Raw genomic sequence first — 127,367 nt, 5'->3', positions numbered from 1 at the left:
AGATAGATAAAAAAATCAATTCGTTATCGATGCCGAAAAGGAAAGGCGAAAAGTTTCAAGGACATACGCGCAGCAACTATATACGGCTTGCTGGTATTTCGGTGCAACTGTACGCTGTCCGGTCGTAAATGAAAGTGAAAATAAATTGCTCGGACGGTTCCACCACAAAATGCAATTTACTCCATTCATGGAGCCAGGTCCTTCGCGCACTCGATGGTATATGTGTACATCGAAACGATGCTCTGCTCTCAAGCACACGGCAGACACCTAAATTACGTTTCGTGGCCGATTCACTTTCTTTTTCCCTGCTGTCTCGTATCTCTTTTCACGAAACGCTTTAGGAATACACACCTCGAATACAGACGAAGAAGATAATTACGCGTGGTCTTTACTTGAAATATCCTATCCATCGTTTCAAAACACCCTCTTCCTTTCTATCGTCTTTGTTTTCCTTCGTCCAATCTAAAACGTTTAGTCGTTAATACAAAACTATCTTAGACTTGTCATTTTCTTGCATACAGCGACGATATACCGATACTTAAGGAGTCAAGGGGGGAAAACAGGCGTGGAATTTAAAATATTTGTAAAAAATGTTAGATAAGACATTTGAACCAAAAAAGTCAGAATTTCTTTGTAAACTGCTCTTTCGAGTCGTGGCCATTTCTCTCGATCAATACGAGAAACAAAACGAATAGAGAAGGATTGTGCTAGCCGAGCACTCGGACAGTGTACGGTGACGCGACATGTGCCGGACTCGTCTAGATCGCTGCAGCTCTCACCGTTAAGCCGGTATTTAACTTTTTAGCTGGTACGCTTGGATCGCGAATAAATTAGCCAGATGGCATCCATGGTATTATTATGTTATTACCGTTCGACTTCGTACAGCACGAATGGCAGTGAACGCTGTGGCGTTGCTGTTCCTTTTGTCTATTAATTTATCGTCGCGAAGAAAATTCTTTTGCAACGCGTAACACTCGAGGGTCCGCGCACTCTATAAACGGATGCTTAATAGCCTCGATACCTAGCCAGATAACGATTATGAGTCGAACTTCTCTACGTTTGCTTTGGACCCCGGCATTATCCCCATGAATATTACTCTTCATAAAGTTGGGTGTCACGCGCGTGAACCGTATTTACGATCCGTACGAGTACACGCCTGCCCGATCGTACACCGGATTATACTTATTAAGTTCTCCGCCATTAACTTCTTCGGCGAGATTCTGCAGGCTCTAGAAAGTGAAAATCGTCGGAATCACGGGGACACTGTCCCCGTCTATTTTCCTTGATCCCATCTTCAGCCGCGAGCCTCTGGCCGGTCACGCGTGAATATTAAAAGTATCATCTCCACGGCTATGAGAGGCACGTGTGTCGCGTGGGAGATACACGTGGTATGAAAAGTCCACCCGGAGGAGTTGAAACCGCATTCCAGGTGACGTCTGGCGCCAAAAGTGGTTCCCAACTGCGTCGCGACGATGCTCGACGTGGACGAGGTACATGCGCGTATGCATCCGCGTGATTGGCAACGAGATGAACTTTCTACCGGAAAGGGAACCCTCGACGTTGAAGGCTAACGACTATAACCGTAACCACGGTACGCGTATATGTGTATCAATTATCGCTTTTAAGCTTTCGACGCGTGTAAAAAGCGAGCAACTTGTACCCGTAATTTTGGATACGCTCGTTTATCTTTTAGATGCAGAGAAAGTTTCATATTCGTAGAAAGTGAATTTAATTACGAGGGATATATCGTCATCGCGTTCCTGTAAATAAGAGCGAACGAAGGAGGCACGGTAGAGTTTACGATAATGCGAGTTAATCGCGAACGAAGAGATCGGGCTCGGTGAAGTGTTTTACGTTGGAAATAGAGATTGATGGAATCGTCTGCTTTCTGTGTACGCGCCTTTGTTTGATCATCCATTTGTCATTTATCATTCGATTAGTCGTGCAACGAGGTGGGTTCGGCTAGGTGATCGAGCTTATTGTTCTCCGTGTAATCTCGTGACGTTGGTACTGATGTATCTACACCTCCGTTCATAATTAGGATAATTAGAAAGGAAACAGGTAAACCTAACAGATTATAGGGAAACTGTTCAAATTTTCAAAGTTTATTTAACTTTGAGAATCGTAATATTATTATTGGACGTTCCGCAACATAAATTACGTTCCATCGCGAATTACAAATCACCGGACTATGCTTTAATAAGGAAAATGACAAACGCTACATTCGCTATCTACCACTTGTAATTTATCTCGATTTACCAATATTATTAGTCGATTCAGCAATGTATGGCTGTCTTGAATTTCGACCTTGACGAGAAAATGATTTTCACGGAACTTGGCAACAAATAGAGGTGTCGATCTCGCGTTCGAAGAAAGAGCACGAAATATATGCCTCCAGCTCGATAATGGAACCCACTTTTACGAGTTGGCGAGTAATCGAGGATTTCGCTTTTTGCGATCGGTCTTCCGTAGCGGGCATTTATTACCGCGAGCAAGGTGAGATATGGCGTTGCGAAGTGGAAATAAGCCAAACGCACGGAATGCGCGGCTGTGTACATTTGCGAGCACGGGTTCACGAGTAGGTGTGCGTATATGCCATCGATGTTACCCCCTTAGATTCCAAGATACCAATCCGGTTTATGAGCCTCGGATAGAATCCGCTGTCCGACCGTGTATAAAAATAGAAATGCCTCTCCCAATGTAGGATTGAGTTGTCAGACAGTCACCCCTCGAACCACAACGCGATTTACGCCGGAACGAAGACAGAGAAAAACGAGGAAAGGGAAAAGTAACGGAAAATGGAAAGAGAGTCGAGAATCACGATACGATATCCTGTATCTATAGACTCGCGAGAAGGTGTTATTTTTCTTCGCTTCTGTTGAAGATAACAACGTGAGTTCGTGCTCGCCATCCATATACAGATGCGCTAGTTATAATAAATAGTAATTAGAAGACAGTTCTAGATATAATCGATAGGTTTAAATAGGTTCTTTTGTTTTTATCCCTAGTCCATGTAAGAAAGTGCAATAAAGGTTTTTCGGCTCAGAACGGTGTGAACATCCTACCTCTAAATACATAACAACAGCTTCTGTACGAGAAAACATATTCAAAGATATTAGCAGCGTAAAATTATGTTCGCGTTGTCAAATTTATCACAAAGATCGAACTATACTCGTTAAAATATTTCAACGCTTAACGTGGAAAACTTTTGTGAACCGAGTACACGTCGATGACCTGTACGTATTTTAGCGTATCGTTGCGAGAGTGGAATCTGAAAATTTTTTATCTGTCACATTGCTGGATATCGAGACTATCGGAAACTGTCATACAGCCTAGATGGTAACGAGAATCGAAAGATAGAGATAATTAAAGCAGCAGATCAAAGCGTGGAGTGGCCAGCCGCGTCGTTGACGCGCAAACACGAACGGCTCCCAACTCCGAAGTATCCTGATAAATAAAACATAGTCACGATGAAGCCACGATCGATCGATGTTGAATTTTATTTTACTGCCAGAACTTTCCGATAACAAGCAGTGACGAATAATTTTGCATTCAAAAAATGTACGCTAGTGAAGAGAGAAAAAGAACAACTATATTATTCCAAACCGATGAGATTATTTTTACAACGACGAATATACGAGTTCTTTATGATCTAATGCCATTTCGAATGAAATAATTCCTAAGAAGTTTTAATAATTTTCCGACGATTTATCGAACCTATCCTATCTTTTCGCGTATATCTCGGTACTTGTGTACGAGGGTGTACGCATCCGTATTGTTCCAAGGACAACCACGATTGTCGTTCTTCCTAAGTATCCGGGGAGAAGATACTTGGCGAGTCGTTGACATTAAACATAACTACCATACTGGCGCGTATGTTTTTGAACCAAGGCTATCGGATACACATATAGGTAATACAACCGTGACCCTTCGAATATTTTGCACGGAGAACAACGAACCAAACGAGTCGAGGTCGCCAAATGACGGTCTCCATTTTTTTCCACGCGAACGGCCTGATCCTTCAAGGATGTCTCTTAGCGTTTTACTACTTTCGTTGGTACTACGTTCGAGAGCTTACAAGCGAATTGAAAAATTATTTGAAAATTATTTCGCAATATCGCCGAGAGATATCCGCTGCGTGTCGTCTCTCATTTTTATACGAAAAGCCTGTGAATAAATTTCCACTAAATTTCAATCTCCCGTTTCGACCATCTTTAAGGTCGATTACGATCGCAGTTTGCTTTCTTCCTGCATCGTCTCCGAAGACTCCAGATATTAATGATAATTTATATCTTCGACTCGGTTGAACACGCGCTGTAGGGAGTGTCATCGGCAAGTAGGTAGAAGTAGAAGGCGACCTTTCAACGCCCCCGTAGGACATTTTTTACGGAATAAGAAGAAGTAATGACAATGCCGAGCGGATGTACAATGGCGCCCCCTGGATAATGACAATGTTTCAGGCTGAATGCCAAAGAATGCCGGTTAGAAGGAAGGTCGTTGGCCGTACGACATTCGTGCATTCGTTCGTAATTGTTATGCACCAGACATCAGTAAGCCGTGTACCAAGTTGAAACGCGGTACCTAGAAAATATATTCCGTGGAAGAAAAATATTCCACCTCGGGCAGCTTCCTAACTACAGTGCGCACCGTACAATATATCCAGAATTTTTCACCGGGTTTAATCACAGGGAGCAAACGACGTTCTGAATGCGCATGGAAAATATCGTGCAGGTTTTTCATCGGCGCGATTACGATGCAAGACACGGTCGATGCGGTAATTTGACATAAACGGCGTGCGTAACAAACCTACATTTACATTTTTCAATATCTCCTAGTCTTACCATAATTAAAACGCTTCGATCGGTTACGATTGATTTACCGATCATGCAGTCGCACGTGTCGCCTTTGAATCAGCGTCGAAGCGACGCAACGACTTTGATACCATTGCGTTCTCCGCTAACGTAATGTTACGCGAATTATGTAACGATAAAACTGCAGCGCGTGCGAGGCGGACGTTAAACGTTCCACAGTCACGACGACACAGAGTCGAGTAATTGTAAAGTGCGCTTGTATTTCTACCGCGAATAAACGGCGCGCTGTAAATCTGCGTCCTCGATGTAGTAACAACAAGGAGCAGCAACAACTTTGGCAATCGTTTAGAATACAGAACGCATCACCGATTTTGATGAAATTGAGCTAGGTATGTCGTCAAGGTGGACGTATCGAATAATTCTTCTATACAGGTGTATATAATTTGCCGCCCATCTTATTCAGTTTGCAAATTATACGCAAAAGTACTTTTAATACTGTACAGAATGTTTCCACAAGTTGATACCTGTTGAATATTGTTTGGAATATGCAAGACCAGGCGACAGAGAGTTCCTCGTTGTTGCAGCGAGGACGCGGTTACCGTTTAAAATTCGTACTTTCCATTTCTACGCCAAGGTGAACGCTGCCTTCTAATAAACTATAGCTTCTAGTAAAATATAGAATTACCAAGGTACTTAACTTTCGCCGGTAGATATCGAACCTTCATAGACCGGCACCAGATTACGCAAGGGCTTGCATGAAAAGAGCTCACCTATCCGCGAGATCTGCAACAGATAGCTCGTATCTAAATAGACGTCCAACATTCGCTTTCGAATCGATTCGACGTTAGTCGATCCGCCGGTATACAGGGTGTTCCACGTTTTTGCTACAAAATGGATTTTCACGTCGCTTAATATTCAATACGTTGTCATTCCTAACACAATACCTTGTCGATCCTACGTTAAAACTGTCTTGCCATTCCATGTTGATGCTAAATATTTGTTCTCGCCATCCTCTCGAACACTACAACGAAGCCTGAACTGTGGCGAATCTACTCGTCCTCGTCTAATCACAAAGGTTAATCAACGACTAAACCACTTGGGACGTTGGAAGGGAAAAAAGAAAAGATCGAGGTTGGTAAATTGCCGGAGGATCTGATTATTTACGCAGCTTCATCGGCATATCGCGTAGTGCAGGGAATTAGTTGGACATGCAATCGTGTAGTTTCTAATCGTTACGCGAACTTGAGGAACCGAAACCGTAGCGAGAGATCATCGGATAACGATGGGAATAACCATCGATCACATTGCTTTGGATGTAACAGAGAACAATGGCCGACAGCTCGTGTATTTAACGAGGAAAATGTTTTAATCACCAAGATTACTAATTTTTTCACATCTTTCGCATTTCTTTCTCCGGAGTATATCGAAGAACGAACTGTTGCACAAACCAAGAACACGTTTTCAACATTCGTTGTAGGGCAGATTAAGCATCAAAGATACTACCCTTGCAAAGATACTGCTATATTTCCGTAAATCATATTGCAGGTTCCCTGTCAATTGACTTCACGTTTTCTTTACTCAGCTGGGAACGGTAGCCTTCGAACATTTAGTGGCCATCGTAAACTATTTTTAGTAAACCATTTCTGAAAAGAAGCAAACAAAAAATATCAGGAAACTATATACCAGGTCAAAACGCAGCCACTGACGAAGCTTTTCACGCTGCCGAAATGGCAGTTAGAATTCTAACAATACCCACCAGAGTTAGAAAGTTTAGAGCAACGAATGAATTCTGTGAATCCTCGACTGGTTATCCATGAAAATTTACGATTTATTGAGAGACAGAAACCTATAATTATTGGAATATTGACTATCCCGGTAATCTGCAAAGCTAATAAAGCGCTATCTATAGCGTAAGACCGTCGTTTGGACAAGGTTACCCTGTTAAGATCGATGATTTTTATAATTCTCTTGCTTTAGATCGATATCTGGTAAAAGAGCAAATAAATGTTGCTACGGCTCTCAGGAAAACGAGTTATATTGCATAATCGCTAAAAAGAAGTATTTTAATACGAGCGATGAAATAAAATAAATTTCTTTTGAAAACAAGCGATAGATCCACCATGTTTTATAAGAAACGAATAATAGTTCGTTTAATTTAGCTGTTACGTGACTTATTTCATCTGTAGTCTTCGTACGTTAGCTGGTTTTTGCAAAGAAGAACCTAGGACACCATGTATAGCTCAAGCTGCAGCGTACGTTTTCTCCAACTCTAATGGTTACTTTCGTTAGATCGGTAATGGTGTTTCGGTTGCATACGGATGGCAATGCGTCTACCAAGTACATGCAATGAGAATGACGGGTAGAAAACATCGAGTGATCGCGTAACGAACGCAAAGGAATTTGAATCTGTTGCTCGACTAGCTAATGGAGCCAGTTGAACGCACCGACAAAGCCGACTTCGCCCACGGCCTTAAAACGCTGCCAGCTTTGTTCATGTTGTCGCTATTGTCAGTGTTACCTGTTGTTCGTGCTTGGAAACCTGCAACACGACGCTGCCAACGGCGACGCGAACGATTCGCATAATACTTTAGCGATATGTTACACGCATGTTACGCGTTCGAAACATTCGGTTTATGAACGAGGAAACTGTATCGTTTGCCTAACAGACCGACAATAAGCGATTATTCTCTCCTCGATTTGGTTCGAATTATACCGAGAGGAGCGTGTCTACCAAGTTCACGAGATTTTCACGTGATATTTAAAACGTGCAGGAATGTACGACATATCGAAAATTATTAATATGTAAAGTTATTAATACAGTTATTAATATGTAACTTATACCAAGTTATTAATATGTAAAAGCGAAAGAAATCTCCGGTTAAGCTCCGTTTCTGTTGTCGCGTTCGTATATTTTAATAAGATTCGTTAATTAAATGTATCGTTAACGCGAATCACAGTTCTCGCACTCTCGACGAGATTCGGCACGCGAAATAAATTCTTTCGTGAATTCTGGTCGTTCGTCATTCACCGATCGAGTCGCAGCGGTTGGTAAGTGAGAGGCTAAGCATGTACGAGGTGGAAAAGTTCCTTGGCGAGGTGACGTTTCTCGCAATAGCCTGCGGCGTCGATTACGGGCTGAGTTTACATTCGCGGAACGGCCTTATTTGCGAATTGCACGAACATCTATCGAGCGAGTATTGCGTCCCTTGCGTAATACGATTACCGATGTTCTTTTTTTTTCTTTTTAATCCATTACCCAATGCAAGTGCACGGAGAGCCTGTGAAAGTTAGCAGTCTCGAACGACTCGGATCTTTAGAAAGGCGAGCCGATTGTTCCCGCGAGCGTAGTGTAATAAATATATCGATATACGTACTACCAAAAATTACGCAGCTACCTATTGTTAGGCGAAGACAAAGCTGTACACTGTGCGAGTCGCCGTCTGTTGTGTTCCGCGGCAGTGTCTGTTACGCGAAAGGGCTGTGTGCACGGAGTTACAGAGAGCCGCATTGTGACGACCTAGTAGGAAAACACGCGGAACAACTCGCATTCTTTCCTAGCTAGACGGGATCGCGCGTCGCAATAGGTGCACCGGTGAGAGGGAAAGAAAGAGGAACGTTGCCCAGTCGAACGTTGCACTCGATCAAAGAGCTGCTGCTTGCACGTTACAAATCGCACGCGTACGTTCGAACGAACCGTGGCAAATCGAAACGACCTCCGATAAATCGAACCGGCATTGTACGCCACCGGAACACGATTGTCGGACGTAAGCAGCTACCTTGCGTATACTGTTCGACACTGTTTGGATATCGGTTCTCGAAAGATCGACAAAGTTTATAAGTCGCGGTTCAGAAGGTTTCGCGACTCGAACCAATTGAGAGAAGATGCGTACGATAAGACGTAATCTATCCGACCTCAAGGCGATCCGACTTTTTACTGGAACGACAATTACGCTGACGCGCGACCTGATCGCAACTAGGCGAGCTTCTTGGAGATTCGTTTAATTGCCATCAATTAATACGCCTTGACTTATTGAGATCATTTTAATCTGCATGCTCTGTGTTCTCTGTATTGCTTGAGTCGACCGATTTCTCGAATCGTCAATGATACGTCTATTAAAAATATTGTCCCAAAAGTCAAAGACCATGTAGTTTGGTGCAACGTTTCATCGTACGGTGTGTCTCCCAATTGACGTTTCTATGAATTTTTCCTACAACTTAACGCGCTTAGATACTGTTTCATAATCGACATCTACTTGCAATTTTGCTATGACGTAAACGAATCGCTACGTAGAATTAATACGTTTATATATAATCGTTTATATATAAATAATTGACGATATGTTTCCGTGTATCGACTCGCACTGTTTACAAAGTAAGTTCTTTCGCTTGGTATTTACGTAATGCTGCATCGAGATTTAACCTCGTTCGACGCAGATGAACCGCGTTACGACATCTGGTTAATGTTTAACGATCAAAGCGATCCAAAGAATACTACAGCCTGACCACATGGTGTATCGCATCTCGATATCGACCAATTAATTCGCATGAATCGAACCACAGATAAGAGATGTTGATCGTCCTCGATCGAAGTCTCGCAGTCTAGCTCGTTAATCGATCTTTAAACGACGTTACGTTGCGATTCAACGACCATCTAACGGACAATACTTGAGTGCATGACACATATCGTTTGCTTTTCCTCTGCGAGATGATCTTTACAAGAGAAACTGGCTTTATTTTTAAAGAATGACGAGAGAAACTCGACGAATTGAGAATACGTTACGCGTTCAGATTCACAAACTCTTACTTTTGGGTAGGAGATTTGTCGATGAGATTTGTCTCGTTGAAAATGCTCGTTGTACGAATTAAGTTTTAAAAGTTCTCGATAAAGTTTACCAAAAATCTGAGTTCAAATCGTAAGAAAAATGATTGTTGTCCGTATCTATTTATTTGTAACCAGAAGAACCGTATGTAATTACTCGCAGCCATGTGGGCCGTAAAGAAAGAGATAGATATCGAATTCAGAGGCTCGAGCTAGTAACCCCGGTTTTAGAAATTCTCGTAGAACCAGATGCTGCGTACGCGTAACAGCGTGTTCACGGTAATAAGTTATCGGGCAATTTCCATGGAATCTCGCTGTTTGCTTCGCGCACAGGCAAAGCGAGTCTCGGTAAATTGCTCGTCGTTTTAACGAAGGCGTTCCATTTCGTCTCACGCATTGATTCGTTCTCCGAGGAGTCGTCTTCTTCTCCCTTGCTCGTTGATTGCACGTTCGAGTCTCGGCAAATAGACCTCCGGTTTTTCGAGTTGGTTCACTCGCGTTCCTGGATACAGACGTTCCTTTCCCGCTTTCTTCGATGTGTTTTAGACCTACGTATCTAAATATACTATTTTTCGCTGTTATTCAAAGCAACGAAGTTTCGTCCAAATCTTACAAATAACCAACTATGTTTTTCTACATACATAGTTACATATACTGTATTTTATCGCATTATATCGCAAACCGAAGCTCCACTTCGGCAAATATATTTTACTTCCTAGAAACGCAATAAGTCAATGAGTTATCTATCTAATCTTGTTAGAGATCGTACTCTGTCAACGGGAAGGCCGTCTGTATGACGGCCACTTGACAGACAGATTATTTTCCAACACCTTTCCAAGAGAGATTTACGACGTTCGTAAAGGAAGCAGGCGCGTTAAAAACACGCGAGCAAGAGAAAGCATTTCGTTTATGAAGGGATCGAGTTACTCGACGAACAAACGAACGCATTCGGCCGAAGGCTGGCAAGTTTTCGAGAGATGCTGTCGCCTCGATGAGTTTTATATCGATCATCGCGGTGAAAGCGGAGGCGTGTACAATCGCGTTATATTCGGAATACGAATACTTTACGGACAAAAAGGAAAAATTCACTTCGGTAATTCTCTCCGATACGCCGTTGATGCTGGCTTTTACGCGCGTAATCCAAGGTCCCGACGAGTGACTTATAGCAAACAATTCGCATCCATGGAACTAAAGCTCGCGTTACAGCGTAAACCGTACGACTATTCCCGTTGCATCATTAGACATGATTTATTTCAGGACCTCGGACCTCTTCCTCTTCCTGGTAGAAACGACTTACTCTACCGGCTGGTTCTTCGTACCCTTGCGTATCTCGTTGTACTTTTTGCGTCTCTTTGCACAGGTTCGAGACTTTCCCAAATTCGTTAGGCCTTGAGTTGGCTTGTGCTAAAATTCGTTCGGCTATTTCGCCTCTTTCTACGCGTAATCGGAAAGAACGACCGGAGAGAGAAGCGATCTTCGTAGATGCTGTACTATTCCACGTGGCTGGTTTCATTCTTTCGCTATGACTGTGACAAATGACCTGTCCCATGGGCCTCCGTGAAGCTACCTTTGCACAGGGAGCGAGCGTTATTCCCATGCGAAGGACATAGCGCGCCGTTTTAAGTCGAGTACAACACGCTTTCGCCGCACTTCCTGGATCTGAATCGTCGGAGATAATTTATGTGCCGGTTCTGGTCTGTTTCTGTACCAGTACCGTATGCAAATGTACCGATCGATTAATCGAGAAGAGACGAGGCTCTTTCTTGGAAAATAAGATATCGCCGCGGCGATTATTAAACTAGCTCGCGTATCCTGCGATTAACGAGATTCTGAGTTCGCGTTCCACGCTTTCTGGGACGACCCGTCCGTCGATGCTATCGCGACAAACGACAAAGTACATACGTAGTTAGAGTTGACGATACTCGGTGACCCGACCAAGAATGTAGGCGATTTCTCGGAGCAGACGCAATTAGCGGGATTAAATCGTTCGCGGTTGTTACCATACATCCGATAACGAGCGATGGAATTTAGCGTTTAAAATTCATAAGGCGAACGCGCGCCAGCTAGTTTTAGACTAGTTAGAGACTACAGTTCTTTTAGAAGATGTCGACCTCGCCGTCCGTCCTTATAGAATCTTTCGCTTCAACGGTAATTACAGTTATCCGCTACTCGCGCGTTCTATTCGTGGGAAACGCGTGCTTGTGAATTCTTTCAAAATCAACCACTAACTTTTACAAGTCGGATACCGTGTTTTTTAAAGTACAGCAATACGTATTTCGTCTTGATTAAATTTAAATCTACAACGTTGACGCGATAAATCCAAGTCGATTATTCGACGCAGATAGGTGCTGCAATTGTTTCGTGGCGTTGCTTTTCCTTTGTTCTAAAGAATATCGAATTGCGTAAGGAGCAATATAACAGTCGCAAAATATAAGAAAATTATTGCTCGATCATTCTTTTGGAAAGACGACAACTGATACGAATCTTTTGGAAAAATGAGAAACTTTCTGCAACTATTCTCTTCCGTCTCTCTTTGTCTCCGATTTTCTTCACAGCGAGCGGTATGTCGCGAAAGCTATGGAACGGAAGCAAACGGAACAGAGTAAGGGAAGACAGGCTTTGTCACGCTGTCACGAATTCGACTTTCGAACGGATCAGCAAAATGGTTAAAGGTGATACGATCCGCAACCTTTGTAGGTCGCTCGGGTGATATCACTTTCGCTGGCAAACAAGCAGATTCCGTATCGTTCACCTTTGACCCGCCTTTCCCTTCTGCACGATGTGACAACACCGTGATGATAAATATTCAATTCGCATCGTGACGAGAGCCCCTTTTGTTTCGTATATAATCGGCTTTTCTAATTAATTAATTGTTCCGTTGGTTCACGGGGCCACACGGTCGAGCCTTCTTTGCCTCCACTTCCTATTTCCAACTGGAATTTCCCACGCGAGACTTTTTCTCTCGGAGCTGCCGAGCTGCAACGATTGACTTTTCGCCGGCCATTCACCCAACTGCAAATATCTTTCGAATATGCCATTAAAATTGAATTTAAATAAAACACGAAAAAGATAGCGTCCGAAGAAAACAATGGGGAGTGATTTATTCTTCTTGGAAACGTTCTTTAAATCTTCGATTTTACGACGCTCTCTTATCTGACCTTTTATCATCGAGTCGTAATTCAAATCTCTCCGATAATGTTTTGTTTCTAGACTGCTTGGCATCGTTCAATGGCAATAATATTGACACTCCACAGTAATAACCTCCGACCTCGTTAACGCGTTTAGAACCAGAGTTGCATTATAAACGCAACGTTTCATTTATAATTTTTCTATTTCCTATTTTTATTTTGTTTTCTTGTTATTATTGAACTCTATCGAAATCGTGGTTGATTAATCCACGGTTTCGCTTTTCTTTGACGCGCAATTACGAGTAAAGAAGAACTTAACGGCCCGATAACGCGTAGTCATTAGAAACGAACATCGATCGATCGATAATGGAAATAAAAAGACGAGGCATAAAGTCCGTATTGACAATTACGAGCGAATTTTATATTTCACAAGTGTCAAGCTCAAAGTACAGGTACGTGTGATCCAATAGGATGAACAGCAATTGATAACATTGATAAAAGACGCATATCGACGCATTATCGACGACGGCGATCGAAGATCAGAGTGAAGAAACATAACAAGATTGGTTACAAATTCTACTAACATAAACATAAAAATCGTAGAAAAATCGTAAAAATCTAAGTCGTATGTTTCATATAACGCGTATGATAAATGAATGTTCAAATATTATCATAAATCACTGTACATCATATCGAAGTGCATTTTCTTACCCATTAAATTACTTATTTTTCCCGCCAGTAATCTTCGTAACGAACGGAAAATCGTAAAAATTTTCGTGCTAGTCCCAACAACAAACAGCCGATGTACGACCTGAATTAACGTACAGGTGCACGAAGCTCGCAATTGAAAATAGGTTTGCACGTGAACTGATTTCACACATGTCGGAGCACGTGCAGCTGGGCACAGCGCGTGTACATTTCTCTCTGGCATAACTCTGGATCGCGTGGGCAATGCCTTATAGGTATTGTGATCGCCGATTGCAAAAGATCGGCGACCTCTTTTCAGATCGACTGCCTCTACACTACGGATCCTGTTCGATGGTAACGATTTGCTAGGAACGATAAAGATCTATAGAAGCGAACGTTTAAGTTGACGCCGATACCTTTTTCACGCGAACATAACTTTCACGCTAAATGCTATTTCACGAGGTTTCTTCGTTGTCTCTGGCTCGTTGACGAAGATATTTTTAAGCCGCATACCTTTCGATTTTTCGTAATTGCTCGCCAGAGCTCGCGGAGCTGTTCGACCGAACGCCTAAGACCACAGAGGATGCATACTTTCACGTGGCAACAGGAAGAAGAGGGCTGAGGAAAGCCAAAGGCAGTGCCGAAAGGGAGAAAGGGACGGAGAAAGAGAGGCTGCGGGTCGATAAAAGGAGAAAGAGGAAGCGAGGTTCAGAGAGAGCCGCGTGACGGGCTCCGAAGCGGAGTTAAAAAAGAAATAGAGTGACGGAGACGAAGGGGAGAAAGGGGAGACGGAAGAAGGGAAAAAGGGGAGAACATTAGAGTCGACCTTGAAAGGAACCTTGCAAGGCCGTTACGCTTACCTCTGGACCGTCTCGAGCTGCTGCTTCCACGGGTTGGATCTCGCTTGAGATACGATACGGAGAAAGCTCATGGAAACCGACATCTTTTATTCGTCTAGTTTTACGAACTCGAAATCGATCGGCTGAACACAGGGATTCGTGAAAGAATTGCATTCCAACGTCGATCGAGACGTCGTAGATCCTGTCGGGTTTATTACGAGTAAAACGTTACACGCTGCTCGTCAACGAAAATTCCAACACTTTTGTGCGACCTTGTGTTTGAAACGTTGCGATATTTTTGGCGAACAGCGTTATAAATTCTATCAGAGAATTATACGATGAAACATACTTTTCCTAGAACATAAAAATACTTTTCGCTATTAGATGTGTCTCTCGTAAAACGAAACAATAAGATTGACGATTTGGTTAACGAAGATAGACAGTTAGAAATAGCTTGAAGACGAAGTTATTTTATTAGATCGGTATTCCCGAGAGCGTATAAAACACTCGGCAGTCGTGTATCCTCAGCGTACTCGAGCCGGCGAAAGATAGACGAAGTGTAGATAAAGCGATAAATTCACGTAATCACAACATCACGATGAGAGCTTATCGTCGGCTAGCCTTATCAATTACGACGTCAGCAAGGCCGATCGACGTCCTTGAGGTACGTTTCTGTACGAGTGAATATACGTACGAATTGGCGCGTGACTTTATACACGCGCGATGATCTACGTAGTCGACGTAGGAGGACGAATAACTGCGTCTGATCGGTACGTCTATCAAGCACAACTGAATTTGGTAGCGACAAAACGAAGATCGCGTCGACTCGGCCATCAAGGTTAATTGGATTTCAAATTGAACGAGTTTCGCCGTGTCGAAAAATCGCCATGCGGTTTTTTCCAGCTTCGTGATCGTTTATAAAACAGGAATTCCAAGTTCGTTCGCTTCCTTGCTCGCCAACTCGCGTACGATAGTCGCACGAACGTTGGATAGACGCGAGCCGTTCCATAAATATTCGTTAACTTCTAATAAGTGTTCCTTTCCATTCCGGCGTAACTACTCCGCGAGGAAGCTCGGCTAGATAATAGCCTGTGTCTGTAATTACGTGGCGGATGAACTTAGTCGAGAGTATTCTCGGGGTTAACGATGAAACTAACCCCGGAATACCGTAGATACCGCGTTAAGATGGCTCTCTGTGCTTTCGTCTGCTCGCTATCGGATAAAGGCTTTCGATCAACCAAAGATTCCCAACGCAGGGATATACCGAACCAGAATCTCTCGAATATGCTAATCGAGAAGTATCTTGCAAGTAACTCGACGGATGAAGACTATCGTAAGTACACGAAATATATTTGAAAGCGATACTCTTTGATCTAATTCCGGTCTCTGATCTTATCTCAGCCGCGTGCATGTACATAGAGTTGGCAGACATTGATAAAATAAAAGAGCAGCATAGTTCAACGATGAGGGAAAACTATACTTGGTCCGGGTTACTTGTCTGAATTCGAACGACCTAAACTTAAAAATTAATCGCGATTTTCCGTCATATGTGTCTGTAGTAACTACGACGAATGAAATCATCGCTGTTTGATCACAATTTTCTAATCGAAATACGAATCTTATCGAAGGGAGACGAATGTCGGAATACTTGTGAACGGTAGTGATAGGAATGGACAGGATCCCGGTCGGAGGACCGAAGATCCAACGATCGTTACGCAAGATTTCGTTCTCCGGGTTGGCTGTCGAGTTATTCGTTGGCTAGCGGTTGGTTTATTTGCTGGGCCGGTCGGGTGGGTTAGTTGCCTGCACGGCAACACGGCAATACGGCAACTGCGAAGACGGTCGCCCAAGCACGAACAAGAAGTAAAGGAGAACGTCCTTGCAAGGCCGGCCGCCGACGCCCGAGAATCGAGCCTCTCTCTTTCGCTGTGCTTCTCGTTCCCTCTGCTTCATCAACCTCTTTTCCTCTTTCGTTGGCCGGTTCGTTCGCTTCGGCATGCTTCTCGCTCGCTCATCCCGATTCCTCTCTCGATTCCTCTCCCGATCCCACTTTCCATCCCCATCTATACACATCGCATCCATCCAGCCTTTCCGATCCTTCGTCCGCAAGTCTACACGTTCGCCAGTTACACGAGGCTATGTAACATGCGTTCTACCCATCCTGTTTGCTTATATATGTAGAAAACTGTCGTCTCACCTAGCCGAGTGTAGTTACCAACGTGCATCCTGCATTCCGATCTAACCGAGGCCGGGATAAGAGTCGGAGCGCGGCGAGATCGCGTGAGAAAACCGGGGGTTCGAGTTAATTCCTTTGACAATGACTAGGTACCGACTTCGTGGAAAGCCAAACCTTTCCTATCGAACCTATCCACTTGCCTACGTCCGTTTCACACGCGTGTAAAACTCCGCTGGAAAATCTTTCCACGACTCCAACTAACTTTTGCGCATAGCGGCTTTTTCAAACTGATTAGCTGAGAATCGTCGCGGTGTAAGCGAGGTAATCGCTGTTGCAAAACACAGTTCTCCGTTTATTATTTTACAACGTGTAGTATAGCTTCTCGTGTCACAAAAATGTATTATGACAATATGTGGGAGTGAAGTTGTAATTTGATTAATTGCGAAGCTAGATGATTTTAAGTTTTAGATAAATTCAAAATTCTGATGCACGTCGTTGTAATTTTCAGCTTGCGATTTACGGTTCGTTATGACTGAAAAAGTATCGTGGAAACGTTGAAAAGTTTGAGCTTCCTATAAGTCTGGTGAGAATGATCTTCGTACGGTTATACGTCTTCTTGGAACGTCGATGAACGTTCATTTACAGGACAACTTCGTAAAGAAAGCTGTTTGTTCCTTTGTTTAGCACGCAACAGTCACGACAAAGCGTTAAATAAAAGTCGATGAACCTTGCTCATAAATATGTGCGTTCCAAAATTGTTCGTTGCGTAAAATAACACGTTACATGCTTGTCACGTATTAACGTCGCTCGGTGCCGATCAGGTTTTCGCATACATGGCGAAACCAATCTTTACAGGGACGTTACTTATTCATTATCGTTATAAATGTCTTTCTTCCTACATAAAACGAGAATTCCTTTTTTGCGCGTAAATATTACGCATTAATGGCGTAAGACGTTAATTACACTGGCTCGCAAGGTTTTTATTAACGGTAGATATTTCCACGGATCCTTATATATTTTTCCATGCTGAGTTACGTGGTTGCACTTTTTATCGCTTAATAATTATCGGATTCATAGGTATTTCGTTAATAATGCTATATGTATGTAATTCGTACGATTCCAGGCGTAGCACGTTATGACGTTTGGAAATCATTTTTCTGAATTTCCACTTGAATGTTTTTCCTAGGAAACCTGATTAACGTGAACGACCAATATGACGAACGACTCCGTTCATATATTTTGGATATGGAAAAACGATATCGAGGCAAGTAAAGTTGTGATACGATGGCCGATTAGAAATGACAGATCATCGTCGATTATCGCTTTCTAGGTAACAGAATACTGGTTAATAGATACGTGAAATTATATGAATCACTAACTACTAACCCATCAAGGACCAAGCTGTGACATAATGTGTAAAAATTGCGTAAACGTAATATCATCGTTAACATCGTTAAAAATAAAACGACGAGTTCAATAAGTCGTTGTTCCGTCAAGCTACAAAAAGCGTATTGGTATGAGCTGTACGTCATTAAAAAAATCTGACGTAAGAAAGACAATCTAGTTGCATTTTTCGACTCAGCAGAAAAAATACACAGAAAGTCACATATTAAAACTCGTTTCTGAAGAAGTAAGAGATATTTTGTAAACCAATGTTATCGCATCGAATTCCTCAACCTCTAGTCCATTGGTTGTGCAAAGCTTTTGGGAAGAAATCTGCTCGCGTTTGGCACGTACCGAGGTCGCTTCAGGTATACGAACATAGCGCAACACGGTTCAGTGAATGAGAAATTTTACAAAAGTTCCGCTCGACCATTGAGAATATCGTGACTTTTCGTAGGTGTGTGAGAGTGACGCACGTAATGGATTTGCACGGCTGCAAGTAGGCGCAAATCTATGAATGCAAACGCCACGCAATGCACTCGTTCATGCGGCCCACTTCGTGCTTCATCGCTGGCAGAAATGTGCATGTGCACTTGTGGCTTGTTGCGCAGTGGTTGCTACTCTGAAAAGTGTGGGCGTCGATACCGATCGATCGACTATACCGTTGTCATTCGCATGAATCGCGCTTTTATAAATACATGGCGGGCAAACCAGCGTTTAGTAGCAGCGGGACAGATTGATATTTTGCGCATTGACGACCAGCGAACGTAGCAAAGATTGTGAGACACCGAGATTATCGATACAGCGATTATGTTTCTGTAGATAGGTTCTTGAAAAAATGGAAGCATGATAGGTTGAATCTAGATGCGAAAAAGCCAATATAAGTAATAAATTGTTTTCGAACAAATCTCTAATTGAATCTTACTCGTACGAACACATTACGCGCCCGCGTGAGAATATATTTTTTAATTTGATAAATGTACGATACAAAATCCAATAGAGGATAATGCGATAATAAATTTAGGGTGCAAAGGGTTAAATCGAAAGAAGACGTTTTTACGATAGAAAGAGATCGTTCGAACTATGTCAGATCAAATTAAATCACATAAAAGAGGAATTGGATTTTTGCACAAACCATGTCGAATAGAAATCGTGTAAAAGTCTAATTAAGTGTACTTTTCCTGCGTGTTATTCATCGATCTCCCAATATTCCAGTGATTCTAAAGAAGCACAAAAACCAGCTACGTACGCATCTGGTAATATATTCTTGGTGGTGGAATAAGTTAAACACCAGATATATCGAGAGCCAGTTGCAATTTGTTAATGCGCGCAAGAAATATTCCGGATAGGCATCTTCGCGACCTGATAAATCTCGAAGCAGCTCGAGGTTCGATACGGTCTGTAATTACGGCACGTAACGAAAGTGTTACGTGTAGGTGCTTTGAAAGCCTTGGGGCTGAGAATCAGGTATCTAAGGGCGTGCCCAGACCGGGACGACTTTTATTGTCGGCAATATCGTTGACCGCATCTGTAGCAATTTTTTAATCGACAAATGAATAATCGTTCGCCTATTCGTTTCACACCGTCCCATAAGATTTATCGCAAATAAATAAACTAAATAAGTTGGCTGTGAAAAATGCATTCCACCTGCGATCTCTCAGAGACAAAGAGACCACCTCCATTCTCATTTCGGTCGATTGTTTCTTACAGAAACGATGAATATCGTATAGAATTGAAGGTGACAAATAAATAGAAAATCAAGGCAGGTTAATTTATATCTGTAATAATGCATATTCTCGCCAAGATATTCCGTCGAATATTACGTTCGTAGTTTACTGATCATCGGTATCTTATTCGACGCGTCAACTTGAAACTGAAGTTAGCGAGGGAACTGTGCGAATGCACAATAACAATGCTTTACACGTTGATAAATAACCAGGGTAAAAATAAACGATTCAAGGTATCGGGGCCTACGTGCGCAAATAATCTCTCTTTTCGTATTCGATGAGCATCAGATTAGATATCGAATTCTATGAAACGAACATTTTGTAATTGCACCTTATCGACTCGAGCACTTGTATGTATAAATAATAGCATATAGATATATACAGCGAAACGTTTGAAGATCATTTTTCAGAACGTCGTTCAAACAATTCGCGTTACTCTAAATAAACTTCGATATTGAAAGTTCTACTATATTTCAAAAGAAATAGCAATTAAGAAACGAGGTCGATAAATGCACACTGGCGGTATCGATTGTTTAGATATTCCACGCGACAATGGTTACAATGATTTTGCCACGTCGTCGCGTACGGTCAGTAGCACTCGCATAAACTCGAATCAATAGAAGCTATCTGTCCGTGGAATGGCTCGATAAATATCGTCAGGACCAAAAGTAATTGTGAAATATTCAAAACGCGATACGCAGCGGATCGTGTCTCGTGACAATTCCGTCGAGTCTAGCCAAATTGATTTATATTCGCGTATTCGTTGACGCGTTACCATCGATTATCGATCGAATGTTGCGTTTGCAGAGGAAATAAATTCTGACCAATTAAAGGTTAAAATTGACTCTGTCAAGCTGATCGACCGAATCGAGTCGAAAAGATTTAGAAGCTTTAGAAGCGCTAATTAAATTTCTCTTTTACGATGATCGTACAGAAATATCCTACTATGTGCTATCAAGCTGCTGCAAAGTTGCGTAACTTATTGCGTTATAACTCGATGCTAAGGAACATTTTTTCTACTTGATTAGCGAGTTATACACGCGTACGGTTTGTATAGGATCGTACAAGTTTTGGTCGGCATGAAGATTGATCGATGAGATTTATGGCACGCATATCGCTATTATCGAGGTAAGCAGAAGGTGAAAGTAAGGAAATGGAAAATACACGCTGTTCATCGAATTACTACCATGTACCATCCGAGTATCGATAACCAGATGGTAGAAAAGATGAAATCTGTCTGTCGAAAATGGCAATCGTTCTTGACAGATGTGATTATTTTCTAAGATTTGTTCAGTAACCAAACAACGAATGTTTGTAAAATGTGTTTCGTATTTTTCATACAATTGCGAAGGAAATTATCGAACGACTTGATAGATCGACCAAAGATTCGTCCGAGTGCGGAATGTAGCGGTGTTCGAGCTGTACTTACGATAGACCAGTGATCTGTGGCTTGCCAGGGAAGAAAAGTCGAGATCGACAACCACTGGATCTTGGAACGATGCACACGTGTGGTCAGTTTAATAAGAGACTGCATATCGCATTACGTAGCCGTATAGCGACGTGTCCTGGATACGCTTGATTGTCGTATTCTCTTCCAACCGAGTTCATGCAAAATTCAATGCGATATCCGAAACAGCGTAAAAATGGATTGCATTTCGTGCAGCGGGCGATCGAATCGAATGGACCACGAACAATCGTATCGTTGCCACGGTTCTCCTTCCTGCTGGTCTATTAAATTTTGCGCAACCCACGTTTCGTGGTGTTTATCGAGGTCGAATCCAGCAGCGTTCCAAGCGTGGGCCATAACCTGCCACAATTCGATCGTAATTTTACGACAAAGCGGCCAAACAATTCGATAGAATTCGACAAAAGGACAAACTCCGAAAAGATCGACGTTTCGTTCTACGAATGCAACGGTTGCTCTTTGCAAAATTAATTCGAACGATTCTTTGCGTCTACTTTACACGCTTTCTTGATTAAAGTGCTCTTTCGTAGCTGGTACGAAACGTTTGCTATTTGTTTCCAAGTTAACGTCGTTGTATTATAGATTTTTCGTAATACCGCGATGAATATTCAAAGAACGCATAGTGTTTCATGGAAAAATGTATTTGAAGTGGTTAAACGAAAAATAATTGATATTCTATTTATATTCTATACCTACTTATACCTATTTATATTCTCGCCACTGTAGATCGCGACGATTCTACCTACCAAGTTGTCTACCTACTCCACTGATCGACCTACGGCTGCGATAGATATTTACGTGTGACTGTTCCGCCTTAAGCCTGTCTGAATTTAACTAGAGTATTCAGGTTGCGCAAACATTTTTCCACTAATGACGGAGAGTAATGCGTTACCGGCAAATCTCTAAGCTCTCTAGAAATATAATAATATCAGGTCAGCCTGGAAATTGCCCTGCTTCTGAATAAAATTAAAGGATAGGAACGTCCAGTTTGAAAGAAGTCATGCTTCATTAAAATAGATAGCTTGAAACTGTGGAATCTCGAAGAATGATCCAATACGTTCAAATTCCAATTTCTTATCGAGATCGTTATCGTTATGCTTTATTTGCTTATTGTTAGCTGTATTTTCGAATAAGTCGTGTACGTTCTACGCAAGCACATACGTAGGTTCGAGCGCGGAAAACAGAATAAGAGTAAGAGTAATGTTTATCGTAGAACGTAGGGAAAAGAGAGGGGAAGAACGAGCAAAAGTACTGTTACTCGGACAAAGGCTACCCACGTTTATGGTCAGCTTGCTATAAAAGCGGCTGCTTCGCGCACACCCAGTTCTTCCTGCAGTTTATTGCTATTGGAAACGGTTCAAGAAATCTCGTTGCCGTGTAATGCGTTTACAGAATGACGCTTCATTTTTCCTTATCTCCTTACGTTCTCGCGCAACGCGACGTTTCTCGCGGAAACCGTTACTAAGGTTCACGCAATGTACACATATCCTGACATTTTCTCATTCTGTCTATATACTTTCGATTTTAAGATTCCGCTGAATTTTATTGGCAAAACCCAGTAACACACTCCAACACCGTGTTTCGTTTATCTTGTTTCGTTTATCTATTGTTTAATCCTTTGATAGCACCGTAGGATAACACGAAGAGTTTAGAACGAACGATTTAAAAGCTAGTCGTTTCTTTATCATCACGATTTTATGTATCTTCGATATCAAATATAGAAGATATAATAATTTCTGCTTCCTATAGGAAATAAATATGTATCGGTAATTACGCTACGTGTGGCGAGATTTAACGCTAGAACAATCTGTTCGGATGGAAAACGAACGAAGCATCCTGTATAGAAGGAACTTTTTAACGATTTACTTCGTTCGTTGAAGAATAGTTGAGAGATTCGAGTTAGTCATGGTTCAGAGAATTCTAGCGGAACTTGTAGTATAATAGATTAACACGCTGCAACGTGTGGACAATGCATGCGTGATCATGCTCTTCCGATTGCATTGTGGCAATCCCGTGGAATTATCGGAGATGCAAAGAGGCGAATCTGTAATTTATGAATTCGCCGATGAGGTCTGGGTCAATTGAAAATTGCGCTATTACTTCTACCTCCCTTTATCCTTGATCTCGTGTACCAATCGCGATCCATGAACGATACCTTTATTTTTGGCCACCATAGGTTCGAACAAGCAGAGATTCTCAGACTTGCACGAGATCGACCATAAAACTTTTTCCCCGAGGTTCGTGTTCTCGCGTTGCTATACATAGGATAGGCCTGAAACTTTTTTCTCAAACCATCCCACCTTTGCTCGTCGTCCTCCTACTCCTTCATCTTCTCTACCTTGCCAAACTACATGGCGGCAGGCGAACAAAGAGAATCTTGAAAGAAGAATCTCGTGTTCGAGAAGGTAGAAGAGTCGGTCGATATCTTTTTCGCACGGGTGGTACCGAACCTTTCAACAGGCCGGGATAATCTCGTAAAACGATAATTCACTAAATAACGATACCGTCGGTTTATTAAAAATTGCCAATCTTTGAGATATCAGTAAAAACTAATTCTAAAAGTAAACTACCCGTTACGTATTATGGGATGGGAGTGCCACGGTCGTATAATAAAATTAACGACAAGAATCTTGCAATCTACAAGAGTATAGCTGCATGCATACACAGTTTCTGATGCGAGCTAATTGAATTCGATCGAAGTAACGAAGCTACAGACGGACAAAACTCGACGCTAAAAACGTTAACCCAGATCGATGATCACGCGTCAATGCACTAGGCTGTACCTTACCTTGCTAACAGAAACACGACGAAGTCTTCGATGAACGACATACATACGTGTCCTTTCGACTACAAGCCGTGTCAAATAAAATGTTACACCCGCATATGGGACACGGATCTCGCGTTACATGTCGGCCACACCGCAAGGTCATCGATAGATAGGATCTAACGTAGAAATGTGGCTAATGACGAAGCAGTTCGACCACTCTAAAACTCTTCTTTTTTCTTACGAGAGGAAGATAGTTAAGATAATTTTTAATCATTTTTGTTGGTTTTTTGCTTCTATATTCGATTAAGGGGGATAAAGCGTTGTCAATGTTTCTGGCCACAAATCGCTAGATCCGGTATTTAATACGAATGTCTGGCATTCCTTCGCGCGTATCCAGCGAATCTTCTTCTACCCACCATAGACAGAATCAAAGGGACGAAACCGCGATACAACGGCAGCAACAACGGGCGGCCAATAAGTAACGATAGAGCATTAACTTGCCTCGACAGTGGCGGTGCACCATAATACACGTCGGGTGTATACAGCGCTTGAGCAACACCTACAAATAGAAGTCGTAGAACAAGCTAGGGCCCTGTTGCACGCTACTTTATGACTACCAGGACACAGAGTTCGCGGGCATTACTTTCGAACCATTAGCTTGCGCACACTAAGCTTTGCCCCGTCTATACTCGATACCAATTTGTATTCGTAGCTCGAGAAGGGAAATTATTTTCTCGTTTGCAAGAATATTCGGATAACGTTCGATACTACGAGAGATCGTCGACTAACTGCCCGAAATTACAGGGAAATCGATCGATTCTGACAGAGGGTAAGTCGAATATCTTTGTTCAAGATGGTGAAAAAATGTTTATATTTATCGGGTATTTGCAACTAATTATATCGTTAGAGCAAGCTAACATATTTCATTCGCAAGCCTTCCGCTCGAAATTCCTCTGTTCACTGACGCATAACGCGCGCAGTGATTTGCATATTTGAAAGTGAACGAGTGATTTTCGCCCCAAGGGAACGTGACACAAAGATACAGACAACTTCGAAGCTGCATTACGTCAGTTCCTTCGAGGTATCCGAGACTTTTCGCAAAATGACGTGAACTTGTTCGTTTTAAAAACCTTGCCAGATTTTCTATCGTACGTTGAACATAAACCTGCATGCATAATACATCCGCTCAGAAGCATTAGAACACATGGTTTCATAGAACACGCGATAATTGATTCAAGGAAACCATTAATCGATTGACTTTATAGCGAAGACGTACAAGATAACGCTCCGAGAATTTGCAAAAATTATTTGCAAGAGTAATAAAAGACACACGGCTTCGAGATCCAACGAATCATTGGGTAAAGATGATCAGACCGATACTCTATTACGGCATCACCCTGGTGTTACACGGGATGAACTCGAGCCACGTGTCTACAGAACCTTACGTTACATCCCTAAATCCTGATACGAAGTATTTGCTGACTGGTCGCCGTTGTAATTTTACTCGGGACATCGCGTTTCATGTTTGTATAATGCAACGATCAAACGAGTAATCAATGGTAATGCGACGTTAGCTTCTCATACGCTGTGTACAAGTAGCGCGATAAACAAACAAGCGAATCTACGTTCTACCACGTGCCATCGATCCACAAAGTAAGCCATTGATAAATCAGCAGCTGCGATTAGCATAGCAATTATTTTGACACTCCCGCGTGGTTAAAAAAATTGTTAGGAGAGAAGACAGGCAGCGCAGCATCGATCGAAGAGCGATTTACCGGGAAACACGATCCGTGGTAACGCGTTACCAGGGCGTATAGAAGCGCATCCTCGATTTTCAATTTTGCCAGCAGGCAAAGACTTAAGATACCACCAAATAAACCAGTCAACGTCTCGACAGCAGCGTATACCACCGACAACAGTGCATACCACCGCGTGGCGGGTACCTAACAAGCGCGAGTCTTCGAGCCAAGGTAACACGAGAGGGCCACCAGCGTCGCGAGAGTCTCCGGTTTCGAATTTGTCTAAAGTAATTAAAACCCTACACGAGGCTTTGCCGCACGTTATACCTGCAAATCGACGTTCTTCACGAGGGTGGTTGTTCTTTTCGCCAACACCACCCCGAGAGATTTTAAAACGACCATCGCGCGCTGCTCACCTTCTCCTAACCTGAGTTATAGAAAGGGCAACGTTATACACGTATCGTCCGTTTCGTAACGTTAGAACTTGGAAAAAGGAAGGATTAGGAAATTTATCGCTTTTCTGCGGAGGGAAGGAAAACAGCTGCCTTTTTCTCGTGTTCGTGGCGCGAGTACATCGATGCAGGGTAAACAGAAGAAATGAGAGAAGAAAATAAATGGCCACCTGTTTAGCAAGCTACCTTGGTCACCCAGCTGGGGATACGTGATGTCACGCGTTGTGTCTCACCGTTACCCCGAGAATTGTATGCAGAGGAGGAATTCGATTGTCTCCAAATTGAGGAGCACTTATCTCGGCACGTGACTCCGCGTCGACGAGAGACAAACGCTTCGTCTTTTTCTCCAGAGTGTTGTCCCTTCTTTGAACAATCGGCGGTATAATAAAACGTTTTTCAGGCTATCGATGTTGCCGCGAAGAATAGAGATGTTACAGGTAGAACAGAGATACACGCGAGCACGGAATTTATACGTGTTGCGAGGAGATCGTGATACGATACAGTCCCTGGTCATCTTTTACCCTTTTGATGAAGCTGCGGGTGTGATCGAGTGCTAATAGTACAGTATACGTACATACGCGCGCTATTTCATCGACTAATGCAAATTCCTAATTCATCGACTCACGAATCGGATATCCTTTCTGAGAGAAGAGGCTATCAAGGTTCGTCAAACCCATAGTCGCGTCTCCACGTGGATGGCACGCCCTGAACCATGTCTGGCATAACACGAACCGGCGTTCTTGGAAGAAAAGACGAGGGACAAAAGCGAGCCGCGCCATAAATAATGCTACGAATCCACTGTTACGAGAGAGACGTTCGTTCGTTTGTTTTTGCGATCACGTACGCGTTTAATTGAATTTTGAACCGGATAGAGAACATTCTGTGCATTATGTAGCCATAATTTCCTACGGGGAAATAACTCGTACCCATGAAAAAGTGAAAAAAGTTAATGTCCGATGTTAATGTTCTCAGTCATGGTCGTTTTAATTGAATAGCACGCGTATACCGATGAAAAGACAGAGTGGGATACGTTCGCGTGGGCGTGGATACCGCGATTATCGAAGACACCCTTGGTGGATGAAGACGTCAGGACTTGACGGGCTTACAATGGAGTATAAATTACCGATGTTAGGAAACGATGATGACGGTGGTAGCGCAAACTCTTATCGTAGACTGTACACTGTACGCTCGTATGCGTTTAAAGGTATATGCACCGACGATAAACGTCACTGGAACCTAGGCTTTTATCAAGCATAGGTGAGGAGCGATTTAAGTACCGCAGGGATGCGCAACACGCTCATACACGGCTTCGAAGATCATCGCGACTTCCTGGAACGCCTACGAACCGTTCGACCTCCGAAGACGAGCCACGATCAAAGAGGTCATCACGGTATCGAGTCTCGACCTTCGTGCCCGACCTTTCGGTCCTTCGAGGACAATGAATTCACGGTTGTATCGTAAATCCTTGCCGATCCACCAAAGTCTTGAAATAATCTCACCAACGAGGGGAAAATTTGACGTTTCATTGAGCCACGTACCCATCATCGAAAGTTATATATTTTTCGATAACCGAAAGACACGAATGTTCGAAGCGTACGATCTCGCGCGTGGTTTTGCAATAAATCGTAAACGACTCACCGTTTCACACGACGTTGCTTAAAGCGTAGGCAGCTCTGGTGTGGCAATATGGCGCCGTGCCCGGCCGTCCTTCCGTCCCACCTGAACATATAAAATAGGCAATGCGGTTAATTAACGAGCATTACGTTAGGTGCCAATCTGCATAATTAGCGGCCTGCGCGCTCCACCGAGTGCATTTGTCATTTGTATCGTATTTTATCGTATCATAATGTTTACGTCGTGTTTTAAAGGAATGCCGTGAGTTGAATCCGTAAAGAATTATATTCCACCACTTGCACGCATTTATCCTATTTAAATGGGGCATTTCTAACGCGTAAATTTATAGTTTCGTGCTTTCGATCTTGTATACAAAGGCTATACCATTTCTCAAGATATATTTCTACGGCATGTTATCTTTTCGATCTGAAATGCTACCCGAGCGGAAGGAACGCATTGCTGTAATTGTTGTAGAAAGTGAATCACACGAATCACTCGAATCACGAGATTCTATGTAGAAAGAGAGCAAAGAAAAGACAGGAAAAGACACCGACCCCCTTAAGCGAGATTCCTACTGGTTACTACCTTACGTCTACCTGTTATTGCGGCTACAGAGCTGCATTCCAGCTGAATCTAAATGCCTCTGTCACGGCTCGCAATAACCGTAATGGCAGGAACACGATGTTCCTGCTTCTGGGTGAGCGTGTTCCGCGGCTGCGTCACTTTGGACACACAAATGAGTACCTTTCCGCGTATCCCGCGTCCCAAAACTTCACCCTCCACGAATCACGTCTACCATCGTCTGAAATCGTGGAGGGTGGAATGCGGAACGGATGATTATTTTGCGCGTGAACTTTTCGCGTCTGGCCATTAACTTCTTCCGCGATAACGAGAAATATGTCTTAGAATTATCTACCGAAAAGAAACGACTTCCCGACATTGGCAAGCCGTGTCGTTGATATCGAGACGATCATAATGATAAATCAAGGCTCGACCGTTTCGAGATATCGATGATAAAAGTCGGAACCGAGCACGATCGCGACTCACGTTTATGCTTCGGCAAACCCGTAACGTAGTTTCGTTCGCTGATAATAAGAACGTTCCTCGAGTTAATCAGCCTCGTATAAGGTCCAGGTTATCCTGCATGGTGTGCACAATGCCTCGGACGAGTTGGCGCATCCGTCGTAAGTGGATCTCTACCCGATGGGTCTTACGTGACAACAACGTTTAGATGGTTGCCGCGCGATAAGCCGGAGAAAACTAGATCTTCGACTATAATAAAGGTGGCTTGAAATCGCAGGCCCATCAAGACGAATCTCGCCAGCAAACGAGAATCGCAATAAAGAATCATCAATGAGAAAGCTGACGAACCACGTAAAATCTGATCGCCATATTGAGAAAATCTTTTTGCACTGTATCGAATAGAAATTAAATATTCTTTTACAAGAGTGTATAAGAAAAGGAAGAAAGCAAAAATATTTTTGTCACGGAGCCATTAGTCTTTGATACGTTCGATATGCCCTTTTGCTCGATCATCGAATGAAAAGTGAATCGAAATTGAAATATTGCCGCGCCTAACGTGCATATCATCTAGAAGGTGGTAGGAATTAAGTTAGATTCGTAGAAACGCGATTAGCCAGAAATGCTAATCGGCTCGGTCTTAAGAGGAAGAATCGCGTGTTGCGCCATGCGAAAATTAGAAAGGCACATGCACTACCAATTGCGATCGTGCCTCTGTTCTCGGTCGTGAGTTTTCTACATACATAACGCGACGTCTTGCTGTTTACTTCGTTGTGTAAGTTGTTCGCGTCCAACGATTCCTTAATTACGGCAATTATGTTATCGAATCGAATAGAAAATCGAAGGTAGAACGATCACAAACGAGCTATATACGAATACAAAAGATAGGACGCGTGTTATCAAGTTTTAATGGCAAAAGGAAGCTTCGAATCGTCCTTTATCCGGCGAATAATGCGGTTTCGGTATCGCGCGACACTATACGTTTCTCCTTTTTCTCTGTACGGACGAAGCAGACTGCATGTACTTTCTTCGGCCTCGATCCCCTTGCGGGAACCTCGCTTACGTATCGCTTTCGCAATCGTTATTAGACGTTGTTGCGCAAGCAAGAGCGCTCTGTCCTATATGAAATATCGCCCGCATTCAATCTCAGCCGCGGATACGTTGTAATTAGCGTGCAAGACACTGCGTGGAAGCAGAGCCTCTAACGTACCGTGAATACGCGATATCGCGGCTCGCAGGACACGAGTGTCTGCAAAAATCCAGATGCCATTTCAGATAGGTGCTAGGAGATTCGCCACGGCGTTACACCGCTGCAACTTTACGGCAAGCTCACGACATACCAATCTTCGCCTTGGTCTGCCTCCAGTTATTCATCCGTGGCTGGCTTTTACATCGTATTAACGCTCCTCCTATAATAAGTCATGCGGCTGCTTATCGGCGCAACGATAGAAACCAAAACAGTGTTAACGATTTTCCTATTCGAAGATTCACGGATCGACGCGCCGATAAATCTTTCGATACAAATGCGTAATACATTGCGAAAAGGTAATTGCAGCATGAAAAGGTATCGAGAAATGATCTAATCGTTCGCTAACAGCAGATGTGCTGACAGATGGTCGGACTAAGGCCGTTCTGAAACACGCGCGCTACTACTCGCCTCGGGTCGGTATAATCAAGAGACTATAAACTAACTCGGTTAAATCTCTCCCCTTTATTTTTCACGTCACGGTAAACCTATTACTCTACAAGGATGTCCCGTAATCTATACATCCTGTTCTTCGTTTAATACTAATACCTCCCAGTCGCACTTATATTTGCGTACAGTAGAACAGTATCGACTTCTTACCGATCGCTGTCAATGTTCGACCACGTCCAACTTCCGTTGTTTTCAAAGACCTATCTTTATCGAGTTGCAGCTCACGTCTCGTTACGTCAGTCCTTTAACTCGACGACGAAACGTAGCATTGCCGGATTCCATGGAAAAACCTAACCCAACTGTTGCTACGCCAAACGCGCGTGTGTTATCTTTAATCTTCCATGACCGAGCGACGTGTGCTTCATCGAGAGTCAACGCGTACGCGTTCAGTGCCAACTCAATTAACGCGATTGCGACAACGATAAATCGTTTAACTTCTTTCCTACCTCTCCCTCTTTCTGCCTTCTACAGGCGTGTGGTTCGAATTAAGAAAATTGCCGGTATAATAGGAGACACGAACAAAGGAACTCGAAAATCCCTTTACAACGTCGGTTCATTGGCTAGAATCCATTAGAAAGCAACTAAAGAGTTTCTCCTATTATGAAATCTATTCACATTCGTTTCATGAATTACACCGTGTCCGTAGCGTTCGGAACAATCCGATTAAGTAAGTGCGACAATATTACGAACAAAGAGACGCGAGCTTAAATATAGCTATTTAGCAGCCGGGCTAAGTTTATCTTTATTGAGGTTTACGCTGGTCCCCGTCGACCTCGTTACTGCACGAAGTAAATTACTCGTGTCTCTAACAAACATCATCCTTTATCGCCATTTTTTATAATCGCAGTCCTCGGACCGCTTTTATCGTTAACAATTACCTTGTTTATGAGCGGGAATAAAAAGACCATAATTATTAACGATAAGTTTGGTTTTATACCAAATCCTGCATAGGTGTGCTTCTTGTATTTAAATATATCTTTGTAATCTGCTTTCACCGAACGGGTCACGCTGTATCTGTGTTTGCACGCGTGTACGTAAATGTAAGTAAGTTGCATGCGATTACGCGAAGAAACACGTAAGATGGTACGTACACAGCGGCAAATGACGATTACTCCAACAGGATCGCGTGCTCCAGTAAGCTAACACGTTGCATTAGAGCTGCTGCCTGCTCGGCTATCAACGCGTTACATACTTTGCACAAATACGCGATCGAATCATTTAGAGTTATTTACCGACTGATCGCGCGTATTATACAAACCTGCGAACGGATAGCCACAGGTTAATTGAATTAAAAATGGCAGACGTCTTCGTAAGAACTCGATCGTGAAAGAACAAGATTTTACATCGCAAAGAGATTAAGCGGATCTTGGTCGGACCAGTGGATTCTTCAACCAGTGATATTCGTTTTTACGCCTTGTACTTTAATCACCAGATAGATACCTGTTTGGCAAACGTTGCTTCGTCTACTACCTATAATTATCGCAATCTACGTACTTAGTTATTTTTAAATTTCTCATAATTAAATTCGAATATAAGAATTACTGTTTACTTGCAGAAATCTTCGACGATAGGATCGAATATGTATAGTCCTTATGTATAGTCTGTTCTAAAAAGGATCGAAGGACATTACGAAAACAGATCTGGTGAATGACATCGGTATTTCGGAACATGCGATAAGAAATACCATAAGATAGCAAATCTATTCCGTAGCCCGGTTGGGATTCAAAATCGTGATGGTGTTGACAAGACGTGTCCATCGAGATAAATCATTGGCTCGACTCGGTTGGTCACGAGCGGTGACATGTTTCGTACCCCCCTATCAGGACGAGTCTATTAAATCTGCAACAGGACGGAATGTCTGCCACGGTCATTACCATTCCGCCAAGTCGTAAGTTATCTTCGCTGACAGTGGGCGCGCATAGAAATGTCTTCGGCCGTGATACCTCCTGACTTCTTCTTCTTCTTCTTCTTCTTCTGGCTGTTCTCCTTGTTTTTCTTTTCCTTCCTTCCACTTCTCATTCTGTTCGAGGCCGTCTTTGGTCACACTGTCAGCCGCCGACATCCGTATCAGTCTTTACACTCCAGATAGCGCAATCTTTTTGCTGTATTATCTATCTTCTTGTAAAACTTCCAATAAGACCCGAAGAATTTTTTTCCTATGAAAACTGTTGCTTTTATACCGAAGATCGCCACTTGCCATTCAACGATCTTAACCGAGCCTATCAAAGGTTTAGATTCGTAGAGGTATTGGACGGTCCGCGCTGTAACTGATTCGTATAAAATTTGCATCACATTCCAGGCAACCCTTGCCAGTGCCAGTAATAGTGGTCGTGCATCGTAGGTAGATCTTTGAGGAGATCTCACCTCGGCACCTCCGCAAAACTTACGGACACGAACGTAAAAGAAAGAAAAGAAAAGGAAGGGAAAGAACAGCGGAGGAGAGGAAGACATGGAAGAAGAAGAAGAAGAAGAAGAAGAAGAAGAAGACGACGACGACTAACCAGAGCATGGAGAAGAAAAGAGAAAGAGAAGAAGAAGGAGGTAGAACAAGAGCCGCGGACCTTTTCGAGTCCTTCCAATTCTCTCGTGACCATAAAGGTTTTGTTGCAGCCGGATCGCCGTCGAGTCGAACGGTAAATCAAGATGGTTGCTTTACGTAATGGAGTTGCACCGGCCACATCTTAATTAGGAAAAATCTGGAAGCACATCCGTTTCCAGCTAGCCGATGTTAGGTGGAGTTAAGGCGCCCATTGCATTCTCATTAACCGTCTGCTTTTGAATACATTCTATACACCGCACAGCGAATCGCTCGTTACACTATTTATCTTGAGCCTCTGTTTCGTAGAAAACAGACTCGTGGTCGTAATAACACGACCACATGCGTGATACCTGTTGTGGAATCTATCAGCTACCTTTTCAACGCTATGAAAAATATGCTATTAAACGTTGTTCGTTCAACACTCTCCCTTGAAATATCATTATCGGGCTACGAGTTTTTATGTAATTTCATATTCTTTTTTTTTTACGAGTACGTCTATAGAAATGGAATTTAAATATTGATTTATTTCGTTTATTACTCCACTTTGCTTTCTATTTTATATAGTTTTACATGTTACGAGTCGTAGATACTCTTTTTTTACATTTGACTCTTTCGTAGATCCGTTCTCGAAAAATCTGTGCAAATGGGAGCCACGTAGAAAAAGATATCACGTGTATATCTCACGACAAGTTTATCACGGTCAGATAAAACAGTAACTTCGCTCCAAGGTAAGGAAAAGTTAATAAGTTCGCGTTGCTAGCATCGATTCACGTACATTCGTACTTATATTCATACTTATAACCACGATGGAGATCGCGATCGTTCATTGTCGAAAATTTTCCGAATTCTTTGCAGGTTAGTCGATAATCGCGGTCGCTGGTTTTCACCCTACGGGGATGCCAAGATGAACGTTGGTCCAAATTTACGTGAGATATTCAATTACGACTATTAGCCAACTATTTGCGAAACATCGTGATGACTTCCGAGATAGATGGCGAGGCCTCGTGTCTCCAGCGTCTTCATCAAGAAGTACGAAATACAACAATCCCTTTCTACTTAACCCTTATACCATTTACTGTATTTCCGTGTAGGCTTTTAATTGTTTAGAAACATTTCCAAACAAGATCATCGAATTGAATAACTTCGTCAACGAGTACATGCCGGAATCTGTTAGAAATAATAAATTCAACGAACCTGCGATCGATCGGGAAGTCAAGTGCCAATCTACGCTTTCCACCGCGAAAAATTGCGATCTAAGTAGCATCTCAGACTTCGGCGGTAATTATTAACCCTTAAAGGCTGTCACGGGTGAAAATTCATTTCGATCGAGAAATTAACCAGGTTTAACCAAATGGAATCGAATCTTTTATCGTTGTTCGCGATACTACGCGAAGAGTAAACAACGTCATCGTTTGCGGTGGTATTATTACACGATGATAGTACTAAAACGAAATTCGCACGGGGTGAAATTTTACTCGTGATAGCCTTTAAGGGTTGATGAAAATACAAGTCACGTGTACGCGCGTAATGGACTTTTGCGCTGATTCCTGCAGTTTCCAGTTACTACTCTCTCTCGATGTGCGATCGCAATCGATCGCGACATGGAATCTGTAAAAGAAAATACTATCGATCGCGAGGTATAACTGGTTGTAACGTACGTCGAAGACCTGGACCGCTTGGACAACTTTTAGCATTTATAGTCAGCAGCTTGGCGACATGTACAAAGAAAATCGTCGTTACTCCGTCACAGTACATCATGGACAACATAATTCCAACATTCTTTCAAAAGTAGGTACAAACGAGAAGTATTAGAAATTAAACGGAAAGAGCAAACTAAAGGATACTCTTTTTTTTATAAAGGCGAGAGTTGAAAAACGCACAATGTGGACCGCCGAATTGGAATAGCTCTCTTTCGACTTACGTGACTACGGTAAAAAAAGACACCACGATTATTGGGAAACTTATCGATATCATGAGACCTGCTGTAGTGAAACTCATTAACGACACTACGACCGTAAGGATTCTCATAAATTCCTTGCACTTGCAATTACGCGTTTCCTTTTCTCTCTCTTTCTCTCTCTCTCTCTCTTCGATGAAACAAAATGTGTACAAATCTACTTCAGTTGAAACGCTGGCTACAAGCAATAGCTTTGACCGCTACATCGCCTCCGATCGAACTAACGAATGCAACTCGTAACACTGAAACCATCGACTGTTGGGCTTACGAGCTGTTCTTTCATCTCAAGTACCTTCAAGTGAATCGCGGACGACGGACCACCGACAAAGTAATCCTTACAGTTAATTGTAACTCTTGCCTACCTCTGCCGCGATATAGCGAAGAACGCGTTAATTTCGCTTTCGAATCAACGCGATCGTAACAACGATTTTCAATTGCACTTTCAACCTTGTTAATGAAACTCTCGCTGTTCCGTTAGGTAATGGCCGAGGCGGAGTCGAAACCTAACGATGTGATTCACGCTAACTTATGGCACCGATTAGTTCAGCTCCGCGATAATTACATTATTCTGTACGAGACTTTAAAGAACTACGATAAAATTCGTGATCTCGATTCGGAGAAACGGCAAGAATAACAACGTAATGGCCAGTTACAGCGAATGTCGAACGGAGGAAACACAGATTCGGTTTAATGCATCCACTAATTCCCTTCGGATAAGCGATTTAGACATTTCGCTCTGTATAGTTTTCCAACGAACATTAATGCAAACTGTACAGCAGGTTTAACTCGAATAGAAGGTCCGTCGGTCGAACCTCTCGCCCGTTTGTTTCGACACGATTCTGCTGACATGGCACGCTATTGTAGCTAACATTTAAACTTCGTGCCAAGGAAGGGAACGCAGGCGCAGGCTACGGAATTTTTACTTTGCCGAGATTGCACCACCCGACCTGCAGTCACCATTCGCTCCATCGACTTTTTTCCACCGAGTAATAGCGTAACCTACTTCACCAGATAAAACGTCAGACACTTTTTACGGCCAAGTAATACTATCGAACGTTAATATCTAGGATCTAGCCCGGCTTATAGCGGGACCGATATCGGTGCAATTTCGATCGTACAAATTTTAATAGCGATGGATTTCGCAATAGAAACGTTTTTTTTTTTTTTTAGTCGTCGAACAAAGATTGTTTGCGAAACGCATAGGGATACAGAAGATCAGCGTTACGATGTTTCCAGTGAAACGAGTTTACGAGGAACCAGCCATCGGACGCGATAGAATTATTAATCATTCACCGACAAACGCATGCTGCACGCGTCCATTTATGTTTTGGCGTTCTTCGATCGTTTCGTATTCAACTAACGTAAGCAACACTTGTCATACCATATAGGTTAATATCGTATTTAAAAATCCCTTTCTCGAATTACCATCTTATACATTTTTACGGTGATAAATTGTCATATTATAAACGTAAATGGGGAAATAAAACGTGGCTAGTTGAGGGATATGCAGAATTCAAACACTGAGTCCATTCTTCTATTCCCACGATAAATGCAGCGGCAAATCTTTCTCTAGATAGAGGGAGTGTCAGTGCACATCATGGTAACTGGTATAGTCGTATACAGCTATAGAACGGTATCGCAAAAGAGATTGTGTTGCTTCTAGATATTGTTGAGACGGTATAAAATTCACAAGGAAAGGAATTATATCATAGTCTAACTGGAGTCAATAAAAGATGTTTTAAAACGTTTAAAAAACTACGTTTACCGTACGATATCTCGCAGAGAAACGTTCGGTGCGGATACTTTTGTTCGTCACTGTACTTTTCATCTTCGTGATCGGTTGGTGCTCCTATAATCTAACTACGAATCATTAGACGTGGTGTCATAAAGCAACGCTCATGGACGTTATTACGCCATTAATGTCGAAATGCTGACAGTACCTCACGGTATTAAATTCTTACGACCGTTAAGCAGTTATAAATCGAAATTATTTGTTATTCGTTAAGAGGAGGATGGAATCGGTAATTTGTAAGAACATTTCCTTTCGTTCTCTTTGCTTGCAAATAGAAAATGTCAGGAAGGGAATACATCTAAGAACGGTTTTCCCATTTAAGCCGATGTGTTAGATATCCGTCAGTACATCTAGGCAAAGGTAAGAGCGTTAAACGAGTACCGACCCCAACTAACCTATGATCTTGGTTGATAGTTGATCGGGAGTTAAGCTTCGCTCCATCCATAACAGCTTCGAACGAAATCCCTCGTGTGGCTCCATCGTGCGAACGAACGGTAGTCACGACTCTGATTACGTAGCGTGTAAAACACCAAGGAGCCGTGCGAGAGGAAAAATAAGCGGACAGAAAGAGAAGGATCATCGAAGGAACGAGAAAACTAGATAAGAGATAAAACAAAATTTATATCCTACGAGATAAGCTATAATTAAATTCATTTCGATTTGGATTTTTACTTTATATATTATCTATTAAATGTACCTTATATCGGGTTTTTCTTGCAAACGTATAATTATTATATTGCTCGACGTTGTAATTTTGTCTAGAAAAAGTTTCGAGGCATTTGATATTAAAATGAGAACGTACATCGCGAATAGAATCGAAGGGCAAATTTGAAAGATCGGTCGAAGAGGAAGAGAAGCGTGGTTGAATCTAAGGAAAAGCACAAAGATCGTGGTCATGAGATCATAGAGAGACGGGACTACCGAGATCCAGAGGGACCGTTAGAGTTAACGATGAGTTCGCTTCCCTTCTCTCCCTCTTTGCGATCTTTCCGCTTCGCAATTCTACGAGTGGATATATCCGCGATACCGCGGTAGCTCGTGGAGGCGGTTAACAAGACGAACAATCTCTCTAGGAAGACGACGATCACAACGGGAAAAGACGATTGCATAATTTACTCTGAATTTCGCCATGTTCGATAAAATCCAGTTCCGTACTTTAGTATGAAAAAAGTTTTTTCTATTTTCAACCTGTATACACTGGATTGCTATCGTTCGTAGAAGATCTCCGTGGAAAGGATTCCAACGATCGTTTCTCTCGTTACAACGCGAACTTCGAAGACCCATGTATTCCTTTTTAAGATTTACGGTACGAGATGGAAACAAGTACAAGATAAATCGGCTAAAAAAATTGTTCGTTTCTCGGTTGGACTTGAAACGAGCAAATTGTAAAGTCGAAGGTAAATCATATTCCCGCCGTGAATTTCCTTTCCCTCCCTTCGCTCGCGAAATCACTGTTTTCGGAAATCTCTCGCGAAATTTGTTAAGTACGCGGAGGTACTGAGACGTCTCTCGCGTAGTTTGGCTAATGTTATTATAGAAAAATTTTATTAATAAATTTTTTTCATTAACGTTTCTTTAAAAATATGGTCTGGTATATAGATCTATCTATAGTCTGGTATTGAATGATCTAATATCAGTGATATAATACTTAAGAACACATAGATACGATTGCACTTTATCGTTACGATATCAAATCGAACCGTTTATCAGACCTATATATATATATCAATTAAAACGCATGTATCGCTAAATACACTCAAGTCGTTATATGCAATATATAATTTTGAACTGTACTATCGTTCTCAGAATGACAAGAATTGAGTGTCTCTGAATGCTGGAACGCTGCTTTAAATCAAGATTTGTGGCACGGTAGAAAGGAAAATGATTTTATAATAATCATCAAAGCTGTACGCTTTATCTGTTGTATCCGTTTTTTACCATCTGGCAAAACAGAATCGTGGGTGTGTTCCATGAGCATGCTACTCGGAAACAATGTGACATTATGGTAAATGACTGGGACCATTGTTGTCAAGGAACGTTTACTACGTATACGTATATTGTTCTATTCCATCCAATATAATCGAATGTTTCCGAGAGTGGACCAAGTTTTACATTCGGGGCAATGGTAATCACGAACGAAAAGACGAATCTCGACCAATGCCTATATTTTCAAAATTGGTGATGAAAATCTGTCGACTTTTCTCCGAAGAACGGAATAATTTATAATCCAGGAAAACACGCGTGGATCTAGAATTTCAGTCGAGTATCTAACCACATTCGCGTGTCTTCGTTTACCGCGTTATACGCAAGAGCGGTCACCGAGAGATACGTATAGATTGTCCTCAACGCGCGCCAAACACCCTAACATCGATCCATGAAAATATAAATCAGAGCAGTGCATTCGTCGCTGAGGCTACGACGAGTTTTCTACTCTTACGTAATTCGTGTTTATTGCGTGATCGATTTTACGATCATAAACAATATTATCCGAGTTGATAGAATTTGTGAAATAAAACAAGTATAATTAGAGTAAATATAGGTGAGATGGCGCATTTCGGACATCGGTATTTCAAACGTAAAAGGGAAAAGCGACGGCTCCATTGCCTTTACACGAAGAGCGTATATGAGATAAACGCGATAAATCCATCTTGTTGCAAGAACGAAGGAGAAGACAACCTGTTACATTTAAAGACAACGAAAGTTCTTACCCTAGTTAAAAAACGAAAGTTCTGTATATTCCTTTGCTGCTCGCGATACCTGAGTTTATGGATATATCAGGTTCTTAACCTTTTTCCCAGCACTCGAGCGTAAAAAACATCTATAAAGTTAATGGTCGTTTAATGCTCGTTGTTAAATATACACGGATCACGGTAGAGGAATTACGCTTAGTTACGAACGATTAGAAAGTTCATTGCAGAAAAATATTACTCGTGTTACGATTAGATACTACCATTATTATTATTGTTGTTGATGATATTATTATTGTCATCATTATCATCATCATCATCATCGGTATTATTATAGCGGATCTCAGCAGCTATCAAAAAGTTGATGAAGGTATCCATGCGGTAAGCCGCAGAGTACCGTGAGCTCCGACTACTCATTAACAACGTATATCAGTATGTAGTCGTAATGTGACGTGATGCAACCTGAACTTATCGAAACGATGTGTCGTAATCCTAGTCTCATAAAATTTCTTCTGAAAGCCCCGGTTTTTAAAAATCTCGATCGAAAATTGCTTACTAGAAAGTAATTTTATCGCGCGGTAAATACTACAACATGACGATTTCGTTCATATTATTTCGATATTCGTTATGTTTTTCTATAATTCGTTATCTAACGAATGATACGGTTGATGGTAATTATTGTTCTCCGTAAAGCAGCACCAGTATCAAGGCAAGAAACGCATCCCGTTACAAAGATCTCATTAACGTAGTTGGTCTATAGCCGCAGAAGTATTACGATTGAAAACTGGTCATGAAACGCGACACTTTCCACGTTACCAAAGATATTGTGTAACCATGGCTGTATATTTCGCTAAATGTTCATAGAGAATCGAATATCTCGTGATCACGCGGCGGATTTAGTCCCTGGGCGAAATCTGGTTCCTCGTGAGAAATTATAATTCGCGAATCAACCAAATATCGATAAACCGATGTGTTTGACGGTGTTCCATTCCGAATAAAGCAAACACGTGAGATTATAACACCATCGCTATGGAAGGAAGAATTATTTTTTAATTGAAATCGTAAAGTATTAGAGGAACGACAGTCGATCAACTTGCATCTCGAACAAACTAAAAAAACTCTACTTTACTTGTTGCTGGAAACGTACTTATTTTTCAAGTACATCGAAGATTTTCAATAGTTGAAGTTCATCGAAGCAATCAAAACAAAATAGAACTCTTAAACGTAGGTGTAATACATACGTTACTATATGTTGAGGTTACTTGATGTATAAACAGAGAAACTCGTGGATAAATTGCAAGGTAGAAAATATATATTTTAATACAGAAGTGTAATTATAAGTAAGAATATAATTTGAGCTGGTCCAGATCCGCACGCTAGCTGTGTTACCCTATAACTGAAAACCCCGAAGCCAACGTCGCCTGTCTACTGTTTATGGTCTGCCTTCGTCGCAGCCTTTTGTTTATACGCTGTCGATGGCTTCAGTGCTTGAGAAAACTAAAAAGACCAGATACAGAGTTTTCTTAGAAGTGGTGACCACTTCAACACTGTATAACTAGTTTCTAAGTCCACGATTATCTAATAATTTCTCGTGCTAAAACTCGCTTAAATATGACGTCTCCAAACGAGAATATCAGCTCGCGTTAAGTGCAAGTTTACGAGATACAAAACGCCTCTTCTTACCGTGAAACTACCGGATTTCCAACTTAGCATACTCGCAGCATTGTTCATATTTACATTTAAATCTGCACAATTACGGTTGTCCATGCATCTTGGCCATTATACAAAGATATTGCCTAGACATTCTAAAATAAGCACGCGTGAATCCCTGCCGCGATATAGCGAAGAGCCGAGTGGAATATGCGATTATGCAAAATTGGTATTCGCGGTGGGGTTCCTTGTGTTGATCTTAAATTACGCGAGTTCTTGACGGAGGGACACCCATGACTATCATAATTTATAATTATTCTTGAATGTTTTTACCGTGCACGAAAAGATGAAAGATTTCAGGACAGAACGTTATAAACGATGAATCCTCGACGTCACAATACGCTTATTATTTCATTTTTAACATTCAGCTTGTTTACAACGTCGCGTCGCTATTACAAATGCAACAGGCGTCTCGTAGCGGAATATTTTATACCTTGTTTGCTACCAACTCCGATAGTCGTGCAGAATTTTGAAGAAGAAAACGATGATTTAATCATTTTCGTTCCACGGTTTCCGTTAAATTGTCCAATAAGTTCGCGTCGTTTATTCCTCTGCTAATTAAAAGTTTAATTTTCTCAACACTTAAGAAAAACGAACTAACTAAGAAACGAAGCATCTGACACTTGCGACTTTACCCTAAAATTTCAACCGAAGCGAAGTATGTGAAAATAGGAGTATGCACGTATAACTGAATACAAGTGCCTCGAGTGGCAACGCGTAGTTCTCTTCTCAGCCCTCACGAGTATCGTCAAGTTCAAGGATGCCTCCGAGGTCTAGGTTCACTAAAGACAGCCGCGCTCTGCTGCATGAAAGAAAGAGATTCTTCTCTTTCAGTTCCACTCTCGTATCTAAGGATTCGAGCAGCGATGCCTCGAGCAGATACGCACATTGTTTTAAAAGTGCATGGTACATTGCCTCGCTATGTACGTATTAAACGATGAAACGTGTTTCGGTAAAGGCAAGGCCGCGGTAAGAATTCTTTTCCAAGATGTTTGCTAGAATTTTTCTAAAAGTCACGATTCCAAGTATTACGGTTAAAAACGGTGTAGAAATTTATTCGAAATGCCTCTGTATCGAATCAAATGTAAATTCGTTTGAAATTGAAGTTCAATATCGATCTAGAAGAAAAGCAGACTTTTTAATTTCTAAAAGTTCGCAAAACAAGGAATTAAGTTCAAACGTGTGGTGTATCGAAAAATAATTGAGACATCTCGATACATCGCATTTAACTTTAAATTCCACGACTATGATTTCTATAGTGGTGGAAACATCGAAAGCATGCGTGTCAATCTAGGAGAAAAAGCCGATCTGGTTGCCACGGCATCGTAAACAAGCCACGCTTGGTGCGATTCCAACGCATGAACTATGCCTTTGCCCTTAAAAGCTCCTGGCAACAATGCTCTCGCCTTGGCCCAAGAAGCAGGATCTCTGCGGAGGATCGTAGAGGCGCCAATGGCGGTGATGTAGGTGGATCTGAATGCACGATAGAAAGAGGGAGGTAAATAGTGAAAGGAGAAAAGAGAGAAAACTAGTGGACGATCTGCGAGGTTAGGCGCAGTCGCGGTGCAAAGTCACTGCACTCCTATGCCCCGTTGCGCACCGCTGAGAGAGCTCCACGCGAGCAGCCGTATTGCCGCGAGAGTACAGCCGGTTTGCTGGCTCGAGGTATTTTTCATTGACAATGAGAGAAAATAGGATATACATACCCCGTCCGCTAATACCGACGGGGTAAAAAGTTCGCTCGAACTATTATTAGAACCGTACTTAAATAAGATTATGTGGATTGTAGGGACAGGTATGCACGCTGACGGCACACTATCTTCTGCCGCGCTATGCAACTCGGCAGATAACTCTGCGAGTAACGCCGTAACGAATCGACTTAATATCGCCTCGAAGCACACCAATAACTGCCCCGCGATCTATCGATTTCTCTTCGATACACAGTTTGACTTCGGTTTCGCTTTATCGAGAGACAGAACGGAGCGAGCGATCGAGCGAATATACGAACGAAATGGATGATCCGGGATCGTATTCCCAAGCATCGAGCAGCATCTGTGCGCGTTAGCGCAAAGATTTCGTAGAATTTTCCCGATGTCGAGCAATGGTACGTTGGTCTGTGCCCTATCCTACATCGAAAAACCGTAAGCTCCTCACGATATTCCGCGCATCTAGCCTCAAGTGCTTCTTCGAACGCGGAAGCTTCTTGCGGGGGAGTGCACATGCAGAACCACGTCGTACGGCCGGTCGGCCGCTCAGCCGGCCTCCTCGGAAGGTCGTGCCATTCAGCGGCCGTTCACCCATCATCCCTTTCTTTTTCTGCTCTTCCCCTTCTTCTTTTTCCTCTACCTATCTCGGGCATAGCCAATACCCACTATTGTTACTATACATATCACCGGCGAAGCATATAGTCTATCAGGGTGGAAAACGGATCCTATACTTTCGACCAACCGACACAAAAATTCTACTAGAACGTAACCTATCGATACCGTGACTTTTCGTTGTAACCGCAACGAATGATACCGAGATTCGCAAGTACGTTGAAACCGATTGAAAATCGAAGAGATAGAAACGAAGGTAAGGTATGTAGGGTGACTGTCAGTTGATACGATTAGCGTCTTAACTCGCTGATACTTGGCATATCAGCAAATGGTCTCAGCTCGGACATTCACCTCCCGCCCATTTGTTCTGCTGTATCCTCTTATCTTCCTAATACATCCTCATAACCGGTCCTTAGAATACGTTGATCGTTCAAGCGAACGCCTTAGGTGACGAATTAGAGGCTATGAAAAATTACGATCGCGCTAATGAATTTGTATCACCGGCGTTAAACCGAAAATATTACCGCTTACTAACTGGTAATACGGTACTCCGTATTTACCAGTTTCTTTAACACATTGTTCGTAATGGAAAGGAAACCAGGAGGAAAACGCATATGAAGCGATTAACGAGAGAAAATGTACTGTATGGTGACACGGTCGGAGGGATTCAAAGGATTTTCTCACTCAACGTGACATTAAGAGGGATTCTTTCTCGACTATTACACTTGGAGCGATTTCTCTTCTTAATCGCAATGTATGTCCTCCAATCTACGTCCTTGAGCAGAAGAACGGCCGATCGATACTACGCAATCCTCGATAACCTCTTTGATTAGAAGAATTCAACAAGAAAGAGCCAGACGGCGCCAGCCTTGCCGGAGAAAAAGCGATCGTGTGAGGCGTTCTAATGCTCGAATACCAACAAGCTTATGTATTTCTAGATGGTAGAATCGTTGAGTTTGTTCGATCGATGTTGACAGTTATACGAATACCTACGATCGCGTGGATCGTCGGATCGATTAAAACATTTTGTCGACGCAACTTGCATCGTAAAAATATCGAATCCCGATCGAAGAAATACACTAATACGCTGATACTGCTCCCATTTATTTCCCGGCGTCTAACTTTTATTCGCGGTTCTGCAATTAAATCGCGTATTATCGAGGATAAGCAAACGTGTGTGTGCGAATACTTTTGAACGATAGTATACGTCGAAAATGCAGTACGAAGCAGCGGTATGTGAATGGAATTTCTAAACGAACCCCGGATTTTAGTTGACCAACGGCCGTCGTTAAATATACCAGTTAACGTAAGTTCGCTCTCATTAGGCGAGAAAAACTTTGTACGTGTATTTTTAAGATTTCAGAAGCCGTTAACATCGTTGTAATTAAAGCAATTATCGATAGACACCAAGTTTTTAGCGCATGATGGACACAAATTGCGGAGACGAGAATACTAGCAGATGGGTATTGCAACTATTATGTCGTGAGAAACTATGCGATTAATTTCCTGCTGCGCAAGTTGCTGGCGTTACCGACATACCTAAGTTACAGTAGCAAGAACCACGTAAAAGCGTACACATCCTCGATGATGTTCCGTCAAAGACGAATCAGAGAAACATCCGATTTTCAAACTTCCGCCAGTGATAATCCATCTGATTAAAAAATGACAAATTCTAGTATTTACATTGCTGAAAATTACTATGTAATCTACTACGAGATTTTTATCGACGAGAAAGACAATCGTATCTATCTTTAATTGTTTTCTTTTCCACTTGGTTTACCGCTTTATATGCGTCGATAGCACGTTGAAACTCATCGTTCCCATCAGAACGATTCTCATCGCTTACACCATCAAGGTCGACTGGTGGTGTTTATAGCAGAAAGATGGATAGTTACTCGAAGCTATTTAAGCAGTGCATTAGCTGCAATCGAGGTTTCATTAAAAGCATCGGATTATGCCTCGAATCAATGGATCGGCGTAATGGAATCGAAAAAAACGAAAAGTGGAATAAGAGACGTACGATGAAAAAGGACGAGCATGTGTTAATAACGATATAAGAGGAACGAGTTTGCGTGGCAGTACAATTCGATGAAGATGGTGCGTAGGTATGGTAGCACACACAGGACCAAACAACGGCTCTTTAAATAGGTACGTTTAACCTCGAAACCATTGGAAAAATAATGCAATTTTCAAGCCTGAAAGCTATATATTATCGTTTGAATTAAATTCACTGGATAATAGCCGCATGCAATCTATAAGCTAATAAATCATTATGCTTTTTAGATCATCGAGCAACCAAACCTCCTGGATCACTGTGCTATGCTTGTGTTTTCTACCTTGTATTTATTATATTTTTGTTATGCTGTTCGCCGTAGTTATGGTTGAATCGCGCTGGAATGTAGGGAGTTTAAGACTTGCTTAGCGAAGATTTGCAATAGGTAACACCCGCGCGTTCTCCCTCTCTTGGTAACTTCGCAATAATCCCTTCTGCCAAAGAGTTGCCAGCTGCAGTCGTCCGTATCTTGTCTGCAGTCGCCGCGCACACTTGGGAACACCATGGCGTGTCGGGAATGCGGAAAGGACGAGTTTCTTCTACTTTTGTTGCACGTATCTACCTGGTAACCTGAGACACGGTGATGCGGTGGCTCTTCGAAAACCGCGTTCGCTTCTAGAATCTTTGAGACCAGGGTTGTATTTGTCCTTATCAGATCCAAAGACTTCCTTGTTTAGGCAACGCTAGTTAAGTTGCTTACTATACACAACTACAACAAACGAGTAAATTCGAGACTCGCGAAACGAAACCAACGGGCTTGTTATAATTAGAGCATCACCGTTATATCTATGCGCATATGCGATAATAACGTCGATAGAGTATAAGACGGAACAAGCATATTCATAGAGTAAACGTTCACATTAGGTTGGTGCAAATGAAATGTCGTTTTATTAAATGAAACTTTAACCGTACTTTCTTAAACATTATACATATATTTCGGAAACTTTATACATATATTTGATCGAAGCCATTTTTACGATGATTCAATGCACTTTCTCGATGATTGTTTTTTTTTTTTTTTGATAAAAACAAAGTAGTGTAAGAAAGATAATATTTGATACTTTCGATTATCGCTTGTTAAGAAGACGTACGAGGCGAATTTATTTGATCACACGAATCGGTATGTTGCAGGCATACTTCGGACGAAATGTTTTCGTGTCCAAGAGCAAGAGTCTGCGAAGAATTAAGGATGTCATTTTGTTTTCTCAATAATTTTTTTTATCTCATTACCTCTCCAAGTTTAATAGCTTCCTTTAAACAAGGTATAGCTGCTTTAAGAAGCTCGCATTCGTAATCGCTCAAAGGTGGAATACCCAAATATCTCTGAATTCCATTAGGACCTAATTCCAAGGGAGCAGCGAAATACGTCAGTTGTGGTATCATGCATGATCTGACATATGCGTATTCCACAACGTTTCTTTCGTGTCGTAAGGCTAAATGATTCAATAACGAAATGTGAATTTTAGATCTAATTATGAAAAATATTGCGTATTTGATGTGAAACAGGAAACACTTGCTAATTTTCATCATGAGATGAAAAACAACCATAACCGTGTGATAAAGAATGGCTTTGAAAAACTTGGTAAATAAAAGCTTGTTTCCGATAATAATGAATAATTATTAATGGCAATAGTAATTACAACGCTCATTTATATCTATTGTTAGATAAACTAAGAATTCTGTAATTTACGGACGGTAGTGTAACAATACCTTTACAAAGAGACATGCAAAATCTTGCAGCCGCAAAAGACAGAGTTAAGAACGTTTTCTCTTTAACTTTGCTTGATGTCAGTAACTCTTCGTTGGGTATTCTTACAGCCTGTGTCAATCTGCTAGCCTCTATCTAATTAATTAATGGACTAATCGATTACTCGGTGATAATCAGAAAGGTACTTTGAAACGTTTAGTGAAATTTTTACAACCTGAGATAATTCGGTGGAAGGTTTTGCTTGAGAGAAAAGTGGAATACACGTTTTCGGGCAACCTCCGCCAATTACAGGTACTATCATACATTCTGGTTCAACACCCATAAATTTTGCGGCGAAGGTATTCGCTCTAAGACAATTATAATTAATTACACCGAAAAGACGATTGTACTCGTAAATTCCAGCCTTTTTGTACATTTCCATTGCCAGAGGTATTAAACTATTTATCGGATTCATTACGACTGCGACCATAGCCTAAAGTAAAAAAGGCCAAAGATATTCGCCATAGAAGTCGACATTGAAATTGATGCCTTGCAGATCGGACCTTAAAAAGGTTTACAAAGCTAAATTTGGTCGGAAATAAAATAGACAAGGCACGAAAAGGAACACATCATCGACATCGCTATAAAGGAAATGGTATGTAGATGACCAAAGACAAATATCCTTGTCCTTGTCTGAAATCGTCACGAAGAATGTCGAAAACAACCTGCTTGTAATCGATGAAGCTGTGAGGGCGTTAAAAGCCGAGGTCAGCTACTACATATAAAAAAGACAGCGGCCAACCATCTAGAAAACATGGCGTTGGGCCATTATACGAATCCATAACGCATCTTTATTGTCTCAGTTATAAGCCTAAATACCCTATAAAACATCCATTTATTACTGAAATAAAATGCTACAAAATTTTACTGCAAAGTAAATGTGTTCTATACCAAAACAATTAATAACTTTTTCATTGCTCTTTTATACCTGTATTAAGAAACATTTATTATACGTCGTTATGTGCTTCGTTTAAAAAAGAAAAGAAAAAGGTCTGTTTTAAAAGGTGTACGAAAATTTGTATGTGTGACTGTATTTTTCACGAGTAAAATATCTAAGAGATACTCTTTCATAATAAAAAGAACATAATCGGTCTAGTTCGTTACCTGAGGTGAAAATTTAATAACGTTCGGCAGTAGATCTGATAGCGTATCTGCATTAGATTTCAAGACTTCGTGTTGGTTCTCATTGATCCTGTCATCTGCTACGATCATTACTATTTTCGCTCCTTCGAGCGTGTGCTCGAGACTCGTTTCAGGACAATTACACGTACTAACCTTGCACCTCGTGTCGATATAATTCAAATCCACCGCAAGACCATAAACGCATTTATTATCGAAAATTGCCAGTTCATCGATCAGAGGTGACTGTTTCAGAAACAGTGAAAGACTATTCCCTATAGCGTGACAACGTAATCAATATGTAAAATATACAGTAGAAAAAGGAAGGGAATGTAACCTAAATTACCAGTCTTGCTAGCAGCACCCAAAATAGCTACTTTCATAGATTTCGAAGAGAAGGCATCAATTTGTGTACTAGTAATTTGAAAAGCATTCTTTTTAGTCAGAGGATAAAAATATCTGCCGTGAGAAATTCGCGATGTCAAATTTCGAAAAGTACGAATCGTTATAGGTGAAAACATTGTCGTTAAATTTTATAAAGGCCTACTGAACGAGATAAAGTTCTCATTTCCTTAAATGAAAGTTAGCTGACTTATGTTGACTAGAGTGGTCGTGGTGCCATCTTTTGTATTTGCCTTAACTATTATACGATGATACCGTAGGAAACATTTCTTCGAATAATAATTCATGTTCATTTTACTTTCATATACATATGTATAGACCCTAGAATTTTTCCCACCATTTCTGCCTATTCATCTGTATTATTATTAGATTTTTCATTGTAGTAACACATGAGACATGGAATATAATAATCTTCAGGGAGGCCGCAAGCGACAAAACGATCTCGTTCATCTGGAATACCATTTTCTGTCAAAGTTAAATCGATATTCAAATCCTTCCCTTCAAACTTCCACGTATAAGACTTTCCATTTTCGTTATAAATAAGAGCACGTTCTTGAATACGCCTAATGGAATCTTCCTCACAGACCTTTACGAAATTCTTTCATTAACACGTCGATTGTAAACACGTTTTATTACAATAAAATAAAGATCCGTTTGTTTGAACGATAAACATCTAATATTCTACCATTATAATAACTTGTACTCCGACGAGGACATTTAAAATTCTACATGGACGTGCATTTTTGGTTAGGTATCCCTTTTTATATTTTTCATCGAGCCACCAAGGACATTTATCTAAGGGTCGCCAAGTACTGCAAGGTACTACGGAAGGTGTTACATCCGGAATCGGACCATGAGGACAATATGGTACCAATACTCCCGTAACAGGATGTATGTAATGTTTGATGTCATTTTTTTCGTGATCAAACCAATGACTTATATCTTTACCAGCATAAGCTAATATTGGTTTGATCTCCCTTTTATTCGCCCAAATTTTACAAAGATCAGTCAAATCATACACTACGTCATGATACGAAATCCAGCAATCAATTTCTGTATTATGAACAGCAATTTCTGTCGGTAGAAAATACTTGACTGCCTTGGATACGTGATCTGTAAAATCTTTACTAGTTCTACAAATATCTTTTTCCTCCAACAAATAAGATTGGCTTACAAATGACATTTTACAAAATCTGCCATATCCGTTATTACGTTTTCTCCCTTTTACTGAAATTTGTCGTGGGTGATTTTCATTTGAATGTACTATATAATATAAATAAATAAATAAATATGTATACATACATACATGTGCTTTAAAGCAATGTTAAGCAACTATGTCGAAACATTTTAAATGAAGAAAACATTCGCGCGATAAGATAATTTTTTTATTTTAACACGTCAAATATGACTGCTGCAATTTTGAGATAGTCAAAAGTATTGAATTAACATTCAATTAAACATCATAGAGACAGATCACAATTGACCTTGTGATATATTTACACGTATGCTTTGTTATGTAAATATACAAAAAACAATAAACACATATAATCCTTAAACGTGCCCAAAAAATGCTGCTCAATAAATGACAGAATTTACTATTTTCGTGTTCATCCTATTCCACGAAAAAACTAGACGGATCATAGGCAAGCTTGATAATTAGAGAAATAGTCGTGGAAGAAAAAATATTAAATCGTAGAGTGTCAGCAGGTACACGAAGTAGCAATCATCATTCACCATATAAGATGATATTTTTTAAAAAATTGATCGACTAATGTAATAAGTATTGAATTTTGCTAGGAACTTTTAGATTATACTGTTGGTTTCCTAAGTTACTTTCAAGCTGAAGGCAGTCACTGCATTGTGACTATTGCAGGCGATTGAATGGCTGCCTCGTCCAAAGAGTGCACATTCTGTTTTGCTGTAATTAATTTTACGTTAGTTGGTGATTTAGGCGTGAAATATTCTGTGCCTCGTATAATTTGGTAAGTCTTTTGATGCATTTTACTGGTCTCTAAAAAGATGATACATGTAGTAGATATGCTATTATAGTACTCTCGTTTCTAAGAAACGTGCTCATAAAATTTACGGCCGGTTATTTATTTTTTGCTGAACGTCATATTTAATGGTTCTTTTCAGAACATCATTTAGGTCATTCGTTAAATAATATAAAATATGCACGTATATATTTTCAAATAAATTTCCCATATGAATCAAATATCTATAATGTACAGTAGTTGTCAGAGCTTATACTGGGTTGTGACATACTATAATAGCATTTACATGCAGCGATATCTTTAGATATTATTTGTAACAGGGTTGTTTGTATATCTTTTCCATCTGTTAAAATGAGAAGCTTATAACATCAGTTTCATATAGTAAAAAAACTTTACATTTGTAATTGTAGTGTGTAATCCAATTTTGCTCATCTGTTTTCAATAACATGAAAATGATACAGTAATTAATAAACAATGAACTTGAGGTAGTATGCACCTTAGAATTATTTCCTAATAAACTGCTGATCTAACTTCAAATGATAATATAAAAGATAATTTTTTTAAATTATTTGCTTTATTATTGACTACAATCATATAATTTTCCTCTGCCACAACATTTTATTAATTTTAACAAATGGAAAAATTTTTCTTTATTCTGTTCTTTGTTACATTATAGCAGCTAAGTTTGAGTATACTTTCAGGGAAGCTAAAAATAGATTTATGTGTTATTTTATTATTTGTTTACTTATATTTGATTTCTCATTGAATTTGTCACATCCTTATAGGATTATTCAAATCACCGCAATAGCAATAGCAATAGCAATACAAGAAATTTTGAAATGGAAAAAAGCGCGGACGGATTATTGTTTCGCGCAGAGAGAAATAATGGAGCTAACGAAGCAACATTGGGCATGGCATGTGTCGATGAAAAAGTGGCCATTCTGGATGCAGGGGCACAATATGGTAAAGTGATAGATCGAAAAATTCGTGAATTAAATGTGCACAGTGAAATTCTGCCCTTGGATACATCTGCATTCACTCTCCAAGAAAAGGGTTATAAGTAAGATCACAAATCATCTGTTTTTATATTAGAAACCGGGTATTTATATATATATACATATGTATATATGAATATACAAACACTAATTATATTTTGAATATAAATTTTTAGAGCTATCATAATTTCTGGAGGGCCAAGTTCAGTATATGCAGAAGATGCACCTAAATATGATGCAGACATCTTCAGAATAGGAATTCCAGTACTAGGTATTTGTTATGGAATGCAGATGATGAATAAAGAATTTGGTGGTACAGTAATAAGTAAAGAAGGCAGAGAAGATGGTCAGTTTCCCATTGAAATAGACTCCAAGTGCCTATTATTTAAGTAAGTGAGTCGAAACAAATGATCCATTCCGTGCTTTTACCTTTAAATGTAAGATATTTAAAAAATGAATAATTTGTCAGGGGCTTGGAGAAAGAGCAAATGGTACTGTTAACACATGGAGACAGTATAGATAGGGTGGCTGATAGCTTTCATATTACTGGGAGATCATCAAACTTTATAGCAGGAATAGCAAGTGATAAAATGAATTTGTATGGAGTACAATTTCACCCAGAAGTAGATCTTACACCTAATGGAAAAACAATGTTACACAATTTTTTGTTTGGTATTGCTGGCCTCACTGGTAATTATACGCTGCGTGGTCGGGAGGCACAGTGTATCCAGTATATCAAAGATACAGTTGGCAACAAAAAAGTTTTGGTAAGATACAGGTTTATATAATCAGCATTTAGGTAATTTTATTAGAAATTTACTAGAATTCGTATTCCTTGAAAAGATTCGTAAAATTGTTGAAAATATTTAAAAAACGTAGTATAATGTATGATAAAATGTGATTGTCAATTAAAATAGAAAAAAACAATCATAGTTATTAGTGAGTGGCGGTGTGGATTCTACGGTATGTGCAGCACTATTACATAAAGCTTTAAATAAGGAACAAGTCATAGCTTTGCATATCAATAATGGCTTTATGCGGAAAGGAGAGACACAATTTGTGGAACAAAGTTTAGCACAATTGGGAATTCGATTAAGAGTCGTCAATGCCGGTCGCTGCTTCATGCAAGGAACTACATCAGTACCCTTGGATAACGTTACTCCAGTAACCAATGCAAATACTATAAACAACAAAGGAATATGTGGAACAGCAACTAGCCCAAGAACTAGATTAACTAAAATGTTGTGTGCGACAACCAACCCAGAAGAGAAACGAAAAATCATAGGAGATGTTTTTGTGAGAGTAGCCAATGAAGCAATGGCAGAGATGGGTTTGAAGCCAGAAGAAGTGTTTCTTGGACAAGGCACTCTCAGGCCTGACCTTATAGAAAGTGCGAGTGCATTAGCTAGTGGTAAATTAATAGTCGTAAATGCATTGTTCTTTCATATCTGTTAGAAGCAACAAATTTACATAAAATATAAACACTTCTATCAGGTAAAGCAGATGCGATAAAAACGCATCACAATGACAGTGAACTCGTTAGAGCACTAAGAGCACAAGGTCATATAGTAGAACCTTTAAAAGATTTTCATAAGGATGAAGTAAGACAATTAGGATGTGATCTTGGATTACCAGCATCATTAGTTGCTCGTCATCCGTATCCCGGTCCTGGACTTGCTGTACGCATTCTATGTGCAGATGAACCTTATATGGATAAGGATTTTTCAGAAACACAGGTATTTTCTTTCACGGTATCGATAAAATGAATAATAAAGAACACCTTCTCCATAAAAAATCCATAAAATAACAAATTAATAATTCGATCCAAGGTGATAGTTAAAATAATGGCCGAATACGAACAAATGCTTCAAAAGAAACACGGATTACTAAATCGTGTAGAAGGTGCGACTAGTGAATCTGAACGCCAATATTTACGACAGCTTTCAAGTTACCGACATATTTCTGCAACACTCTTGCCTATACGCAGTGTAGGAGTACAGGTATAATGTTCATCACTTACGAATAATCTGATTAATAAACCCACCTGACTGATTACAAGGATTAAAACATTTACTGTACAATGTAGGGAGATCGAAGAAGTTACAGCTATGTAGTAGGGTTATCTAGCGAAGAAAATTTGTCCGAGGGTATAGATTGGAAGGATCTATTGTTCCTCGCAAAACTAATTCCGCGAGTATGTCATAATGTAAATCGTGTGTGCTTCATTTTTGGTCCTCACCTACATCATTCTGTAACGGATATCACACCAACTCATCTTACATCGAATGTGATAGCTACGCTTCGACAAGCAGATCACGTAGCAAACTTAGTATTAGCTACTAATGGTTGTATGGGAGCAATCAGTCAAATGCCAGTAGTTTTAATTCCCATACATTTCGATCGCGACGCTGCTTCTCGAATACCCTCATGCCAACGTTCAGTTGTTCTTAGGCCATTCGTTACTAATGATTTTATGACTGGCACACCAGCTATTCCTGGGAAGGAATTGCCACTACATGTAAGTTTGATAGATATATGATACATATATACATATTCGATATAATAGATATGAGCATAAGAAGTGTATACTTTTTTTTCCATAGGTGGTGAAGAAATTGGTGACCGAAATATCTTCAATACCCGGTATCTCGCGTGTTTTATACGACTTAACATCTAAACCGCCAGGAACTACCGAATGGGAGTAGTAAACGCTCATCTCTAACTCACCCCTTTCTATTTTTTCACCTTCCCAGCGCGTAACAACTACAAAGTAAAAAATATATTTAAAAATATATATATATATATATTACAAAAATACGTACGAATTCGAAGTTTATGACTTCTTACCGATTTATATGAAACCTTTGAGCATAGTTCTTTCAGAAAAAAATATGTTCTCGATTGTAAATTAATATGTTACCTAAAGAATACTGATACTGTGTTCAATGAAATTGAAGGTAAGTATCATGTTTGCTTGTAAATAGGTTTCTTATTAACCTCATTGTAAAAATATTAATTTATTAAATTTCGAAAAATTTACATTACAACATCACTGTTACATTGCAAAAGGTTGCATTTGATTGGTGGTACCATGAGGTTACTGTTATATTCAATTTGCATATAATGTTGAACGTATTTTACTGTTTTCCTATATGTCCCATGCCAAATGCAATTTCCAGTTTTTGTCATACATCTAAAAATACGAACATAAATAAGTTAATGTATTATCTTTAATATCATTTTTATTTATCAATCATAACTGAGTAAAATAATATCTATTCCCTGAATCCTCTGTGTTATATTACTCAATATCCACCTATTACAAGGGTGTGCGTATGACATTTGCATAATAGATTACCTATGCATGGTTTTCAATAATACATGTAAATCTTCGATGCGTCTCTTCTCCGGGAGCATGCTAAGAAATGTCGCAAGCGATAAAAAGTCTACTTCATTCACGATTTTAGAATTAGTGATCCACGTTTGTATTTGTATTTTTACCTGCAACCGTGTATTTTATACTTGCATTAATTCTACAAAATTTATGTTTAAACGGGTGACATGATGACCAGCCGAATTATCAAGCATGCATATCGAGCACTCGGTCCTTCATAAGTGACTTGCTTGAAATTAAATACCATGTGATCGTTTTAACATTTTTTAATCTATCCGACAAAATGTATCAAAGAAAGAAAATAATCTATAGTGATAAATAACAGCTACCTGTTTCAGAGGTAGATTAAGTAAACGATTTACGAGGTCAATTAAAATATCTTGATGTTGGTTCGCGCTGTCATTATCTTCTGAGATAGTACGATTATGAGAAAGAATAGCCTCCGTATCATCCGTAGTAATTCGATCATTCACAGATTTGGTTATTTCCACGGGAGGCATTATGAATTTTGCAATACCAGTATTGGTTTTACTCTTCGATATCTGTTCAAGTTCATTTACATTTTTCAATGCTTTGTTTAATGTTTTCCCGTTCTTTTTTTTATTTTTAGAATTTGTCGCTTTGCCATTTTTATTGCTATTTTTATTTTTAGAATTAGGTTCCCCTTTTTTAATCTGTTTCGTATTTTCGTTATTTTTTACCAATCCATTACTATTCATCCCATCCTTTCTTTTTTTCGAATTGTATTCTGCATTTTTAGCAGTGCAATACATTTGAACATCGCGTCTTAGATCTTCCGATAATGCAGCTAAAAACTCTGGATCCACTTGTGAATAAGATATATTTTGCTCATCGCATTTAATTTCTGTAGAAGTTGCTGCTTCACTGGTTGAAGATTTACTATTTTTATTGGTATTCGCATTCGTTTGATTTTGATTTTTGTTAGCACTGTATTCATTAAGAATTTCATTTCGTATATCTTCAGGTAGTTCTATTAAAACAGACATATCGATCTCTTGAATAGGTGGCATTTCCACCTTTGGCCTGGAAATGCCAGGTTTTGTTTGTTTAAAAAAATTCTCATGATGCGTTTGCACACTTTTCTGTGGCTGTGTTTTGTTCGTATTTTGTACGCTAACAGTACCTCCATCTTTATTATCATCTGATAATTCTTTACTTTTATTAGGACACAAAATTTCATTTCTTATTTCTTCCGGAAGTTCGGAAAAGACTGATTCGTTGATACCGGATGGAACGTGCAATTTTTGCTCATTATTAACGTCGTTAGAAACTACTGCGACAACATCCGAATGTGTTAAGGGTTGAACTTCGTTGCCTTTATTTGTTTCAATAGTTCGTTGAACTGTGCTGCTTGGTTTATTTTTAATGAAATTTAATAAAGTCGTACCACGGGATTTATTTTTTAATATTTCTAGTTTAGATATTTGTATACCGATGCCCCTTGCATCTTCAGGCACTTTTTGCATTTGATTCCAAAGTATAATAACTTCCCTAAAGTAAACACGAATAAATTATTCTATCGCTTTACACAGAAATATTAAAACGATTTTTGACTTACTTTGTTATAATATCGACATCGCTAATGGGAGAGATAAGATTTTTTGATCTCGTTATGTAATCGCATAAACCATGTCCCATAAATTTTTCAGTTTCTTTAGGTGCTTCTTTTGCTCTAATTAAAAGTTTTAAGGTGATGCATCTACCTTTTGCGTTAATTTTATTTAATCGATTACATACTTCGCGACATAACTTTTTTAAAAAGTCTATTGCATCATCGTTGTTTTCAAACCTTATTCCATAATTTACCTCTGCCGAAACAGATTTTCTAACGTGTTCTAGATTAAGCTTTGAATGATCTACACCACGACACATATTATATAATATATCACCCGTTTTTTTGCCAAATTCTTTCTGTAACGTCGCCAATGAGATTGCTTGCAACTCTGCACATGTTCGCACATTAAGATTGTTTAATTTATGTGTTGTTGTCCACCCAACCCCTAATTTAAATAATTAAGATTATTAAACAAATTTAGAATATACATAGCATTATTAATTAACTGAATTAACCCCCAAAATACCCTACCTGGCAAGTCTTGCACATTGAAGGTGCTAACACAATCACTAATATGTTCCTGTTGTATATAAAACTGACCATCTGGCTTTGCTTTTCTTGTTGCCAATCTTGCCAATAATTTATTACTTCCAAACCCTGTTGATACAGGACAGCCAGTTTTCTCTTTTATTTCCTGTCGAATTATAGTTGCAAATTCCATTGGTGTTAAAGAAGACTCTTCCAATATTTTTGTACAGTCTGCATACATTTCATCACAACTAACTGCTTCAATATCTAATGTGTATGATGCTACAATATCATACAACATGTAGGAAACTTCTGTATAGCCTTCAAAATTATATGGTACTGGTTTTAAATTAGGACATATTTTTAATGCCTCTCCTAAGAACATGCCATTTTTTACACCAGCTTTCCTTGCTTCATAAGAGCAAGATGCTATTTCTGATAATGAACCGTGTTCTCCATCCTTATTGCCTTTTGCATGTGTTACTGCAATTGGTAAGCCTCTCAACTCTGGCCTATCTCTAAGACCAACTGAGACAAAGAAGCAATCCATATCTATGTGCATTATAATACAATCTTGACTATCTATCACCTTGTTTTCCTCTTGTAAATCATTCGGGACAATATTAAATTCTAATTGAGAACCAAATAATGATCTATTCAATCTAATATCTTTTAATCTAATAAGACCTGGAAATTCTCCGTTATTTTTATCTCTCAGTTCATTAACATATTCTTTAAATGTTGCTCCCATTGTTGCAATGTGATGTAATCGTGAATTATTATAAAATTCTGATATGAATTCTGAATTTTTTGTTGAATGAGTATCTCTTGAACTCATTGGTAATACAGGATTGAAGGTATTTTCTTGTATAGAAGTATGTTTTATTGTTTCAGTTCTACTATTACCCATTTTTAAACTATTTACTTCATTATTTCTTTGTACATTATGTGTTTGAAAAGTATCATTTGTTTTATTTCCTGTATTTTGTATTGCACACTTTAATTGTAGTTGTACATCTGTACAATGAGAATAAAGCAAATACTTTTGAAAATTTAAAATTTTACCAGCCTTTATACTATCCATAATCCATTCAGATTTACATATAGGAATTGGGTTTTGACTTTTCCTATATAACATTATTTTTGAATATGGCAAATTAGATGCAATAATATGAGTTGTTGCTTTTGGCCTCATATAGTGGTGATATGTGCCCCCATGTTGCATCATTAAATGACGAAGTTCATCTGCAGTTGGATTAGTATAACCATTTACAAAAATTGCTATTCCTTCAAATATATTAGATGTTTTAATTTCATTGTCTGCTTCATTGTGAAATTGTTCTTCTAATTTCGCTTGCTTTGCAGCCATGTATCCACCCTAAAATTATCCCATTATTCTATTTCACATTTAATTTGTTTACTTTTATTAAAAAGCTCTAAGTGTCTTTTACATACCCAATCTTCAAATCCATCTTCCCCCCAAGCTTTGCTTTTTCTTTTTCTTGACATTATAACAAATTTTATATCATATAACAGGAGTATGAAATTCTTTAAAATGAAACTATCATATAATTATCGTATTCCATATGTATATACACCGACTTTTTATATTTGATAAAAATATTCATTCCCATATAACCTTATGCAAATGAAATACCTTGTTGAACATTCTGAACATAATTTAAATACACGAACCAACCATTTAAATAGCATTGACAATATAATGTTATATAGAACAGAAATTATTCATATTAATTAGTTTTCAATATTATACGTAACATTGCAACCTTTGCGATAAATATAATACGTAACGATAAATCACTTCACGCTGTCTACATATTAACCACTTGTATTAAACGCTCGATTCAAACGATTCTTCTGGGGAGAGTTATTAGAAAATTTATTTATCTCTCATTGAAGACCACATTAATATACACAAAAATAACTTTTCTCGTTTATTAAACAATTATATATACAATTTAAGTAGTATATATATACATGTAAAACTGATAGTAACTATATACTCGTTACTTAATATTTATACTTATATTTATATTTATGTTTCAAATTTTATGAAATGATATTTATTGTAAACAATTTATAATTTCGTAATATTAAATTTTTATACATATGTGTAGATATAAAGTAATAAAATATACAGTTTTTATAATAACAACAAATAAAAAAATAAAAATCATATAAAACGATACTTTATTTGCGAAGAATGTTAGTAGAATGTATTGTTTTCGTAAAGCAATAAGAAGATTTGTTTATCGATGTAAACACGTGTATGATTTGTTACGTACGTATGTACTATAACCTAATCTTTGACGAACTTTAAGCTGAGGTTTGCATAAGTTATCAAGGTATCCAACATTTGAAGTATAAAATTAATAATTATTGTGCGTGCATTATGTACGAGATACATGTATAATGTCTATCAAATATTAATACACAAACAAAAGCTATATTGAAAGAGTCAACATTCAGTCTAAGCATATAACTTGGAAAAGGTTAGATATAAAATGAAATATAAACAAAAATGCTGCTTAGACATTTTGAAAATTCACTGCATGCTTGTGTATTAAAGTGTCTCAGATGTTCTGTAAAAATCACGCATTTGTTCTACAAAAACAAATGTCAAGACAGTATGTGGACCTAGACGAGCATAATAAGGAAAGAAACCTTTCCACAATGAAAATATTCCTTCATTTCGGCACACCTGAATTATAACATCTACTGCACCTTTAAATTCTGGTTTACCATCCACAATTTTCATATTTTGAATCCTGCAAGTCATTAATAATGCAAAGTGTGAAAGCGCTTTCATTAACTGTTTCACTATTTTATTTTTTTTGAAACTTTACCTTGTTTTAGCAATATCAACTGGCATAGAGGCAGCGGTAGTTACTAAACCTGATATCATAGAACTTACAAAATGTAATGTAATATTGTTTTCAAAATATCCTATCCAAATATATAAAAATACATTATCCCAGTGTTAATCATTTGATTCTTACTTATCTACATGTTTACAAACCAGTGTTAAGTAACATTTCTTTAGATTGAGAATATGATGCCAATTGAGCTGCATTTACAACCATAGCCCTTCCCATTGTTGGAATAGTACCTCTCCACAATGCTAAAAAGCCCTCCTCTTTGACTATTCGAACTAATGCATTAAATGCATTTTTATAATTGCGTCTCTCAGCTAAAAATACATCATTGCTAAGAATTGGAAAACCTCTGTTCAATATTCAACTAACAATGAGCGTACCAATAGGTAGTCTACCATCGGCAGTCATTCTAATTAAGGCAACTTCAGCTGGAGTACCGACAAATGCTCCTACACAACCAGCAGTACAACCTATCAATACTTTCATTATAAAATTTGGTTGGCTGTCTTTTCTAAACAAATATCACAAGAAATATTAAATGACTGTATTTGGTACATGATACCTTCTTCTACATTGGCTATGTTCTCAATATATATGTACTCACGAAATTAATTGTGACAGCCATTCATATGTACCAAGTCTTGTAGTTGTATATGAAGCTTGACGCAATAAACCAGCAGATAAGCCTGCATATAAAGCTAAAGCACCCTCATTTTTTAAGATTGAAGATATTACATTTATCGTTGACGTCTTAGTACCACTTAGTTGCATTCGATTTTTTATTAAATCTAATGGTTGAACAACACATGTTGCAGCCATTCTAAAATAAAGTAATCAATTAAATTTAGCTTTCTAATCATTGATAATAAAATGGCCGTGAAACTATTCCTATATAGGAAGATATGAAAGCTAATACAGACTCTTATGTAAGTTGTAATATCTATTTTAAAATATTATCAGATACAAACATTTCGTGAAAATATATGTAAATATGTTAAATTTATTTTTGATATCTAAAATTAATACTTGAATCAAAGCAAGTGTTCAGACAATTGTCTTTTGCTTGAATTTCCTAGAATGTCTATGTACAATGTATATTGTGTTCTTAATCAAATGAATGAATTAAGATGATAAAAATAACAAACCCTGCTGTTCCCCCAAAAAGGAAGTTTATTGAAGTTGGCACTGTCTTTTGATTACTCATTTTAACAATATTGTATGACACTTATATTGACAATTAGAAGGTAATTTTTAAATTAGATGTTGCCTAAAATGTTATAGACGCAAACGTGATATTTACAAAATTTTAAAAGCGGAAAAATAAGCACCAGCTCAATATAGACTTGTTGTGAGCACTTAAATGATCTAAATGGAAGATTATCAAATATCCCAGAAATTCCATCCTTCGTTTACCCTTTCCCATACCAGCCCATACTGAATTATCAATTTTTTGCATTTTAGCGACATCTCGTAGCACAAAGTTACTTGTGATATGTACCACACTTGATAAAGAATTTTGATAAACTCAACTATCACTGAATTAGAGCGATAATAACGACTGTGATAACGATGATGATAAAATAATGCCGATAATGCAAAATTATTTTACGTAAAAATTGTTAATTATTAGTTTAATAATGATAGTTTAATTTTCTAAAATTTTATTGTTTAAATTGCATATTCAAAAAAGTTTTGAATGTCGACTATCGATAATAACATACATCCATGCATATATATGTACATACTTATATATGTACCTACTTATATATGTATTAAGAGAGTGAGAAAAGGGAGACGGTTACTTCAGATGTAAAGAGATAATAAAATCATGAAAAGAAGATGGTCTTAAAATTTATTAAGACGTGTATAAAAATGAATAATATAATTTAGATATTACGTAATTTTTAATTTGTTACATTTTATTATAAATGAATAAGAATATTCCATTGGTTCAAATTTAAATGAATTTAAATTAAATTTTTAGTATTTCTTATTTTGTCTTATTAATTATCATGAAGTGGTCTTTCTATATTTAAATTTATCATTAAACGAATCTATATATATACCCATACAGAATTTCTAGAAACACGATAGTTAATTCGTAATACTGTCTCACTCCCTTTATTTTGGTGTAAAAAAAAGTGATAGAAAATAACAGAAAACTCACCATTCGTGGAGAGCTTCTTATTGCAGGTAGTGACCATAAGAGACGTAGATCCTAAATAGCTGTCATAGAAGAAAAGATATAGTTTAATAAATTATTAATATTATATGTGAGAACCCGTCATTTGAAAGACGAGTGAAGAACGAAGAATGAGAATTGTATTTAAAAATAGAAGAGAGAAAATTATGAAGCAGAAAAATTTGTTGGCATAGGCACGCCAAATTTCGAGAATTTTCGCATAATAGCATAATGAATTCCGCATTGAATTGAATGATTGAATGATTGATTCCGAATGAGAATTTCGCATAATGAAATTATATTTAAATATTTTTCAACATTACATTGAATATTTGAAAAAACTTACCACAATCACTTCGTTTCCATGTACTGCATGTTTTCTTCACATTTTCGAACACTATGTATTTCAAATTTGCAAAATTTTTAAACAATTTGTTAAGAAATTTACGGAGACGAAAAAGTCGCGTACCGAATTAGTAACTGAAAATGTGGGGTCATGTGAACACTACGTGTGACATTCAAAAAGTCGTGGAAAAATATGAAAATGTAGGGAACACTTCGATGGAAAAGATTATTCAAAACGAATTAGAGATATTTATAAATGTAAAAAATTAAATTAAAAATGTAACTGTATTTTTCTCATTAGTTTTATGTTTATTCAATTTTATATAATTTTTATTTTAATAATTTATGAACTTTGTTGACTTAGATAGTAACCCGTCCTAAACTAACGTACGTGTGCAGTTACCTGCCGACGCGACGCGAACTTTATTAGAGAGATTTGTGAGTGTGATTGGAAAAAAGGGATGACAAGCTGCTGCAACAAGATCGACAAAAAGCACTTGAGAAAAGCTTCTTTTCGTGGACAAGTAAGTTGAGTACAATCACGTAACATACATAATATGGTTATAAATCGGTGTAAAGTAGAAAATATTGATATATATATATCGATCAAAGAGTAGAATATACCATGATCCTTGTTGCAAGTGCGACGCCAATGATTCCTACTTTGTTTTGTAATATGTGGCTTTCTTGTTCAAACAATGATTAATTTGACGTATTTATACAAAATATACAGAGCTATACGTAATATTAATGTATCTTTTTGAAATGTGATATTACAGCATAGTACTGAAGTTGAAAATTTTTAACATATGCATACTTCGGAGAATGTATACATACATATATATTATGTATGTGTATGATTTACGATCGAAATCTTTTTATGTACATGAATATCGATTATGTTTTTAAGAATCTTGTTCTATATGTAGCCATTTGATCTTTTTCGATACTTGATTCGTTATTTCAATGCACCCGGGAATCCTTTTGTATCGAAACATGTCTCGGTAACAGTAAGTACATATAGTCGAGATTCGAGATCGTACCGTTGATTCACAACGGTATGCAAATATGGCGTAAAATGGTTGCACTCATAAAACCGAATGGAAGCCATATTGAAAAATATTCCGTTACTTGTCTAAATAACAAGATAATGTATCTTCTAAAAATATTAGAGTTTAGAATAGATAGTTAAGAATAGAATAGATTATTAGAGATTAGAATAGAGTTTAGAATAGATTATAATAGATGGAATAGAGTATTTCGATATTTTAAATCCATATGTAAAAAATATAAAATAAGATTCAAAAGTAACATGTGATTACACGAAAGAAAATTTAGACCAAACACTTCTGTAATTATTTTTATTTCTTCTTTTTTTATAATGAGACGAGTGAACAAAGAACCAATTGTACGATACACACTGTACAGTAAGCAGATAACAATATTTACAAACGTCTGAAAGATTTTAGCAGGTTGACTCTTCTTTTGTTAATTGTATTTGCTGCTCAGTTTTTTGTTATACCGAAAAGAATAATATGCACATTAAATTAATAGTATTTTTCCTCTCGAAATAATTGATGAAGAGTTCGTACGTGTACGATAGACGTATTTTAGCCAAGTTATTTAAAAGAGACATTTTGAAGATTATTTATTAACATTAGTATTTTCAAGATCCCATCAATCGTAATGTAATTATAAATATATTCTATCATTTTCGAATTATATGCCTCTCTTTCTGTACAATATTTATATTTGCGATTGATATAACATAACTCGATATTTGACGCCCCTGGAAAATTGCACTCGACAATTAGGTATAAAAACGATGTAAAATGTTTTGTTCGGACAGTATGTATGTATATGTTTTTATTCACGATTCAATCTGAATGTGGCTTTCAGAGGTGTTTTGTAATTTGATATACCAAGTGTATACGGAAAATCATAGGCGTCAGTTACGTAGAAACCATATTCCTAGATTCTAGATTATCTTTGGTATGCAAGAATAGTGAGAACAATAAATTTTTGTTTTAAGGCCGTTGATTTAAAGTTTTCTAACTAGATTGGATAAGAAGTGTAGGATAAAAAATTTGATTAAATTTAGCTATATCTCTGATAATTTGATATCTCTTTCCTTCTATGTTTGACATAAACTTATTAACCAATAATAAGTTCATACAGGGAAGTGGTGATAGTATACATACGCCTGTATGTATACATGTATCCGTACATGTATACATTAGATGCATAAATTTATGTTGTATCATATCAGACATAAACAACAACTTTCTTTTTCCTCTTCACTTTCAATCTAATAGTTAAATTAAAATTATTATACTGTACCGTGATTGCACGGTTTAGTACGTGATCCTTAAATTTCGTCAACTTGGAGCACAGTGAAATGTGCGTTAAAGAATAATCATATTTTGTGCTTACTGACATTTTCATACATGTTAAGATGATAAATGTTTCTTTCGTAGTTAGTTTCTCAGAGAGTGTAAAAAGTAGTAGAATACGTGAGAGTAGGTTAAATATTACAATATGTTTAGCTTGAATTATAAGGTGAGGAGCATAGAAATAGTATAACAAAATATATGAAATATTTATAAAACAGCTGCTTTCATTGACATTTGTGAAATTATGATATAATAAATACAAACATCGTACTTTACACGTTTTATCTCTATGACGTAATATATTCGAACGATTATTTTAGAAAACATTGGTATTGCATCATTGTTTGTGCGCTGAAGGAATGAGAATGTAAGTAGGTTAAACGATTGATCATCTTATGTTTCAATTCTTATATTCGTTGAAATCAAATTGTAGGTACTGAATCGTGGGTGCCCGATATCATAAGTAGACGAATAATTTTTTGATGTTTCACAAATGACGATGAAAGATGAACGAATACAATTGTTGTGCATGGCCAAAGCCGTGCCTTATCACATATTTTTAATAGCGATATAATATTTACATTGAATTTGTTCAAGAAATACTTACAATTGGATACATCTTCCGCGTAATAATCTCGTATGATACATTAATTTTAAGATTAATCATTTGAATAACCTTCTTCATTAACGTACTTGTCTTACCTACCTTGAAATCAACATCTTTACTGCGATGATAAATACTACTTTACAATAACTACTGTCTAATTTGGACGTCAGCGGATACATCGAAATTTGTTGTGCATATTATTGCTACGCTAAAGTTTAAAACTTCGTTCTCCCCGATAGATCTTAAAGTCTTTTGAAGCGAAGACTTTGCGATATTGAACGTTGAACGTTCTGCTCACATATGTGAAAGTGAAAACACGAATGATCTTAAGTAATACGTTTTGCTGATTTATTTACAGCAAAATTACTGTAAGAGAACATCTTTAAATAAACGACATAATTTCTGCTAACTAGGTATAATCAATCACAGCGACACGTATGCGTATGGAATGAGAGAAGCAAAAATTTTCTATAAAAGAAAGTAGATTTCCAATATTTTATATCGTTATCCGAATTTTAAACATCCTCGATAATAATATAGGAATTAGTTAAAAAATATCTTTTCAAAATATCTTTTAGATCATGAAAAAATGTACCAACGATTCACTTCGCATACGATATATTTTTTAGATTAAAATTTATGATTGTACACGTATTCATTCCATTCTAGAGAATCGGATCAGACGATGAGATGTCGAGTCCCTAAATAAATGTAAATGTCTCTCGGATGAGCAAGGTTATAGATAGATATACTTGTACGTGTATTTATAGCTTATCAATGCTGGCGATCTTCTCATTTTTCTCTCTTTGGACATGTTTCGTGTCGTAAAAAATTCTTATATCATTGCTATACTATACAGAAATTTATTCAATTATCGTAGGATTGTTTTTGGGATGAAGACAATGTCGATCGTTCGTTGCTAACTATCGATTGAATTCAAGTATTCCAATCCGTAAAAAAATGACCAAACTGTTGATTCTAGATTTCATAGGAGTCGAAATACAGGTGATAAAAAATGAACGAATTTGAACACTTAAAATGAGTGGTTTTGCTTCTCGTTGCTCTATTTTAGTCATGAAATTTGTCTTTTGCTCTTGTCTCGTGTACAAACATTTTGCCTTCTTGGGTTACATGTTCTTCTAAGGCTTATAACCCTGATATGTTTCTGGAAACGTTCAGCTATCAAAAGGATCGAATTTCAACGATCGAGATTCAGGAAGTCGGCGCAGAGTGCTAAACGCTGGATACAAAGACGCGTTCTCGGCATCGCCGGCACTAAATCTGTGAGATAACTTGTTCTCGCGATCCCACGTAGAGTTTGTTGGTTTATATAAACGAGGAATGTGTCGATCTCCATGATTATTACCGTAAACGAAATCAGCGTTTCCTGAAACAATAACTTTCCTGTATATTACAACTTTTCAAAAGATTCTAAATCTAAAAATTCAACTCTACAATTCTTGTCGCTCATTCGTCGCAATTGTATTCCTTCTAATCACAACGACGGAAAGTTCGATATTTTAAGAATACCGTAGAATTCATATTTTAAGTGTTTGCACATTTTTCGATAATAAGTGAAAAAAGAAATTAAATTCGAATGGTTACCTTGTGCGAGAGACGGTGATTGCGGCGGTGTTCCGACAATAGGCGACAAGGGCTCGTATGGCGGTGGCGGAGGAGAAGATGGCGATGGTGTAGGAGACGGTGGTTGTCTCAAAAGAGTATCTGGATCGAGTTCGAGGATCCTTAGAACCCGTTGAGGATTTGCTCGAATCCAGGACTCGAACAGATCCACAGGCCAGTCGGTTTGCGTGGATGCATCTGACATTCTTCTAGGTGGGTCCCAACATATAGCATCGGGCGGATGAGACGAACTTCTCGCCAAAACGCCACTCCCACGACTCGCGGGCGTTGGCAAATTTGGATTACTTTGAGGCGAACACGCTAATATTTGCAGAGCTTGAATGGCATTCCTCACCTATTTTTATACGAAACAATCGGGAACGTTAGACCAGTTGAGAGTGGAACGAACGTTTACCGCAATATTTACCTCGTAACTCAACGTGGCAACGTCTTGGTGTAACGTAGAAAATTGTGTGTCGAGTCTCTCCACCGATCCTCGAATATGTTCCTCCATTGATTCTTGAGCGATTACCTGAGCCGCTCTCCCTCTTACTAGAACTCCTCTTCCGGTTCTTCTGGCTTCTCTATAGTCATCCCTATTATACGATGTAGGATATTTGAAGAATTTCTTAAGAGTGAAAAAATGTGGTGATATCTCACCTGAACTTGGCATGTCTAGGACTCGTCGTATGTAAAGGCGATTTATTTGGTGGTGACAAAGGTGAAGTCTCCCCTTCGTCAGGCACATTTTCGTCGTCTTCGCTAATCGATGGTAACGTTAACGATGGTCCGTTCATATCTGACTCTTGCTAAAGGCAGATAATTAAGAAACATTCGTATGAATCTTTGTTTGCTTTTACTCTTATTATTTCATGCTGTCAATACGAATATCGGATTTCAGAACCTTCATGGAAACAGAGTTTATAAAACGGTAGTATACGTAATGTTTGTTTCAGTCGATAATTTGCGATTAATTTGTACATTTTGATATTTTACTGTTACAAGAAACGTATGGAAATGTTCAGATACTTTTGACCGGTATTTATTATACAAGTAGATTTATGGGTTGATTTTTCAGAAAGCTCTTCAATTACCGACACTCTGATATTAAATATTAATAGTTACCTCAGCTTCGTATCCCTCTCGTATATTGTAAGTGAGATCATGTTGTATATCATTTGCAAATTCATGCTGATACTCGGGATACAGTCGAAGTACCTCGACTAATCCATGCATATTTATGCATTTCAAATCACAGTAAGTCAACGCTTTAACGTCACAACTTGATTTCACTACTACGTCCGCGGCTCCTCCGCCACCTGCTCCACCACCGTTACTGCCGTGTTGCAGATGAACGTTTATGTCACAACCTACTAGATCGCCTTTGCCTTTAAACGAAATCAAACACCGTGTAAGATTTCGGTCCTCGTTTTTTGAATATAATCAAAACTACGAACACTGTGATATCGTACCTAAAATCGCGACGACCATGTTGTTTTGCACAACTTCCATCGAGCCGTTGCATAAATAATATATGTACGAGAGTGCATCTCCTTTGTGAATTAAAAATTCGCCGGGGGCACAAAAATTATTTTTAATGCGAAGAGAAAGCAGTTTGAGACAACCCTGAGAAGCAGCTTCGAATATCGGTAAATTTAATATTTCGCGATGTAAATGCATCGAAACGTCACCCCGGAGTTCCTCGGGAAATTGTTTCAAGGTCTAAAAGCAGTAAGTCTCGCGTAATCGTGACTAATTGTGAATTACAATACGTTTGGCAATTTTATATGATACAGCGTAATCGAAAGGCTCATAATAAAAATCTCTTGTCAGATTTTTCGATCTTTTAGGTAACAGAGATCGAAACACACTGCATAGATATCGTATACAACAGATCGTTAGAGTATTCTTTTGGTTCATTGGAAAAGAAGAAACGCGAACAAGAATCTTTTTCTTTATAAGCCTTTGAATCATAGCGTTTACGTGGTTTACCTCGTGTATATCGATACCGTGATTTAAAGACCACATAGTTTGGAAATAGTCTTGCATTCGCTGTTTCAGTTCTTCGGGGATCTGATGCAATACGAAAAAATCCTTGAGATCCCGCAGTTTTGTTTGGTATAACGATCTTCTAGAGTAAATTCTTTGAATAATCGCTGTCACGTTACCAAACACGACGGCATGCATCAGAGCTGTAGCATACACGATATGTACAATGTGGAAACATTTTCTATCGTAAGTTTTCCATTCAATGTTTATTCCGTATTAATTAATATTATTTCCCCCTAATACACGTGTATGCAAATTCTTATATCGATTAAATACGCGTGCAGCAAATAATAATACTTGGTTAATTAACTTGAATGATTAATTGATAATCCTTACGGAATAATATATAACATATTGATCAATGATGATTACTGACCACCAATGAGCATCGTGCAAATGGAGAAGAACTTTTCGGAGAATGTATTGGCCGACACATTTCCAAATCCTACCGATGTTAAACTACTGCATGTAAAGTACAACGCTGTGATGTAACTTTCCGCGTGCGTTACGTTCTCCACGGAGATTTTCAGCTTTTCTGCCAGTGTGTGAATCCAGCCTGTAAAATACGTCCGATCAAAGTCGATTCGAATGTCAGTAGTTCATTCTCTGTCGAATAGATCTATAATTGTCGCGTTGATATAATTGCCTCGTATGTTCTCTTTGAGTTTTTTAATCGGATATTATTCATTTACGCGAACAGATTAAACAGTAGTGTATTAAACAGTAGTATTACGAGAGTATTCCTAAAGGCAAACGTTTGCAGTTAAATTATGCGGTACACTTTCCCGTAAGAGAAAAGTTTGTAGACTAATACGAATACAGTTTCAACTTTCTCCGGGCATCGATTCCATCTAGAACGTAGTGCTCTCCAAAATAAAATTCCTTGAATCGAATCATGCAAGATCAATCTGTATATCTAAATATGTAGACGCGGAGCTTTTTGTTCAAAATGTACGGTTGTTGCTTAATTCTTGCGTAGGCAATCAAACTGTTCACGCATGATGAATATCTATCAGATATATTAGATAAGTATCGATGATTCGACTTTCGTACATTTCAGAAACTTCCTATTTCTCCTTCTTAGAATTCTATCAAATATTATTTTAAACGATTCGAGCGGTAAAATACTTGACGTTACAACGTTGCCCTGCTATGGAGGCATCTTTGGAAAATTCTGATCATTTCACAAAATTGCAATAAAATTGAATAGTGTATTAAAAAGATCAATAATGCAGTTATTAGAGAATGTAATAAACGCGAGCCGGGAAAGAAGCAATTGTTTTATAAAGCACTATCGTTCGCAGCGTTGATGGTTAAAGTTGTAAAAAGTTACGTCTGCTAACGACGAATTGATTTTTTAACAAACGCCGCCTGCTAGCTTGGGTGAAATAGAATTCCACGCTAGAGTCGCTCGCTCGTGTTACTCGCACATTTCTACTGCAATAATGCGATAAACGGAACCTTATCTTATTTATGTAAATTATACAGATCCACGACGTACTAAAAACCGTATGAAAACGCGAAAAAGCTGTCATAAATGCCGAAGACCGTATGTGTTTGTGCAAGAAGCACGTAAATAAATTTGAAATTTTAATATTTAAAGTTTTATGCGCGAATTTTTATTTGTTAGACGCGAATTGACGTAAAAAGTTGGAAAGAATAATTTCTAAAGTAATTTCGTAATATTCGTATTGATTTTCATGAGAATACGTATAAAATTGTTAAGGAAAATTTACAACTACCTCTTTGCGCGAATATTCTTTTGTCCATATAAATGTTAAAGAGGAAGGGATTATATCTCGACTCGTAGATATTCAAGCGTTTCATTGAACTTAACTTCAACTGTAAAAGTTTGGTGAATTTGTGTCTTATAAAAATGATATTATTATACGAAGATCGAACTTACCGAGATCCCAATCATCGTCGTTTCTCAACCTTTCTTTTTCCGCGATAACGAACCAAATGCAAGCCAACCAATGTGCCACCAAGATGAAAAAAAGCATTAACATCGTCAGAATGACGGCACTGTACTGCGAATATCTATCCATCTTTTGAAGTAACCGCGCGAGCCTTAATAATCTTGTCAGCTTTACTAAATGAATGTTACCATGTCCCGATTCCTATGATAAAAGGTGCGCTATTAATAAACATGAAATACGTTAATCGAAGTTATATTAGTTGTAATTCGTTTCGATACTAAATATGTACATACTAATTTATCGAAAAAATAGTATTGTAGCAAATCGATGTTGGATTTCCATATGTTAAATATCCGCTTTGATAATAACTGACGTTAATTACGTATTCTTGTACATACGTTATAGACTCACGACGACTAGATTGTACCATTCATGTCGAGATATGTCGTTCGATTCAAGCTGATATGTGACCGTGTTCCGGAGAGAACGCGAAGCTTGGAATCGGTATGTCGTTCAATTTAATAATACGCGGACCTTTCCTAAATGAACTTCATTCATAACTCGTTTTCAAATGTACAAATAGCGTATCGTACACGTGTTTTCCTTACATTTCTCAACAGGACATCCAGAGATTTTGAATTAGAAAGGAAACTTTATTATTCGCAATCGAGATACGGATTTTACAAGGTAATTTTAAGTTAACTTGCAGCTTGCAACACGGGCATGTTAGTACGCGTAGTATAAAAGTTTCAGGGTCGAGCTATCTAAATAGTTTGAAATAGTTACGGATTACTCACCTCGCCGCTGTAAACGTCAGAAGCATAGAGAAAATCAAAAGGCAAAGCAGCGACAAGATCGACGAAAAACCAACCCTTTAAATAGTTTACGGCTATACTTTTGCTGTTGCTGACAACTTCGCCTTTCCTGCTTACGTACGTTGTTCTAAAGTTTAGAATGATATCTGCGGAAAGATGTGTGACTTTAACTATTGTTTTCAATGTTTAACTATTGCTTTCGTTTTCGATAATTCTAATTGAAGACCGGAGGAGGAGAATTCGATAAAATGGTGAAAATCACGCGTTTAACTTTAAAATGAAATAGACAGACGATTTTGGTAACACGAAATTGTTCGACAATGTACCGAATCTTAAAACTGTTGCTCTGTAAAAAATGTAAAACGTGACCTATCGTCTTTCTCTCTTGTACTTTTTAATTAATTCTAATCCTACAAACTTTGATCATACCACAGAATAGAAATTTTAGCGAGTAGAAACATCGGACCTCTGTTTGTGTTTTGATCAAAGAGACAAAGTACTCTCGCGATCCCTTCCCTTCCCTTATTGAGTTTCTCGACGCGAAAATGCAGCGCGTTAAGGAACTTTATTTCCGCAGGATGAACTGCTTTTAATCTTGTTAGCAGACAGGATTTCTATCTCAACATTCGCTCATCATACTTATCTACGAATTGGCTAAACGAGCGCAAGTAATTTCATATCGAGTTATGCATACGAATACTAGGTTTTCGAATACAGATAAATTGGATGAGAGGAACGATACGCATCGACTGATAAAATCCTCCTTTCACAGGATATTTTAACTTTCTCTATCTAAAATTCATCAGTATATTTTTCTAGATATAAATACGAAATACGAAAATTTTATTATAACATGAACGTAACATAACACGATTTTTTATTCAACTGGACGTTCTGAGAAAATCAAGTTGGACAAGTTTAAACTGCCCTATATTGTACTCACAAATAAAATTATGATTTCTATCCTCGAAGAGATACGATCTCGTCGAACACCAGTGAAGAGTTCTTACTTTGGACATCGTTATTCGATATTCGCTTTGAATATAAATCAATTCAGTGTTTGTAGAGCGAATGTCGCATTACTTGCGAAAACTGACTCGAGGGGAATTCGCTGCATCACGAAAATTGAAATAAAACCAATATTACTAGCGCGGTAACAGAACTTCTTGTTTTCTTTTGTATATTGGTCTTATATGAATAAATAAACAAATATATCGAGATTAAATTAAATTTCTCTGCATTCGCGCGAAGAAAATTGCACTGAATGGTGCTAGTAGTTGAAACCAACGATTGTAGTACAGGTATAAAGCGGATTGGAAACAGGGAAGCAAGGAATCGTTGCTTTCGAACTTAACGAGCTTCTCGAATTACCGATTGGATGAGAAGAGTACCATTCGCGTTCCTTTTTGGCTGAATTACTTTAAAAGCATCGCCAATCGATATATCGAACTGTCTCTGATTAGTAATTTTAGGCTGATTACGATAAAGGTCTGTTCTCTCCTCGGTCCTTCAATATTTTAAATCAGTCCCGAATGAGACAAATAAGTTGAAGAAATGATACCCACCGGTTATAAAGAGCGCTTCGACAACAACGTCGCTAACCATCGTAGGCCTATCGATGTTAATGAAACTCGCGTTAAAAGGGACGACGATCGCCACGTAAAACGTGGCAAGGAGTATTAACCAGTCCCAGCAAGACTTAAAGCCACCGTAATGGCTTAGGATGAACTGAGATTTTTTGATTCCCGTCGTTTTGTATTCTGGCAAAGGTGGTGCAGTGGAATGCAGAAGGTTCTATAATAATAGTACATGATACGTGAAAGCCTTCTGTGGTAGGTAAATATTCAGATATTTTTGTGAACCGCTAAATGTGAATGTAAATATAAGCGTAAATATTTCCAAGATAAACGAAATGGTTCAAGCTGTTCTTAGAAGTGATTAAAACTGGAATGGCAGCACTTACATTATTCAATTTAATTTTGTGCTTATTGTCCTGTTTGTAATGGCCTGATAATTGATAAAGGACGGCGCGACTCCTTCTTCTGCCATAATTAGCTGGAGGCGCTTCTGGATCGAGACCGCCATTTGCATCTGAAATATAATTGTACCATCGCCGTATATACTTTACCCTTTGTACAGTTTAAAACTGTACGCTGTATGCAATCAAGGAGTCGACGAAGAATGTATATTTATATTTAATTATTTATATGTAAGCGGTAACGTCGTATCGGTTAACACTTTTTTTCCTTTGATCTTCGATAATTTTTTTTGTCGGGAAAAATAGCGTACACCGTAAAAATATCTCCCATTCCTATGGGATACGTACATACGTAGCTTTTCTAGGTCAATTTTGTAAATGACTAATACGTGCAATGCCATTACGCGTAAATTCTACAAGAAAAGCAAACTATTGGAAGCTTCTGATTTGTGCTCTTTGGTGTCTCTGCTTTCATAATAATCGTTGCATTAAGTATTTTACGTGCAGCGTGTAGCGTGATCGCGGTGTAAGAAGCACGAAACGTTAGATACGTTGAAAAAGTATGTACATTGGGAACGTTTAATCCATACCCGATGTATGGTCCGTGCTCGGATACTTTGGAATGCAATTCATCAGTCACGTCGATCGAAATGCATTCCAGAGAAAATCGTTTCGTCAGACTGGGTTCAGCAGCGAAGCTTGGCTAGAACTCACCACTATCGTGCAACTCACACAGCTGAAGGTTCTTCGTGTGGGTGATATCCTTATGCGAAGCCAGAAACAGAACGACGTCACCCTTTTCATTTTTGATCGGAACAATATCGAGCAGACAGTCGAATGGACTTCCTGCAATCAAAGTCGCATTCTAAATCTCGATTAAAACGTCGATCATCTGAAATTTATAAGCAAAAACGCTTTTCTTTCTCGTTTCTCTCTTTTCCTTCTTTTTTTAATCCTAGCTATGAATTTTTCATTTCTACTGTCAATGGTTTGAACGCAAAAAGCTAATAGTAAAACTCGTATCGGAAACATAGACAGGTGGTGTTGTACAAACACGATAGAACCGATTTGATCCAATCGATTATCTTGATTAAATGTATTCTGCTGCACCTGTGTTATTCTTGCATGCATTTACATCGTACCATTGTGACCAGTAACGTTAAATCGCACTTTTTCACCATTATTATAAATCATACGATTATTTCATGTAGCAACATTGATATTAAATCTCGGCGAATAAAATTCACGAGATAGTATTTTTACATTTTATTCAAATATATTTACATGAATAATTTTATGAATCTTTTAGTGAATTTTTCATTAAACGAGTTACAATCTATACGTTTGCCTATGTATTGTACCAATCGTTGAAAAATCAAGTACAATGCGAAGATTTTTATGATGAAAAATTTCAGTAATAATAACATCGAAAAATAATTTCAATGTAATTAAATAATAAATTATTAGGGCGTTAAAACGAATCTATTCGTGCGTAATATGTCATATTTAGTGAAACCTGGTTTTGCCAGGATATTCCACAAATTGGTTTCTAAGGGATCAATTTGAATTACCATTAATTAGGAGAATTATCTCTATTCTGTAACCAAATGTTAGATTGCTAAACGTTGGTAATCACTCAATTCCTTGCTTGGCAAATCGAATGTCTGTGATTGAAATGGATCGTTTTCTAACGCGGAAGAAAGAACGAATGAAGCTTACCGGTCTTTTTATAGAATACGACTTCCATCTTCAGCTCTGTTTTGCTCTCGAGGCTCTTGTCGATCATCGCTCTTTCCTCTTCTTTCGTTTCCGGGCCATAGAGAAACTTGCAAGCGCAACCCTTTTGCATGATTTGCGCTCGCGCGAATCCTGTCAGCTCGCAGAAACCGTCAGAGCAATAAACGATCGGGTAGAGCGACGGAACCTGTGCATTTCCCAGCACAAAGTTGCTGTCTGCGAACAAAGGCGAATATTCCATTAAAGCAAACAACTACGATAACGTGGTTTCTATTTAATCTTTTCTACTTAACTATCTATTTATTCTCGAGTTTTTATTATAAACTATATACGTCGAGCGTATACAGTAGGTCAGCAAAGTATTCTTTTACGAATACAGTATGTGTATCATAAGAAATATTTTATAAATTCTACTGCTACTGCTACAGCGAGACTCGAAGACTAAAATCGGGTAACGGTTGCTCGAAAAAGAAAAAAGAAAATATTAGTTAAACGTAATGATTAGTCATAGATTAATCAGATTAACGTGTAAATCTATGTGACTGTCGTCGTCGAACTTTGCGACGTTCGAGCCAAAACAATTTTAAATCGCAGTTCGTTCGCTACCCGTGGCGAAGTTGCACAAGACGCGTATAAATAGAGGTCTCTCCATGATCGTGAACATTATCTTTTTGAATACAAGGATTATCGGGTCGCGGCATTAAATCGAGCATTTGTTACTAATGGCGCACGGTATTAGTAAAAAAAAGTTTTAATCTCAGAATGCGCGAATCTGCAAAAGCTTTTATGCAAATAAAAGGTACAAGATATTTGGACCGAGAATATATTTCACATAAAATGGTGACGAGTATACGATACACAGCAGCACTTCTGGCAAAAATATGTTTGCGAGCAAACAATAATTTCAGTTATATTGTCAGAAAAACTTGCACTTATTTATATCGTACCCTCTATTGTATGTGTTCGTTGTTATTTCCCGTTGGCGAGAACATGGATCTTGCCAATTAACTTTCAATACATCGCGTCTATTTTTTCGATTACTCTTTATTTCACAATTTCGTCATAGAAAGGAGAAGTCTGATTGAACTGTCGATTAGTTTTAAATAAGCACAAAGAAGTAAGTGATACGTGTGTTTACGTCGAATTTGTTGGTGAAAGCAATTCGACGAAAGTTATAGTACCTCGCTATATTGCGTATGTTATACGAAACATTTAGAAATTTTACTTGCACTTTAACGAGATAAAATTATCATAATCACATTGACAAAGTTTCAAACAAATATAAAGATGTATACAAAAGTTACAAAATATTTATTGTAGATATATTTCGTAGAGATCACGATATGTATATATGTTTGCAATAAATATCTCGTAATCTCTATGTGGATTTTCAGATTGAGTTAAAATTTTGTCGATATAATTACGACGAATTGATTACGATGCTAATGAAGTCTCAAAATGTTTCATATAGCACACATATTAGTACACGTGTAGATACGTAATCGTTCAAATATTTTCGCCACACTACGTTCTTCCGGAATACAGTTATTGAAATTGAGGAAAGTAAACAAGATTTCGATGATTACGTGAACGCAATGCACGCCTGCATCATATGGTGGTTCATTGGTTAATAGCTTTGTCAACGTCACTGACGTCACGCATAATTTCTTTCAGGGTAACGACGGTGCTATTTTTAATTTTACGCTCACCCCTGAAACACTTTCATCTTCCCACAGCCTTTTGTGAGACTTCAACTCCCGACGCTTCCTTGTTTCTTCAAAATAAAATCAATGACTGTCTATTTATCAAAGGGGTTCGGTCCAATTTCATCTTGATGCAATTATCATTAATTCCTCGACGAGTGTATTTAAGTTTGGATTTTTAATTAAAGTATACTGGTGAATTGCTCGAGATAAATGCATGGACAGAAACTTTTTTTTTTCGGTGAACGATCACGTCTAAACAATCTCGCGCAATTTTTTAACGGATCATGGTGATTGACGATTAAGCCACCCTTTATGCAGCGTGGAAAATAGTGATTGTCACATGTTCGGTAGGGAGTTCAGTTACGAAGGGTTGTAAGATAAAAATATGATTTAGGGGTAAAGTTTAAATATTAATTTATTTTAATTTGCTGATCATCTTTTCTTATTCGCATCGTGTTTTTTATCTTTGATTTCATTTGGATTTAATTCTGCTGCAGTCGAGTTTTCATGTCTGAACGTCGTTCTCGTTTCACCGTATAAAAAGATTTCTAACGATTTAAGAGAATTTTCCATATAAAATTAAGATTAAATTCTCTCGAATTCGTCTGCAGCTTTTTACACCTAAGACATTTTTTAACGATAGAACTCAGGATTAAAAACGCGCAAATAAATGTAATTCGTAGAATTCGTAATTACAAACTAATTTTGATTCGAGAAAATACATGTACGTTTGACCAAGATTCAAAATAGGATTAAAGAGCCAATGCTTCTTTGAAAACGTCAGGATTTCTACGCATTTGTCATGGGAATGATAAATTGTAATTATATCTGATATATATAGAAGTATCGTATAAAGCAAACGTTTCTACGATCGCAGACAGGATGAGAGGGATAATTAAGCGACAGACACAGCGGGTTCGCAGTTCCTCTTTAATTACGAACGTTCTTCACAGACCTTATTACATGTGTCTTTCTCCTCGGCTATGTTTACTTATTTCTAATAAATATGTATGAAATCGTCTTTCGAATTTGCAGTTCTGCTGCACGCAGGTACACAAACATGTACATACGTATACGCGTAATACGAAATCATCGTTCGAATTTCCAGCTGTACTATTCACAGGTACACTAACACGTTCAAACTGTCGGCTACGAGAACGACAGGGTTTACGATCACATCGCATCAGTTGCTAAAAGCAGCGTAACACGCTACAGTTTCAGTCGGATCTTGACAAAGACTAATGGAGTCGATTGTCTTACTTACGCTTAGGAACATATGGAGCATAGAACTAGTGCCAGAAAAATGTTCTATTCTTTGTTCTAAGGAATGAAAATCTGAAAGAACGTTTGACTTTCTTTTAAGAATTCGCACGTTGACGGATCGCTAGCAACAAGAGACACGGCTGTCTTTAAGTTGTGTGTTGCTTGATGACGATACAAGGACGCGTATGTAAATAGGAGTTTGTTGCAGTTTTCTAAATTCGTGCGAGGAAAAACTCGTAATCCTAGTAAATAAACCGAACGTCGTAAATAACGAAGGAGCACGGTAAAAATAGCAGTAGACCATGAAAAGTGCATTTTAAATAAATATAGATTTTATGATGGTAGCTATGCATGGGAGAAAATCTGCATCGAGAAAAACAAACAGGGAGAGAAGCTGTGCTTGCTTTTGTCGAATATGCGAGAGTCATATTCGACTATGCGAATATCTCGAACGTTTGTTTATCGCGAGTTTTCTCTGTATGTAGGTTCCAGAGGTTATGAACGTGTATTTGGTGCATATTATGTATTTCTTACGCTTGGGTGTTAATTAAATGTAAAAAATAAGCACGTACTCAGGGGCAATTAAACCGTTATGAAATAGGAAGCGTTGTTTTATCCCGAATGGGATTTCAATTTTCCGTGTAATGGTCAGTTATCTTTAAATATGGTATTATCTTCAACTGATTAATTAGTAAGCACTGTAAAAAAACGAACGAGTTAAAATAATTAAAAGGAGTAAATTATGTCAGAAGTTTCAGTCATCATTTTTTTTATTATTGGCTACGTTCGAATGGATTGTTATAATAGCTCTTTTTACATTCTCGAAATCGATAAAAATTTTATAATACCTCAAGTAGTTCATTAGAAAATACACCTGGTACCTATAGATTTACCGTAGGGTTACAGGCGTTGTTTTCAGAAACTTCCTAATGTGCTTTTTTTATATAAATAATTTTCCGGCCATTTTTGCGCAATATACCAGCCTCCTTTCACAGGCATTAGAATATTTACGTGCAATTAGAAACCTGAATAATCGTTAGAAGATTCATAAAATCTTCAAAAATCGTTGCATCGTTTGAAACTTCCAGCTATAGAAAATCCACATATTTGTATCAACTTTGTTAATTATGTATAATTATCATTTGTCCTATAATCCTTGCAAACAGTTTTCGTTAAAATTTGCTCTATATTTTGAACCGTTATCTACGCAAAACTAAAATTCCAGTCGTTTTCCACATAATCTAGGTCGTTTATCGTGTTTCGTACGCGACCATTATGCGCCCTAATATCATTGAACGTGAATGCACAAATTTGAAGCGGTAAGAACCATATGATACGTTGCGTTTCAGGATAAATCGATAAAAAACCGTGATTTAAAACTCAATCAAATGGTCAGAGGATATTTTTCAAGCCGCAAGCGTATTCAGCGAGAGGGAGATAGAGAGAGAGAGAAAAAGAGAGAAAGAGATCATGCAAATTTTCATGTTTTCATATTGAAAAGCTATAACTACATCGTAAGTTGTTAGTCATATTTCCCAGTAACCGCAGAATAATTAAATGGATACGACACACGTGTTACCGTAGCTATTGTGATTAATTCAGCTAAAGTTACGTCCAGCTATATGCTTTTAACATTTACGTTATTTCGAGACGATTTGGATATTTTGTACTTGTAGATATAACGCATGTTTTTAGATCTTAATTTTAACTCTCCTCGTTTTATATTTATAATCTATCCTATCCTTATTATTAAGGGTGGTCTGCCATAATTATTCGTACGACTTTAAAATATAGCGCACATTGTTTGAATAATTAAAAATGCGCGAAATTCCTGACAAACAATTGGATGCGTCAACAATACCGATTCCTGTATAGTTTTTACAGAGGAGTGGAATGAAGTAAAGGTGATGATGGTAGAAATGAAGAAAAGTATGAAATATAGATATATTGTATTGTACATTCAATTTTATTGCAATCTACGTTTATGATGTATCTCAAATCGACATATGAAAATGCCGTATTTTGAAGTCAACTAAATTGCATATTATTATTGACTTTTATATAAAAAAAGAACAGGTATTTTGAGGAAGGAACAAATTGAACACAATTGTTCGGTTGGATAATTAATATTATAGTGAATCGATAGAAAGATTAATTTTTCTAGGAATTAATTTTCCTACAAAGATAAACTTAACACAATCCGACACTGCACTTCGAGGTGACGCCACATGAATGAAACGCACGAATTGATGACGCTGAATGTTAATTTTGCTGCGGACCTCATAAGTGGAGTGCAAATTGAAATATTTATAAGTATCTATAATTAAAGGAATGGAATTATCTGTTAAATGTTATAGAGGATTTTATATCTTGGATATTTTATATACTTTTACATATTTATTCAAAGGATCGCATCAAGAGCTAAAGCGTAACCTTTTAATCAAGCTTTTAATAAAAATTCATTCGTAAAACAAACAGATTGAGTTCACAAAGGGATTAAGAAAACGTGATACTTTATTGTAAATTTAGGAACGTGTCGAACGTATCATGTTCGCGTGGTAATGAAAATTTCGCATTTATGTTTAACTATGACGATATCGTGGCCATTGCGGATTAAATGGCATTATTCAAACATGTCGACCTTATGCTTTATATCACGTATCATGGACTCTGTCAAAGTATTTGCAAATAAAGGGGAAACTTGCGTTTCATACGTTTCTCCGAGTATCATCACTTTTTCATTTTTAGTCTTAATGGATTACAGCTCGTGTAACATTTTCGATGGGACTGTTTCTTCGTAATAAGACAGGTAAGACCGTAGCAGTTGAACGTTTAACGGATGAATCCAATACAATTCCGATACGACATTAATTGTAGAAAATACAAGAAAGTGGTTCAATCAAACTTGAAATTACGGTGCGGATCGGGCAAGGTAGAGAAAATCTAGCAGTAAATTATATCGACTCGTTTTCGATACAGTTAAGAGTTCCCCGTGGAAAAAGTAGTCGTTTATATCGAATTGGCGGTATGGAAGCAACGTCGATTTCCTTCTCCGAAGACGATACGGAAAAACTTCGAAGATGGTAGAATACAATCGTACAACGTAATAAGTATCGAATTGGATTAAATAAAATAATTACGTCGTGGTAAATTATTTCATTTTTATATCCATAAAACTAACATTATTTTCACTTTAATCCAACAAACCCGCCGTGTATTATCGACACCGGCAGTTTGAATCATCGAAACACGATCAATTAATCCAACTTTGTATTTAAAGATTCAACATGATTTATTTTTTCTTTTCGAAGAGGAAAGGAGAGTTTTAATTTGTTTTTGAACGAGATCAGTTACATTTTGTAATCACGTAAAATTGCAAGTATTGTTACGGACGTAATATTCTTGAAAGGATTGTGACAAAGGTCGACCTCCATTGTAAGATGAGTCACATCTTCTCTGTATCTAAGAAAAATCTTCGTGTTACGTTTCGTTTTTTTCATAGTGGGGGCTTCTGTTTCAGGATCATATATATATATATATATATATATATAGCATAGCGATCTTATAAATAATACAAGGAACTTTTTATCTGTTGTTCTCTATAGATGATCTATACTGGAAATTTGTCGAAAATTTTTGCACGACTAGAAACGACATTTCATATTTATACTCTTCGTTCTTCGATGCGATTTAACGAGGAAGGCCGAGAGTCTCATTACCAGTGGAACTTTATCACCCATGATTGAGGTCGCTGACGATGATAACTTAGCAATTTCCACTAAGGTCGTAGTGTACCGCTCCCCTTAATCAGATTTCTACAAAATTTCGAATACGTGGAATTGTGAAGCAAATGGAATGGTTAGATTCTTGTTCCGTGCTTTAAATTGGTTCATTTCGCAAAAGTCTCTCCAGGGGTAGGCAACTTTCCCTCGGAATATGGAAACACAAAAGTCCAATATAGTCCAGAAACCAATTGCCCTTAGACGCAAAGAACTGGCCCACTTACGAGACATATCTTTTCCAATACTTGCCTTTGTATAAGTATGTCCCGTGGAAACAGCAACTGGATGAGATTTCAAATATCATCTTCACTTTATAATTTAATAAAATTTCACTTACTTCGTCTTACTTCGAGTATAGACTGGTGAACATATAAGTATTTAGCTAACTATATCGTAAAAGGTTTTATTTTCGTTTCTTTTCTCTAGTATGAGATTTAAAAATACATTTCTTGTGCTTCGAAGAGAATAAATGTAGAACGGCTTTCGAATATTTACTTCCAGTAATAATTACGAATTAGGTTAGATAGAGTTTGAAATGGCGAAATTACTTATATAGTTAATTACCCTTTGTATTAAAAGTAACGACATTTAGTGGGATCGCTAAAGTTAACTTTCATTAAAGTGAAACTTTCATTTTTAGATTGGTTTTAAGTTTTATAATGTAATATAGAAATTTTATAATATCGCTAGTCGTATATAATTACAGTGTTAATGAAATTTCAAAAAGTTTTGTATAACATACATAATATATTCAGAAAAGTTTTCCATCTTGAGCGTTCAAAGTACTTTTGCCAGACTTTTGTATGCTCGTTACTATATATCATTTAAAAACATTATTCTTTATTAACAAAGCTATGTAGTTAAAACAGAGAAAGAAAAGTAACAGTGAAATTTTCTTTGAAACACCATTTGAAATAAAGGGTGATTTCTATTCACTCGATGGTGTCTGCTATATTTTCTCTTACCCTACAAGTTAGGTCTCCCTTTGCTTTAGAATACCTTTCTCGAGCCGGAATATGAAGCGATTAAGCTTTCCTATCGAGTAGCTTAACCATATACCTTTTGAAAAAATTTGCCCACCGTCTTTTCATTTAAGACTATCCTGAAAGGATTTTCATTTATTGAACGATGAATGCGTTTTATGGAAGAAATGAAACGATAATTGACGATTTCCCCGTTGCTCATAAACCGTGGCACATCTGGAGAAACAATGTTCTGTAATTGCCTCTTAGTTGTCTCATTTTCTATGCAATATCGTTTTATTACCATAAACGGCGTAAACCATAAACGATTTATTCCTGTTCGAACCACTTATGCGGTTAGATATACTTTCATTGAGCAAAGACTATAACTTAAATCGATAAATGTATGTGTCTTTCTGGGAAACGCCCTGCGTCGTTACTTTTACTCGCAATGTTGAGTGTCACGATAAGATAAGTGTCATTGATATTGTACAATCATTAGGTATCGCCGCGCCGATCAATAACTGAATTTTTTTTTATTTCTTAATGTCACCTTATAGATAGAAAGGAATATCGAAAAATGAAAGTGACATGTCATTGTTAGGTCTGGAAGCTTTACAAAATAAACGAAAATTTCATAACAATTCGACTATTTCATTTGAAAATATGCCGAGCATTTAAATGTACGTTTAGCATGGTTCCGTAGGCTTCTTTCATGAAAGTTCCTAAATTTTCCTCACGGCAAGAATATCACGCAGTTAGCGTAACCTACAAGTTAAAGATGGACTACAATATTTACTCACACGTCGCTTGTAATTTATGTTAGGATACATTCACACTATATATATTTGCACGAGATTCTAGCTAGTTTTGTCTTCAGAAGTTGATTCGCCTTTAGACTTACGTATCCGTACGAATTCTCATTTACCCAATATCCCGTATCAATCCTAACTTTGAACACAGTTGCTAGACAAGTTACATGCTTATCCACTTGCGAAGCTTGTGAAATTTACCATAGCCCGACGCTACATTGCAATTAATTCTTAGTACGTAGAGGAATTACGCGCTCCTGTACAAGCTGCCAAATCGATAGCAATTGAGAGCTTTTGAGAGGCTCGTATCGTAACAAAAACATTAGCCCCGGAAATATATTTACCACGAGGTTTTCAATTGTCTGAATTTCGATAGAAATTTCGACAATTAATAAATTAATAAATAATATTATTACGCGTAAAAAGAAGCAGCAAGAAATTACAAAATAAAATTTTTCCAAAATGTACATAACTTCGTTGCAAGATTGTTGCGTGTTTGGTGTTTAACATCTTTTTAATTCACAATTATTTTTACTTTTCTTTTTTTTTTTTTTTAAGAATTCTTAAGCTTCTCAACTATAAGAATGTTACTTCATTAGTAGCAGTGGTAGTATTTTTATTACAAACACCATATATATATAATAGATACAAAAGTCTGTTGGAAACGCTTGTCATTTGACGCATTTATCTGTGAAGAACCTGACTATTAGTGGAATGTTTTGAGGTCATACTGTGATATGCAGTTGCGAATTCGATGAAAGTGTGTGCAAGTTGTGTCGCTGTTATACGCGCGTATAAATGTCGTGACAGGTATGTATAGTGGTTTGAAATATTCGTATACGTAGCGTTCACATAGAATTTCGAAACTGTCAGAAATATTGAATGAAGTTACGTTTTTAATTCCTTCGTACTTTTGTGCACTCTTCTTGTTAACTTTTACATTCGTTTTTCATGCTTCTGTCGTAATTAGAGATCGTTGCTAAATAAGCAGTGTCACGTGTTTCTACTTTCTGTCTGGCGTTTACTCGATCGTTACTACTTCAGAGAAACGGGTTTCAACGTTGTGTAGCGATACAGAGGAAGAGAAAGGTAATTTTCGTAAATATTAACCCTTAAGCGGCGTGTTACAAACCAAATCGTTAAAAAAAAGAGATACATATACGTATTTTCTTCCATACATTTTCCATTTCTTCCTTTTTGTAGGAATATTGCACGGTTTTGATACCCTTACGATGCAAGAACTGTTATTAATTGAACTCTTTTTTCCTGATTAATTATCGTTGATGGGACTCACTCTGTACGAGTTGCGAAGATTAAGTAACAAGTATTTTTCATTATAATTCCATAGTTGAATAGTTGGAGTATCGAAACTAATAAAAATTTTCATAATGAATGCATTGGAAATTTGCTTGAGGGTCTGCGAGGGAGAAGCAAAAGCGACGCAGAGGTAATAGATGAATCACACGTCGCTGGAAAAATTGCTGTTTGCAAGTTTCCAGCCGTCTCTTATAAAATTGTTTTCCTTCTTCGGTACAAGATGATCATCAATTTTTTCTCTCGAGGAATGATATTAAGCAAATGATTGATGATAATCACTAGGATAATAAATAGGCCATCCGTACAAAGAGGAGCTCTCTTTTGACCTCCCTTATTTCCCACTTATTCGCCACTCGGCATTTACTGTTACTCGGTCGTTTTTAATGGGCTATTTTCTTCCGTAAAACAAAGCAGCCTTTTTCTATAACTTGTATGAAGCGTTTCTTCCAAAATGTAAAACATCCTTTCATTTCAAATACAAGAGCGCTTTTTCTACATCGAAGAAAGTGAAATTAATTTCCGTCATACTTCTTATAGGAGGGAAATATCATATATCTCAGGTCATGGAAATTTAGCACAACTGCGCAACAATGTTACTTGTGTATTGTATGCAGGGATTTTCAGGGCAAAATTAAATTATTTACGATTTGAAAAACGAGACTCAGCCAATGTTTTTGTACATCAAAATTCTTCGTTTTCTTCATGTTTACAATCGGTCTTATAAATATCCTTCAGATATACTGTAACATATTGTATCGTCGAACAAAAATTTTATATAGACTATTTGTCATCTGAGGTTCGAGAAATACTTTCTAGAATTACGGATTATATATTTATTAGAATAATTATGGATATATATATATAATTTACGAATGTATTTGTAAAAATATTGCAAAAGGATATTCTCGAGTCAGAGATAAGAAGCATTTCTTTCTGATTAGAATTACAACAAAACTACTTTCGAAGTGTTATAAAATTTGATTTGATATAATTTACAAAAATGAACAAAAGGAAATGGAAAACGAAAGAAACAGATAAGAAGTCGAATATTTTTTTCGTTCGAACGTCTAGTTGAATTTATCAGAATCAGATTGTAAGCAAGTATGTACGTAGGGGAGGGAACAACGTCGATTTTCACGGCGTCGATGTTAGATTAATATTCTATGCCCTGTCTGGGGTCGACGGACTCTGTAATAAAACTAGGGGATATTCATATTCCACGGCCAAGAGGGTTGTACATCTTTGCGAACTGAATGTTGGAACACCGTGTTGTCACGGAGTTCGCTATACTTGAACTTGCATGAAAGTTTCCCTATACATCGTCGCTGTTGAAAATTATTTTAAGTTTGAATAAAAAATGAAATAACTATATACTTCGTATCGGAGCATTTGCATATACAAAAGATCAAAGTTCAATTTTTTACCGAAAACCTTTTCAAAGGCTTCTACGGTTGGCTATTGGTGCGTATACGAATATACACGGTCGTTAAACTGGATAGATTTGCTGGTTTTGAATAGATACAACATATACATAGGTTTATACGTAACGACAAATGAACGTACTCGATAACGCGATATTTTCTGTTGCCTCTTGTATAAGGTGAAATTTTTTTGCTGAAGTGGTTCTTTTGAATCGATAAAAAAAAAAGATGCAGATAGACGTGAAAAAATCTTTGCTAAAACGAATATTCCGATCGGTCCTCCATGAGTCTTGGTCAGCAAAGACAAACGAGTGTTTGAACAGTCGTCAACCATCCTTTACCCCAGTTGGCGATGCGCCAAACACGCTCGCAGAAAGAAAGAGAGTGCCAAAAATATCCTCGGATAGGTACTTCGAATGTCGTTAACGAGCAATTATTTCCCTTTTCTCCCGTCGAAATCAACGTGTTCACAATGGGAATGTCACGAACTTCGATCCAAACGCATTTTCTTTTTCACCGATCTCTCACCTGATTGAAATCCTTCGGATCAATCTGTAATACGCGTGAAAAATTTATTCTTTTAAAAGGTTGGGATGCGCGTTCTCGTTTAAAAATCTTTTATTTTTTATTTTTAATAAAACTTCGATACCTATTTCATGTTAATTATGATCCTTGAATTACATGAATTTTCTAGTAAATTTAAGTTAAAATTAAAGTAAAAAGTAATATTTTAATTAATTGCTTTCTTCGTTGCACCAAGTATCAAGTTAAATGGGCATGCCATTATAATTTAAAAGATTGTTAATTTATAATTTTTCCAAGTTGATGTAATAACTGTCCTAAATCTTTAAAGCCAGAGTTCATTTACGTAATACCACGATATTTTTTCGGACCAAGTTGAATGACAGATACTATTACGTCGTTAAGTGTTTCGGTCTTAACGATGCTATTATTTCTACTAATTATTTCACCAAGAAGCGAACACAGACTGTTTGCGTTTTCTGGCGAGAAATCGAGTTTGTAGAGAAACTGTAGTATTTGATGGAACACCAAGATCGAGCGTAATAGCATAATTCTAGGGTCGTCGTATCCTCTTGAAGCGACGAAGCATCGCACTATAACGACACGATCGCCTCGCAAGTGTGGTAAACAAGCAAGTGCCCGGTGCTTGATCGGTACTCTAAGTTATTTGAACTAACGCAAACATAGTTTGGCGCGTGATCGAGTAGATCGAATTTATCAACGAACGTAAACTCAACAAATTAATCTTCTTCGCAATTGGAGTAGAAAAATCTTGATACGGCATAGAAACACACATCTGCCCACAGAGGTATGTGGTTCTCCCTTTTTTCAGAGGGCACAGAGGCCACGAGTAATCCTTTTTACGGGCGCGCTGGAAGCTCTATTTAATATTTAAGGCATACTAGAAATGACGAACGAATGGATAGTTGCGGTCTACGTCACTGTTCCATCCTCTCTCCCTTTACTTCCAACCCACCTTGTTTTCCACTCTTTTTTCCATCGGTTTTACGAGCCGACTAAAAAACGTCATTCCTCGTTTGTACGATTTTCTACGAAGTAAAGCAGAATATTTCAGCTCTGAATGTTCCTTGAGTTGAATTAAATATCAATGACCACACACCGCTCCATCAAGCGGTGGTATTAGGCGCGCGGGGGAGGCCCCGTTGCGACGCTCACACCGCTTTCCCCAGAAGCGGCTGCGCATCGGCGAAATCGCAACGGCCTGCGCGACCCGTGCTGTGCCCGGACTGGGCCTGAGGGTCTCGCCTGCGAAATCGGAGGCCATCTGGTTTTACGATAAGAAGAGGCGAGGGACCCCGCCGTCCGGCCTATGCATAAACATGGCAGGCGAAACCGTCCGGGTGGGATCGCAGATGAAATATCTGGGTCTCATCATCGACAGCCAGTGGACGTTCGAGCCACACTTCGACTCCCTGATTCCGAAAGTGTCGGCGGCTGCTAATGCCTTGTGCGGCCTGTTACCGAACATCGGCGGGGTGGGAGACGCGGTGCGCCGACTTTACGAGGGCGTCGTTCGGTCCCGAGTGATGTACGGGGCCCCGGTTTGGGCGGACGATCTGATGGCGAGACGTCGCAGCATCCTGCTCCTGAGGAGGCTGCACAGGGTAACTGCCATCAGAATCATTAGGGGATACCGGACGGTGTTCCACGCGTCGGCGACCACTCTAGCCGCATCCCCCCGTGAGAGCTCCGGGCGCTGGCGCTCAAAAGGAGATACACCCACCGGAGAGTATGGCACCCGGGAGAAGATCTGACCGAGCAGGCGGCTCCAAACGACCCAGGAACCGCCGAGGAGGACACGTGGGACCTGTGGCGATCCCAGCTGATCAACGAGGGAGGCGAACATCGAGGCGCGGAGGCGGTCCTCCCAAACTGGGAGGCATGGAGAAGCCGTCACGGCCTCCCGCTCACATTCAGGATGATCCAGGTGCTCACCGGACACGGCGTGTTCGGCGAGTTCCCGAGGAGAATCGGACGAGAGACGACAGACATCTGTCACCACTGCGGAGAGGACAGGGACACAGCGCAGGGATACAGCCTGGAGCTCTGCCCGGCGTGGGAACTGCCCCGCTACACTCTTCGGCATACCATAGGAGAAACTCTGACTCCCTCAGCGATTGTAGAAGCGATGCTGAGAGGGTCACAGGAATACGAGGCCGTCCGCCTCTTCTGCGAGCGAGTTATGCTTGCGAAGGAGCGAGCGGAAAGGGAGAGAAAGAAAAACTCTCACCCTTGCAGGATAAGACGATGGAGAAGGATGGCAGTCAGACGACCTAGAGCCGGCCCATCATCGTCTCAACGGACCACGACTAGAAGGAGCGACAGTGCTAGAGGCAATGACCCCCCTTACGCCAGTTAAATAGCCGGGAGGTATTAGAACTGGCTCGAACAAGAGGACGCGAGAAGGGGATGCAACGGAAGTTAATTCATAAGAGGTTCCTGGAGCACCCCTGTCACACGCGTAGGATGGTCATCGTGGAGTTTTAGTCGGTAGGAGTCCGACACTACTCTGCTGTTACACGATTACTGCAGCAGCGGAGTGTCCATGAGGATTTCTTCACGTACAAAAAAAAAAAAAAAAAGAAAAGATCGAATTTATCTCGAAGATGGATTTTCATTACGGAAAACATGGAATGGGACATATCCTGGTAATATTGTACAAATTGAAAAACTACCTACTTACACTACCTGCTTTTATTCTTCTTACCGTGGAGTTTTATACAAATTCTCACCACTGTGTGTCGTGTTAAGCGCAAAACAAGGCATATCATCTTTTTCTGAATGCGAGTTTGTAGGATCATTTTATTCGAAAAAGCTGTATTAATCACACTGAAACGAACGGGTTAAAATAACGTAAGAAACTTTGTTGTTACGCTGAACATTTCGTACTCGCAGCTGTTTTAAATATTACTTATTTTTTTTGTATATCATATGCATATTATACGAATATAATTTTTATGCCTATATTATATGTATCTACACTTTTAAATTTTCCACGAGTGTATGAACATCCGCGGCTCCAACTTATGGTTCACAAGTGCTAGAATGAAAATGGAGTTTCCTGTTTTAATACGTTAAGTAGTTTTAATCGTCTTAGACCTAGGGACTGTGTGTTACCGTAAAATTAATTCTTACGCAGATGCTAGTACAATATTACGCAAGTGTTGCGATGTATGGTAGAGTGGGACACGTTTTAAGACTTGAAAATAACGGCTTATGCAAATACGTGTATGTAATATGTACACTATCTGGTTGAAGGTAAATGTCGCCGATTTAAACCCCTCAATTAAATCAAACTGCACCGCCGAGGATTAGTTAGATAGATAGAAATGCAATTTCGTCAGCATCTCGAAAGAGGGAAAAGATGCGATTCCATTACTTTCCTAGGACGTAACTTTCCTGTAATTCTCTTACGAAGATGATGACGACGATTCGTAGCTCCTTTCTCGTAATTAGTTTTTCTTGGCTCGTAGGCCCGAAGTTTCTATCAGTATATCGGCGGGCTTCTAATTTCGTATCCATTGCACGAATCTTTTCCGAAGAAATGCCTCTAGGGAGCCTAAGCGAGTGATCTTAAATGCGAAACTCGTTCCGAAAGATTGCAGGATGCTATTGTTCAAATATGCGATCGTGCGCCAAATTCTGTTTTCACTACGCTAATCGTCTACGTGTTTTTCAATAACAGCAACCGTAAACGCGTAGCTTTTAATCCTTATTGGTCTACCACTCTGTCGCAAGCGACTCGTAAGCACTCGTTTGTTTTATCGAAAGTCGGAAGTTAAAGAGAAGGGATCGCGTCAAGGCACTGACGACACGTTCAGTTTAGATTACTTTTCTCTTAGACCCAAGAACTCTATCTTTGTACGACAAAGGGAGAGGTTGAAGATAATCAAGTTGGTGTCTCAGGGGAAGCTACGGAATAGCCAATGTTACGAAAGATGATCTCGTTCGATTCCTTCTTTCTACTATTTTGCGAATTGCTGTCAAACTGTGCGCACTCTCACGTTATGGTTATCACGATGAAAGTTTACAAGGGCTCCAATACACCAGAGACAATTCGGTTTCGCGCGTTATTAACATTGCTAGGCATAATATCGATATACGAATTAACGACGACAACGTCAATAGGCGCGGCAAGTATGTACCGAGAGACTCTTCTGTATTAATTTGCAGCTTGATCGAGCGTTTGGTAAATAGAGACACGTGCCGATAGTCTGAACTTATTAAACACCGTGTCGGAAAGCGGAAGCGATAAGACAAAGGCAAACACGTTGTAACCTATGAAATTTTATACAACCAGATATAGTTCGAGATTGTTTTAAATTTCAAATTCTTTCTTCAAACGAAACGTCTCGATGAAAGATAGATATGTGTATATATATACATGTCTGATCGAATGACAGTACACAGGTAATCGGTCACGCGTTGCGTTCCTTTTCGCAAACCACCAGACCCGCTCAAGACTTTTTATATTGACAAATCGTTTCGTTCTAATCCAACGACGCGTAAACGAGGGTCGCCTTGGAGCGTCAGGATTGAGCCTAATCGAATGGTACGATGTTACGTTCGTTCCTTTGCGCCCCTAAAAAGCTTATGTGTATGTGCTTCTGTTACGTGGTTGGAATTCTATTATATAATATTTTCCTGCAGCTATGCTCGGGTCAATCCATCTTGCCCGAGACATATCTTCATACTTCTAATATAGATATTTTCTATATACACTACCATGCGTCGGTATTTAGACTACATGATATCGTAAACGTGGATTTAAGATATGTTTCATATGAAACTCTATAATCAGATTTTTATCTTTTGTTTTGTTTAGCGAATTATATACAGTTAATTAATGCTTGAGATTCGTGACTTGTAAAATTCCGCTAATGATGTTAGTTCGATTGCGTGCGAGATACGGATGAATAAGTAAACGGCGTTAAGTTACATCTCTCTGGAATTTCATAATCTTTTTTGTGAAATGGCATAATCGCGTAACTTGTGATTTCTGAAATTTACTTTTTAATTAAACTCGTTACGTGTATCAAGAAGCAAACACGTCTATTAACATTGACAACTTGCATAACTTGTGTACGAGTGACTGAAGCTTTTCAATTCGTCTATTTTCTAAATAATTGAATAAGCTGATTTGATCAGATGATTTTGTTGAATATACTTACGGGTTCCATCGAAACGAGTGGCGATAGTATCTAAGAAAGTATTTTGTGGGGCGAGGAGGCCCTTCCTGACCGGCATTGGGGCCGCCCCGCCGCGCTGTCAGGCGCTCGAATCTGTAAAATAGCGAAGAGAATTTTGTTTCAGTCCAAGTCATGCGATATTCTTGCACCAATTATGCGCTCGACATGTATGCACACACTTATACATACGTAAAATGTAAATGCGCATATTCGGATATAAAGCTTGAGATCGCTTGTGCTTTATGCATAAGCGTGCCTAAAGCTTGGGAATATATGCATGAGGAAAAAAGGTCTGAGTCTTCGATAGGTAGGTCAGTGGTCCAATGAAAATAAAGGATTGCGTGTAGTGCGGTAGTTGCAGTGATAGATGATTGCGGTTTAAGCAAACTAGAATGAAGTTATTTTTAGACAAGAGTTTTAATTTAACACGTTCCGAAAGCGGCCACACAGCTTGTACAGAATATGTACTTCGATCTTTTTCTTATTCTATTTTTACACGTCGATCTTTGCGATTCTCTGTGGTTCTTTTCAGCGTGACTTTAATCTTTTCTTTCGTTTCAGATGTATACGCGCAAATTATGTTTTTGAAAGCCGTGAAATAGTCGTATATTTTTTGACAGGGAATTCCACACACGTTCCTCGTTCGTGTAATTTTATGAGTAGACGCAGAAATGCATTTGCAGCAACAGGGATCTCGTTGAAAAGCGTGGAAGTCGGTGATATTCATAGCTTTTCATTATTGGACAGTTCTATTGTTACTCACGTTCTTCAATGGTATTTGTGATTTCTGGAATTAATCCAACTGAAGTTGTACTTTTCTTTCATTCGAATTATCCATGGATACGGGTCGTTAATTTATAATTATAGTAATGTAGTTTGCAGGGAATCTCATATTTACATTATCGCGATACCATGTCACCGTATCATAACATTGTATCTTAAACGCGGCTACCATCGAAACATATTCTACATACTGAGTTAAAATTTGGTTACAGGTTCGATATAACTCGTTGATTATTTCTGAGAACGCTGGAAATAATATTCATTCCATTCAACGAGGATAAATCAAAAGGAGAGGGGATGTCAATTTTTAATGGTGAGTTATTTATTTGTAAATAAACAATAATATGATTCGCGAATGAAGAATTAAAATGAAACACTATATATATATATATATATATATATATGAATTATATTAAAAATGCATAGCAAACCAATTAAGCATTAATGCTCGTTTCTGCGCTTTTTGTCATTATTCAGCGTGGAAACATTCATTTTGACTTGCTTGCCAGCAAGTGCAATTAACCTACGGCTTTGTATAAAATAACCCGTCTGAAGATTAACGTGCGATTTAATTTATTTGCTTCTTTTTGCGAGAAAATTAAAAAAAAAGCTGGAACGCTAGCATTTCATTTATTCGCGAAACAGGTGTGATTGATTTATAAAGCAAATCTATATATCCGTATAGCGATTCGGGCAATGTAACAGGTGTGAGAAGAGGATGCGGTATAGGATATATTCATTACGTGTTTATCCTCTTGTGCAAAATAGACTCATTTGGCAAACGACTCTTCAGTTACTCACTTCATTACAAAAAAATTGAGCGTAATGTTTTAAAAGAATTGATTCGAAACATTCTAAAAAATATCTACTTTCTAAGGATCTTTTGTTCAAGGATCACCGTTTACATCGGTTACGACACGTATCTACCGATTGCTGCCTAATAGATCGAACAACACTGCCATCGTTTCAACATTTTCAAGCTACTAGGTACAGTTTTACGAAGCTCATTTCAGTCTTTAGACACAAAACACGGTCTTATAGAATTATGACAAAAGAATCTAAGGTAAGCAGTGATTCGTTTAAAATGACGTTTATGTATGCGGAAAAGATTGCATCTTGTTGTTCAATTTGCATGCAAATAGTCGAGTATTGAAATTAGCAAGTAGAATCAGTGACAGATACAGACCTTATCGAGAAAAAAGTTCTACCTCAGTGGCAGAACATATTAGGCATTGTATTGTAAACACTACACCTATTTTTGTATCCTCTGCTTTAGGTGTCCCACTAATGTACACTGAACACAAATTCGTATGAATCGCGTATTCGTCCCGTTACGACTGATTCGAGGCTTTATCGCGACATCACAGAAGATATCGGGAAACACGCGGAACGTTTGCTGGTACTCGCATAACTGACCGAGCCGAGGGGAGAAATTCTCTCTATCCTGATGGCCCGGGCTCCTGGCTGACTTGCGCTCCGCGCACCTAAGCGCAACATGTGGTAAACCGTTGAAGGTATACACCTATACACTTACTCCACTCTGTACATGCAAGCAGGTTCGTACGTGTACTCTGATAAGTACACTAATGCGAAACTGTGTAACCTGCACACGCACGCGCGTTGATCGTTTCCAAACGCGTGTGTACCGCGAGCCATAAAACAGGGTCAAGATTTCAACCGAGGATCAAACATGCTGGTTGTACAGTCTTTGATGATTATCTCAGGCAGCATGATTGATGGCTCGTGTCCTGTTCGAGAAAACAATCGAACGATCGTTGATGTAAATACGAGCTTTTTGATCACGTTCGAAACCTCAAATACATCTTACTTAGTGGTATGATTTATCGGCTACGATGCATTGAATAAGAAATTAAGAAGCCTCACGCGTTCTTTGAGCCATTTTCGGGTCGTACTTTCTTATCGGTAGAATCGTCATTGCGCGATCTCTCGTTTCAATATTATGTTAAGGATTTTCTTACAAGTCCTTTCTTTGGTAGAAACGAAAGTGAGACGTAGAAACTCGAAGATCGTAACGGTTAAACGATAGAAACACGGCCTGGAATTTTTCTTCATGATACGTTAAAAGATTAAAGGATCTCGTCGAGGTAAAATTAGATTAATTCCTGAATGTAATTTATAGAATGAAATTGCGGAAATCTAATATTTTATACCTAACTTCGACGCGAAACGCAATGTGTAAAAAAATTTGACCTCTTCATATGAAAAGAAACTAATTAAACTGTTATTGTGTTTTGTAGAGCAGACAGGATAAAAAAATAGTGTCATCGCGTAGTATTAGTTTCTTGAACAGAAGTACACTTATGTAAAAGGTTATTATAGGAATTAACGTAATACCGTTTTATAGAAAAGACGATACGGAATCCAGGACGAATTATTTAAAAGAAAAAGATGCTCGAAAGATTCGCAACGACTTTGAAAACGTCCCGTTTATTTCAGCGAATTTTTCTTCTCGTTATGTGAACGTGTTTTGCTTAGAATTATCTTAAATAACTTAGAATGTCTCGTGTCTTCTTTTAGGATTTGCAACGAAGCAAGATTTTTATTTTGTTAGCTTTCGTTCTAAAAAGACGCAACAAATCAGCGCGTGGATAGCATTAAATATCATATACATAATATCCTAAACGTTATGCAAATGGTAATATCGTAGCATGTATGATACCCGCCTCTAGTGAGTAGGATATTCTATAGTCACATATGCATATTGCTCCTATAAAGGAATTCATTGTTCCTTTAAAGCTCATGTTAGATAGACTATATATGAATTTGCTTCTTATCACGGTATCGTGAATTTTCCAACGATTTTCCGTCGACAGAGAAATTTAAATTTACTTCGATAGTTTCGGTACGAAGATTTTGTCGTTTATCGGCTAATCGCAACACGATGTACAATTCTAAGTGCATAAATAGGAACAGAACTATCTATTCGCAATTATAGCGGACACTTAAAGAACACATAATTTTCAGGCTGAAACGTATAAACGAAAATAAATAATTTCAGTTAAATTATCAGAAGAACTTGTACTTATTATTGTACCTATTTATGCCGCCACTATATTATATATCCGTGTTTATTTAGATCAAAGTTATTTCTTTTCCAATCAACCTGTTTCCACGGAATATATGCGAGTAGAAAGTACCGTAATAAATGAAACGCGATCATAGATCGGGAACTCAGAAAATTACCATCGTTGTGATTTCATGCACCGTTTCATCGACTTTTCCCTCAACTCGATATATGTATTTGTGGTGATTGTACGTATGAGTATATATTGAATGAAACGTTAACTTAGGTCAGTTTCGTAGTATTGTATAATATGGCCGTACCGAAGAGGGTCGATGACTGTATTTGCGTGTTAGTCCATCGTGAACAGAGCATGCAATCTGTAGGCGTCTCTGATATAGATCGTTGTAAAAAAAAATCCCCTTCGACTGTTTAATTCTATAGTCTATGGGTTTAGCGAAACATGGACAGTAGAACCGGTATGTGACATAGCAGACGCGGCAGGAGTCAGGAGATTCAGACCAATGAAGAATCAATGGTGTCTAATTAGAGTATCGTCCTCGTATCATTTTCATTTTTATATTAATTTCCGTTATTTGTACATTTTTTCAATCGTCTGTAATAAAATTTTCCCGTTCGTTTGTCATCTATGCAAGTTAAATATTCTTTGCTCGAACGAAAAAGAGTTTCTTCAAACGTGATGTACGTAAAAGGCAAATCCGACATGTCGGCCTATTTTCAGGCACGAATTCAGCAGCGACGTCAATGCACTTGCGAGAGTAGCGCTTGGAGGTAACATATCAGCTTGCAATCAGTTGGTAATCCCCCATTTCATAGAAAAAATTTCAATACGTCAATTCCTTCGATACTTTCGCGAAAGTCTATTTCGATCTCTTCTCGAATTTTTTTCTCAGCTTTCTTCTTAAGTGGATTTCACCTACTTTATAGAACCCCACTTCGTCTGCCACAATGGTGTTCGATACATTTTCTATAATAATCCAAGTAGGGTTCCCTTAGCCAGAAGGTCTCTATAAGGTGCGCGAGACTAAAAATCTTTCACGAAGTGGAAAATATATTTATTTTTCTATCGTACATGCTACAACGGATACGAACGTGGAATTTCAAACACGAATTTACAATTGTTCACCATGTCGAGAGAAATATCAACTCATGATACAAGCGAATGAATGTTTCCTGCTTATATAAGATGGGAACGTAATACCGAATAATATGTAGCAAAAAACGCGATATTGATAGACTGAAGAAAAAATAATCTATAAAAAAATGCCTGTGTTGCACGAAAATTGTCAGTGTCAGTGGGTTATCCGGGCAGCACGGCGTATAGACGGCGCGTGGTCACGAAGCAGGGTCCATATAATCGATACTCCACTACTTCGAATACCTGACTCCGTAGGGAGGGATGGAGAAAAGGAGACGGATTGAGATAAAAAAGAGGCAAGAAGGTTCTAAGGATACTTACCATTCTTTTCCCTCCCGGTTTACTGAAGGATCTTCCTTGCTTCCCCAAGGAATGTTCGAAACAACAAAAAGTCGTACGAACAATTTCACCATGAACGATGGTAAAATTAACGAGTTCATTTTCCGTCGTCTTACCTCCCGTTCTATTCAACCCTTACTTTTCTTTTACCTTTGAACGAGAAACTGACATATTCCTGCACCGTAGTTTTCTCGCAGCGAGAAAAGACTTGTGCGAAGAATTGTGCTCAGAATAAATGTATATTATATAAATGTATACGCTATAATAAAAGTACATGCTCAAAACGTTTATTTTAGTTTAAGCACGGAATGTATGGCAGCTTTCTGGATGCGCTTTTGGGTCGCAGGGAAGTTATTCCGAGGTTAGCCGACCTCTTGAAAGCTCAAAGCAGTTATTACATCTTTGTACAAACAACGCGATCGTTGCAGACAGAAATTTCCTATTACTTAAACGTCTGAGACATTAGAAATTTTTAATAAGTCTTTGAAGCCGATAGCTCCGCTACTATTATATTGAATTCGATTGTGATTCTACCACCCACGCTGAGGGATTATGTTATAAATATCTATCAATAAGTTCTTTGGTTCCACGTGATCCTGGTGTGCGAATATCTCTACCGGTGAACGAGGTTGCTAAAATCTCCGCTGTGGCAAATAACTCGCTGACGTTTAACATCTGTAATTCTCTTTTAGATACCGGTCGGCCTGGTCTGTGTTTTCCAGTGGTGCCAGGTGCGATGGCCGGACGGTATAACGACGTAACGGCTGCCGCATTGCCGATGTCGTGTCTACAGTAACTACGGTACATGGGGTACGTGTACCCTCGTGTACCTACGCCAACCTCTGACTCTCTCTAGAGGTGGACGACTTATCGACCTGGTGCTAGTCAGGCCTACCACCTTTATCTCGTCAGCAGGTTCAATCACGAAATTTATTACACGATTTGATCGCGTGAGTTTTATCAAACTTAAATCAATTTGAAATCGAGCTGTCCGAGGAAACGCGAAACAGAACGATCTTCTGCGATAATGGTTAATTTTTATTTCATTCGTTGCTGATCGTACCTAAAATATTTTCGTAACCGAATCCTTTTAGTTATATCTTAACGTATGCTATCGATACTAAGATGAAACGGAGAGAAGATAAAAAAATCTTGGAGATGTCGACAGATTTGCGATATGTGTTCTACTCTTTAGCTCTCATTCCCAAGAGAGGGTAGTACCTTCGTAGTGTTTGACGAGAGGCCCTTGTCCTTCTAGGTCGTCTCTTAGAGTGTTTGCGAATTAGGCCGCGACCCCGTCTCCGTCGTCGCGAACCACGATGGTTCTGTGGTAGTGGTCGCAGAGGGGGCTGTGCCGCGAAATTAGAACGTTGCATTCGTGAGGGTCGTCGCTGTCTCGCTCCCGTGGCGGGGCATCAATAGGAATAATACGAGGAACTATGCGATGTAGCTCGTACATAGGTAGACGCGAGTGTAACGACCTTACACCCCCGCAGGTAGCGGGATCGATGGGCTTCAACTCCGAGCAACCTCACATCCGCAGCTCCTACCGCGGGCCAACTTCCTCCACCGTGTTGGCTGTCCCACTTTTCTGTCGCATTTTACTACTACGATGTAACGTTGTTTCGCACCTTACGGCCACTGCTTGTCGACGATAAGCGAACTTGTACTGTTTCGAATAGAAACGGTTCTGCCGGGACAGACAATGCCTAGCAACGAGGCAAGGATTCTCAAACACAGAAAATCATCGGATGTTTCATTAAAATTTGAAAATTCACTGTTGGAAATAACTTGGTATATAAATAGGGTGAATAAAATCAACTAGTTATTTGTTTAAAATATATTGTAAACGTTTCTCATAATGATAGTACGGTCTGAGAATTTTGGAATCAAATTTCATAGAAACGATGAATTAAAGTCGATCGTATCGTGAAGTTTTATTCCCATTTCTCTGTTGAGTAGAATATGCTAGTATTGTGTTACGTGCATGCTGATATGGCAAACGCTTCACTAAGAAAGCAAGTGCATTATTTACTCCGACAATGGAGTTACATGTTGTAATCGTGACATAGATTATATCGTGATTGTTGCAAAGGTGTACTCGTTACGCACGTTCCATTTTATAAAATAGATTTCCTCCCAAAAAATTTTAAAAAACATGATCCTTTTACTTCTTCTATACGAAATGGTTAAAATTCAAAATAGATCGCGCGAGTAACATTCAAAAGATTCTTATTTTCACATTATATTTTATAAATATAGAAGATAAAGTATTATATAGAGTAAGGTCGATGTTTTTGAACTATCGAACGAAAAAATTCTATCTAGGATTGTTTCTTTGAGAACCTTCTACATTAGTACGAATATACAATTTCACCAAGACATCATCACATAATTCTAAGTAGATTCCATATTTTTGTCTAATTCCTCGAAGACGGTCAATAAACCATCTTAATTCGCTTTAAAAGCTTTCAAAGTTTTCAAATTCGCTTTAAAAAAATTATCACATACACATTACAAAACGCCTCCGTTGGTGAATTAACAAAATCTACATATCAAGGTCGAATATCAAGTCGTTCTTGAATTGTGCTTTAACCTCGTCCTTGGCAGCGTCATCCGAGTTGCTCGAACGAATTTCATTCGTACTCGTTACTTCTTCTTTGATACTCGTTACAGTTTCAGAGACTTCTGTACTTTTTTGATTTCCTTTGTACTTATCACGTTCCTCCGTTTCGGAATTTTCGCTTTCGCTCATTCTACGTTCATAAGCACGCCTTTTATTTCGTAATTTTCGTTGGTTCTTTTTACGCTGACCAAGAATACTGGAATTCGATCTAAAAAATTAAACAAGTTGATCGATGTACATGATTATTAAAAAAGAAAATATCGATACAATCGCTATTGTGATAGTACCTGAACAGTTGTCTTGATACTACGTCGTTGAATCGTACTGTCTTTTTTAAGTTGGAACAATCTAATTCAGAATTTAGATCCGGTATCGAATCGTAATGACAATCTATAGACGATGCAGCCGTTCCAATTTCATCGGCACTCGATTCGGATACTGAACGCGAAAGATTATGATTGCGTTGCGATCTTAATATACTTTTTGGGAATGTACCTGTTATATTATTACTTATCAACTCATCTCCGCTGCTCTCTGAAACAGATCTAGTCTTTGTTACAGTATGACAAAGATTTGGTCGTTCTTCCATCGATGTTGTACTGTGTTGTTCAGCTTCATCGTCCGTATCTAAATGGTTCCGCCTAATATTTATAACGACACCACCATCCTCTGTTTGTACGTTGATTTTTTGTTCCGCCTCGAGGCCGTCGTCTTCAGTCTGTAAAGCACGAGTCGATGAGTACAAGATAATCTTTCGCTTTAATTTTTATAGATATTTAAAATACTTACCGTTAATTTTTCTAGTTGATTCTTGAAAGACGCAACGGTAGGAAAATGTTTCTGTTCCATGAACTCTTCATCTATACCAACGTAGTACTGTGCTAAATTTTCCATATCTTCTAACGTAATAGTAAATACAACATTGTTATCCCACGGTTCGACCGTGACCGAATCGGAATTTACAGAATTCTCGGTTATTTTTAAACATAACGAATAGTGCTGTGGAAAAAATCCTGTACCTACAGATGTTAGTAAAGTGTGTATCCCTAAATTATTTTGTAAAATTCTATAGCGAATAGAATCTGGATTGACATTTTTTACATTCACAGTAATCGTTAATTGATTCTTATATATATTACAAATAAATGTTGGCAGTGAATACTTAATACTAGGATCTAAAAATGTGCTTATATTTTTTTTGCTAGTCCGTAGTGTTGTATCACTAGAATCTTCTACATTTTCGCTTTCATATTCCGTTTTTGTAGTTGCAAGCACTGTTTCACATTCTTCAACTAATTTAGGTGTACAGTTACTCTTATGACTCTGACTAGGAGAATCTTCTGTGGAATCTTCTAGTAGTAGCGGCACAGTATTACCAAAGTTACAAGGATCACTATTTACTCCACTGTCCTCTTTGGTATTAGATACCAACACCACTGGTTGTATAACTGGTAGCGTAACAACAAGCTTCTTGTGTTTTGCATCAAACTTAGCATTACCCCTGTCTGCATCCACACGATAAGGTAGAGGAAGCTCCAATAAATATTTTGCAGGTTTTATGCTCTTTACGCTGAGATAACGTTCTTGTACATCTAGAGAAGCATCAGTGGCAGTTTTTAGTAGGGGTAGATCTATAGTGATGATTAATCTCTTAGGTACCGTAGCATTCATTTTTGCATTTCTGTTAGTGCTAAAATCTTCCAGCTCTACGTCGGATTGGTGTTTTATAGAAAATTTTGGTGTGGTAAATTTGTTATCTGTGTCTGTACTTTTATTTGCTTTCTTGTTATAATATTTGGTAGAAGGTGACCGCTTTGGCACTTTCTCCATACGCTTGGGTCTTGGTTGTCTGCTCTTGTCGTAACTGGCCATTAGCTTCTGATAGATTTCTGGTTCTATGTCCAATTCCTCTTCAGGTTGACTCTTGGATGGTTTTCTGATCACAGTTGGATGACATATTCCTTTGTATCTTATTTGTGGAAACTTTATATTTTTCCTATCCAATTTGACCTAACACGTTCAGTAAAAATCAAATGATAAAGACGAATAGATAAGTAACTTTGTACAATGATCCAAGAAAATAGTGGTACTTACATTAAAATTATTTTCAACACCATCTATAGCCGTGTTGTTAACGATTTTGCGAAGTTCTGCGTGTTTCGTCGATAGGAAAATGGTATCAGGATGAAATATCACATCGAAGACTTTGCAACGTACATTTTTTTTGTCAAGGTCATCACGAGGTGGTGTTAACAAGTAAGGAATAGACCATTGTTGTCCATGATGACCTTGTTCGAAGGAAGGTTGACTGCTCGGCGGATCTGTAAGTTCGCTCGTGCAAATATTTAGGAAACATTTTTTGTCTCCGTTTATGCTGGTTTTTATGACGTAACTAGGCTGTGGGGCAACGAATGTAACGTCGACGCCCCGTTTCTTCTCTAACAACGTAATTTCTTTTTGATAGACCTCCATATTTTTCGGATCAGTCACCTCTTCTACGTATTCGATCAACATCTTGCGGAACTCCTCCTTTTTCAGGCACTCGGTCAAATTTTTCAGCTCTTCTTTGGTCACGTCTAAATCTTCCCAATTTTTCCTATGTATGTCGTAAGCGTCCATCTTTCAGCCCAATAGTGTTTACAAATAAAGTCGCAGTAGAATGATCGCGAATCGCTGTACCACGTGGACGGTTGCGCCACTACGCCGGCCGGTTGAATAGCGGTCAAACACGGAACTTCGAAACGTTTAATGGCGCTCGCGCCACTTTTTTCTAGTATTCTCTACTTTAGCGCTATCCTTTTTATATCTCTGTCCTTTTTATATTTACCGTTAAAACAAAACCTTTTTCCCGACCTCTGACAAGACACTTTACCTTTTTTCACTGGCAGAGACAGTATCACGTTGGAATATCGTGTGAATCTGCTTAATTTCAACGTTTCCAATTCTCAGTCGAACATCCTCTTTTGCTGGTTAAGCAAATGCCGGCGTATCGAACAAACATTAACGGCGTTACGAAGGTCGATAGAAGCATCGAATAGCAAAGAAGTAGAATCATCATTTAGCATGAAAGAGTTGCGCTGCCTTTCACCGTTTTTGCTATCTCACTTTATGAATATGTATGTCGATGGATGCACTACAAAATTTGTAACAGAAACGAAGGATCCAACCTAGTTGAACAGGAATAGATCTACATTGTAAATGTCGTATGGAAATGATTTGTTATTTCGCACTTCCCGAGAATTTAAAGGTACAAAAGTTTAATGCATATAAGAACCAAAAATGTATAATATACTCAATGTAATGTACTTTCTATAATACTTAGCGGATGAAACGAATTTTTATTTAGCTCGCAGTTCCTTCGTTATGCCCATAAGGATATCAAAATGCATAAACGTCTGTATTCTAGTCTATTCTGTTGATATGTCGAGTAGGTTAAACCTCTCAGATGTTTAGTTGGAAACCGCGGTTTATGCATGCAGTGAACGCAATAAATGCATCTGGAAAAGCTAAGTTTCGCTTTTCGTGAGATCCACTATTGGTGGGAGTTTAGGTGAAGATGTGGGGATCAAGCAGTACGAAGTCTCTGACCCACTGACATTCTCTTTAGTTACTTGGTAGAAACAAACGCTGATAATTCGTGACTCAGACTTTCGATGTTCGTGATCAGGATTATTAGCAAAATAGTATCTGAAGAAGAAAGATAGCCGTCATCTTGAAGGATCACAACCAGTCGAGTCTCGTTTTGAGATGCGGCGAAATCGTGGCTTGCTAACTAGTGTTGCTGTTTGCTTGACAGTTTTCTTCATTGTTTTAAATTCGAAATCAACAGTGGAAATTGTAAACGATACAGGAAGTAGCATAGAAAAGCCTTACGCTGGAGAACAGGAAGTCCATAAAGGTCAGGTAAATTGTATCCAATTAAACGATTCAGACGAAGGCGAACTAGATATTTCAAAGTATGTATACCGTGAAATCTTTTATTTTCTATGAAATATTTTCGACTTTCCATACAATTTGATATGGTACTGTTTGAGAATTGTTTTTTTTCCCAATAGGATACTGGTCGCGTTTAGATTGTAGTGCAGTGAAAGTGCGTCTGTGAACGATGTAATTATTGGAAAGCGATCTTTCCCTTTTACGATTTACAAACGAGTTTATTGCGTATGATAGAGAATTGGAGTTTCCTGATTACGTATAATACTTTACACATTTTGTTGATTTTATTAATGGACTAGAGATTTTTATACGTTCACGGGAAAAGATGAAAAAATGCATAAAAATTAAGTAAAACAAATCATTGTCTAGCTTCTACTCTTTTAGCCGTTTTCGTGTAAACTCGAATTTGCATGTATAAATCCATCGCAATCTGTCAGTTTATTTATTAATTTAAACTATTAGCTTGTTGCAGCCGCTATGATACAACGATTATTAATATGATTTACTGTGCAGACGTATCGATACGTTACACCTTCTCTTGCTGAATTGGGTGCTCGTGGAAGTTTGCCTAAAATGAACCAGCATGTTTTAATGCTGACGCGTGTACCTGATGCTGGAGCTGAATTGTTAGTCTTGATTCTACAACGTCTGCAGGGTTACAACGCGTTTAAACATATACGATTACCACCTGGTGATCATGGGCTTCTATCAACTCTGCAAGAGGTATAATCTCGTACACGACGTTCATAAGATAGTTTTTGAATTACCGTTCTCGATATTAATGCTCGTCCAATAACACGAAATAATGGTAGTACTATTTCAAATGGCAACTGCATAGATCGAATGCCGAACAATAACGTAAGAAATATGAATCAGCTGCTGATTCATTGGCCGCATAAATCTTGGGAAAATTTAATCATAGTACCATGTAGTGGTTGTTGCACTTTACGCTCATGTCAGAGTCGGTTTTCAGTGTTGCAATCGAAGTTGTGCCACTTTCATCTTTCCAATTAAAGTAGCCGTGTCGGAAATACCTATTTGGAGCAAGTCTAGCTAAAGCCAGATAGAGGTGGCGCGACTGCGCGAAATACGATAGGAAAGTTGATAAATGTTAAAAGATTCGATGTATTTTCAGTATGGTAAATAATCATCGTGACATTTTTAGTTTGCAGTTTTAGACGATACAGGAGAAACCGGTTGTTCGGCGTTTCTCAGTTTATAAATAACTTTGGTTAACTATTTTGTAGGAACTGTTAGTAGAAGAAATTACTAATATCATTAGACAGGAAGCGATTCCTTTGAGTTTCGACGGAGATGTTAGATTTTTGAACTTCTCCAAGTTCGGAAGAGAGTCTCCGACGTTTATTTCCCTAGTGAGAAATCCTATGTGTGCGCATAATTTGCGGAGGTAAAAATCAAATTTCTTTTCGGTAGGATTTTTCGTTTTATTTGTATTTTGTTAATTGTTACTGGCATATTATGAATGTAAATAAGCTTACGTGGTACACAACTATTAATTATACTTAAAGATGTATTTGTTACTTTTCAGATATCGTGAAAGGCGAAGTGACATGCTTCATAGAGCCATACCTACGTTCTGTGGTCAAGATCCTCGATGCGAGTGAGTATTTAATACATTACACCTTTGTAGCACATGGTAACTTTTGTATTTCCCTGTATCGCGTATCAATTGTAGAAAGATAAATAACAAATGGGCGTTAGAACGAGCGAAGGCAAATATCGTTGAATGGTACCCTGTTGTCGGTATATTAAATTACATGGAACAATCCATAGATGTACTGGAGTACAAATTTCCATATTTCTTTCGAGGTGCTAAACGTAGTTACAGAAAGATTGGTAAGTAATTATAATTAAGTATAATTAGGCGGTAAGATTTCAGATTCAATCTAGTTTCAATTCATTTTATTTAGAGCCGAGAAAAAGACACTTTTCTGATCCAACACTTACGCTAAGAGCACGAGAAAGAGATATTTTATTTAAGCTTCTTGAGGATGAGATAGAATTTTATCAATGGTTAAAATATCGACTTTTGAACGAAACATTGATCGACATTGATTAAAGCCATGAAATTTACACGATGATAAGTGTCTAATTTCAAAATATACCAAAGATATTAAATATTCCAATAATAATGATTTTATACAGAAATAAATTTGATTAAAAATTTTTTTAGGAAGAAAGGTATGATCACGGATTCTTTCCCTTTTGTATTTTTACTATGGTATAAACGAGAGACAGATAGATGTATTGTACTGTTCTAAATTGTGCAGAGCGCAACAAAATTTTTGATTTTTTTCAGGATTTTAGTTCCTGTAAAATTAGAATACTGCACAGGAACGATATGCATCTCATTTGCTTAGAATCGACTCCTTTTGCTTAGTGAGAATTCCTAGAAAATATAGGATATACAGAAGAAACTACTTTTCAATCTTCATAGTTTATAATTTATTAATTTTTACATTTTTATTATAAATTTATTGTAACGGTAGCAATAATTTATACGTTTTTCATGTCAGCGTTACACTTATGTTTCTATAATAGTTGTTTTCAACGTGTAAACTACGTTAAAGTATCCTCGTTGTCTTTCGATGCATTGGTAGAAATTTTCTCTGTGATAATACTCATAGGGTAGATAACAATCGAAACTTTCATTGAGCAGTGATCATCGATTGTGAATAATCACAGCACGTACAAAAATTGTGTCATGTGAAGTTCCAAATACGTAATTTTTGTTATTGTAATATACAATGATCTATAGTAATTTGTTTAAACTTGATATTAATTACATTTATTAGCGTATAATTAAAAGTATAAGAATCTAAGCCTTTTTCCCCTTTAAGCATGATATAAAGAGGATATTTCGTTGATATTCAGCTCGTACGACGCATAATCCGATAAAATACCTATATTATAGCTGGATTAGATAGTTATCTTTATAATCGTAATATTTTAAATGTACAAAGCAAGCTTCAAACACGGTTTTACTATTCTCGAGGGAGAAGGTATTAGATAATTATCTTTTAAAGAAATATATTTAGAATAAATATGGAAATATACAAAGAAACATTCGAAAACGTACAATGATCGTTTTGTGGTTTACTGGTTATTCCGAGTGGTAGAAAGCAGCGTATTATATCATCAAGCTCTTATCATTTATTTACATTTATTGTTGTTTAGAAATGCAAGTTACCGTCATTAAGATCTTGTATAAAATAAAAGAAAAGGTGTATGTACTACCTATACGCAGTATATCAACCAACATTGATACGATAGAATTGACAAATTACCTTGATCGTATAAGCATAGGATATTTTATCTTTATAGCGTAATAGAACATATAAAAATATCTATTTGAGTACAATTCGAAATCTTGCTATAAAAACGTTACTATCGATACCAACTATGATATTATACGATCTTAAATTGAACGAAAAGTGAAATTAAGGAGTATCAGAAAGCGATTTTGATCGTTTCATGCGCAAATCGCGCGTGCAACAAAACATGGCGATCATGTTGATGTACAAATGAACGAGCAACAACATGAGTAAAACGTGCCATCACTTTTTCTTTGCATCTTTTAATCCAGCACCAGCGTTAAACTTGAAGAAAACGATGTCTCCGTCTTCGACGACGTAGTTTCGTCCTTGTTGCCTATATTTTCCGGCGGCCTATAGTAAAAAGAAAAAAAGAAGATTAATATAGGCACATTTACATAGAACAACTGGAAAATAAAAACAATGAAAAGCATTCGATTGGTGTTAAATATGACACAGTACGATACTCACCTTTACCGCTGCTTCCGATCCTTCGTTTTTAAAATCGTCGAATTTCATGACTTCAGCCATGATGAATCCCTTCTCGAAATCTGTGTGAATCTTGCCAGCAGCTTGAGGTGCTTTTGTACCTTTCTAAAGTAACGAAAGATTCACGGATAAGATCATGAAAGAACATTGAAAAGGATCACTTTGATTTACCTGGATCGTCCATGCTTTCACTTCATCGTGTCCCGCTGTAAAGAAGTACTGCAATTGCAACGCTTTGTATCCTTGAACGATAATCTTGTCAAGCGCGCTAAAAACGATTCGTAAGATGAAACAGCAAATTTCCAACTCGTATTAGAAAAAAGAAGGCGAGGGGGGCAGAAAAAAATGAATTCTTGGTTCAAAGAAGGGGTGGCCAAAAAACAGGACTGTGGAATATGATTGTCTCGAGCCGAATATCGTCTAATGACAGGGTACAAGAAGGGAAGCCATCCTGTTCCGTGAGCCCGACGAACTTCGAGACTTCAGAGAATACACATAAAGCTGAACGACTTAATACCGCAATTTTATCACTCTAACTCTGTCCGAGATCTACTTCGGCGCCTTGGTTATCTGCGGTCTCGAAATAAAATCGCGGTATCTAGAAATCTTTCGTTTGTCCCCTGTGATTACCAAGAGAACCTACCTTATACGATCATTTCGAGGGATCGACAAAATTTGCCGAAGAATTTAGATTTCTAACCATCAATACCAGATTATAGGTATCATTGGTAACGATTTTATATTTTCCACGCTAGCTATAATTATGCAATCCTCTTCGGTCCAAAATAATTGCAACATAAATTTATATAACGAACAAAGTTTTTCTTTATCCAACGCGTTATAGTTCTGTACGTCGATTACTTTTATCGGTATAACATATAGTATGTTACAGTATAACAATGTTGAAAACGTACGCGAACTTGATCGAGTTTACCGTGCATAACACGGGTTGAGTTTGTTCGCGAATGACCCACTAGCCAACTGAACCGGTTGATCCTCATTCCACTCGTCTCCCTGGTTATACCGGTGTGCCCGGGAGGATAGGAGGGGTTTTTATGCAATTTTGCAAGAATTTGAATAGCCGTTCGTAAAAATATAATGCGCCACAGTAAAGATGCCGCAGTTTTTATTGGTCACCCTACATGAAAGTAGGGCTAGTCTAAACGCTTAAACCGAGCCCTCCATTGTTATTACCATTAGTAGATAACCTGGTGCATAGCTAAATATGGGAACCTGACTTTCTTAGGTTTTAAAGCAGGGGAGGATTAGGCTTTACGAATTTTACGATTTTTACGTTCGTCCTTCTCCCTTCCTTTCGCTCACGCTCTCTCTCTCTTTCTCTTTTTTTCTTTTCTTTTAAATTCACGCAACACACTGCTTATTTTGGCGGTCGTTTCATTTGCAAGTATAAAGATAGTTTCGCGTTCATTTAAAAGATACAGATAAAGCTATGTAACGAATTATAGACACTATTACTCACCTAGTAACTTTGTTCTCTTCTTGATATTTTGCACGCTCTGCATCATCCATATCGAAAAGTTTATTTTCGAAAGTCCCACTGAATGGGATTAAAATAGCTCCTGGATCGTTCTTATCAACCCATTCTTTGATTTTGATTAACCTGAAATTTACATGTGAGTGTTAAGACATAAGAAAAATTCGTATGTTAATTAATATATTAATGATCGACTGTCGTTTGTTTAAAGCGTCAAATAATGATAATATACATATAAATCCCAGATAATAAACGATATATACATACCATTTATTCTTCTTACGTATGTAATCCTTTTCGGACAGATTAACTAAATAAATGACTGGCTTTGACGTGAGGAATAAATATTTATTGAGAGCCTCGATCTAAAAACACGAACGACCAGAATAACATTGAAATAGCATTAAAATTTTTCATTTGCAAAGCGATACGATTAACTTACGTCAGTAGCACTCCAGTCGGCAAACCTGATATGCCTCTTTTCATCCACCATTGTACCTTTCACTTTCAATAACGTATCCTGCACAGAAAAGCACTCGATTATATCTGTAAGCGTTAGCTTTCTCCAACAGATTGTATTTTTTATCACTACCGTGCGAAAATACTGGATTCGAAAAAGATCAGTGTTCCGCTAACGATAATAGTCGGCCAAACGAGTAAGTTCGTAAGTAAGTACTCTACCAAGTGGAATAATCCCGAGATCGAACTGTGATTAGAGGATTGTACACTAACGAAACGCCTCTCTATTACTTTGACCGAGAGAGAAGACGAGGAGGTAGCTTGGAACTCTCGAAAAGTTTTAGCAAATTGCAAAGTCTAGAACGAGGGGAGAGATCGGAAATTGCCGTGGGTCAATCCACGGAAAGAGGGTAATTCGATTGATTCGTTCTAGGAAGTAGTGTACCGACCGCGCTCTCTTAATTTCCTCGGTAATTTCGTTCAGGCTCTACGATATGCCTACATTTACAATGATTTCCTTCGTTTCTCAATCCGAACGTCAAAAGAGAACGAGTTTCTTTAAACGCCCTAATGTATTTCTTTCGATGTGCAGGGTTAACGACGTTAAAACGCATCAAATCTTCAAACATAAATTACTACTTACGTATTCAGGCTTTAGTTTCTTGTCGTTTCCTCGGACAACGAGCTTCTCCAGCTTCTCCAGATGACCATTTAAAAACTCGATATCTTTCAACCGTAATTCCTCGCTAATTATCTCGAGATCTCTCACGGGATTCACGTCTCCTTCCACGTGAGTAACGTCGTCGTCGTCGAACGCTCCTACGAATAAAATACGATATTAATCCGCTTAGCTTGGGAAATTTATTTTCTAGAATCGATGCAGTTCTATGAAAACTGTTAACGAAAGCTATAACGGTATAGTACTCTTACGTCTATAAGCTACTCGTGCGTGTTGCAAGATAAACTCGTGTCCATGATTGCATGTGCAATGCACGGAAGGAGCAAACACGATGATAAACTAATCTCTCGATCTCATTGGCAACGCTACCTTCCCTTTAACGTAATCGATTTTATCAGTTATTGTTCATCTGGGACAGCAACGTCGTCGCTTGCTCCTATATAAAGAGCTTCGTATCGAATCGAATGTTTATGCTGGACTTACGGCAAAGATGAAAAATCCCATCGCAAGCGTTGATGTGCGATAAGAAATTGTTTCCCAGGCCTTGTCCCTCCGCGGCACCTTTGACCAAGCCAGCGATGTCCACGACATTTAAGAAAGCTGGAACTTTGCTGAAACCGCAAATAAGGACGCGTCTGATCGCGATTCCCGATTCGTTCAAGAAGCAAAAGTCGCGAACTCTGTTGCTCTTAAGAGATCGAACTTTGGAGGGTGGTTTCAGCCTTCGAACCTGAGTCACCGCGGCTAAAAGATATACATATATATAGATATATCTACTATTTTCGGCTGTTCCTCGTTCCTACAAAGTTTCATCCAAATCGAAGCCGGGGAGCATTCGCGACTTTTTCTTGTAAGTACGAATAGAATACGACGACTGATGATGTATTTACACTGTAACATGCACGCGCCTAGAATTTAAAGGAGGGTGTCGCAGTGACAACGAGCTGTATTTAAATGCTAATGCAAGTAGCATCATTAAACAATTAGCCTTTGAAGAGAGGCGTTAGTAAAATGAGCAAGAAGGGGAGTGCCATGTTAGGTGGCTTTCATTAGGGATCGTTGAATCATCTGACACGTGACAGCCATTCGGACTTTGCAGTGTCGTTGGCCGTTGGTGACAGTGTTTCGGAGTTGGGTGACCAGGATGCGAGACACGCTCTTTGATCTAACACGGTAGCGAGTTTTAATCTCTTCAAATTAGTTGAATTCCGAGGAAAGCACGTGTCGCAAAGCAAACTCGATTCGTCTTTCACTCGATAATTTTTCGTTACTTTGTTATACTTTGAAGTTCATCGATTCTATGCCGCTCCCTCTCTCTCTCTCTCTCTTTCTCTTTTGCGCTCTGCCATGGTTAAGTTTAACTGTTTACCAGCAACAACAGCGTCGAAGAATATTTTACCGTGAACCGAACATACGCTTTGCTTTCCAATCTTCCTGCTGCTCTGTACATTCAATCTCGTCGTGTGAACGAGCCAGCGTGATAACGCGAGGCACGGTAAACACGGCTTTCATCGACAAGTTGATGCATACCACAGCACGTATAGCGGTTTCCATGTGTTTCGGTGGAACTTTCATCGCGTTTGATTAGTTTCGAGTGTCACGTGAAATTTTAATTAATCTTTTCTAGCCTCTCCTCGGAGGGCGTACATTGATCTTTCTAACGCAAAATAATCCAGTCAATATCGCATATAAATCTAAGTTTTAGAAATATCTTACGAAATGTTATCTTAAATAATACTATGCCACGAGCGAGTAAAAGAAAAACGTACGTGAAGTCGGCTGGTATTCAACGTGAGTTATACGTCGCGTAGACGAATTTTGTCGAATCTGCATTGCAGATCACGTACCGCTTTCTCTCCTCCCTATCCCTGCCTTGTGAAAATAAAAGCAAAGGAGTATGGAAATGTCAATGGTTATTCCAACTCGTTTCCCATTGCGAGGGCGCATTTTCTGGTAGACTCGTCACTTTTGTTCGATAATACAATAACGCGTATCAGTTATTTGTCGTTACGATCGAACAATATTTGCACCGGTATGTAGTAGCTGATTTGATACGTACCTAGCTGGTTTAAAATATTCGCACAGGTAATCGAATCTTGCGTCAGGAACGGGTACGCGACGTGCTGAAAGATAAAATCTAGTTAGACGACAAATACGGTCAATTTTTCTTAACAAATAACACGCGTCATCGTATATTCACATGGGGAATAAAAAAATAATAGGATATTGGAAAAAGAAATTCCAGTCAGACAGTAGATTATCTATACGTTGTTTATTGTCTATTTACAAAGTGTTTATTAGACTGAGATATAAAGTTTTATAATAATATTTAGACACGATTAAAGTACAAAATATTTAATTTATTCGGCCGATGATTCGTCGTCGAGATTCGATAAAATTTATAATAGAAAATAATACGACAAATTATCTATTCACAATGTGTTTATTACTGTCGCCGATTTTTTATCGTCGGGATCGGCTAAAATTTGTGTCGGTGATGTTCGACGAAACGTAATCGAAGTAGACTTAGATACATATATACGAGATAACATAGACGATTGTCGAGTGAATCTGTGAGTAGGATTAACCTGATCGTTATATACAGGTGCATGTATGAAAGGGTTTATCCTTTTCTTCATCGTTCGGGTCGCTGCTTTGATGATCATTTCACGACTGTACATTCTTCTGCTAATTGTTTTGTACAACTCAGTTTCTTTTAAGTCGCAACATGTGTTACGAGCCTTTAAGTATACGCCGATGTAAACGGCGGCGGTAGCCGAAGGCGATAAACCTGGTAATTTCGGCCGATCTACGCTGATTTCGTTTACAGCTTTGATTATTAACTTGGAAACCGTTTGTTCCAAGAAACCAACATTTGGCAGAGATTTTACGTCGATCGTTGGCATCGTATATAAAAATTTTATTTGAACGTTCGCGTATTTATCGGGTTGCGCTAAAAATTTATCGCGACAATCTTCCGTACAGAACAGGTATAAATTGTCTTTGTACAAAACTGCTATAACTATTTTTCCAGGTACAAGTTTGCGACTTGGTAATCCATCGAAGTACGTTACTAAGCAAAATCCTCTGACCTGCAAACGTCTAGCCCAACACGAATGTTCCAAGTCGATCGTTTCGGTTAAAATTCGCGGACGATCTGCCGGTGGATACGCATTGTTCGCTGGTGGAAGATATTTTTGCGGGTGTTGAATAAATTCATTGGTATGTTGCGAACAAATCCAGTAGAAGTGTTCCCTAAACTGAATCGTGCCTCGATGATCCGGAGGTCCCGAAGTCTTCATCGTGTTCTCGTAGTACAAGCAAAGAGGACAATAGGACTCGAACCGGCTTTGTCGTCTCCTAAATTCGTACGGCGAGACGCTCATATATTTCAAGCTGTGAATTTTATCGTAGTCACTTTCACGAAAGTACGATCTGATGATCGTGTATCTGGAACATACGCGTCGATCAGCTTGGCTCCACACATACCACATACATTTAGTCGCGTCTAATTCTATTACGTTCTGGGTGAAACTTTTCAACCAAGTTCGAAAGTGTCCCTGATCGACTTCCCAAACGGCATAGCGACGAGATAAAAAGCTATTCGAGAAGGTAGGTGGTTTTATCGTTCGATCGTCGGATGCGCGAGACAAACGGTCGAGACAAAAAGCTAGATTCGCTTTCAGGTCGAGAGTGATCATTGGTTGAAGACCTAGAAACGTCAGTTGCTCGTATTCTTTGCGGTTTAAGGGAAAACCATCGAGCACGAAGCCTTGAGAAATCACATTAGGATCGATGGAATACATTTCAACGGCACGGTTTACGCATTCCGTTGGAACCGTTCGACCTGCACGAAGAGAAGATTCCGTCAATTGCGCCCACTCTGTCCAAGGAAAATATTTGACGATGTAACGTAGAGCGGCTCCTCGCGTTATCACTTTTACGCCATATTTGTTGGCAAATCGTTGTGCAAGAGTCGTTTTGCCGGATTTCGGTGGGCCAATGATAGAGAGCCGGAATGGAATAATAGGTGCGCAAGAATCTCGTTCGAGATACTCGAACGGACTCTCTAAAAATGCGGTCTGCGCGTCTTTGCCGCCGAAGAAGTAGACGAATTGTCTGTGTATGACGGGATAAATCTCCTGCACAGATTCCAGTGGCAGAAACATTTGCAGAGGAACGTTATTTTGACGCAACTGCACAGGACACCAGCGGCCAAAGGAGCTTAAAAGATAATAGCCGCAATCAAGCAGAGTGTCGGCTGTTTCAAGATCGATGGTATAGATCTTCTCCAGGATAGAAATATCTCGACGAACGTAAGGCTCGAGAATTCTCATAATTCGCAGTAAAACGTCTTTTACATCTGCTTCGGCATCCACTACGATATACGGTATCGATTCATTTTCTAGAAGGCTCCGAATAGCAGCTATCTTTTGAGAATCAGTTTCGTACTTGCTGAAAAATTCCTGCTCGATTCTTCGTCTGGCTGTTTCAAAATCTTCCCAGTCGGTGAACAGCACAGGCTCAGGATTCTCTCGATACCACGTTTCTTCTAACTCAAACCTTCTCACTTCCATTTCTTCCAAATCCGTATCATCGCTCAGCATGTATTCCTCCATGAGTGTGTCGTCTTCGTCCTTGTATTCGTGCTCCGCGTTATCTTCTTCTTCCCCGATATATCGTTGACTGATCGTCTCATCCAGCATTCTTTTCACCCAAATATCTCGATCTCTTCGATAATTTTCAAGCTGCGTAGCGTATCGTAATTGTTCGATACGTTTCTTCTCTTCCAAATTCTGTTCCCACGATGCGAGTAATTCCGGTATTACTCTGTCCGATACCGTTTCTCTACCGCAACGAAGTTCTATTATTATCTCGGGCACCGTGTACTCTCTTATAGCAGTTTCTACGTCTTGCGGACAGCTTGGAAACTGATCGAACACGGCACCGGGTTCGCTGTAAAATCCTTTGAAAAATCGCGTTAGACATTCGTCGTGCATTCTTTCAGGAAGAAGCACACTGCCGTCTCTCCAATAACTTCGAATAAATGTCAGAATTGTATTGGAGTCGCTGTTGTATCTCTCGTCGCTCAGATCTGCTGGCAATTCTACCTCATCGGGAAGTTCGTTTGATAAAACAAGAACGTCTCTGTGGGATAATGGTCGCATTCCACGGGATCCCATGTACGTAGTGAAACAATTAAAGTAATCTATATGAAGCAGACCATATTCTCGAGATATCGCGTCTGATAACGTGCTTTTCCCACTTCCTGATGGACCAACGATACTCATACGAAGGGGTGGAATTAAAGATAAAGGCCTTTTCAATGGAAGACCTAATTTTTGCGGGCCACGTAAAAATTCCTCGAGAGCTGTGAGACTAGATAGATGATATATCTTATCCATAAAAATAGCGCTGAACTCTTCTTTGCCTTTCCAAAATATATTATATCTTAATAACGCCACTGGACAGTAGTAATTAGTGTCTCCAAAGCGACGATTATCTTCCTTAGAAGATAATTCCGCCGTTTCCCTTTCACCTTCCTTTTCTTCTTCTTCTTCTTCCTCGATATTTTCCGTGTCATCGGTCATGCCGATATATTCTGCAAGATCTCTTTCTCTTTCCTTCTCCTCGTCAGTCATAACTCTTGCTTTATCCATATAACGATCCTTAATTCGATCCATAACGTATTTCGAGACATCGGTGATTTTACCAACATCGCAGGTAATAAGATTTCTGCAAGTATCCATCGTTCTTTCTCGTATCGCTTCCCAATCCGATTCAAACCTCTGAATGTGTCTAATATATTCGACCAGACCTTGCGCCTCTTCCTCGCCCTCTTCATCTCCAAGGTCTTCGAAGCTTTCCTCGAATTGCCCATCCTTTTCGACGCCACGAATTTTGCGCCAGTTTGATATCAAATAATCGTAAGGATCCTCGTCGAACAAAAGAATCGCATCCTCGAAGATAATCTCCGAATCTTCCACGATTGTTTTCCAAGAATCGATATTGGGATACATACCATCCACGATGTAACCTCCGTCTCTCCATATTTCAATATCGATTTCTTCTCTCGGCACGCTCTGTATAGCTTCCACAATCGCATGATCCGACGAATAAATATACGAGTTAACGTTCGCCGAAGATTTTCCAATTTCCTTCGCGTTTATTATCGTACCTCTTAACACTCGTGCCAATTCGTCGCAGAGATCAGATTTGCCAGAATAGTCAGGTCCAAATACTACGATTTTGCAGGTCGGTCGCGGAGACAAAGGAGAAATAAAAGTTCTTGGATTTTCGATAAATAAATCAGCAGCCTCGTTCGACGAAAGAAAGAAGACTTTGTTCATAAATCGAACGGCGTGTTTCGCTAATCCTTCCGCGGTCCTTCCCTTTGTTAATTCGACGGGACAAAGAAAATTCCAGGACGACAGTCTCCAAGGGAATAGAGGCGAAACGGTTTCTCTGTTTCTCAGATCTTGAAACGCTTCTTCGTTCGACTTATCTTCGAATTCGTCGCCAGTTACGGGTATCACTGGCGATTCACCCTCGAATTCTAACGCAGCGTAATTCGCGAATCTTCGCGGAAGAATTACACGCGGTACTGGCAATGTGCGTAGCCGTGAGATAAAAATTTGAAACATTAGCGATACAGGTGTACGACCATCCACGCGAATTATGTTCTGTGGGTTGTATAGCAAGATCCATTTCTCGATCGTAGGCAGTGCCACGCGTTTGTACATTGCACATTGCGATTCTACGTTGGATCTTTCGTCAGAAGGTCGTCTCAGTAAGTATTTCCCCTGGTTCTCGTCTAAAACTCGTTCTTCCTTCGTCAACTCTTGATACAATTCAAAGGAAACGTTCATGTTATTCTGCATTTTGTTATGAGAAAATAACATCTCAATATGTCTGCTCATACCAGCGAAACTCGTGTCTACGGTGCGACCAGTCGTCGGATCTATACGAAAATGTGCACGCTTTATCGTCGCGTCCGCGTCAGGACACATTACGTAAACGATTACCGATGGTTTTATGGGCCACGTTGCGAAAATATCTTCGATCTGACTTGAAATAAAATGTTCGTAACGTGGATTTCCCAGTACGACACATACTTGATTCTCTACCTTTTGATCGCGAGAAGTCGAAATATCTTTGCTATTATCCGACACATCGTGATGTTTGATCGCTTCTTCGTTCGCTGTATCGCAGGTTCTAGGAACCGACGTGTTAAAAATCTTCATAAAATTCTCGTCATTTTCTGGATCCAGCTCCTCGGTGGAAATATTTGGGTAAGATGAATAATCGAGTGTCTCGTTTGGAATTAACGGCAATCCTTCTACAACGTACCCTTTGTGAAACACGTCCCTTTTATTAAGACGACTCGCTATCAAATTCATGATAATTTCTGGACCTAAACATTCACCTGTTTTCAACACGTCTGCCATCAATTTACCTTTTTCGCTATTTTGCTGGATCTCCTGTTTCATAAGCGATAACGGAGAAATCAAAACGCAATTCCAAGAGTCCGCGATCATAGTCGCAAGTTTCGTAGTGTTGAAGTCAGGTTTTCCCAGAACGACGAAGCAAGTTGGTTCGTTTGCCAGATATTTGTTTCTCGCTTCGGTTTCGTCATAGGGATCGCGAATCTCGTGAGGTTCCTGAGAGGGTCCAAAGTGTGCTCGGATATTTCCATACTCTCTGGACTCGCATTTGGCGGGAAATCTAGTAAATGGATTTGTATCTTCGTGGAAGACGTAGTAAGAGTTAGCTTTTGGATACACACATTGGTGAGCTTCGGGCCAGGAAGGAGAATACTTCTGGCGAGGATATCCTTTGATGAATCGGAAGAAACTCTTTTTTATAATAAACGATGCATCTGCGTAAAACTTCTCGTGCTCATCTTCGTGCTCTTTTTTTATCTTGGGACGCGATGTTTTATCACACATCGTTGGATATATCTCATTTTTAGGTTACTATATAAATCTTTTACACAGAGTTGCAAACAAACGACATGCGATTTAATATCAGGTTAAATATTTGCAGTGGCAGACGCGAAGTACGATTAACGTTATTAGGTCGGAGCATCTAAAAAATGTTGCTTTGTATAGTAAAAATTGAATTAAATTTCAATTCGATTATATCACGTGCTGTACAAAATATTTTCTATCACGTACAACACGATATCGCTATTATGATTATTAGACTGCGAATGTATATGCAAACATAGATGAAATTTAAAGGTAAAGTTAATATAATATAGAAATATACAGAAAGTTTCTAAAGCAAAGTGCTCGTCGTAACTTTTAGTAAACGAAACGAGTCTCCAGCCAAGTTCCATTTCTTTACTTTCTTTTTGTTCTTTACTCGCAGAAGTACAAATTTGCACAGAAATCCGCAGTATATAATAAACATGCATAAGAAAAAAATATGAATACTTATTTTCATTGGGATCGATGGTGCAGAAGGGAAAGTTCTCAGCAGCAGCCTGGCTTTTCGTGAGAACGTTGAAGAAGGTTGATTTTCCTACGTTAGGTATGCCTACTATGCCAACTTTCAAATTGGTACCTACGCGGCCAATAAGCGGCTTCCTTTCAGGTTCTTCGATTTTCTTTGGTGCCATTCTATGACAGAAACATAAATCTATCGTCATTGCACACATTCATATGAAACCGTATCGCGATTTCAAGAATCCAACACTGATTAGAATCAAATCTTGTAACACGTTTGTCGAAGGTTCGGTTCGATTCGAGAAGTTCCATTCATTTCCACAGCGACGCTATTCGCTTCACAATGGCCAGGTTTACCGATTCGTCTTTGTCTACGTACTAACGCAGCATGCAAAAATGACCGGGTCTGCATATTTATAGGGAGAGAGGGGGTGATATATCAGTTTGCATGGACAGAAATGAAAATGATCCAACATGGGCCACGCCCTTGTTCCTCCAACCCTCGGAATCTTTAACAGTCCACCATGTTTCACCTACCTATGCACGCAGTGCCCCCCGGCCTCTTGATACTTCGAACAGAATCAAGGCACGGCGGACAGAGCGGAGTAGAATGAAGCAAGAGAGCAGAGTCGAGAGAGTCGGCTTCTCAAACATCGGGTCGCTTTCGAGCGCTCGGGGTGACTAATTATATTAATGCGGACGGCACATCAAGCGATTGCTGTATTTACCGCAAGATTGCCCCCCTTCTTTCTTTTCATCCTTCGCTCGCTGTACAACGGGGCCCGCGCCATATCAAAAGGATGAAACAGGTACGAGACGCCTACGGGAGGCGAAGGGAGAGGCCCGGGGAAGGCCAAGGGAAGCAAAGGGAGGCGAACGAAAGTGCGGAGAAGCGAATTCGACGAGAAAGAAGAAGGGACGAGGTGGATTCTCCTGAGCAAAGATGCGAGGGAGGAGGAATACGTCGGGTAAGGGGACCGACGATTACTGGGCACCAAAGCCGCGAATCACCGGCATCACGCCGGGAATCTGCAACCGCGCCTTAGGCCGCCAATCCGCCACCGACTTTGCGATTCCTCTTCCTCTGTCTCGTCTTTCGGATCCCTCTCTCTACCCTTCCTTTCTCGTTCCTTTTCACACGATCAGCCATCCCGACTGGCTTTCCTCTTCCTCTCCGTCTATCCCCGAAACTATCTACTCTCTCGAACAGTTTAACTCGAAACCGCGCCACCTCCAACCGTTCTTCATCACGGTACCCACGAAATTTGCAGATTACGATAATGGAAGAGAAGAAAGGACCCGCCCGCGATGCTACTCAACAGCCGCTCTGGCGCCGTGGTATCATCGTCGCCTCTGCTTTTACGACATTGTCTCGCCATCGTTGCCTCCGCTTTATCGATCGCTTCTTCTACCTCCTCTACCTTTACCTCGATAGAAATATAACAATACTTTATTAAAGGCGATAGTTTCTCTAGTTAAAACGAATCGAGTAAAACGTACGTGATATAAATTTCGAAATTTGAAATTCGAAAGAGGCGCCAATATTTAGTACCGTATCGGCTGGATTGGGGGTGCTTCGAGCTTTAGGTGTATTGTACAGTGCTGCCACGTAGCACTAGATTCTCGAACCAAACGCAAGATGCACACCAGATCTTAACCTTACTTTAGAAGGAGAGCGAGTTATTTATAGATTGCTAACTTTAACAATTTCCAGTTATTTGTTTTTTAACATTCTTACAGTATGCTCGAGTCGTTCGTTCGTACGTAAGAGCCACGTGTATGTTTCTATCAGCACAACAAACGTTGCATCATTTTTGCATGCACGTACGTTACCTGCTTGTGTGGAAATATGAAAATCTACGAGAATAACGCTGTTCTCGCCCGCTACAGAGATGATTAGATAATTAAGTATCGATTAAATACCTCGAGTATTTTTCGTATTGTTCCTAGGTAAATATCACTGCACAACGCGTGGCAAAGATAGGAACACAGCACTGCACTGACGTCGACGTCACACGTTCGACCGGCCTTTAGTAGCGAAACAGATATCTATATTACCAGCCGAGAGTTTTGTCGATTGGATAAACGAAGATTAAATAAGGGAAAAAAGAACAACGAAGCTACAAATTAAAACAAAAAATGAGTAATCAAATACGTTTTGAATTATATCTCGAACAATAGTATCGTATTTTTTCCATTTGTTTTTTTTTCCATTATTGTATACTATTATCCGCTGTTTTGATATTCAATTACTTCTTGCTTTTTCTGAAACGATTTCTTCGTTCGTTTCAATGATCTGATCCTGAAGTATCTATTCGCAAACAAGTTCATTATGATTCTAGGAATAGCTTTGTGGAATGAAACGCTACCTTTAATCCGTGGGAGAAAAAGGGGCCATCAGAGAGGGTTGATTGCAATGCTTTCGTGGAAACCATAAACACGCACGCTCCTCCCCAAACAAATGTGCAAAACCACTTCAACGTTAAAAAATACTCGTGATTGAAATCATAGCGTAAAACTGTGATTTCGTTCAAGCGGAATAAAAACGCCTTTTAAACCTTATCGTTGATCCAACTAACACTGCAAATGCCATGGTTTATTCTTCGCTTTCACGAGTTCAACAATTTTCTAACGTTAACTTAGTTGTGATTCGTTACGTAACGCAACATCCATGCAACGAGGAGTGTTGTGCTCCGAAATACGACCGCGATTATTGGAGTCTAATTGGACGTTGTGCGTATGTGATGGGAACGCACGCCGTTGATCACCGGAGGGCCGTAATTCGAAGGATAATATTAAGATTGCCTCGGAATGGAGAAAAAAGGATAACCGAGTATGCAGATGTTTGCGTGTATGCGTGCCTTTATGTCTGGCGCCGTGAGACTGGATCAGGGAAGGATGCGACGATCGTTGACACGGACATTGTATTTCAACGAGAAATTCGTTTCCTACCTTAGGAAGGAAAATGGTCGTTACACGAGAAGAGTTTTCCTCGTGCTGCTCTCTTAATTTCCAAAATTGCTTAATTTCCCTTTAATTGCAAGAACGCATAACGTTCACCGTGGAAGCCGAACGTATTATGTAATTTGCATAACTTCGTGAGATTTCAATTACGTCACAGACATATTTCTTGCGAGCACGATATTGCGTTAACCGATGTTTCATTTGGCGAACAGATTTCTAACATTGTGTCGACCTTGTGCCGTATGATTATTTCAATTATTTTATTACGAACCGTATCAATCTCGGCCCATATAATGCATATAATCAGGAGGCTATTATTCCACGAGCGCACGGCTGGCGGAAAGGACCTTTCTCCTACCTCTGTTCGGCCCCGTAGTCCGTACCATCTCAACTCGCTCGTTTTCGTGATATTGTAATTTGAAGACCGCAAACTCGCTGACGTCACTGGTGCACTGGAGCATCTTGCCAGCGTAGCGCACGATCGAAACTCTTCTTTCTTCTGCCCTTTCTTATTGCTTCGACAATTTCGATGAAAAGCATATTAAAGCCTGGCGAATTATAGGAATTTCGGCAGATTAGATATGCGCCGAATTGAAGGATTGCGTTACTAATTCCGGCGAAAACGCCGACGCGCTGCTCGTTGCTCGAAGATTTATTTGACCACGATGCACCACCGGGTTGCAACGAACGAATAATCTTATTAGTTGTGATGTAGTTTGTAGTTTTTAGTTGCGATGTAGTTGCGTAAGAAATTTCTATCCGAATCATGTTCGCGTTAAACCATGTTCTGGAAGACGCAAATACGAAGAAAGCGAATCGTAACTTGTTCGAACCGCGATAGCTGGTCATTGAATCAGAAGCATTCGGAACATTCAATATTTATTAGGTTTTTAGTTAATCGAGAGGTACGAGCAAATGTAAATGGCAAAGTTACGAAGCAAACAGCCAAGAAATGCAATAAAATCGATACTGTGGTAAATAATAAGTAACTTGCCCGTTCGAAGCAGCGTTCAAGGTAGCAGTCTCTCGAAGAAAGCGGAAAGATCGAAGAAAGAAAGGGCATTTAATATCTGTTCAAATAGTACACACCTTACGGGCTGTCAATTACTTAAAAAGCGATTGCACACCGTAACATTCGTGCAGTGAGTCGTTTGGTCGCGGTGTTCTCGAATATACCGAGTGTTTTTATTACTAGAAAAAATAGAAGACGGACCGTAAATGGAGCACCGAATAACAGGGTGCGAGAAATAAGAACAGAGTTTGCATTGGTAGATAATAAATGTAGAAAACGATCGTTTAATGAGAAACATGCAGGACTCGTCTTTACGAGGAAATAACATCGAAACTATCGAGCGTGGGCCAATTAGACGGCGCATAAAATTTTTGTTTCGTATCCCGCTATAATACGCGCACTGCAATCACCGTTAAAGATGACTTAATCGACGTCTACGTTAATTGATATCCTTACTTAACATTCGAAACTAGAAAAGTAGGTGCATGAAACTACCAATTAGCTTTAAATTCGACGTTCATATTCTCGAGTTTCTCGTCTCTTTCGTATCGGTATTGGAAACCAGGTAGAGAGAAAAGACATTTATAAGATGATTTATGGCAAGAAGCGAGTTACCGTCGACAGGTATGATAATCTCTATGATATAGGAAGGTCGTAAAATCGGTCAAATGTCAAACTTTACACGTGCATGGTATTTGAACAAGTAAATTGATACGTAATTGGTACGAAACTTTAATTGTTAGATCTAGCGAGTGCATTGACGCTTTCTGAACCATGATAATTACAGACATAAAATTATTAAAGCGTAACGATAAGCAACTGGAAAATTATCCCATTTTGTTTTACGCGGCACGTATTATATGTATAAAATGGTAATTTTACTTTTAACTTGATTTAGCTTCGATGGGAAGCCTTTGCTGTACCTATCATTGTACACATGATCGCACATGATGCTTCAAGAATCATGCGTATAAGTGGATTCAATAACTCGATATTAACCAGCGACTTGGTCCACTTAACGCGAATAAAATTGAAAAAAATGTTGCTGGAAGATAACGATGTTGTAATAACTTGCCAGCAAGTCGGATAAACGCTAGAAACGGTTCATTGGCTGCATTACGAGCTCATAAAATACGATGCTGCTTCCACGTTGCATCCGCTGTTTCATGTTTTTACGAGGCAAATTGAAGATTATAGAATGACCGCTCTCGCTTTTCTCAGCTGTTGCTGCGTCGTTTAGGAGCATTATAACTCGCCGTTTCCTTTCTTCCTTTGCATAACCATATTCGGCACATGACTAGCCGTAGGAAAAGGAAAATTACGCAGGAAGATACGGAGCGATTAGAAAGAATTTGTTAGGCAACGAGTCGTCGGAGATTGTCTAAAAAATGTTAGAATCGTGGAAATACTTTGCCTTCGACTTCTTCTTCGTTAGGAAGCAACGCTGTCTTCTAATTTACTATACGTTGCTGTGCTTTTATGCTTTCGGAGAGGAAGGAAACGCGAAATAAAATCGAAAAACAGCACGTTAATGTGGAAATCATTGGATTTTTATCCTAGAGAACTTTCAAATTATACACGTTCAGGATGAAACAGATTATAAACACTGTATCGAGATAGACTAGAAGAACATCCCTAATAACTAATTGCATAGGGGCGTAAAGAAGCCTTGATAATTCTTCGAGCATGTAGCCACGCAATTAAGGTGTAACGTTTCGAAGTTCTGGTCGTAAACAACACGGGCAAAGTAGCGGAACCTCCGAGGCTCGGTTCCGCCCGTCAATTGTTACCAATTGTTACCAATCAGAGTAATACGTGTCATTATAGCGAGAAGGTTAGCAGCAATACGCACAACCATCATTCTGTCATGTACCTACAGAACAGATTGCCCCGACAACAATATTAATTTGGATAATTATCAACAGGTAATCACGTTGTTCGCATTCTACTCGCGCGTCAACTCCAACGCAACGAATACGTTTTACAGTTTCGTTAATTATTTTTTGTCGATGCTTTGCTCGTCGAAGTATCACGAACGATCGCCATATCGCGTTAATAGTTACGCGATTATGATACGTTGCGATTACGATACGTTGTGTTAGTAAGCGAGTGTGATACGTTGCTTTGTCCCACCAGCAACGTAGATATAATAATATCCTACAGCTCTGGGATTAATCGATAAGGTGTTAATAATATCTCAAGGCTGTTGATGCTATTAATTAGAACAAACTATAAAAATATTATCTCGCGTTATTATAACGCGCGCAAGTCGTATACACCTGTTATTATATCTGGACGCGCGCAATGATTAAAATTAATTAGTGAGACACAGAGAAAATTCGTTTCTTAACACGCTTTTAACTGTCGCTGTTCAACGGACAATTTGTTGAAAATTAATTAACACAAGGCATACGATGGCGCAACAGTGAGTTTTACAGCGCAGAAATCCGGTGTTTCAGTCTGCGAACGTGTTCACCGCCTATCGTTGCTCCGAGATTTTCTAGATACTTGATCTACTCTCTTGCCGTTGCATATTTTCACAAACTGATTCCTGCAGATTCGTTGCAAATTCGCGCAAACGATGTCTGCGATTCTTTTAGGATAATCGACGTTTTCCAACATTTGGATTAATCAGAGCGACGATATTTTTCCCTGAAACTTGTTTTACGCTCTGTCAGCTAACTTGTTAAAGAGCAATATACGTACACAGAGCAAAAAAAGAAATAAAAAGAAGAAACAGAAATTTCCATAGTTACGAAATTCAAAATTAATGCAGACAAATCAATTTCAAATAGTAACATTTACAAGTAACGTTATTCGTGTAATTTAATTTGAATTGAAAAATGAAAGAACGCAGCAGAAAGTAGAGGATTGATAAAGGAAAGAAACGATTTTACCCAAGAGACGACTCGTCCTGACGAGTTAAACATGTTAAAAGAAAGCGACATATTTGACGCTACGTAACATCTTCGACATTGGTAGGCATAGTGCGCGTTCGCGATGTTACGGTTTTGTTGCTTGTGCATCGTTGCGCGAGTATTACGCGAGAATGAAGATGAGGCATCGGTCTTTGATTTTGCATAGCTGGAACGATCCGGTCTGATTGGAGCACGGGCTGAGCAGTTTTAACCAGTGAACAGCAGCGGATCAAAAACGATTCGAAAGTCGCGATGTATCGCGCTCCTTGTGCAGCTATAAGAAGAAGTAGTAGAAGAAGAAGAAGAAGAAGAAGAAGAAAAGCAACGCGTTCGTGCATCGCGTGGCAGAAACTGAACCAACCAGTGGCCACGCCTCCTTAGACAGCCGCCAGCCAACAATTAAGATTTGATCGGCAAAAATGGTTGAGGCAAAATGGCGCTGGCCACTGAATACGTAATGCTCATGGACGAGACTGGCCGACCTGCTGGCGGAACCGGCACAACACGTGCTTCCTTGCATCCGGACTGCAGTCAGACTCGCGTTTATGATTAGAGGGTAACTCTGTAACTTACAACGACTATCGTGCCTCGGTACAACCTCTTCTGCGAAGGAAACATTGTTACAAAATTTACGCTGCTTATCGTGTTCGACTACGATCCCATGGTTAGCGCCGATAGCCTCGAAGGTTCCGAATTTTTTGCCATTGCTTATCGTTTGCATACGACTATCGCAAAGAGGAAAGGATAATGGGGTAAAAATAGTTTTACGGGACAAAGCGTAAAGTTCGCGAGAACCGTGTGCCCCTAAATGCAGGCAACCGCTGAGGCATGCGTGCGTGTAAGTACGTATAGGAATCGGCTGGAGAAAAAGTCGTACGGCAAAAGTGGATTGTACGAGGTTGGCAAATTGCAATACACGGGAACTAGGAAACGACGTAGAACCTTAGTAAAATATTCACGAGAAGATAGACTCGGAAAGATACAATGATACAGAAATTGCGGCGTTCTCCGTTAACGTGACACGGCA

At 38.7% G+C, this 127,367-nt stretch overlaps 10 protein-coding genes and 3 long non-coding RNA genes across 20 annotated transcripts; 5 read left to right on the top strand and 8 right to left on the bottom strand.

Annotated features, from left to right (window-relative positions):
* Positions 1–27,631: 27,631 nt before the first annotated feature.
* LOC138185680 (uncharacterized) lies at positions 27,632–62,810 on the bottom strand. Its single transcript, XR_011174699.1, has 3 exons — positions 62,560–62,810; positions 62,199–62,257; positions 27,632–27,712 (listed from the first exon to the last, which is right to left on the bottom strand). It is a non-coding gene; the product is annotated as an uncharacterized LOC138185680 (long non-coding RNA).
* Positions 33,838–35,416, top strand: LOC138185717 (uncharacterized). The gene is given in 6 exon segments (XM_081833766.1): positions 33,838–33,891; positions 33,954–34,140; positions 34,416–34,650; positions 34,723–34,876; positions 34,986–35,191; positions 35,242–35,416. Coding segments are annotated over 6 exon segments (1,011 nt in total).
* Positions 44,216–48,149, top strand: LOC138185362 (uncharacterized). The gene is made up of 3 exons (XR_011174594.1): positions 44,216–45,474; positions 45,610–47,378; positions 47,490–48,149. It is a non-coding gene; the product is annotated as an uncharacterized LOC138185362 (long non-coding RNA).
* LOC138185361 (malate dehydrogenase, mitochondrial) lies at positions 46,422–48,777 on the bottom strand. Its single transcript, XM_069124223.1, has 6 exons — positions 48,592–48,777; positions 48,231–48,520; positions 47,302–47,559; positions 47,090–47,222; positions 46,610–46,812; positions 46,422–46,552 (listed from the first exon to the last, which is right to left on the bottom strand). The coding sequence occupies exons 1-6, from the start codon at positions 48,764–48,766 to the stop codon at positions 46,457–46,459; spliced, it is 1,155 nt and encodes a 384-aa protein (XP_068980324.1). The 5' UTR covers positions 48,767–48,777; the 3' UTR covers positions 46,422–46,456.
* On the bottom strand, positions 48,994–50,454 carry LOC138185716 (cytochrome b5 domain-containing protein 1). The gene is made up of 2 exons (XM_069124876.1): positions 49,333–50,454; positions 48,994–49,245 (listed from the first exon to the last, which is right to left on the bottom strand). The coding sequence occupies exons 1-2, from the start codon at positions 49,945–49,947 to the stop codon at positions 48,994–48,996; spliced, it is 867 nt and encodes a 288-aa protein (XP_068980977.1). The 5' UTR covers positions 49,948–50,454.
* Positions 50,485–54,451, top strand: bur (GMP synthase burgundy). The gene is made up of 9 exons (XM_069124221.1): positions 50,485–50,629; positions 51,427–51,701; positions 51,813–52,025; positions 52,106–52,403; positions 52,570–53,047; positions 53,131–53,372; positions 53,466–53,636; positions 53,723–54,154; positions 54,240–54,451. The coding sequence occupies exons 2-9, from the start codon at positions 51,481–51,483 to the stop codon at positions 54,339–54,341; spliced, it is 2,157 nt and encodes a 718-aa protein (XP_068980322.1). The 5' UTR covers positions 50,485–50,629; positions 51,427–51,480; the 3' UTR covers positions 54,342–54,451.
* On the bottom strand, positions 54,635–59,367 carry Rev1 (Rev1 DNA directed polymerase). 2 transcript variants are annotated; one of them, XM_069124219.1, is made up of 6 exons: positions 58,590–59,367; positions 57,138–58,512; positions 56,610–57,051; positions 55,360–56,542; positions 54,995–55,137; positions 54,635–54,829 (listed from the first exon to the last, which is right to left on the bottom strand). In XM_069124219.1, the coding sequence occupies exons 1-6, from the start codon at positions 58,641–58,643 to the stop codon at positions 54,673–54,675; spliced, it is 3,354 nt and encodes a 1,117-aa protein (XP_068980320.1). In that variant the 5' UTR covers positions 58,644–59,367; the 3' UTR covers positions 54,635–54,672. The 2 variants fall into 2 exon arrangements, with proteins under 2 accessions (XP_068980320.1, XP_068980321.1); XM_069124220.1 differs by lacking the exon at positions 54,995–55,137.
* Positions 59,511–61,482, bottom strand: LOC138185360 (mitochondrial 2-oxoglutarate/malate carrier protein). The gene is made up of 6 exons (XM_069124222.1): positions 61,177–61,482; positions 60,636–60,851; positions 60,412–60,542; positions 60,175–60,345; positions 60,002–60,101; positions 59,511–59,923 (listed from the first exon to the last, which is right to left on the bottom strand). Exons 1-6 carry the CDS (start codon positions 61,233–61,235, stop codon positions 59,719–59,721), a joined length of 882 nt encoding a protein of 293 aa, XP_068980323.1. The 5' UTR covers positions 61,236–61,482; the 3' UTR covers positions 59,511–59,718.
* LOC138185679 (uncharacterized) lies at positions 62,809–94,511 on the top strand. Its single transcript, XR_011174698.1, has 3 exons — positions 62,809–63,082; positions 93,670–93,770; positions 94,350–94,511. It is a non-coding gene; the product is annotated as an uncharacterized LOC138185679 (long non-coding RNA).
* Positions 66,583–94,867, bottom strand: Elk (Eag-like K[+] channel). Of its 3 annotated transcripts, none has more exons than XM_069124776.1 (16): positions 94,644–94,867; positions 92,657–92,767; positions 75,662–75,895; positions 74,657–74,788; positions 73,928–74,055; positions 73,530–73,758; positions 71,947–72,110; positions 71,137–71,350; positions 69,607–69,786; positions 69,174–69,373; positions 68,654–68,903; positions 68,307–68,569; positions 67,842–67,990; positions 67,609–67,777; positions 67,164–67,536; positions 66,583–66,945 (listed from the first exon to the last, which is right to left on the bottom strand). In XM_069124776.1, exons 2-16 carry the CDS (start codon positions 92,730–92,732, stop codon positions 66,734–66,736), a joined length of 2,973 nt encoding a protein of 990 aa, XP_068980877.1. In that variant the 5' UTR covers positions 92,733–92,767; positions 94,644–94,867; the 3' UTR covers positions 66,583–66,733. The 3 variants fall into 3 exon arrangements, with proteins under 3 accessions (XP_068980877.1, XP_068980878.1, XP_068980879.1); XM_069124777.1 differs by having other exon boundaries at positions 67,609–67,765; XM_069124778.1 differs by having other exon boundaries at positions 74,675–74,788.
* Positions 94,868–99,889: 5,022 nt separating this feature from the next.
* On the bottom strand, positions 99,890–103,315 carry Nop17l (PIH1 domain-containing protein Nop17-like). 3 transcript variants are annotated; one of them, XM_069124783.1, is made up of 5 exons: positions 102,698–103,315; positions 101,389–102,613; positions 101,099–101,314; positions 100,891–101,041; positions 99,890–100,811 (listed from the first exon to the last, which is right to left on the bottom strand). In XM_069124783.1, the coding sequence occupies exons 1-5, from the start codon at positions 103,220–103,222 to the stop codon at positions 100,526–100,528; spliced, it is 2,403 nt and encodes an 800-aa protein (XP_068980884.1). In that variant the 5' UTR covers positions 103,223–103,315; the 3' UTR covers positions 99,890–100,525. The 3 variants fall into 3 exon arrangements, with proteins under 3 accessions (XP_068980884.1, XP_068980885.1, XP_068980883.1); XM_069124784.1 differs by having other exon boundaries at positions 101,114–101,314; XM_069124782.1 differs by having other exon boundaries at positions 100,891–101,314; positions 102,698–103,313.
* A 238-nt stretch (positions 103,316–103,553) lies between these two features.
* On the top strand, positions 103,554–107,378 carry LOC138185671 (uronyl 2-sulfotransferase). 2 transcript variants are annotated; one of them, XR_011174697.1, is made up of 8 exons: positions 103,554–103,850; positions 103,950–104,506; positions 105,053–105,262; positions 105,787–105,947; positions 106,089–106,160; positions 106,236–106,396; positions 106,471–106,741; positions 106,860–107,378. XR_011174697.1 is itself a non-coding variant. In XM_069124801.1 (7 exons), the coding sequence occupies exons 2-7, from the start codon at positions 104,351–104,353 to the stop codon at positions 106,617–106,619; spliced, it is 909 nt and encodes a 302-aa protein (XP_068980902.1). In that variant the 5' UTR covers positions 103,554–103,850; positions 103,950–104,350; the 3' UTR covers positions 106,620–107,378. The 2 variants fall into 2 exon arrangements, 1 of the variants encoding a protein (XP_068980902.1); XM_069124801.1 differs by having other exon boundaries at positions 106,471–107,378.
* A 457-nt stretch (positions 107,379–107,835) lies between these two features.
* On the bottom strand, positions 107,836–121,485 carry LOC138185669 (obg-like ATPase 1). Of its 2 annotated transcripts, XM_069124799.1 has the most exons (11): positions 121,370–121,485; positions 119,439–119,620; positions 113,056–113,116; positions 111,480–111,607; positions 110,961–111,136; positions 110,301–110,378; positions 110,126–110,223; positions 109,844–109,984; positions 108,535–108,631; positions 108,346–108,468; positions 107,836–108,228 (listed from the first exon to the last, which is right to left on the bottom strand). In XM_069124799.1, the coding sequence occupies exons 2-11, from the start codon at positions 119,617–119,619 to the stop codon at positions 108,118–108,120; spliced, it is 1,194 nt and encodes a 397-aa protein (XP_068980900.1). In that variant the 5' UTR covers position 119,620; positions 121,370–121,485; the 3' UTR covers positions 107,836–108,117. The 2 variants fall into 2 exon arrangements, with proteins under 2 accessions (XP_068980900.1, XP_068980901.1); XM_069124800.1 differs by lacking the exons at positions 119,439–119,620; positions 121,370–121,485 and adding an exon at positions 113,841–119,370 and having other exon boundaries at positions 113,056–113,133.
* Positions 121,486–127,367: the final 5,882 nt, after the last annotated feature.

Source organism: Bombus flavifrons, chromosome 12, assembly GCF_040668555.2.
Source record: "Bombus flavifrons isolate JBK064 chromosome 12, iyBomFlav1_principal, whole genome shotgun sequence".
Lineage (NCBI taxonomy): Eukaryota > Metazoa > Arthropoda > Insecta > Hymenoptera > Apidae > Bombus > Bombus flavifrons.
The sequence above is the reverse complement of the archived record's forward strand: the minus strand, read 5'-3'. Positions and strand labels throughout refer to the sequence as shown.

Excerpts from the sequence above, each read along its gene's own strand:
- LOC138185669 (XM_069124800.1), bottom strand. The coding sequence starts at position 118,945 with ATGTGTGATAAAACATCGCGTCCCAAGATAAAAAAAGAGCACGAAGAT. Across the intron at positions 113,134-113,840 it reads TTGGAACAAACGGTTTCCAA|ATTTTATCTTTCAGCACGTC; the intron begins GTTAATAATCAA and ends TCGTCTAACTAG. Across the intron at positions 110,379-110,960 it reads AGAAACTAAAGCCTGAATAC|GATACGTTATTGAAAGTGAA; the intron begins GTAAGTAGTAAT and ends TTTTCTGTGCAG.
- LOC138185671 (XM_069124801.1), top strand. The coding sequence starts at position 104,351 with ATGCGGCGAAATCGTGGCTTGCTAACTAGTGTTGCTGTTTGCTTGACA. Across the intron at positions 106,161-106,235 it reads GGTCAAGATCCTCGATGCGA|AAAGATAAATAACAAATGGG; the intron begins GTGAGTATTTAA and ends TATCAATTGTAG. Across the intron at positions 106,397-106,470 it reads ACGTAGTTACAGAAAGATTG|AGCCGAGAAAAAGACACTTT; the intron begins GTAAGTAATTAT and ends CATTTTATTTAG.
- Nop17l (XM_069124782.1), bottom strand. The coding sequence starts at position 103,222 with ATGGACGCTTACGACATACATAGGAAAAATTGGGAAGATTTAGACGTG. Across the intron at positions 101,315-101,388 it reads ACTAGAAAAATTAACGGTAA|ACGACGGCCTCGAGGCGGAA; the intron begins GTATTTTAAATA and ends TACAGACTGAAG. Across the intron at positions 100,812-100,890 it reads GTATCAAGACAACTGTTCAG|ATCGAATTCCAGTATTCTTG; the intron begins GTACTATCACAA and ends TTAATTTTTTAG.
- bur (XM_069124221.1), top strand. The coding sequence starts at position 51,481 with ATGGAAAAAAGCGCGGACGGATTATTGTTTCGCGCAGAGAGAAATAAT. Across the intron at positions 52,026-52,105 it reads TCCAAGTGCCTATTATTTAA|GGGCTTGGAGAAAGAGCAAA; the intron begins GTAAGTGAGTCG and ends ATAATTTGTCAG. Across the intron at positions 53,373-53,465 it reads AGGATTTTTCAGAAACACAG|GTGATAGTTAAAATAATGGC; the intron begins GTATTTTCTTTC and ends ATTCGATCCAAG.
- LOC138185361 (XM_069124223.1), bottom strand. The coding sequence starts at position 48,766 with ATGTTTTCACCTATAACGATTCGTACTTTTCGAAATTTGACATCGCGA. Across the intron at positions 47,560-48,230 it reads TTATTAAATTTTCACCTCAG|GCTATGGTCGCAGTCGTAAT; the intron begins GTAACGAACTAG and ends TTTTTACTTTAG. Across the intron at positions 46,553-46,609 it reads AAGCTATTAAACTTGGAGAG|ACTCTTGCTCTTGGACACGA; the intron begins GTAATGAGATAA and ends AATTCTTCGCAG.
- Elk (XM_069124776.1), bottom strand. The coding sequence starts at position 92,732 with ATGCCGGTCAGGAAGGGCCTCCTCGCCCCACAAAATACTTTCTTAGAT. Across the intron at positions 73,759-73,927 it reads ACAAAATTAAATTGAATAAT|AACCTTCTGCATTCCACTGC; the intron begins GTAAGTGCTGCC and ends CTATTATTATAG. Across the intron at positions 67,991-68,306 it reads GAGAGGGATACGAAGCTGAG|CAAGAGTCAGATATGAACGG; the intron begins GTAACTATTAAT and ends ATCTGCCTTTAG.
- LOC138185360 (XM_069124222.1), bottom strand. The coding sequence starts at position 61,235 with ATGAGTAATCAAAAGACAGTGCCAACTTCAATAAACTTCCTTTTTGGG. Across the intron at positions 60,852-61,176 it reads CTTTTTGGGGGAACAGCAGG|AATGGCTGCAACATGTGTTG; the intron begins GTTTGTTATTTT and ends ACTTTATTTTAG. Across the intron at positions 59,924-60,001 it reads GTTGATATTGCTAAAACAAG|GATTCAAAATATGAAAATTG; the intron begins GTAAAGTTTCAA and ends AATGACTTGCAG.
- LOC138185716 (XM_069124876.1), bottom strand. The coding sequence starts at position 49,947 with ATGTATACATATTTATTTATTTATTTATATTATATAGTACATTCAAAT. Across the intron at positions 49,246-49,332 it reads GAGTACAAGTTATTATAATG|AATTTCGTAAAGGTCTGTGA; the intron begins GTAGAATATTAG and ends TGTTAATGAAAG.
- Rev1 (XM_069124219.1), bottom strand. The coding sequence starts at position 58,643 with ATGTCAAGAAAAAGAAAAAGCAAAGCTTGGGGGGAAGATGGATTTGAA. Across the intron at positions 56,543-56,609 it reads GATGTCGATATTATAACAAA|GGAAGTTATTATACTTTGGA; the intron begins GTAAGTCAAAAA and ends TGTTTACTTTAG. Across the intron at positions 55,138-55,359 it reads TTAATCTACCTCTGAAACAG|GTAAAAATACAAATACAAAC; the intron begins GTAGCTGTTATT and ends ACACGGTTGCAG.